At 38.7% G+C, this 144,179-nt stretch overlaps 4 protein-coding genes across 6 annotated transcripts; 2 read left to right on the forward strand and 2 right to left on the reverse strand.

Moving 5' to 3' along the window:
- The first annotated feature begins 27,513 nt into the window (after positions 1 to 27,513).
- Positions 27,514 to 35,503, forward strand: LOC127933928 (extracellular calcium-sensing receptor-like). The gene is made up of 7 exons (XM_052531066.1): positions 27,514 to 27,536; positions 30,105 to 30,311; positions 30,478 to 30,766; positions 31,104 to 31,859; positions 32,008 to 32,235; positions 33,481 to 33,604; positions 34,590 to 35,503. Exons 1-7 carry the CDS (start codon positions 27,514 to 27,516, stop codon positions 35,501 to 35,503), a joined length of 2,541 nt encoding a protein of 846 aa, XP_052387026.1.
- A 34,787-nt stretch (positions 35,504 to 70,290) lies between these two features.
- On the forward strand, positions 70,291 to 75,486 carry LOC127933943 (uncharacterized). The gene is made up of 11 exons (XM_052531081.1): positions 70,291 to 71,058; positions 71,520 to 72,058; positions 72,172 to 72,298; positions 72,574 to 72,872; positions 73,039 to 73,129; positions 73,357 to 73,473; positions 73,605 to 73,680; positions 73,756 to 74,007; positions 74,213 to 74,384; positions 74,523 to 74,671; positions 74,776 to 75,486. Exons 2-11 carry the CDS (start codon positions 71,808 to 71,810, stop codon positions 74,961 to 74,963), a joined length of 1,722 nt encoding a protein of 573 aa, XP_052387041.1. The 5' UTR covers positions 70,291 to 71,058; positions 71,520 to 71,807; the 3' UTR covers positions 74,964 to 75,486.
- Positions 75,487 to 76,960: 1,474 nt separating this feature from the next.
- LOC127933945 (extracellular calcium-sensing receptor) lies at positions 76,961 to 91,018 on the reverse strand. 3 transcript variants are annotated; one of them, XM_052531085.1, is made up of 6 exons: positions 83,374 to 83,582; positions 82,982 to 83,270; positions 82,129 to 82,884; positions 81,779 to 82,006; positions 79,376 to 79,499; positions 76,961 to 79,208 (listed from the first exon to the last, which is right to left on the reverse strand). In XM_052531085.1, the coding sequence occupies exons 1-6, from the start codon at positions 83,580 to 83,582 to the stop codon at positions 78,301 to 78,303; spliced, it is 2,514 nt and encodes an 837-aa protein (XP_052387045.1). In that variant the 3' UTR covers positions 76,961 to 78,300. The 3 variants fall into 3 exon arrangements, with proteins under 3 accessions (XP_052387045.1, XP_052387044.1, XP_052387043.1); XM_052531084.1 differs by lacking the exon at positions 76,961 to 79,208 and adding an exon at positions 90,897 to 91,018 and having other exon boundaries at positions 79,220 to 79,499; positions 83,374 to 83,527; XM_052531083.1 differs by lacking the exon at positions 76,961 to 79,208 and adding an exon at positions 90,897 to 91,018 and having other exon boundaries at positions 79,220 to 79,499; positions 83,374 to 83,531.
- A 363-nt stretch (positions 91,019 to 91,381) lies between these two features.
- Positions 91,382 to 106,315, reverse strand: LOC127933926 (extracellular calcium-sensing receptor). Its single transcript, XM_052531063.1, has 6 exons — positions 106,113 to 106,315; positions 105,390 to 105,678; positions 104,555 to 105,307; positions 104,223 to 104,450; positions 92,863 to 92,986; positions 91,382 to 92,478 (listed from the first exon to the last, which is right to left on the reverse strand). Exons 1-6 carry the CDS (start codon positions 106,313 to 106,315, stop codon positions 91,553 to 91,555), a joined length of 2,523 nt encoding a protein of 840 aa, XP_052387023.1. The 3' UTR covers positions 91,382 to 91,552.
- Positions 106,316 to 144,179: the final 37,864 nt, after the last annotated feature.

The following is a 144,179-nucleotide window of genomic DNA, read 5'->3' on the forward strand; positions in this document are numbered from 1 at the left end:
CACGTCTCTCTGGTTTTGCTCTCCATTTTAAGGCATTGGAGATCATTTTAGCTGAACAGCCTATCATTTTTTGCACCTCTTTATAGGTTTTCCCCTCTCTAATCAACTTTTTAATCAAAGTACGCTGTTCCTCTTAACAATGTCTTGAACGACCCATTTTCCTCAGCTTTCAAATGCATGTTCAACAAGTGTTGGCTTCATCCTTAAATAGGGGCCACCTGATTCACACCTGTTTCTTCACAAAATTGATGACCTCAGTGATTGAATGCCACACTGCTATTTTTTTGAACACACCCCTTTCAACTAATTCAACTAATTGCCCAATTGCACAGCCTTAAGAGCGTGCATATCATGAATGCTGGGTCTCATTTGTTTTCTGAGAATCTACTGAACCTACTGGTAACTTGTTTGCCACGTAGCAATAAAAAAATATACGAAAAACCTTGATTATTCTGGTTAGTCACATTGTACTGCTATTATTTTGAACAACACTGTATCCTCAAAATCAGATATTCTGCTATATTGTACTAGCAGTAGCAAGTTAGCAGGCCATTGGATGTAGTGTACAAGGCTGAAATAAAATAATAATGTGGTGGCAAACGGCAATGACGTCATCGGCTCGTATTGACAAATCTTTTTTTAAATGCCTGGATGACAAACAAGCTGTTCTGAAGTCATCGAGGGATAGCACTAGCAATGCATAACTACATACTGGTAAAAATAAGATGTTTTGTCACTGATAATGTTTTATTTAGGCTTACTGGCCCCAACCTCTACCGTTTTGCTGGAATGTCATGGAACTAAATATCTCCAGAAAGACAAAAAGTCACTCCAAACTTCACAGCAGAACTGTGAACTGAGCAGCCTCAAAAGTGTCTTAATAACAAAAGGAAAAAGGGTGTAAGTATGCAATCTATACTGACAGTGATAAAAAAATAAAATCATTTTGGTATTTGCACCTATAAATAATCTCAAATGCCTGGAGTTGAGTAAACATGAAAAAATAGTTTACCAATTATGATGACTGATGTTGGTTCAGAAAAAGACAATTGAATATAGAAATCACAATTTTACAGCCTACATTTGAAAAGTACATTATTGGCACTTATAGAAATTGATGTCTTATTGACATTGAGCTAGATAGATGACAGACAGAGTATTTGTCAAATTCAGAAAATAACCTCTTACCTGCCCATCCAAGTACCCTGATGGAGTATTTCGGCCACGATTCCTCTGGCTTCTGTCGGTCCTTCACAGCCTTGGTTACATTACGGCCTGATGGCCAGAAACACTCATTTTGTTCTTCGGTCATCCAACATGTTGGTGTAACAGAAATGAGTCGAACCAGACAAATTAAAGAGTCTATCAAAGCTGTGTTTAGAACACGAGCCGAATTCCTCGGGAAGTCATAAAACATTCTGTGCCACAAGTCCCAAGGAAGATAACCAACCAACCAACTTGTTCACACAACAGCTTTCAACATTAACACCACTAGAAGAGATTGTCAAATTTGTTGTTCGTAATTGAAATGCAACGCTGGACATCACATGGAAACCCATGAGTTAAACACTTCCATTGACTTCCCCCCACCTAGCAGAACCAGACTGAAATTCCTAAGGGGGGAGGGGACTTGTAACCTCTGTATCCACAGAACATCCCTATGTCAGAGAATGACAAAGAAACTTTCTTTTGTACATATATAGGGACCAAAATGAACTCCAAAATGACTTCTAAATGAATATCATTCCATCGCTTAACTCCATATTCATTAATATGTAACCCACACCTTCGGCTATCATGTTATAATCACTCATTGTGTATGTCTTTTTATAACTATAGGATACATAGTCATGTCTAGTATCGATATAATTGAATCTGCTTGCTTGAATTAGTTCAGACAATCATTTATTTGTCAAATATATCATAACCTGGTTATAGGAATCATGTACAAAATTAGACCCTGCAAGAGTGGGAAAATTCAGACCACATGCTTGGTGAGATAAACATATGATTTATGATACCCCCGAGCCAAGACAATATCTGATTGGTCAAGACAACATTTGAGGTGTGGCCAACAGACCAGTTTAAATACTTAGGACACCATAAAATCTTTGCTTTTAGTTTCTAGCTATGCTGCTGCTATTAGTCATGTTGCTTTTAGTTGTTAGCTTTGCTTCTGCTACTAGTCATGCCTGCTTTCTAGTCTCTAGCTATGCTTCTGCTACTATTCATGCTTGCTTTAGCTTTTAGCTTGTAGCTTTGCTACCTAGCTTTAGCTTTTAGCCATGCTGTTAGTCATCACTGTTCTTTGAGTGCGGTTCCAGCATGCGTCGGCCTGCACGCCTGCTGCTACTTAGCCACGACGAGAAGAAACACCATCTTGTCACGTCAAACTTAATTTCTTTTCTTTTCCGTTTGAGAGTTTTGTGTTCTGAGTTAAGTTTTGTAACATCGAGCCTCTGACACCTGACCTTGGGTGCCCGTTCAACTTCAAACAGCCACACAACTCCATCTTCAGCCAACGTCCAACCACGGGCTCCCCAAGACGTCACTTCAGCGACTGAACTTCCAGACAATCAGCGACAACAAAGGGACACCTTCAGGTAATGTACCTTCAGACATTTGTGATGGTGTATCTAATATAATTTTAACCTCATTGAGGAACTCAATGCGAGGGTTAATTAAGTGATTGATGGCTGTTCGTGCAATTTAACGTATTGCTATAAACTTGGGATTCCATATTTCCATTCTCTTAAACTCATCTTTCCCTAACTTTCGATCTTCCTGCAACTTGTGTGAATGTGTGAGTGCGTGCGTTTATGTTTTAGAATAGTTTATATGTCTTAGATTTATCTAATAAAGCCTTATTCCTATTGAATAGATAAGTATCTTGTGTTTTGTGCTTACAAGTTAATGTCTTAAACTGATGATCTTGTTACTGTGCTAATTGATAGTGTTTTCACTATAGTTTGGATAATAATATCCTGCGCAGATTTGATGTTAAACGGCTCGTTCAGTGAATCGCAGGGCGTCTCAATGACCAGCCATGAAACAGTGATTCTGTTCAAATTCCCTTTAAAATCTTAAATGATTCCCTTTGAGCTAAATTGACCTGTTTCCGTTACATTGGAATTATATCCACCACAGATTGGCCATCGTAGGTTTCGTCAATAAACTCAACAACACAGAACAGGGGCATGCTGCAAAGTTCATAATGGTTACTGATTGTGTAATTGGGCAAATGCAACAGCTCCATCCTGCAATGGCAGAAGTATTAGTCTCTCAGTTAAATCTGTGACTGACACACCTTGCAGCTCGTGAGACAGCCGTGTCACTGTTCTAATCCCCACACACATTGACTCAATAGGGTAGTTGTAAAAGCTGCCTTCTTTTTCATAAAACTGAAAGACTGCATACATACCCCCTGATACCAACTCAACAATGTTCCGCACCACAGCAACTTTGCCCTTAACATTAAAACAATTGCTGCCTTCACGACGAGAAATGATATTGCCCTCATGTCTGTACTTCATGTACTGCATGCGGACAGGAACATCAGGGAGAGTTGGACCTGAGAAATGTGGTTGTAGAGGCTTATTTGCCCTCTCTTTTCCACTTTTAAGGGAGAGTGAATGCTGCTTTTCACTGAGACGTCTTACGAGTTGTTGAACTGCGCCTTGGGGCCGTCTCACTAGCCGCTTCATAGTCCCCAGATGGTTTTCGAAAGGGAAACATGACACATTGTCTAGGGCACCAAAGTTTCTGGCATCATCAGCAAGATGGATGAGTGAGTGAGTGTTATAGACTAGCTGCTCTGATCCATATATCTGTCCAAAATTTGTCACATAACATTTCAGTAGCTTGTCTGCATATTCACAGTGCTTAGAGCACAAAGCTGGACTGAGAAGTATCCTCATTGCAACTGAAAGTAGCATAAAGTTTTTGTACAGCCTTGTTGGTAGGCGTCCTTTCAGTACCACAGGACCTGTGTACAACAGAAACTGCCGATATTCAGTGGCCTTCCAATTTCTGTATTCTCGAAGTGACCTTGGCTTACGTGAAAAATTATGTGGGAGATTTGCTCTGATGGATTCCAAGTGATCAGAAATCATGTTGATTGAGGAAGCAGAAAGACGACTACTTAAAGGTCCCTTGGTCCAAAGATGTACAATTCTTCTAACATGTCCTAAGCATACCAAATGCATATAGTCAAGGACAAAGCTTGAGGCCATTGTAATGGCAAGCTCTTGTAGTGGTGCTGATCAAAGGTCAAGTCTGTCTGAAGCGGTGCAGTCAATTCTGGAAACACAACTGTACCTAAATGAACCCCATACTCAGTACATCGCTCACAGGAGCTGAAGCCAGTGTGACCTTTGATGCATTTCAAGTAGGCACGAGCAGGTGCATCACAAATAAATGCATCTGGAAGAGCAACATTGGTCTTTCATTGTATTCTAGACCATCACGCATTAATAGCTTCAACCCCTCAATGAAATCCTTCAGGTATTCATGAACCGATTGAGGCTTTGTTGGGCCTGCAAACAGACCAATGACACCAACATTAGCTTTGGGAAGTTCCTTGATCTTAGCCAGAATAGGCCATAACTCCTGTTTAGAGCTGCCTGAGAGGGGTATACCATTAATGTTAATGTGCAGTGTTATAGTGTCTACTGAGGAATGTGCTTTCTTTGACAGCGCTGAAATGATTAAGTTAGACATTCCAAAATGGCAGTAGCATCCAGTTCCAATGTTTTTGATTTCTTATGTTGTTGAGGTTGACAAAAGAGTTCTTGGATCTTTTGGTAACTCTAAGCCACACTGCACTAATAAGTGCAACAACTCTGACAGGGCACTATGTGAAATATTGTTATTCACTGCCCAGTCTCCCAATTTCCTACAAGGGTCTGATTTGTCTCCTGTGCTTTCCGAATCAGTCTGATCATTTGTGGCTTCAAAACTGTGTTTGGAAACAACTTCAGAATGTGATTCATCACTTTGAGACCCCAAATCTTCACAATGATGTCAGATCTGTCTGTCATTTGAATTGTTACTTCCATGAGACTCCAACTCTTCCTCTGATGCAATTAAATCCATATTTGTCTTCCAAAAACTTAAAGTGCTCCTGTACTTTCATTTTAACACGTCTTCGTTTAGTCCAACGACTGTCATCATAATCCATTTATAATCCATTTTTCTTTTTGATCTGTAACAAACAAAGCTTTTGTACTATATAAAACCGACAGACATATTGAGGTGTTTAGGTAAAAGACCTGCTGACTGTCACACACATGTGTGTATGAAATTAATTGTGGCTCAGAGATACTATATATTCCAATATCCAAAGATCGTGATCATTGGGGGGTGTGCTAGCATAACTGTAAGATCCAGAAATAGCATGGGTCGTGCAGAATAAGAAAAACCAGCACACCCGACAGACAGCGCTTTAAGTATTTATTTTTGGATTTCCTCATCGTGAGGCGGTGGCGGCAAGAAATAACATGGTGGCGCCCGCCACCGAAATCTCTATGGAGGAAAAACCCTTCATGTAAGAAATTGATAATAATTTGTCAACGTCTTGTAACATATCAGGAGCATTTAAAGGAAACTTTAAGGTCGATGTATGGAAACTTACGCCATATGTATGAACAACAGGGTACACCTCCTCCTGGCTGGCTGGCTCCTGTCTGGTTGGCTCCTGTCTTTTGGCTGACAAGACCTTAATAAAATTAGACAAACATTGAGCAAATCAGTGTTCAACAGGAGCTTTCAGTAAAAAGATAAGTAACCATTTAACATCAAATAACCAGCTTACATGACACTAAGTGTGTGTGCGTGTGTCTGTGTGCATGTGTATGCGTGCAGAGCACACAGGGACATTAGTGTGTGCAAGCGTCCACGATAAGCAAGGCTCACGTGTCACTCAGCAATATGCGTATTAGGGCTGCAACGATTCGTCAATGTTTTCGACAAAAATCGATAATAGAAATAGTTGATAATGAATTCCATTGTGGACAATTATCGATAGACATGTTTTTCCAACGGAGTGAGGCATCTCACTATAATCTCTGCCGTGAGTTGCACATGCACAATAGCATCTCTGTCGAGCGGTAGTGTACAGTAATGGCAGTGTCCTATACAGCAGCTAAAGTTTGGGAGCTTTTTAGCCTGGATACAGCGAATAATTTCAGACTGGTGAGAATTGTAAAGTTCTTTTGCAACAGACTGTGCAGTTTTCTACTGAATGTGCTTCACAAAATTCACTTAATATTTGTTGTGTTCACTGTTTAACTGCTGCTGTGTGCCTGCCCTTGGTTTACAGGAAACATGTTCACTTGATTTTAATTTATTATTATTTTTTTTTTATAAAACACATTAGCCTGTCCTTAAAAAATGGATATGTTTTTTGTTCATGGATTTATGTCTATACTGACCGAACACTGTGCCTAATTGGTTTTAGATTTACAATTTTATTTACTTTTTGTATGAATCGGCCTCTCTCTCCCCTCTCGGCCATGTTTTACCTAGATAAAAAGGGGGATGAGCCCCCGGTCTCCCTGTGCATCTTGTTGGCTTCTATCGTTAGTTGTAGTGTTGCAGTTACAACTGCACTAATACAAAATGAAGGATAAATATTGACTAAGGTTGAATTTTGTTCGCTTGCATAACCCAAAGAGCAAATATAGCTGCAGATATCTTATTATTAAAATATAAGAATTATTAAAACTCGTAAAATATTCTGACAAAGAAGCTAAATAAATGATAATTGTATAATAATAATATAATTACCTACATTTTAAGTATATGAATACTTAAGTATATTAATTAATTTCAGCCTTATCCCAGGAACATCACGGTTGATGCACATGATGCCAAACCACTCAGATGTTCCTGGGAGTCATAAGGCTGATATTAATTCAGCTCCATCAAATTGGCTGTGCTTGTTTTACTTTCATATACTTAAAATGTAGGTAATTATATTATTATTATACAATTATCATTTATTTAACTCCCTTGTCAGAATATTTTACGAGTTTTAATAATTCTTATATTTTTATAATAAGATATCTGCAACTATATTTGCTCTTTGGGTTATGCAAGCAAACAAAATTCAACCTTAGTCAATATTTAACCTTCATTTTGTATTAGCTGCTAGTGCAGTTGTAACTGCAACACTACAACTAACAATAGAAGCCAGCAAGATGCACAGGGAGACCAACATTATGATGTTTACAAGCCCAAAACATTTGAGACTGTTTGCTTAAACATTTAGTTTGATTTGATTTGTTCCAATTTATTCTTAGAGCAAAAGGTGGGGACAGTGCAATATGTTGAAGTATGTGTTATTCAATATGTGCAATATGTTTTTATGTTTAAATAATGAGGAAGGGTTCGGGCCGGAACCCAACTCTGAATCTGATATTGTCCAGCCCTATTGAGAATGAGGAGTTGTCGTCATAGCACAAAGCCCCTCCCTCGATATCACAGTCTCCACCATGTTGGCAGGATACCGGCCGCGAAACAGGATTGTTTACATGTGTTGTTAACTCGGTAGTAGAGGAGGTTCTCGCAATTCTGCACTGTTTTACCATGCCTGGAATTACTGCTGCGTGAAAAACTGCTCCAGTACCTCTCACGATACATATGGAAAACATAGGAACAATGGAATACAGTTTTTTTAGGTTACACCAAGCGCAAAACAGCGGTATTTGGAGAAGCTCTCAAGCATCCAAAATATCGACCCATACAAGCTCCCTGCAGCCGAATAGCACAGAGACCTGGACCATACCTCCACGCACAAATATGGACATTGGGAATTATATTTTTTTGGTTTAAGTTACTACACAATGCAGGAGTTTAAAAGCCACAAGTCTTTGGAAAGTTATGAGGCTTTCTGCTGTGGATGGGTCCATCTGATGAAAACAGTGTTGTACTGGCCAAAGTAAGTTTATTCACATGCGTTATAGTGTATTGTAGTTACATTGCATTTAGAATGCATTTCTTGACCAAAATGACAAAGTAATTAACTGCGACTGTTTCGTAAACACTAGATTGTAACTAGTTGTTCAGTGTATATGAACGTTTCCAAAGTGATTTGATGTAGGCTAAAGCTGTTTTTAGTTATGATTTGATTTTAGCCCAATGACACATACTGTACCAGGTTTTTGTGTTGGGGGCTGCAAAGTGGACAAACCAGTTCTGGGTTGGCTAGGGTAGTTAAATGTGTGATTGCAAGATGTAAATATCCTGGTTAGATTAAAGCTATTAACACAGTGAATGGAAGGAGACTTACCTCGTAAACAAAATAATTCCCAATGTTCATATGTGTGCACAGAGGTAAATGGTTCAGGTCTCTGTGCCGCTGCAGGGAGCTCGTATGGGTCGATATTTTGGATGCCTGAGAGCTTCTCCAAACACCGCTGTTTTGCGCTTGGTGTGAGCTTGTTCCTGTAAGGTCCCCTTTCTTTCGCCTTGTGTTTTTGCATTGCTTTACTTTCTTCCTTTTCTTTCTCGTATTCGTAGATCCGTCTTGATCTGTTCCGCCGACAAAATAAATGCGCAAATATTAAAGATTTCTGAAATGTTTAGTCGCGCCTCTTTGAAGTTCTGAAGGCATTGCCCCTGGCAACCGATAGCGTATCCTGCCATCATGGCCGACTGGCTCAGACCCCTCCCAAATCAACCCAAATCGGCATGTGAGATTAAACAGCACAAACCAAAAATACAGACTACTGTACAATCTGCAGTGTTATTTTTATGGCAATATAATATTTCAACTTACCTTAATTTTATGGAAATTCGGCGTTATGTGGAATTTCGACCCATATATGCATTCCTAGTTCAAACCCATGTCCACTTGGCCCATAAATATGCCATTCAAGACCCATATATGTGTTCCCAGATCAAACCCATGCCCACTTGGCCCATAAATATGTCATGCAAGACCCATATATGTGTTCCCAGTTAAAACCCATGCCCACTTGGCCCATAAAAATTCTATGCAGGACCCATATGTGCATTCCCAGTTCAAACCCATGTCCACTTGACCCATAAATATGCCATTCAAGACCCATATATGTGTTCCCAGATCAAACCCATGCCCACTTGGCCCATAACTATTTCATGCAAAACCCATATATGTGTTCCCAGTTAAAACCCATGCCCACTTGGCCCATAAAATTTCTATGCAGGACCCATATGTGCATTCCCAGTTCAAACCCATGTCCACTTGACCCATAAATATGCCATGCAAGACCCATATATATGTTCCCAGATCAAACCCATGCCCACTTGGCCCATGCTTGTCCCTTATGGGGCCCATGTAATCAGCTCATATGGGCTTCTTATGTGGCACTCGTACTACAAAACCTACATGGGACCCGCTGATTTCACCCAGCTAAATCCCATGCCCACACAGTACCCATGGAACCTGTAGTTAAATCATCTAGGCCCCACGTGTCATTGCTGGCTGGGAAGGTTAAGGCTGTGGTGGATTGGCCAAGCCCAGATTCCTGCAAGGCCCTGCAGAGGTTTCTGGGGTTCACCAATTTTTACAGACGTTTTAATTCGTAATTTCAGCCAACTAGCCGTGCCTCTGACAGCGTTGACCTCCCCCAGAACGACGTTAAGGTGGTCTGGTGTAGCCGAAGCTACATTTTCCAAACTGAAGAGCCGCTTTGTTTCGGCTCCCATTCTTCCCTGATCCATCAGGTCAGTTTGTGGTGGAGGTGGATGCGTCAGAGGTGGGGGAAGGTGAGGTTCTCTCCCAGCGCTCTTCCTCAGACAACAAAATGCATCCATGCGCATTTTATTCCCATCGCTTATCACCAGCCGAATGCAATTACGACATTGGCAACAGGGAATTGTTGGCAGTCAAGCTTGGATTGGAAGAATGGCATCACTGGTTAGAAGGGTCGGGGGTTCCTTTTATAGTATGGACTGATCATAAGAATCTGGAATACATCAGATCGGCTAAAAGACCCAACTCTAGGCAGGCTCGGTGGGCCTTTTTCGGATGTTTTGATTTTTCTCTGTAATACCGCCAAGGTTTTAAGAACATCAAACCCGATGCTTTATCACGTGTTTACCCGTCTACTCCAGAGTTTATTTTTCCTGAGAGATTAGTCATCTCCACAATCAGATGTGAGATCGAATTGAAGGTCATGACGGCCTTAGAAGGGGTAACACCTCCGCCCGGCGGTCCACTGGGTCGATTATTTCTGCCTGAGGGAGTTCGGTCCGACATCATACAATGGGGCCATGATTCCAATGTAGCTTGTCATCCAGGAGTTAATAGAACCAAGTTTTTGATTAAGCAATGGTTCTGATGGCCTGGTATGGCTCGCGACATCCGGGAGTTTGTTTTGGCTTGTTCGGTTTGTGCCATGGGTAAGATTTCCAATCGCTCCCCAGATGGGTTACTCCAGCCGCTGTCTGTTCCTTCGAGACCCTGGTCCCACATTGCTCTAGATTTTATTACCGCACCCCTGCCTTCCCAGGGCAAGACGGTCGTTTTGACCATGGTGGACAGGTTCTCGAAAATGGTTAATTTCATTCCCTTGCCCTAATTACCTTCTGCCAAGGAGACAGTGGTGGCTGTCGTAGATCACGTCTTTCGTTTACATGGCCTTCCGATGGACGTGGTTTCCAATAGGGGGCCCCAATTTGTATCCAAATTTTGTCTGGAATTTTGTAAATTACTGGGGGCTACGGTTAGTCTGTCCTCGGGTTTCCATCCCTAGAGCAATGGCCAAACCGAGCGGGCCAACCAGGATCTTGAGAGAGTGTTGCGATGTTTAGTTTCTAGGAACCCTTCCTCCTAGAGTCAGCAAATTTATTGGGTTGAGTACGCATATAACTCATTGCCAGTGTCGGCTCCAGGTGGGATGACACACCAAGGCCCAAGTCGATCGCCATTGGTCTAAGCCTCCCGCATACGTTGTGGGTCAAAAAGTGTGGCTTTCATCCAAGAACATTCCTCGTCTCCAAATTTAAACCTTTTTTCACTCCCATATTAACCTGCCTGTTAACCTAGTTCGCCCATTGCTTGCCTGCATCGCTGTCCTGAGCGGTGGTATCCTCATTCTGCCTGCCTGCCTCACAGCCCGTCTTCACTCATCTGTGCTTCGTCCAGCGAAATTGTCATTATTATTTGACGGGTGCTTGAGTATCAATCACCTTTATTTATATAGTGCTTTAAACAAAATACATTGCGTCAAAGCACAGAAAAACATTCATTTGGAAAACAGTGTCTCAATAATGCAAAATGATAGTTAAAGGCAGTTCATCATTGAATTCAGTGATGTCATCTCTGTTCAGTTTAAATAGTGTCTGTGCATTTATTTGCAATCAAGTCAATAATATCGCTGTAGATGAAGTGACCCCAACTAAGCAAGCCAGAGGCGACAGCGGCATGGAACCGAAACTCCATCGGTGACAGAATGGAGAGAAAAAACCTTGGGAGAAACCAGGCTCAGTTGGGGGGCCAGTTCTCCTCTGACCAGACGAAACCAGTAGTTCAATTCCAGGCTGCAGCAAAGTCAGATTGTGCAGAAGAATCATCTGTTTCCTGTGGTCTTGTCCTGGTGGTCCTCTGAGACAAGGTCTTTACAGGGGATCTGTATCTGGGGCTTCAGTTGTCCTGGTCTCCGCTGTCTTTCAGGGCAGTAGAGGTCCTTTCTAGGTGCTGATCCACCATCTGGTCTGGATACGTACTGGATCCAGGCGACTGCAGTGACCCTCTGATCTGGAAAAAGACTGGATCTGGTGGCCACGGTGACCTCGGAACAAGAGAGAAACAGACAAATATTAGCGTAGATGCCATTCTTCTAATGATGTAGAAAGTACGGTGTTATGTGAAGTGTTTCCGGTTCCGGTTTACCTAATTAATGCAGCCTAAAAATCCTTTAACGGATTTGGATGTTAAAAGCATATTAGTATGTTATGTGTATGCCAGGTTAAAGAGATGGGTCTTTAATCTAGATTTAAACTGCAAGAGTGTGTCTGCCTCCCGAACAATGTTAGGTAGGTTATTCCAGAGTTTAGGCGCCAAATAGGAAAAGGATCTGCCACCGGCAGTTGATTTTGATATTCTAGGTATTATCAAATTGCCTGAGTTTTGAGAACGTAGCGGACGTAGAGGAGTATAATGTAAAAGGAGCTCATTCAAATACTGAGGTGCTAAACCATTCAGGGCTTTATAAGTAATAAGCAATATTTTAAAATCTATACGATGTTTGATAGGGAGCCAGTGCAGTGTGGACAGGACCGGGCTAATATGGTCATACTTCCTGGTTCTAGTAAGAACTCTTGCTGCTGCATTTTGGACTAGCTGTAGTTTGTTTACCAAGCGTGCAGAACAACCTCCCAATAAAGCATTACAATAGTCTAACCTTGAGGTCATAAATGCATGGATTAACATTTCTGCATTTGACATTGAGAGCATAGGCCGTAATTTAGATATATTTTTGAGATGGAAAAATGCAGTTTTACAAATGCTAGAAACGTGGCTTTCTAAGGAAAGATTGCGATCAAGTAGCACACCTAGGTTCCTAACTGATGACGAAGAATTGACAGAGCAACCATCAAGTCTTAGACATTGTTCTAGGTTATTACAAGCAAGGTTATTACAAGCAGAGTTTTTAGGACCTATGATTAACACCTCTGTTTTTTCTGAATTTAGCAGTAAGAAATTACTCGTCATCCAATTTTTTATATCGACTATGCATTCCATTAGTTTTTCAAATTGGTGTGTTTCACCGGGCTGCGAGGAAATATAGAGCTGAGTATCATCAGCATAACAGTGAAATCTAACTCCATGTTTCCTGATGATATCTCCCAAGGGTAACATATAAAGCGTGAAGAGTAGCGGCCCTAGTACTGAGCCTTGAGGTACTCCATACTGCACTTGTGATCGATATGATACATCTTCATTCACTGCTACGAACTGATGGCGGTCATATAAGTACGATTTAAACCATGCTAATGCACTTCCACGGATGCCAACAAAGTGATCAAGTCTATGCAAAAGAATGTTGTGGTCAATTGTGTCAAACGCAGCACTAAGATCCAATAAAACTAATAGAGAGATACACCCACGATCAGGTGATAAGAGCAGATCATTTGTAACTCTAAGGAGAGCAGTCTCAGTACTATGATACGGTCTAAATCCTGACTGGAAATCCTCACATATACCATTTTTCTCTAAGAAGGAATATAATTGTGAGGATACCGCCTTTTCTAGTATCTTGGACAGAAAAGGGAGATTCGAGATTGGTCTATAATTAACAAGTTCTCTGGGGTCAAGTTGTGGTTTTTTGATGAGAGGCTTAATAACAGCCAGTTTGAAGGTTTTGGGGACATATCCTAATGGCAATGAGGAATTAATAATAGTCAGAAGAGGACCTATGACTTCTGGAAGCACCTCTTTTAGGAGCTTAGATGGTATAGGGTCTAACATACATGTTGTTGGTTTAGATGATTTAACAAGTTTATACAATTCTTCCTCTCCTATAGTAGAGAATGAGTGGAACTGTTCCTCAGGGGGTCTATAGTGCACTGTCTGATGTGATACTGTAGCTGACGGCTGAATGGTTGCAATTTTATCTCTAATAGTATCGATTTTAGAAGTAAAGTAGTTCATAAAGTCATTACTGTTGTGGTGTTGGGAAATGTCAACACTTGTTGAGGCTTTATTTTTCGTTAATTTAGCCACTGTATTGAATAAATACCTGGGGTTATGTTTGTTTTCTTCTAAAAGAGAAGAAAAGTAATCAGATCTAGCAGTTTTTAATGCTTTTCTATAGGATATGCTACTTTCCCGCCAAGCAATACGAAATACCTCTAGTTTTGTTTTCCTCCAGCTGCGCTCCATTTTTCGGGCTGCTCTCTTTAGGGTGCGAGTATGCTCATTATACCATGGTGTCAAACTGTTTTCCTTAACCTTCCTTAAGCGTAAAGGAGCAACTGTATTTAAAGTACTAGAAAAGAGAGAGTCCATAGTTCCTGTTACATCATCAAGTTGTTCTGAGGTTTGGGATATGCTAAGGAATTTGGATACATCAGGAAGATAACTTAAAAAGCAGTCTTTTGTGGTAGAAGTGATGGTTCTTCGATACTTGTAACAAGAAGTAGAATTTACAATTTTGGCTTTATGAAGTTTACACAGAACTAAATAATGATCTGAGATATCATCACTTGGCTGAATAATTTCAACACTATCAACATCAATTCCATGTGACAGTATTAAATCTAGAGTATGATTTCGGCAATGAGTAGGTCCTGAAACGTGTTGTCTAACACCAATAGAGTTCAGAATGTCTATAAATGCTGATCCCAATGCATCTTTTTCATTATCGACATGGATATTAAAATCACCAACTATTAAAACTTTATCTGCAGCCAGAACTAACTCGGATGTAAAATCACCAAACTCTTTAATAAAGTCTGTATGGTGGCCTGGTGGCCTGTATACAGTAGCCAATACAAACATAACAGGGGATTTATCATTAACATTGGTTTCTCTGGATAATGTTATATGAAGCACCATTACTTCAAAAGAGTTATACTTGAAGCCTGCCCTCTGGGAAATCCTGAAAACGTTGTTATAAATTGAAGCAACTCCTCCCCCTTTGCCTTTTACACGCGGCTCATGTTTATAACAGTAATCTTGGGGGGTGGACTCATTTAAAATAATGTAATCATCAGGTTTTAGCCAAGTTTCTGTCAAACAGAGCACATCTATATTATGATCAGTTATCATATTATTTACAAAGAGTGTACTGGCCTTATTAGACTTCTGGCATCTAACTATCCAGTAAGTTAAACAGTTACTCAAAAAACCTCGATGGAGACGTCAAGTCGTTTATGAAGTTTATGAATCAACTGTGAAACTGTAAAATACACAAAGGATACAATTACTAAGTATGAAATTATTAACAATGATTATGTAAAGATAATTAAGCTAAGAAAATATCCATCTTAATGTCAAAATAACCTTCTTAAAGAATCACACAATAAATTTAACACTATGTACTTACAGACGTTGCGTCTAACAGATGCAAAGAAGGATGATGTTTAAGGATTAGCCAAACAGCTACCACATTTTGATGAACTACTGCAGTACTACTCACATTTCCTGTTTCCTGAACTAAGAGAGTATAAGTGACTACTTTTCAAAATAAAAGTCCTCACTAAACAGACACATACAAAATAATAAACATTTCTAATAAATCAAAATCAATTCAGTCCAGCACACTCCCCGCCTGGGATTTTAAGAATCCCAAATCAGTTTATCCATCTGGAGACAGAAGAAGGATAAGTTCGGAGACAGGACGTGACAATATTTTTTGAATGCCATCCTTAGTCACTTTAATATCAGCTTTCCTCACCAGTCCATCTTTGCTTGGTGAAGTTTTCTCAACAATTGCCATTGGCCACTCATTTCTGTTAACTTGAATGTTCTTTACCAAGACAATATCACCCTCTTTCAAATTAGATTTTTTGTCTTGCCACTTTTGTCGGGATTGCAAAGTACTTAGGTATTCCTTTTTCCACCTTGTCCAGAAGATGTCTGCTAACCTTTGTACTTGTTTCCATTCTTCCCTGAGCAACTCGTTATTCCCAAAGTCTCCGGGAGGGGGAGGTGTTGCACCAGTCTTTTGTGTCAAAAGAGTAGCGGGGGTGAGAATAAAGGGAAATTCAGGGTCGGAAGAAACTGGGATTAAAGGCCGTGAATTCATCACTGCAGTAATTTCCGCCATGAATGTCGTCAAGACCTCATGTGTGAGACGGGAATTTCTCTCATCAAGTAACATGCAATCAAGGATGCGACGAGCAATCCCAATCATTCGCTCCCAGTGGCCGCCCATATGAGAGGCGTGAGGGGGATTGAATATCCAGGTGCAATGCTGTTCTTTTAAATATTTCTGCACATTCTCCGAATTGACACAAGATGTATCCATTCTGAGTTCTCGAGAAGCTCCAACGAAATTTGTGCCACGATCTGAATATAGATGCTTAACTGGCCCTCTGATTGCGAAAAATCTTCTTAAGGCATTAATGAAACTACTAGAGCTCATTGCCTCTATCACTTCGATGTGAACTGCTCTTGTACACATACATGAAAACATAACTGCCCACCTCTTGGAATTAGCTTGACCTCCTCTGGTCTTACGAGCAGTCACTTCCCATGGTCCGAAAACATCAACACCCACATAGGTAAAGGGTGGAGCTATTGTCAACCGTTCCACAGGCAGATCAGACATCTGCTGATGTCCTGTCTTCCCTCGCAGTCTTTTACAGGTTACACACTTGAAAAGCAGACTACGTATGCACCTTTTACCTCCTACTAGCCAATATCCAGCAGCTCTGACAGCACCCTCCGTGAAGTGTCTGCCCTGATGTTTCACAGCCTCATGGTAATGCCGTACAATCAGTGTTGCCACATGATGTGTACCTTGGATGATGATAGGGTTGACTTCACAAGTTCCCAGATCTGACCTCACGATACGCCCACCTACTCGAAGTAAGCCGTTGTTGTCAAGGACAGGAGATAGTTTCCTCAACACACTCTTACGAGGAAGGTTATGAGTGGCAACGATTCTCTGAATCTCTGTTGGATAACTCTCATATTGAGCACTTTTCAACACGAGAATTCTCGCTTTTTCCAGCTCTTCTTCAGTAGGACCTTTACAGCAGATATGCCATCCTCTACAACTATCATCTTTTGAGTGTTTGGAGAAAGAACTGGCAATGTGAATCAGACGTGCTATTGCTCTAATGAGAGTGTTAAAGTTAGAGAATCTGCTGAATCTCTCAGAGTTCCATGTGGACTTGGGAACTTCAGTTAGGTTTGTACACACTTGTGGACGTATCTCAGAATCTAAGGCTGGATCCACAAGCTCAAATGATTCCTGTGATTCAGACTGAAACTGGGAATTATGTAAGAAGCGTGGGCCTGTGAGCCACGAAGTGGAACCTAAGAAAGCTGCAGGTACAGATCTAGATCCGTGGTCTGCTGGGTTAAGTTCTGTGGGAACATATTGCCATTGTGCTGGTGAACTGGATTTTAGGATTCGTTGAACTCGGTTGTTCACGTAGACATAGAACCTCCGAGTTTGATTACAAATGTAGCCTAGTACTACTTTACTGTCAGTGTAATACCAGATATGATCGAAGGTTATGTCCATCTCTTCCACAATCAACTCTGCAATCTCCACTGCTAATACAGCAGCACACAACTCCAGTCTTGGAACAGTAATATCTGGCTGTGGTGCTAATTTGGATTTTCCAAACAAGAAGTTAACATCTGTGTGACCATGATGATCTGTCACCTTCAGGAATCCTACAGCAGCAATAGCCTTGACTGATGCGTCCGCAAAAACACAAAGTTCTTTACTCTGGACATCAGACAAAGGGATGGATGTGCAAACACGTGGTATTTGAAGCTCTTTTAAATCTTGAAGAGAATTTTTCCATTTTCTCCACTCAGCCTCCATGTCCTCTGGCAAAGGTGAATCCCAGCTCTCGCCTTGTTTGGTAAGTTCCCTCAACAGTAACCTCCCTTGTATGGTAACAGGCGCAAGGAATCCAAGAGGGTCATACAAGCCATTCACAGTAGATAGAACTCCTCTCCGAGTGAAAGGCTTGTCATCATCTGAAACATGAAACACAAAAGTGTCTGTTGCAACATTCCAGGACACACCAAGGCTACGTAGGATAGGAAGACCATTTGAGAAAAGTTGCAGATCCTTAATTCCATCAGCACGATCTTCCGAAGGAAAAGCTTCAATCACGCTTGGACAGTTGGAGATAATCTTGTGCAGTCTAAGATTAGACACTGCAAGCATCTCTTGTGTACGTTTGAGAAGATCGATCGCCTCTGCCTCTGTAGCACACGATTTCAGCATGTCATCAACATAAAACTCCTTCTCCACCAGCTTTCTGGTGTCACTGCCGAAACTCTCTTCATATTCTTTGGCTGCTCTCCGTAGGCCATAGATAGCCACTGCTGGTGATGGGCTATTCCCGAAAACATGTACACGCATTCGGTGATCCACAATCTCACTGTTAAGGTCATTGTTTCTGTACCACAGGAACCTAAGATAATCCTTATGATCCTCCCTTACCAGAAAACAATGAAACATGTGCTGTATGTCAGCAGTAATAGCCACAGGCTCTTTACGGAATCTCATCAGGACTCCTAGCAAGCTGTTATTCAAATCAGGGCCTGTGAGAAGCACACTGTTTAGTGAAACTCCCTCAAAGGGCGCACTTGAATCGAAAACAACACGTATTTTATTAGGCTTCTTAGGATGATACACTCCAAACAGCGGCAAGTACCACACTTCCTGACCATGCTTGAGAGGCGGTGCAATCTCTGCATGCTCATTTTTTAGCAAGTTGTCCATAAATTCCAGGAAATGTGCTTTCATTTGTGGTCGCTTGTTAAGAGTATGTCTCAGTGCAAGAAGACGTTTCAATGCATTGTCTTTGTTGTTAGGTAGACTTTGTCTGAGCTCTCGAAAAGGTAACGGAGCAACCCAACTATTACAGCTGTCTTGGAAGACCTCTTTGTCCATGATCTGGAGAAACCTAGTGTCTTCCACAGATGGAGTAATCTTATGATCATTCGCTGTATAGGAGAAAACTGAACAACCTATGTTTTCACCTTCAGACACGAACAGAAAGGGGTCCTTGAGTGAGGCTTCTAGAGATTGTTGCCGTTGTGGATTAACATCCAACTTCTCTTTTACCTTGATTTGACTGTAGCATGGACTCAGAAAGCTGTGACGGCCACTTTCCAAGATAAAAGTCTTGAAAGTATGAACTGAAGGTGGCCTATGAGCTCCTTTGAGACACACATCCCCGACGACAACCCAGCCAAAATCCAGTTTTTGAGCGAAGGGGGCATTATTTGGGCCATTAATTTGTTGGCACACTTTGTGCACTTGAAGGATGTCTCTGCCCAGTAATAGAAGAATCTCTGCATCAGAGTCAAGAGGTGGTATTTCCTGTGCTATGTGTCTCAGGTGGCTGTGATGGAACGCTGCATCAGGAGTCGGAATCTCTGTACGATTGTTTGGAATCTGATTGCATTCTAAAAGAGAAGGTAGAGGTAGACTTATCTTTCCATCAATGGATTCCACAATGAAATCAGAAATTCTTCTACCTGCTGTCTCTAGAAGGCCTGCACAGGTTTTTAATGTATAGGGCAATGGACTTGTTTTGATGTTGAAGATGTCAAAGAAATCTTTTCTAACCAAAGACCGATTACTTTGCTCATCTAGGATAGCGTACATCCTCTTTGCTTTCTCTTGATGTCCAGCTGGATAAACAGAAACTAGACAAATTTTTGAACAAGACCGCGCACTCGGACCTTCTCCGCAGACTTCTGTGCATTCAGATGTAACTTCATGACTATCTGATTGATCTCTCTCCCCGCCATGCTCTGAGGTAGGGGTAAATGCCTGCGATTTCCATGGTGCAGGACCTGGATGAAGAGCTGAAAGGTGATGGTCACTACCGCATTCTTTGCACTGAATTTCCACAGTGCAGTTTTTGGCGATATGGCCTGTAGAAGAACAGCAACGGTAACACACAGACTGCTCTTTCAGGAACTGCATCCTCTCTTGTAGAGATTTCTCTCTAAACCCTCTGCATCTTCTTAAAGGATGAGGTTTTCCATGCATTGGGCAAATCTGATTTGGACTAACTGATCTCTTTTTCTGTTCAGATTGTACTTTAGTTGAGGTACTAACTTGAGTCTTGTGAACGGATATTGGAATTTGTCTTTGTTTCTCGAATCTTTCTCCTTTCTCATATTTTGCATGAGGAAACGTACTAAAACTGGGATCTGTGCGTGCTTTTGCTTCTGAGCGGACAAAATTTGCAAACACTGAGAAAGGTGGGAAAGCAACACGATGCTCTTGTTTATATTTAGATCCAAACAACATCCATTTTTCTTGAATATTATAGGGAAGTTTCTCAACAATAGGGTTCACTCCCTTAGAAGTGTCCAAATATGCCAGACCTGGTAAGTATCCCTCAAGCTTTGCAGCTTCTAGTTCAGAGAGGATGTCTCCTAAATCTCGAAGCTTTTGTGGGTCTTTGTTTGTTACTCTTGGGAAGTTTTCCAGTTTAGCAAAAAGAGCAAGTTCAATTGCTTCTGGAGAACCGTATATTTCCTCAAGTCTCTGCCATGTCATTATCAGTGCAGCTGCCGGGCTTCTGATATTAACAGCTTTCAGTCTCCGTGCATGCTCAGAAGATTCTTTACCCAGGTATTTAATCAAGAGATCTAGTTCTTCTGCTGGTGAAAGACCCAGACCAGAAATTGCACCCTGGAAAGATGATTTCCATGCCCAGTAATTAATGGGCTTATCATCAAAATAAGTAAGCCCCGCTGACACAAGCTGTGTACGAGCTAGATACTTTGCAAGGTCATAGGTAATGGACAAGGAATCTCCTTTATCAGAAGGTCCACTCTGTATTTGGTAGCGACGAGGAGAAGCCTGCGTTTGGGTGGCATCTTGAAACATGTCTACACTAAAGTCCATGTTTTGTGAACTAATTGGTAAGTCCTTGAAATCAGTTTCACTTTTAATTGGACTAACAAATTGAGAAGATTGAAGTTTTGGTTGCGTTTCTTTCTCTCCACTAGAGGGCAGTGTACCACTACTAATCTCAGATTGTATTTTTACATAATTTGCTGTACGATTTCGGCTGTCCTCGATGGGAACAGGCACCGATACTCTACTGGCTGCACTACGTTCTGTTTCCAGAAATGCTTCTTCCAGTACCTGGGCTTCTGCCAAAGCAGCATCCTTTTCCTTCTCTTCTTGCAAAGCTTCCAGTGTTGCTTGAAGACGTGCCTGTTCAACTTTCAATTCTATTTCTTTTTTAGCGTACGCTGCTCTGGCTTGTGCGGCTTCTGCTTTTGCTCGTGCCTTGAAAACAGCTATGCTGGCACTTGAGTGACAACTGGATGCTCTTGAAGAACGTCTGGATGTTTTTGAGGAACGTGTGCTGACAGAGTGCACATCTTCAGCTGTGCCTTTAAGATCCACTAAATCTGTCTGACCTTCTGCCATACTTATATGAGACTTGATCACATGCAAAAAATCAGGTTGATGTGGTAGAATCTTTGGAATATTTAAACCTTGATTCCATGTGATTCATGAACGTCCTTCTCAGTCTGATGTATTAACGTCTTTTCACTGTACTGGCCTTATTAGACTTCTGGCATCTAACTATCCAGTAAGTTAAACAGTTACTCAAAAAACCTCGATGGAGACGTCAAGTCGTTTATGAAGTTTATGTATCAACTGTGAAACTGTAAAATACACAAAGGATACAATTACTAAGTATGAAATTATTAACAATGATTATGTAAAGATAATTAAGCTAAGAAAATATCCATCTTAATGTCAAAATAACCTTCTTAAAGAATCACACAATAAATTTAACACTATGTACTTACAGACGTTGCGTCTAACAGATGCAAAGAAGGATGATGTTTAAGGATTAGCCAAACAGCTACCACATTTTGATGAACTACTGCAGTACTACTCACATTTCCTGTTTCCTGAACTAAGAGAGTATAAGTGACTACTTTTCAAAATAAAAGTCCTCACTAAACAGACACATACAAAATAATAAACATTTCTAATAAATCAAAATCAATTCAGTCCAGCACAAAGAGTGTTTTCGTAGAAATGGATCTGATATTCAATAAGCCAATCTTTATCATTTGTTTATCCATATTGCATTTGTTTTTTATTTGTTGAACCTCAATTAAATTGTTAACCTTAACTTGGTTTGGAAGTTTTTTGTATTTTCTAGTTCGGGGAACAGACACAGTCTCTATAGTGTGATATCTAGGTGAAAGAGTCTCTATGTGCTGAGAATTAACTGACCTCTGTGACGGGAGGCAGCTAGCAGACGGTCGGTTTAGCCAGTCTGTCTGCTTCCTGACCTGGGCCCCAGTTAGTCAAGTATAAACACTAAGACTATGTGCCATATTTCTAGACAGAAGAGTGGCGCCACCCCAGGAGGGATGAAGACCATCTCTTTTAAACAGGTCAGGTCTGCCCCAAAAGCTCGTCCAATTGTCTATGAAACCTATGTTATTCTGTGGGCACCACTTAGACATCCAGCCATTGAGTGATGACAATCTGCTATGCATCTCGTCACCACGGTAAGCAGGGAGGGGACCAGAGCATATTACAGTGTCTGACATCGTGCTTGCAAGTTCACACACCTCTTTAAAGTTATTTTTAGTGATCTCCGACTGGCGAAGTCGAACATCATTAGCGCCAGCATGAATAACAATCTTACTGTATTTACGTTTAGCATTAGCCAGCACTTTTAAATTTGCCAAGATGTCAGGCGCTCTGGCTCCCGGTAAACATTTGACTATGGTGGCTGGTGTCTCTATATTCACGTTCCGTACAATAGAATCACCAATAACTAGAGCACTTTCATCAGGTTTCTCAGTGGGTGCATCACTGAGTGGGGAGAACCTGTTTAATGTTTTGATCAGAACAGAAGAGCGGTGTTTTGACCCATGACTACGCTGCCTCACCATCACCCAGTTGCCCTGCTGCAGGGGCTCTGTTGCTGGAACCGGACAATGTACAGGAATCCCTGAGCTAGACGCATCCAAAGCCTTATCTAGAGCCCTAACATTCTTACTGTCCTCAATTAAAGTTTGGATGCGTGTCTCTAATTCTGAAATCTTCTCTGTCAGCCTAACCATTTCCCTGCATTTATCACTTGTAAATCCCTCATCAGCGACAGAGATAGATAAACTGTACATGTGGCAAGAGGTGCAAATAACGATAGTAGGAGAAGCCATTACTCACCGTGCTTGATGAAATATTCTTACTGCGGTTGTTTGATGAACTTGTGAAAAACTGCAGCGTGAGAGAGGAGAGGAGAAAAGAAAACGCTAATGACAAGCTAACGAGTGCTAACGCTTTGCAGGTGTACTGCAGTCACGGAAGAGTGAACGATCAAAGTTAATCTGATAAGATTGATCGATAATATCAGAAATATGGTGTGAATTAAGTTATATTTTACAACCTAAAAAACAAACAAACAAACAAACAGACAGTGAGTATAATAAACCTGTCTTTAACTCGCTATTGGATTCTCTGCCTTTCTTTCCGCACCAGACATAACACTGTTCATGTAATGCTGGGTTCTTGGGGAAGCTGAACACGGTAAACTTTCCCTCACATCCAAAAATGCACTTATTTGGAGGCATTCTCTTTTTTTTAACAACTGTTTATTTAATTTTCTTTTGTAAACAACAGTACAACACAAAAAGCATCTGCGCAAATGTAGAACCCATCCCAACCCATTACCCCCCCCCCCCCCCCGATAGACTAAAGATTAGAGATGAAAAATAATAAATACATAAAGTAAAATAAACAATAATAAAAGTAAATTAAGTAATATTAATAAATAAAATTCAATAGAATTTTATTTACAAAGACCTACAACATTAAAAGATGAATGCCATAAATTAACAGTTTTTACATTAGATCCATGTATACGAGAAGTTGAGAGTTCCATTGATATAATGTCTAACAAATAAACCGCCCAGGTTCTTCTGTCCATTGTATGAGCAGGATTCCAACGATTGACTAGCAACTTTTTTGCTGCAGTGAGAGCAGCTAACAGTAAACATCTTTGTTGGACGGACAAAGTGAGGTCTCAAAAGTCATTCATAAAAAAATGGCATTGAGACAAACATATCTCAGTACCCAACAAATAAGAAAGTTCATGTGAGAGCTGAATCCAAAAAGGAGAGATGCAAAATGCAAAAATGTGCATTGCAAACAGAGAATACACTTAGGAGAAGAAGACAGATTAATATGTTAATGTTTCTTTGGAGTCAAGTAAACCCTATGCGGCAGTTTCCAATGAATCATTTGGTGGTTTGGGTTTTTAGAAGACAGTTTAAAAATTCCCCATATCTGATTCGAAAATAAAACATGCACATCCTCATTAAGATCCTTAGCCCAAACAGTTGTAATAGATAAAGGTTTGGAAGAATGCTCAAGAAGAAAAAGATAGATGACAGAAGCAGAGGAGGGAGATTCCTTAGAGGGAAGGATTAGTTTGTGCAAAGGGTGAATAGACAGTTGAGAGTTCCAGGGCACCCCATATGCCCGTAGGGCCGATCTAATGCGCAAATACATAAAAAAAGAAATGCCAGGCAGATTATATTGAGTTTTGAGATTCTGGAAGGATTGTAAACCACTATCATCATAAATATCTCCCAGAGTGTTTACTTTGGGATGCGTCCATTGCGGACAATGGAATGGAGTATTGCCTGACATAAGATTATTATTGTGAAAAATTGGCATATGCTTATGCCAAATTTCAACTAGTTGTAAACGTCTTTCAACATCCCTCCATGTAGAAAGGAGATGAGATACAATGGGACCAAACCTAGATTTACACTGCCTAAACGGAACCCCTGAAAAAACAAGATGCTTCAATTTATATGGATACACTATAACTTACTCCAATTAATTTTAAACCAGAGAGAAATCCAAAATGGTCCAATAAATTCAATACATGGGGAATACAATGTGACGGCTTCTCCAGAAACAATAAGATATCATCAGCGAATAAAGAAATATGATGATGAGTATTCCTAATACTAATGGAGAAATAGTTTCAGATAGTTGGACCCAGCGCCTGAAATTAACACCCGACCACGCGCCAAAATGCAGGTAAATTTTGCAATTGGCGGGTAAAACTGTCAATCTACCTGCCACATTGGCTGGTAGCCAATTAAATTGAGTGATTCATTAGTTGTTATTTTTTGCATCTGTTGTTTTTTTTTTTTTAGTCCGCCATTTCGTTGGATTTTAGCTCAAAATGTGTGCGTGTGTGTACCTGTTTTTCTATCCTGGTGGGGACATCAACCTCAGGATGTGTTCAAGCCAGGAATTACGGTTTGACTATTGGAAATGGTGGCGCGCTGCCTTTACATGATTCAACAACTTCCATTGAGGTGAAAGGACGTGCTCTTACATTTACAAACACAGATACGCCTCAACAAACTGTGAAAGCGAAAGACAAAAACGCTTCGGTTAACCCTTTAATATCCCGTGTTTATTCAGACTTAATGGATACAGACCCATGTACAGACCGTGCGGCCTTAAAGCAGACAACATTTAGGTTGTTTCAGACCGTAAATCATGCAAAAATACCCTGGGACCCCAAAGTTAAAACAAAGGGTATTCTTGGTGGACATTTGAAAATTAGGAGTGTTGTGTCAAAGACTGAGCAACTGGAGCATTTGCTGACAGACTCCAATTTGGATTTTTTGTGTCTGTCAGAGACTTGGTTAAAGGGGGGGGGGGGGGTGAAATGCTTGTTTTCACTCAATATCCTGTTAATCTTGAGTACCTACAGAGTAGTACTGCATCCTTCATAACTCCAAAAAGTCTTTAGTTTTATTATATTTATAAGAGAAAGATAGTCTTTACCGATTTTTCCCGGAAAAACACAACCGGCTGGAGGCGTGACGTGTGGGCGGAGCTAAAGAATCACGAGCGCGAGTAAGTTTTTGCGTTGAGAGCGTTTGGAAGCTGTGACATTACCGTGAGGAAAAAAACATCCAAAACAAACCATGGCTAACAGTCAGATTCAGCGTATATTTATGATCCAGAATCAGATCCAGAGGCTGAAATTTAACAAGAGCAGCATCAGCAACAAGGTCTCTGTGTGGTATGTACTGAAACTGTATATATTTGCTTAGCGGTTTTGGAAAATGACTAAGTTCCACTTTATGTCATCTTTTTTTTTTCTTTTTTTTTTTAAGCTGTACATGTGGAAAGTGCAGTTTGATGACAACATTGCATGTTGTTTACTTACGCTTATGCGCCGATAGCTAAGTTAACAACACAGAGATATTTGAAGCAGTTTTACTCACCGCCTGCGGTTCCAACACATGATCGTGACCCTTTTTCGTTGGGGCTGCATTATCCTTAAGAAATAAACGATGTGCAAATCCGGCGTCAAACTGGGCCTTGTTTGTAAAACAAGCATATTCGAAATGCAGGGAACAAACAAAAACACTTGCACAACTCCGTTGATGCTCTGTAAATATAAACTCCATCCACTCGTCCCTTAATGCTGTTTTTTTTTTTTTTGTTAATCTGTGCAGGGTTGTCTTGCCCTGGCAACCAAAAACACACTTCCTCTGTGACATTCTGTGACACATCTCGCTCTGATCAGTGAATGTCTCTGCTCTCAGTGCTCTGCTATACGGGAGCGCGCGCTCTTCCGGCAGAAGTGCCCTCAGGACCCATATAAGGAAATTCCGTTCCATCTAACGTCACACAGAGCCATACTCGAAAAAAACTTTCCGAAACTTGTGACAAACCGGAAGGAGTATTTTTGGAACAAAAATACTCCTTCAAACGTACAACTTACTTTTTGAAATTTGTCCATGTTTAGGGAATCCAGCTCTTTAACAGTGTAAAAAACTCAGTATGCATGAAATAGCATTTCACCCCCCTTTAAAACCATCAACTCCACAGACTGTCTTTTATGTACAAGGGTATAATGTTTTTAAATGTGACCGAAAACAAGGAAAAGGTAGTGGAGTAATGACATATGTCAAAGAGAGGTTTGACTGTAAATTAATTGAAAACCTCAAAGGATATTTTCTTTACCCATCTCACTGAGATACTTAAAAAATTTAACAATAAGGAAATTATTTTGCTAGGATATTTTAATATCAATTGGCTAGATAAAAGCTGCAGAAAAATAAAATAAAACAAATAACAATTAAGTGTCACATGGCTCAAATTATAAAGAATGCAACTCGTATAACAAAATCATCTCAAACATTGATTGATCTTATATTCACAAATAGAGAAGAACAAATTGCAAAATCCTATAACCTGATAACTGGTCTATCTGACCACAACCTTACTTTGATAGTCAGCAGGTTATCAAAAGTGAGATATAAAACTGCTAATAGAATTGGTATCAATTCAGGGGCTTCATATATCTCAAAAAGAGACTTGGAATTGTTTTATAATGAAATAGAACAAATTCAATGGAATCAGATAACTAGTGGCAAAAATTGCCAATTAGCAAGTAATGACTTTATGATAACCTTTAGTGATCTCCTATTAAAATATTCCAAAGAATCATCTAGGAAGATCAAAGGTAAAACACCTCTTCCCTTGATGAATAAGACAGTGTGGAATTTAATGAAACTAAGAGATGTAGCACTTAAAATGTCCTTGAAAACAGGCCTTTTGACAGACTCGCTTTTGTACAGAGAGCTCAGAAACAAAGTTACCACACTGTTACGAATAACTAAAGCACATTTTTTTATGAATTTAACCCTCTGGGGTTCTTCGGTCATTTATGACCCAAAAAGAAAAGTCTAAGTGGTCGTAAAAAAATTTGTCACACTCAGGGTCTTCGGGTCAAAAATGACACGCCATAGGAAATGAATGGGAAATTGGCAAAAATATGAAAATACTGAGTTTTTTTGTGTGTACAATCTACAAATCAGCCACGATGCAGAAAAAAAAGCACACAACAGTGAAGGGGTGAATTTTTTTTAAATTATAGTCTAAGAGTTATTATTACTTAAAAAGATTTCGCTAATAACTTGACAGCACTTAAATGTGTATTCTTACAAGTTAAAGAACAATGTTTGTGTGATTATCTATTTTTAACCTTTATGAGGCAAAAAAAAATGGCATAAAGAAATTGGCTGGTAAAAAGTTACTGTGGCAGGTGGATTTTTAAATCCACCTGCCACAGTGGCCGGTGGTCAAAAAAGTTAACTTCAGGTCCTGGTCGGACTGCTTGAGCTAAGGGTTCCAAGGATAAGGGAAATCACAGAGGAGAAAGCGGGCAACCCTGACGAGTACCTCGACGTATAAAGAATGGGTTAGAGCAGACAGAACCAGTGAGAACAGAGGCTGCTGGATTGGCGTACAGAACTTTTATCATGTTTATGAAACTCGATCCTAGGCCCAGATGCTGTAAAACCGCCCATGAATAGTTCCATTCTAGCTGGTCGAAAGCTTTCATTGCATCTAGAGATAATACTGCACAAGGGGAGGACAAACTATTAGTTTAATTAATAATATGATATAACCTCCGTAAGTTATCTGAAGCAGAGCGAGATTAAATTAACCCTTTTTTGTCATGGTGAACTAGCCTGTTCATATATTTCTCTAGACAACGAGATAGTACCTTAGCATGAAATAAACCTTGAGTAACTGAAAAAAAATTAGGGGGCCTAAATCCAACCAAAAAGTAGTATACAATTTGACAGGAATACCATCTAAACCTGGGGATTTCCCTTTGTTCATAGATCAAATTGCTATCTCCAGCTCCTGAACTGTAATTGGTTCATCCAGGTAATCAGAATCTGAATCTGACAGCCTAGGTAAATCAAGGTTGGACAGAAAGAATGCAAAAGAGTCAGGGTCACCAACAGCAGAAGAAGTATAGAGGTAAGAGTAAAAAGAATGAAAATAAATATTAATGTCTTTTGGGTCTGTCACAATGAGCCCGGATTGGGATTTCATTGCTGAAATATTAGCAAAAACTTCTCACTGTTGCATATTCTTAAAGCTAAAAGGTGGCTTGGTCTACTTCCTTGAAAATAATAATTCTGCCTGCATCTTTGAATAAGGAATTCAGCCCTGGATCTCAGTAATGAATTAAGCTCGGACCTAATCGCCATGATTTTGCTGAGTGTATTGCCTGAGAAGCAACAATGATTGACTCTAGTCAGATTCTGGAGCTGTGATTCCAGTTCAACTATCTTTTTATGTCAGTTTTTCTGAAGGAAGGAGGCATATGAAATTGAGTTATTCCTTATAAATCCTTTAACTGCGTTCCAAAGTGTTCGCAGATCATCCACTGAGCCTTGGTTAATTTCAATAAACTCTGCAAAATTATTTCTGAATTGACTACAAAAGTCTTCATCTTGTAAAAATTTAGGGTTAAATCGCCATCTAGTCACACGAGACAGGGAGGATCAAAGATAATCTGCACAAATTTCCATCATGATCTGACAAAGATAAGGAACAGATAGCGGCATCACAAACAGCTGAAGATAAAGAAGTAGAAATGAAAATATAGTCAATTCGCGAGTAGCAGAAAAGAAAGTGAAAGACTTAGCAGAAGGATTTAGTAAATGCCAACTATGCGAGGTGCCCTTTCATCACTACTTGCAGCTTTATTTGCATTTTATTATTTCAGTTAAACATTTGATTTGGGTCTTTATTTAATCATGTTTTGACATGTTTGAGTTTTTGTTGCATTTACAACGTTTTGACCAACAGGGCTCACCAGCATGTGGCGTTTTGAGTTATTTGAAAAAGTTAATCATTTTTTGAATCAGATGGTTCAGTTGATTTCAGTTTTCGAAAATGTTAGTTTCTGTGTTCAGTACAGTGTCAAATTATACGTTTATGAGAATAACTATTAAACCATATCAAAATTTGAATTATAGAGTGAATCCAGTTTTGAAATAATTTATTTCTGTGAACTTCTATACAGTATTCTGCTAATGGCTCTTTCAATTATCATTGCATTATACATAAATATTGTCCTTATGAAAAATGCCAGAGATGACATGAAAACACATAAACCATACTGTTGGAATTGTGTGTTAATTACCAGTAAAAAAAAAAAAAAAAAATCTGCATTTTATTCAGCTACAGTGATAGCTGGAAGCTTTTGTCCATATAAGGAATTTTCCTGGAAAGTCATATGTTTTATTACTCCCATGAGTCTCCCTTCTGAACGTCTCGTGCAAAGGTGCCTCTGGGTGTCGGTTATGAACAAACATATCACACGTGAGAGTTTACACACCTAATTAACATGATAAATATATTTTATTTTTTTTAAATATCATTACTATCGTCAATACTTGTATATCACAACACCCTTTTTTTTCTTTTCTTTTTTATTACCCATTTAAGCTATGAGTTAATTGGCTGTGTTCAGAATCATTCGTCCATATTAATTATGCCTATAAAAGTGCAAATACAGTATCAGATAATTTGCATTGGTAGGTGAAGTGGAGTTCAATCTAGGATGCTTCTATTCCTTTACACATTCCTCCTTTTCCATTACCTTCAGACAAAGGTAAACACACTTTGCCGAATGATGGGAGACCCCAAGCACCCACTGCTTTCCAAGGAGGGAGATGTAACTATTGGAGGAATTTTTGCAGTCCACAGTAAATTAACATTATCTTCTTTTGAGTTTAGAGAAAAACCTCAGCCTCTATCATGCTCCAGGTTTGTTAAATTAAAAACTTTGAGAAAGTACTGATTACATTTACTATAATACTTTTTAATGTCTAATTTTCAACCATATGTATGTATTTATTTATAGATTTTTTTTTTTATTATTATTATTATAATTATAATTATTATTATTATTATTGTTGATTTTGTTTTACAGTGTAAATCTAAGAGATTTCCGGATGGCTCAGATTATGATTTTTGCCATTGAGGAAATTAACAGAAGTGAAAGTTTGCTCCCAAATGTTTCTATTGGCTACCAGATTTATGATAACTGTGGTTCAAGACTGTTTTCTATGAATTCAACTATGGCACTGATGAATGGTCATGAGTTTGCAGTAGAGGACAGATGCAATGGGCAATCACTTATTCATGCTATCATAGGAGAATCAGAGTCTTCAGCCACAGTAATTCTGTCCAGGACCACAGGATCTTTTAAAATTCCAGTGGTAAGGAGCAATAACACAAGGCTTATGCCTAGCCCTAGATGAAAATGTATATCTGAGCTGTTTCAACTGAAAGAAATTTGCATTGATTGCACTTAAAACATGTCAGTGCCTTTGTTTTGTCTTCAGATGCACACCAGTAATCCTTTTTTTTTTCTAAAGAATGTTTATAAAAAAAATACCTAAATGTCCTAATTGAACTTTGGCCTAATCCTGGTTTAGGCTAATCCCTGTCTATGAAACCTTGCCAATATATTTGACATAATTACCCTTCAGATGACTGTTTTACAGATTTCTAATCTTTCTTTTCTCTCTCTACATTTCTCTCTTTCTCTTTAAGATAAGTCAGTCAGCCACATGTGACTGTCTCAGTAATAGGAAAGATTACTCCTCTTTCTTCAGGACTATTGCTAGTGATTACCACCAGAGCAGAGCACTTGCATACATGGTCAAGCTCTTTGGCTGGTATTGGGTGGGAGCTGTGAACACTGACAATGATTATGGAAACTATGGAATGAATATATTCATCAATACAGCCCAGGAGGAGGGGATTTGTGTTGAGTACTCTGTGAAATTCTACCGAACAGAGCCTGAAAAACTAAAAAAAGTGGTAGACATAATAAAACAAGGCACTGCAAAAGTTATTGTTGCATTTCTTACCAGTTTTGAGATGAACAATCTACTAGAGCAGTTAAGTATTCAGAACATTACAGGCCTACAAATGATTGGAGTGGAAGCATGGATTACTGCAAATAGTTTGATCACTCCAAAGAGTTTTAAATTTTTGGGAGGGTCACTGGGGTTTGCAGTGAGAAAAATTAATGTTGAAGGGTTTTCAGATTATGTCATGAAAGAATTCTGGGACACAGCTTTTCCATGTTCACAAACTGAGAGGAATTCTTCTCAATATGCACTAAATTGCAGTGAATATCAGGATCTTCTTCCAATGAAAAACTATAATGAAGATGTACCAGAACAAAGATATGCTAGCAATGTCTATAAAGCAGTTTATGCTGTGGCACATTCAGTACACAGTCTACTCAAATGCAGAGAACAAGAAGGTTGTGAGAAAGGCCTGACAATACAACCACAGCAGGTAAGTAAATAAAAAAAAAAAATAAAATACTAAGCAAAATAAATAAAATCAGTGCTAGAGAGGCAGACAGTGAGAGCAAGAGATTATACCTATGCATTTGAAAAGGTGTTAAATATTTCAAAGATAATACAAATCTGTCTATTGCTAGGTGGTTGAGGCTCTGAAAAAAACAAATTTTACTGTAAAATTTGGAGATCGTGTATGGTTTGACAGCACTGGTGGTGCAGTGGCCCAGTATGAAATTGTGAACTGGCAGCAGGACTCTGATGGATCAATCCAGTTTAACACAGTGGGATATTATGATGCCTCACTGCCCCCTGACCAGCGCTTTGTGCTCAACACTGAAAACATAATCTGGGTTGGAGGACAGCTGCAGGTAAATTAAGAGCACATCTGATCTCTTCTGGAAGCTGATTCCAACTGTGGGTGGCATAATAACTAAATGCAGACTTCCCTTGTTTTGTGTGAACCCTTGGTATTTCTAACTGTCTTGATTATAATGATCTGAGTGGTCTGTTAGGTTTATATTCAGGGAAAAACATCTGGTATGTATTTTGGTCCTACAGCTGCAGGTAAATTGCACTGCAAAATATAACTATATATATATATATATATATATATATATATATATATATATCTTGGGAGTAAAACTATAAATATTTTAAAGTAATGCTATAAAAAATAAGCAACGATACTCAGAACTGAGACCCTTAAATCTCCAGTTGATTCACTTTGTCACTAATTGCCCTTAATTTCAAGTGGTAATAGTTTTTGTTGAGATTTTCTTAAAATGAATTCTTAAAAATCATTCTAGAAATAGATATTGTCCCTAGGAATTAATGTTTGTAAATGTTTGTATTCCAGTTGATTTACAGAGCTGACTCAAGTAAATGTATATCACATTAGCTTCTTACAAACAAACTTTCACTACTCTATTTTGAACAATATTTATTTTTCATAGTAGGTATAAATAACTATACAAAAAGTTATTTTGCAACAGATAACGCATATAGCATGTAACATATTCAGCATGTTCAACATATAGCATATTCTGAACCCTAAACAAGTTTTTTTCACAAAAGCCGGTCCACTGTCAAGAAATCGTGAGTTCATATTTTACAGAAACCAGCAATCTTCCTTGTTGTTTGTGAACACAACCCAATAAGTCCATTGTAGTGATTCAACGCATAGTAATCAGGTCAGGATTTGGCTGCTAGTCAGGTTGCGCTAGCTGAGAGGAGTTTTGTCTAAAGTAGTTTCATCAAAGATGACTAAAAGTGATCGAGGATGGATATTTTTTTATTTTCACGGAAGCTTGCTAAAGCACCATGTTACATTAGTGAAGGAAAAGCTCCATATATTGCATGTAATCACAACAACAAAGTTTGTCAAGAGTCAACACTGTCAGCTAAGGAGATTACTAAGGATTAACTGAGTGTTATTTGCTTTTGCCCAAAAAAAAAAAAAAAAAATGAAAAGAAAAGAAAAAAAAAACTGTTGGATTTATGGAAAGTTAACGAATGTTCATGAAAGTAAAAAGAAAAAAAAAAGTTATCTGTCTTATTTTTATTTTTTATTTTTTTTGCAAATGAACTCGTCATATGTATATTTTTTAATGCAGAAGCCAAGGTCTGTGTGCAGTGAGAGTTGTCCTCCAGGCACTAGGAAGGCTACACAAAAAGGAAGACCTGTCTGCTGTTATGACTGTATTCCATGTGCAGAAGGAGAAATCAGTAATGAAACAGGTAACCTACACCCCATCTCACATTTACAAAGAAAACTGGTTAGTTGTTCTTTATGTGTTCTTTTTCTACTATTCAGGGTGCAGTTTCTTATTGAAAGAGTTTATAAATAAGGCAAGGCAAGGAAGGTTTATTTATATAGCACATTTCATACACAATGGTAATTCAAACTGCTTAAAATAAAAGAGAAAAAAAATCACAACAATAAAACAAGGAATTTAAAAACTTTGAAAATAATTTAAAATTCATTTAAAAGGTTTAAGAGCACATCTGATCTCTTCTGGAAGCTGATTCCAACTGTGGGCGGCATAATAACTAAATGCAGACTTCCCTTGTTTTGTGTGAACCCTTGGTATTTCTAACTGTCTTGATTATAATGATCTGAGTGGTCTGTTAGGTTTATATTCAGGGAAAAACATCTGGTATGTATTTTGGTCCTAGGCCATTGAGGGATTTATAAATGAGTAAAAGTACTTTAAAATCAATCCTAAATGTAACTGGAAGTCAGTGTAAGAATCTGAGAACTGGTGTGATATGTTCAGATTTTCTGGTTCTAGTCAGAATCCTGGCAACAGCGTTCTGGATGAGCTGCAGCTGTCTAATGGTCTTCTTGGGAAGGCCGGTAAGGAGACCATTGAAATAGTCCACCCTGCTGGTGATAAAGGCATGAACAAGTTTCTCCAAGTCTTGACTGTAAATAAAACATCTAATTATTGCCATGTTTTTAGATTACTAGTACTAGTTACTTCTTTGACATTACTGAAACTAAGGTCTGTATCCAGATTCACAGCAAGATTCCTGACTTGATTTTTAGTTGTTAGACCCCTAGAGTCAAGGTAATTTTGGAAAAACTGTTAATTTCATCAATGCATTGGCAGATAATATAAATGTATTTATTGGGACTTAAATATATATGTTTATTTATTAAAAATAATAAATAGACCATTTTCCTTTTTTCTCTAACTAGTAATCACCGCTTCCTTTTCAGATTCGAATAACTGCAGGCAATGTCAAGGGGAATACTGGTCTAATGCTGAGAAAAATGAATGTGTGTTAAAAGCTGTAGAGTTTCTGTCATTCACGGAAGTTATGAGTATTGTGCTAGCCTTTTTCTCACTGTTTGGCGCAGGATTAACTGTGCTGGTAGCCATCCTTTTTTACATCAAGAAGGACACCGCCATAGTTAAAGCCAACAACTCAGAGCTGAGCTTTCTGCTGCTCTTCTCATTGACTCTTTGTTTCCTCTGTTCTCTTACTTTCATTGGTCGGCCCACTGAGCTGTCCTGTATGTTGCGTCACACAGCATTTGGAATCACCTTTGTCCTCTGTATCTCCTGTGTTCTGGGGAAAACAATAGTGGTGTTAATGGCCTTCAAGGCTACACTTCCAGGTAGTAATGTCATGAAATTGTTTGGGCCTGCACAACAACGACTCAGTGTTTTTGCCTTTACACTAATACAGGTTCTTATCTGTGTGCTATGGCTAACAATATCTCCCCCATTTCCACATAGAAATACAAAATATTATCAAGAAAAAATCATTCTTGAATGTCATCTAGGTTCTATTATAGGATTCTCTGCTGTTTTGGGTTATATTGGCCTACTGGCTGTTTTGTGCTTCGTTTTGGCTTTTCTGGCTCGCACACTGCCTGATAACTTCAATGAAGCCAAATTCATTACATTCAGTATACTCATATTCTGTGCTGTATGGATTACATTTATACCAGCTTATGTCAGTTCCCCTGGAAAATTTACTGTAGCTGTGGAGATATTTGCCATTGTAGCCTCAAGCTTTGGTTTACTATTATGCATTTTTGCACCTAAATGTCTCATCATTCTGTTTAAGCCTGAACAAAATACAAAACAACATATGATGGGGAAAGTACCAACTAAGTCCATTTAATTACTTAATTAATTTTTAAAAGTACAAAGAAAACTGTGTATTCTCTAATTGTTTAGCATGCAAATCATGTATGTTCAATGACTAGAGAAATACCCATAATTCACTGTGAGAGTCATGCACCAAATTAAGTGCCATCTCTCATCAGAATCCATCCATTAATTTTACAAAGTGCTCATTCAGGTTATACAGTGTAATACAATGCAGGTGTAAATTCATTGTAAATGTATTATTAAATTGTTTATTTGGGTTCATACATAATTTCCATGATCTTTAATCTTACCTCTGGAGCTACAAGTTTGCCAGCTTCAAAATGATTAATAAACAGCAAGCAAAAACTATGCAGAAACGACAGTCCTTCTGGTGCACTAAGTTTCTGAATTCACTTACCCGTTTTCATTTTGTGGACGATTTCAGATTCAGCCAGTGATTTGCCGCCACCTACTAGCAGTTTTGCTTCTATTTAATTAAAGTATAATTTCAGTTATTAAACCCTCAGGTTGTGTTCAGGTCCTTTTGACTCAGTGATAATGTGCATTGTTATAAAATGTACCGACTTTGCTCAGACATGGTAACTACTTCCTCCAAAAATGTTACTTATTTATATTTTATTTATTTGAATATTTTATTGCACCTTCTTACACTTGTGGAGTTTCCTGTCAAAAAATACCATCATACAAAAAAACAAACAAACAAAAAAACCTTATAAATCTCTTACTCTGCTATATTATCACCAAATACAGGATTCAATCTTTTTGTCAACTTGTTTTATTTAAATTAGAGTTGGTTTTATATTTATTTTTGGAACTCATAGGCTTCATTAATTAGATTAGATTAGATTCAACTTTATTGTCACTGCACATGTAAGGTACAAGGCAACAAATTGCAGTTAGCATCGAACCAGAAGTGCAATAAGCAGTAAGTACAGAATATACAAGGATAGGTACTATAACTATACAGATAAGTATTATGGACATAATTTACAGATTTTAAATACTATCAGCATGATATACAGATAGGTGTACTATGAACATACTATACAGATGGATAGACAGAAGAAACAGTCGAGCAACAGAGAAGGACTGCAGCTTGTGAATGTTTTGTGTTGTTTTCTCATTAGACTACTGTGTGATCGTCATTGCTAGGAAAGTTTTTGGTTTAAATTGTGTGTGTCTTACCCTGGTAAATACGTGCTGAAAGTGGCGCTTGGTTCGCGGGACTGCCCAGTTTCGATCAGCTAAATAGTGAGGCGTGGCCAGCTGACTTCAATCACAGGTAATCAGGCAAATACAAAAGCGGTAGGTTTCACCGTGGCAGCGGTCGCGGCAGCCCTCATGTGAATCCTCCTCGTGTAAAGACAATCGACTCTATCTGTGTAACTCCACCGAGCAAGGACACCGACAGGACACTTGAGTATTGCTTTTCTCCTCTTTCTTTACTTTTTGTATACCTTGTTCTCAAATATCTCTTACACTTGTAGTCACTATGTGCTTTCAGATCTCTACTATCACTACTAACACTCGGAGAGCACGCTATGTAGGTCGCAGGAAGGCCTGTCTGGCAAACCTACTGCCTGTCCCTCTGACCTCTACTACTACGCTCTCTATTCCAGTTGGTCTCTGGAACTGCCAGTCTGCAGTTAACAAAGCAGACTTCATTTCTTCTATTGCTACTCATTCCAGTCTCAACCTCATCTGGTCTCTGGAACTGCCAGTCTGCAGTTAACAAAGCAGACTTCATTTCTTCTATTGCTACTCATTCCAGTCTCAACCTCATGGCACTTGACAGAGACTTGGATCAAACCTGAAGATACTGCCACCCCTGCAGCCCTCTCCACTAATTTCACTTGTTCCCACACTCCTCGTACCACTGGGAGGGGTGGAGGTACAGGTCTCCTTATATCAAAAGAATGGACATTTGATCTTCAGCCATCACCTACAGGTACTGGTTCATTTGAATCGCATGCCATTTGTCATTTATCGTCCCCCAGGTCAATTGGGAAACTTCTTGGAGGAGTTGGATGTGCTGCTATCAGACTTTCCTGAAGATGGTCCTCCTCTGGTACTGCTTGGTGACTTCAACATCCACCTAGATAAACCCCAGGTTGCTGACTTCAAAACTCTGCTTACCTCATTTGATCTCAAGCTAGTGTCTACTACAGCGACTCAAAAATCAGGCAACCAACTGGACCTCATCTACATGCGCTGTTGCTCTGTGGATAACTCTTCAGTTGCTCCACTGCACACCTCAGACCACTTCTTCATTACTGCTAACCTAGCACTTACTCCTGAAGCGCCTCACACTCCAACGCAGGTCACCTTTCGACGGAAGCTACGCTGACTCTCTCCATCTCGCCTCTCTTCTGTGGTTTCATCCTCACTTCCTGCACTCTCTCAGTTTTCAGCTCTGGACACGAACAGCGCTACGGACACTCTTTGCTGCACTTTAACATCTTGCTTGGACAACTTTTGCCCACTGTTGTCTAGATCAGCATGCACTGCCCCATCTGCCCTCTGGCTGTCCAAGGTTCTCTGTGATCATCGCTCCAAACTCAGGGCTGCAGAGAGGAAATGGCAGTAATCAAGAAACTCTACCGACCTCAGTGTGTATCAGTCTCTCCTCTCTTCCTTCTCTGCAAATGTCTTCACGGCTAAAACATCCTACTACCACAACAAAATTAACAGCTGTTGTGACGCTCGGACACTCTTCAAGACTTTCTCTTCTCTTCTAAATCCGCCACCACCACCTCCTCTATCGACTCTTACAGAAGACGACTTTGCAGTTTTCTTCACAAATAAGACAAGATCCATCAGTGATCAATTCTCCACACCGCAGACTGAGGACAACTTCACACTGACCGTCGCACACTCCTTCTCCTCCTCCTCCCAACTCTCAGAGATGGATGTCTCCAAACTTCTCCTGTCAAATCATCCTACTACTTTTCAACTTGATCCGATCCCCACTCACCTCCTTCAAGCGATCTTTTCTGCAGTCATACCTTCACTTACTCACATGTAAGGTAAACAGGTCAATTTAGCTCAAAGGGAATCATTTAAGATTTTAAAGGGAATTTGAACAGAATCACTGTTTCACGGCTGTTCACGGAGACGCGCCTGCGGTTCAGTGAACGAGCCGTTTAACATCAAATCTGCGCTGGATACTAATATCCAAACTATAGTGAAAACACTATCAATTAGCACAGTAACAAGATCGGCAGTTTAAGACATTAACTTGTAAGCACAAAACACAAGATACTTCTCTTTTCAATATGAATAAGGCTTTATTAGATAAATCTAAGACATATAAACTAATCTAACACATAAACGCACGCACTCACACATTCACACAAGTTGCAGGAAGTTCAGTAGTGAAGTGACGTCTTGGGAAGCCCGTGGTTGTTGGGCATTGGCTAAAAGTGCAGAGTCGTGTGCGCTGGTCGAAGTTGAACGGGCATCCGAGGTCAGGCGTCGGAGACTCGACGTTAGAAAACTTAACTCAGAACACGAAACTCTCAAACGGAAAAGAAAAGAAATAAAGTTTGACGAGACTAGGTTGTGTTCCTTCTCATCGTGGCATAGTAGCAGCAGGCAGGCACGCTGGAACCGCGCTCAAAGAACAATGATGACTAACCGCATGGCTAGATGCTACAAGCTAAAGCTAGGTAGCAAAGCTACAAGCTAAAAGCTAAGAGCAGGCATGACTGATAGCACGAGCAAGGCTGGAACTAAAAGCCGACATGGCTAATAGCAGCAGCTAGGGACTAAAAGCAGACTAAAAGCAAGGCATGACTGATAGCACAAGCAATGCTCGAACTAAAAGCAAAATTTCATGGTGTCCAAAGTATTTAAACTTCCTTGTTGGCCACCCCTCAAATGTTGCCTTGACCAATCAGATATGGTCTTGGGTCTGGGCTATCATAAATCATTTGTTTATCTTACCAAGCATGTGGTTCTTGCCTCACAGGGTCTAATTTTGGACATGATTCCTATAACATGATTATGATATATTTTACAAATAAATGATTGTCAGGACAACATCAAGCAAGAAAATTTGATTATATCAATACTAGACATGACTATGTATCCTATAGTTATCAAAAGACATACACAATAAGTGATTATACATGATAGTCAAATGTGTGGGTTACACATAAATGAATATGGAGTTAAGCAATGGAACGATTCATTTATAAGTCTTTTTGAGTTCATTCTGGTCCATATATAATGTACAAAAAGCAGTTTCTTTGCCATTCTCTGGCAAAGGGACTTTTCTGTGAAGACAAAGGTTTAAAGCCCTTCCCACTCAGGAATTTCAGTCTGGTTCTGCTGGATGGGGGAAGTCAATGCAAGTATTTAACTTGATCTCCTGGGTTTACATGTGATGTCCAGCGTTGCATTTCAATCACGAACAATGTGATTCTTCGAATTAAAATTGTTAATAATTGTTCTATTGGTGTTAATGTTGAAAGCTGTTGTGTGAACAAGTTGGTTGGTTGGTTATCTTGCTTGGTTCTTGTGGCACTAGAACTGATTTATGACTTCCTGAGGAGTTCGGCTCTCGTTTCAATGCACACAGCTCTGATAGACTCTTTGTCTGGTTCGAATCATTTCTGCTACACACTTGGGGAAGTCGTGGTCTAATGGTTAGAGGGTTGGACTCCCAATCGAAGGGTTGTGGGTTCTAGTCTCGGGCCGGACGGAATTGTAGGTGGGGGGAGTGCATGAACAGCTCTCTCTCCACCTTCAATACCACGACTTAGGTGCCCTTGAGCAAGGCATCGAACCCCCAACTGCTCCCCGGGTGCCGCAGCATAAATGGCTGCCCACTGCTCCGGGTGTGTGCTCACTGTGTGTGTTTGTGTTCACTGCTCTGTGTGTGTGCATTTCGGATGGGTTAAATGCAGAGCACAAATTCTGAGTATGGGTCACCATACTTGGCTGAATGTCACTTCACTTTCACTTTAACATTATCAATTCCTCTCTTCACTCTGGAACATTTCCCTCAGCATTCAAGCAGGCTCGGGTAAGCCCACTGTTAAAGAAACCATCTCTAAATCCAGCGCTTCTTGAAAACTACAGACCGATATCCCTTCTTCCATTCATTACAAAGCCACTTGAGCCACTTTCTATGTTCCTTGTACAGAACAACCTCCTGGACAGCAACCAATCTGGCTTCAAAAGTGGCCACTCAACTGAGATTGCATTTCAGCCTGTCTGAGTGACATTTCTAGCTAGATGAATGACCATCACCTTCAGCTTAACCTTACGAAGACAGAACTCCTGGTGATTCCGTCTAACCCATTGCTTCATCACAACTTCTCTATAAAGCTGGGCTCATCAACCATTACTTCTTCGAGGACAGCTAGGAACCTAGGAGTTGTGATGGATCATCAGTTAAGCTTCACAGACCACATTGCTACAACGACCCGGTCCTGCAGGTTTGCCTTATACAACATTAGGAAGATTAGACCCTTCCTGTCAGAGCAGACAACCCAATTTCTTGTCTAAACTCTTGTTCTCTCCAGACTGGACTATCGTAATGCTCTCCTGGCGGGCCTTCCTGCATGTACTGTCAAGCCTCTGCAATTGATCCAGAATGCAGCAGCGAGGGTTGTCTTCAATGAGCCAAAAAAAGCTCATGTTACTCCTCTCCTCATTAGGTTACACTGGTTACCAGTAGCCGCTCGCATCAAATTCAAGGTACTGATGCTTACCTACAGGACGACCACTGGCACGGCACCAACATACCTAAACTCACTGGTTAAATCTTATGTGCCCTCCAGAAGTTTGCGTTATGCAAATGAACGACGCCTTGTGGTGCCATCCCAAAGAAGTTCAAAATCACTCTCACGGACCTTTTCGTGGACTGTGCCCAGCTGGTGGAATGACCTCCCAATCTTAATTCGTACAGCTGAGTCTTTACTCAATTACAAGAAACATCTAAAGACTCAAGAAACATCTAAAGACTTAACCAACTAATACCAGCACTTTTCCTTTTCTTGTCTTTTCATTTATCAAAAAAAAAAAAACTGCCTATGCTTTCTATACTAGACTGAGACTTGTCATGGCACTTGTATACTGTTGTTGTTTTCTTGTTGACCTGACTGCTTCTATTGTTCTCATTTGTAAGTCGCTTTTGATAAAAGTGTCTGCTAACTGATTAAATGTAAATTATATGATTGTATGTACACTATAGGCAGAACTGTGAATATATGAATGTCATTTACACAATTGCAATAAACAGTAAAGTGCATATAAAATATTTGAGTGTGCAAATGGATTACTTAGTGTTCCTGGATGAACAGTAGTGCAAGTAATAACAAGTTCACTGATTTTGCTTGTTGTAAATAAATAAATAAATCAGTCAGATGTAGTGATGAAGAGGGGGAGGAGCCTGTGTGTATGGTAGGCCCGGATTGGCTAATCGGGAGCACCGGGAAAATTCCCGGTGGGCCAGTATGTTTTTTTGGCTGCGAGGGCCGTTGTTGTCATTGCACTGGGTTGATTTAGTGAAGATTTATTAGAACAGTAAATAACAGGATAGTGAATCTATTTTCTTTAAGATTTAGTATTCATAAATATCCAAACATTGAAATAAAGAAAAAAAATCCAATAAAAACAAATACATAAAACAAAATAAAAAATAAAGATTAAAATAAAATGTATTGCACTTTCTAAAGACAGTATTGTCTCAGTTTCATTAATGTATTGCTGAATCATCAGGTATCATTAATTATCTTTGATTAATTATCATTTTTCATTGAGCAGGGCTCTTCATTACTATTAGTTCTTCTGAATGACAATCCTACCTGTCCATTCTAGTGTGTTGGGCTCATGACTGGAGCTTGGTAACGTTACTGGGCCTTGCTCTTCACTGTTAGCAGCAAACTGGACTAGAGGCGGCTGCTGCTGAAGAGCTACAAGAAAAAGTTTGCTACATGAGCGGTGGTTTGCAAACAACGTTGTTTTGCAATGTCGCTAGCATCTTGAACTGCTCCTAACTACCTTAACGTTAGCTTACTTACCGGCCTCGTCGTCTCCTTCTGTTTTTTTTTTTTTGAGTAAGAATATGCTCAGTTTAGAACATTTGGCCGCGTCAGTTTCCAAAGCTTTCTTCTTATTTATTCTGGACTTTTCAGCACCGCTTTTGCGCTTTCTGTTATCCATTTTTAGCTCACTTTTTTTTATTTTGAGCAACTTGCAAGGTGACGTGTTGGGGGCGGGGCCAGGGAGTCAAAAGATAATCACGTCATCATTATCTTGCAGGCTGCACTCTGCGATAAAATATTAAATAAAAAATTGTGGGATGGTGGTAAAATAATAAATAAAAAGAGTGGGGCTGCGGTAAAATAATAATAATAATATATATATATATATATATATATATATATATATATATATATATATATATATATATATATATATATATATATATATATATATTTCAACCCAGTGCAATGACAACAACGGCCCTCGCAGCCAAAAAAACATACTGGCCCACCGGGAATTTTCCCGGTGCTCCCGATTAGCCAATCTGGGCCTACCATACACACAGGCTCCTCCCCCTCTTCATCACTACATCTGACTGATTTATTTATTTATTTACAACAAGCAAAATCAGTGAACTTGTTATTACTTGCACTACTGTTCACCCAGGAACACTAAGTAATCCATTTGCACACTCAAATATTTTATATGCACTTTACTGTTTATTGCAATTGTGTAAATTATCAAGTTTGTACAACTAACGGACCTTTAAGTTGAGCAAACTCAAAAATCTGCTGAAGTTTGTTGCCTTAAAATTTTAAGTTGGCCCAACTTATGACTAAGTTAACTAAACACAAAATTGAAAGTTTAACTAAAAGTTTAACTAAAAGTTAACTTAACTTAATATATTATGTTGATTAAACTTGCACAAAAGTTTGTACAACTAATAGACCTTTAAGTTGAGCAAACTCAAAAATCTGCCCAACTTATGATTGAGGCTACCAGCTTCAACAGATTTTTGAGTTTACTCAACTTAAAGGTCAATTAGTTGTTTACAAAACCTGATATTTGAAGTTACTTTAAAAAAAAAAAAGTTAAAAAAAAATTCAAAAAGGTTTTTGAGCTCTCAATTTTTTTTTTTTTGGTTTTTACATTGCAGCTTCAGAACTTTAGGTTTTACTCAAGCAGTTTAAAGTTCAGCACAAAACTGCCAATCCAATATGAGTGAATTAATTTGTTAAATGCTACTCAGTACAACATTGGACTTCAAAAAAATCTTTAAATACACAGAATCACATTTTTTTTCATTTATTTCATCAATATGATTTTTTTTTTTTTTTTGTAGAACAGCAAGTTTAAAATCACAAAACAAATTAAGTCATTTCATCCGCAATAAAATTAATTACAATAGCAAGTTTTTTTCAAGTTAAGAGCTTATTTGTCACATTTGTGTTGCAATATTAAAAACTGCTACTCAGTTTTTATTTGATGCTTTCCAAATTAAATTAACTATCACAAAATTCAAGTCCAAAATAATGTGCAAAAATAACAACGGGTCCAGTCAAACATGTATTGGCTTCCATATCTGTCCTTCATATCTATCACAAGCAATATAAAATTAACTGCAATGGTGATAAAAGTGTGTGCATAACAACAGTTTGTGGCTCGCTGTCTTTTGGCTCTGCAATTTGAATAATGATATTTGCTTTAAAGTCTGTAATGGAAAAGCTGCAATGATTTTGACCACTGGATGATGAAATCACAGCAGTTCAGTCGGTGTACTGTTTGAGTAAATGAATTACTCCGGGATATTGGTTTATTCTGACTCAGAGGGAGTGTCAGCCACATTAAAAAAAGTTATTGGAGACGCGAACCATTTTAAACAATTCAGTTCGATTTGGTGAAATGGTTCAAAAAGATCCGGTTACATCGAATGATTCATTCATGAACCGGATATCACAAACTGCTTTGTTTTTAACTCTCTCTCACAACAGACATGGAAGAGAAGACAATGCTGAATAAAGTCATAGTTTGTGCTATTTTTGTACCAAAATGTATTTTTGATGCTTTAAAAAATTCTAACTGACCCTCTGATGTCACATGGACTACTTTTATGATGTTTTTCTTACCTTTCTGGACATGGACAGTAGACCGTACACACAGCTTCAATGGAGTGACTGAGAGCTCTCGGACTAAATCTAAAATATCTTAAATGGAGGTCTCACGGGTTTGGAACGACATGAGAGTGAGTTATTAATGACATAATTATGATTTTTGGGTGAACTATCCCTTTAAAGTACTATCTAAAAGAAAGCAAGTTGGTTAAACGAATATAAAAAAAAAACAAAAAAAAAACATGAATTTAAGCTTTAAAATAGCTCATAAGTTATTTGTATTTTTAAAACATAAAGATTTATAGCACGCCAAGCAAACATAAGCACATGAATTTAAAAGAAGTTAAAAGAAGAAAATACATCTTTGAGATGAAAACACACAAGCTTATCTTATACGGTTACATTTGTTTAAAAAAAATTATTAATAGACTTATAACTTAACCTTATTCAAAACTCAAAGGCACCCACACAACTGTACAAAATCAACATATTCTAAACAAATAAAGAAAACTCTATATCCTTAACAATAATTAAATCCCTTTACTTAATATGATATAAAACAGTGCTTACCTAAGTCATGATACTGTCTGGAAAAAAAAAGCCACCGAATGACTAAAAGACTTCTCGAAGACGAAGCAGGAGAGGTTGAACTGACCAGTTTGGAGCCACATAAGCAGCTGTACAGAAGCACATATTGTAAACAAATACATTCTGACCTTACTGTTAATTATTCTCATAGCCTGCATAGAACATTACCTGCCAGAGCGATTGCACTGTCGAGGAAAAAAAAACTTGCGTTCGTCTGACCCTTCTCAGGCAACTCAAAGACAAAGCATGAAAACTGAAATGACTTACTTGCCGCCACCTACACCGTTGTAAAGATGTGCATATTGTGAACAAATTTCATTTAAATCATGGCTTAAATTGATACACAAAGAACCACCGCTTACCGGAGCGATAACAATGACGGACCAACGTTAACAGGCCGCCTGAAGCAACTCTAAAGACACAGAAAACGCGAAGCAGCCACCACGCTTCTGGCACGCAGCAGTGACGCCACGCAGCCAGTGTGTCACCGGCCTAAAACGGCGTACAAAAGCACACATTTTGAACAAACACATTTCAACTCTTATGGTAAATATTATATAAAGAACAGCACCTACCGGAGAGATTAATTTAAACTGTCAGGCAGAAAAAAAAGGCGATGTCTGACCTGAGGCAACAATAAGACCAGGTGGGAAAATTTAACTGACTAACTTGCCGCCACCTATGTTGTACAAAAGTGCATATTGTGAATAAACTTAATTTAAATCATATCGTGAATTGATACACATAGCTACACTTACCAGAGCGATCACAATGAGGGAATAAACAGAGGCCGCTTAAGGTGACTCGAAAATGAAAGAGGAGAAAATAAAATGGCGTTGTTTAAAAAAGCATTCGAACTGCGCATGCTCATCAGCCTTTGTTGGCAATACTTATAACCAACTTAAAGTTGTTAGTTGTTCTAACTTGAAATATTAATTTGGTGTAACAAATTGATCTAAATTCCTATTGAACTTACATTTCTGTGTTATCTCAACTTTTTAATGTTAAATTGTTGAATTAACTTTAAAAACTGAGTTTGCAAAACAAAATGTAAGTTGTAAAATGTAAAAATGTAAAATTTTTTACAGTGTAGGCACTCGTCAATGACGTGCTTAGAGACATGGTCGACCGGTTTGTATTTGTTTATCTCAATGACATCCTGATCTTCTCCCAGAATGAGCGCGACCATGTCCAACACGTCAGGAGAGTACTCCAGCGACTGCTTGAGAATCGTTTATTCGCCAAGGTGGAGAAGTGCGAGTTTCACGCACAGTCGGTTCCGTTCCTGGGATGTATTCTTTCCCCCGAAGGAATCCGAATGGATCCTGCCAAGGTAAAAGCAGTTGCTGATTGGCCCACCCCAGATAGTCATAGAGCGGTCCAGCGATTTCTGGGGTTTGCCCATTTTTACAGGCGGGTCATTCTGAATTTTAGCCAGGTCACCTCTCCTTTGGTGGATCTCACCTCCACTCGTAGACATTTCTGTTGGTCGCCGCAGGCTCAGGCTGCATTCTCTATTTTAAAGCCTCTAAAACATCTCTGATTAGAGTTATATTATCAAAAATCGATCTATTTGGTACACAATATGTTTGATCGTAGTGTATCACCTTCCCTATTACTTTACTCAATCTTGTAGCTAATGTTTTAGACAGGATTTTATACTCTGAACAAAGGAGAGAAACAGGCCTCCAATTTTTCATATTTTGAAGATCACCTTTTTTGGGCAATAAAGTGATAACTGCCCTTCTACAACTAAGGGGAAGAAACCCATTAATAAGGCTTTCATCAAAAACTACCAAGAGATCTTCTCTTAAATGGGCCAAAACATTTAATAGAACTCAATGGGTAACTCATCAATCCCGGGGGATTTCCCGTTCTCCATACCCATTATTGCTGTATAAAGTTCTTGTTCTGTCAAAGGTTGTTGCAAACTTTCATTACTCTCAACATCGAGTTTTGGCAGACCTTCAAAAAAACTACTAGTAGTCATCTTCTCATTTATCAGATCAGCTGTATATAATATTTTATAAAACTATGCAGCAACTTATCTTATTTCAGACCTTTTAGTCAATTCCTGTCTTGTATCAGAGACCAAAGAGTGAATTATTCTGCTTTGACTATTTATTTTCTCCATACTGAAGAAGAATTTGGAAGGTGCATCCATTTGTGTAATATTCTGGAAACGTGAGCGAACCAGCGCTCCGTGTTTTAATGTCTAACAGGTTTGCAAATAAAGTTTACTTAGATGTCAGAGCTTCAATATGTTCTTTTTTGCCTGTAGATGCAGACAAACTGTACAAATCAACTATCTCAGCCTCTAAAGTATTCATTGATCGAGTTATTTCTCTTGTAACATTAAGAGTGTATTGCTGGCAAAAAAAATTTGATTTGTACTTCCCCACAATCCCACCACTGTTGTAGAGAGCTATATAAATACTTTTGTTGTTTAAAAACATCCCAGAAAAAAGTAAAAGAATCTTTAAAATGTTTGTCATCAAGCAAAGATGTATTAAAATGGCAATAGGCACTGCTTGACTTCACATAATTCACTAATACAGAACAAAGAACCGCACTGTGATCTGAAAAAACCTACAGGATTAATTTGACAAGATTTAAAAATATTGAACTGGTGCTTAAAGCTGTAAAACCGATCTAGACGTGCCAAAGACAATAAATTATCTTTACAGTGAACCCATGTGTATTGCCTTATTTTTTTATGCATATTTCTCCATACGTCACAGAGATCAAAGGTTTGAACGAGTTGCTTAACAACTCTTTGAGATGCAACATGTGGTTCTAAATGATTTCGGTCTATTTTATCATTCTCTGTACAATTAAAATATCCGTCTAAAAACAGGAGATCATCTGTATTTAAGCTTTTAAGAGTAGTGCTGACTAAATTTAAAAACAAAACCCTTTCCACTCCACTATTAGGAGCATAAATATAAAAAAAAAACATAACAAAAATTTAAAATTTAACAATAACTTTTAAGAAACAACCTTTTTCAATTTCAGCAAATTCATAAGATACTGGAGTCATATTTTTAGAAAATAGAATTGCAACACCTCCACTTACAGAGGATTTGTGACTAAGAAAGAGTTGACCACCCCACTCTCTTTTCCAGTCCACCTCATTTTTTTGATCACTATGCGTTTCTTGTATAAACATGACGTCAACAGACTTCTGATTTATAAATTCATATAACATCATCCTTTTATGAACATCTCTAGCTCCATTTAAATTGAGAGTTCCGATTTTTAGCTGACTCACAGTTTTATTTAAGTTCAACAAGAAACTCAGATAGGAAAAGACAGAAATTAAGCACATTGTCAACAAAAACAAGTGTAAGGATTTAAACCATGGCATTCTTTTCATCTCTAGGAATTTATATTTTTTTACTTTTTTACAAATTTCCGTAAATGGTACACTTCTAGATCTGCAAAAAGCCCCTTCTTTTATCAAATATCTAGTGTCCTTCACAAATTGTGCACGATAGGGAAAATAATCCTCAATCTGCACACCTTTTAGCCCTTTCGTTTCCTGAAGAAAAGCACTAATGTCTTCAGCTTTGTACAAAACATTTACTGCTTCATTTTGAGAACAAGCAGAGAACTCTGAACACACAGAAACACTAGAATCAGAGTCATCGTTGTCCGAAGCTATGATTTCATTTTCAACAGCATCACCTATTTTGACTTGTTTACTGACTTTATCATTTCGGCTCTTTCTTTTGTTGATTCAACTTCCATGTCTAATCCACAGTCATTCAATCTCTGATTTTCCTTTACAGTGTCTACAAGACAATGTACTCAACCCCACCATGCTCTCTGGTACCACAGACTCCGCCGCAACAACTCCATCATCACCAGTGGAACACGACGCGCGTGTCTCCGCGCTGTTCACTTCCTCGATCGGCTGGAGGACTGGATTCACCAACAAGCGCTCCCCGCTTCATCTACATCAATCTGCTCGGTGTTCTTATTCAATATATCAAGGCAATTACGACTGAGTTGCCCGATTTTCGAGCAACTAAAACATTTGATCGTCATATCAGAAGACAGCATAATCAAAGCCTTCTACTTTAAATTTAAAAACTAGGTCAAGTTCATCCTCGCCATTCTTAAGAATCATAAACACCTGTCTCCTAAAAGACACAAGATGTTTCACTAAAGGTGATTTACATCCAAGTGGAATTTTTTTGATGGGGGAAACTATCTTTCCATATCGTGACAATTCCTGAATGATAATCTCATCTTCCACAAATGGAGGGACGTTTGAAAGGATTATTTTCTTGGCGGGAGTGCTCTGAGGAAACACCTGCGTGAGTGAACTTTTGATCACAACACCAGTTTGTACTATTCCGTTTGCCTTCTCAATAGTGCTAAAAAAAAGCACAAACGCATTAATCATTTGCGAGGCAGACACAATGTTTTCATGACCCACAACCTCTCCTACTGCCAAACAAACTTCAACGTTATCGTTTGAATCAAATTTAACTACATGACGCCGAGTTACATTTTCAAAAACCATTGTGTTTGGAGTCGCCATGCTTCCCAGCATAAATGCTGGAAGCAGACTATCCTCACAAAAACGAGAAAAACTAAAAACCTAAAAAAAAAATAAACAAACAAAAACACTTACAAGCAAAAGAGAGAAAAGTTTGGAAAAAGCACTCTTACCAGCCACAGTCAGCTACCACTCACATCCACACTCACCACGCTCCGCCCACTCACTCCCAGCATGCATGGCGCACAGAAAGAGAGAGAGAGAGAGAGAGAGAGAGAGAGAGAGAGAGAGAATATGTTATCCTATGAAAGATGATTACCTGTCCATCACTTTAGAGATGTTCTATTATACCCTTTCTTTGTTACTTCTACTATCTTTTTCTTGGTGAGCATGATTTCACCAAGTACAACATGAACAACATTCCAATCAACCAATCAGAAGTGATATGTAACTTTTCAGAAAATATCTGTTTTAAGCTTACAATCAGGATTAGGAGCTTCTACACCAGTGTTAATCAGCTATCATTTCCCTCTGATTTTAGTACTAAATTATGGGTAGGGTTAGGTTTAGGGGTAGGGATTGGGTTAAGTCTATATTTTTGGACAATAATGTTGATCCAGGACCATCAGAAGATGTTGATCCAGGAATATGTCTTATTTGGCAAAATCATGGCAACCCTTTTTCTTCTCCCTGAATCTTTTCAAGGTCATCCTGCAGATATTCATCCCCCTTGCCACCTGATGTATGGTTTTCCCCTGTTGCATCTCTTTCACTGCTCTGTCCAACTCCACAAGGGTAGTTGAAGACATGTCGGTGTTCCGTTTATAAGTCCGTGGCATAATGGTTTTTTGTCTAAAATTAAGAATGCCACATAGTTTAAGTTACAATTACAAATTAATGATGTGTTGAAAATAATCATAAGTGGGGGTGAGTTGTGCCACTGGCACAACTTAACCCAGGCCCTTTGGCACAAATCACCACATACCCACAAGTTTGAAAAACTAGCATGATCCAGCAGTTAACATCATGATGTACAGACTCATTGTGTAGCCTGGTAAAGCACTAAAACGTGTGAAATGTTTTAAAACTTTTCTAGAATTGTTCAGAATCTACAATCAAATACCTTGATCATAGAAATTTAACTTTGAAAGGGGAAAAAAAAACAGATTTTTGAGATAAAATGTGATTACCTCTCATGCCATGTGTCTCTCTTCTTTGGAGGATGAGTAAAATGGATTGCTCTTTAAAATTATGTGGTCACATGACCAATTTAATAATAACCTTCAATGGTTTTCCAACTACTTCCCCCCCTGGCACAAATCACCCCACTCTCCCCCTGACTATCGCAATCCAATGACAGGGATGCATATTTTGAAAGACAATAGCCTTTAGGATGCACTTTGAATGTCCGGTAGTCCTCAAATAACATTATAGTCCAGTCTCGTCACGAAGATGCAGTATAAATTTAGTCACAATTTCGTCATCAGATATTATTTTTAGCTCGTCAACGTCTCGTCTTAGTCACAATTTTCCTTAACGAATATTTGTCGTCCTTGTCTTCATTAATGAAATAAAAAATGGCCCACACCTCCACATCTCCACAATTTGAAAAACGAATGGCATGCATACTCGAAATAAAAAAACTGGATGATGAGTAATTTTCCTTAACAAATATTTTTCGTCCTCATCTTTGTTAATGAAATTAACACTGGCCCACACCTCCACATCTCCACAATTTGAAAAACTAATGGCATGCATACTCGATATAAAAAAAACTGGATGATAAATAATTGTCCTTAACGAATATTTTTCATCCTCGTCTTTGTTAATGAAATTAACACTGGCCCACATCTCCACATCTCCACAATTTGAAAAACTACTGGCATGCATACTCGATATAAAAAAACAACAACTGGATGATGAGTGATTTCTTACTGCTAAATTCTGAAAAAAAAAAAAAAAAAACATAGGACCTAAAAACATTTCATGTAATAACCTAGAACGCTGTCTAAGACTTGATGTCTGGTCTGTCAATTCTTCGTCATCAGTTAGGAACCTGTGTGTGCTATTTGATAGCAATCTTTCCCTAGAAAGCCACACTTCTGGCATTTGTAAAACTGCATTTTTCCATCTCAAAAATATATCTAAATTACAGCCTAATGCAGAAATGTTAATCCATGCATTTATGACCTCAAGGTTAGATTATTGTAATGCTTTATTGGGTGGTTGTTCTGCACTCTTGGTAAACAAACTCAAGTTAGTCCAAAATACAGCAGCTAGAGTTCTTACTACAAGCAGGAAGTATGACCTTATTAGCCCTGTTCTGTCAACACTGCACTGGCTCCCTACCAAACATTGTATAGATTTTAAAATCTTGCTTGTTACTTATAAAGCCCTGAATGGTATTGCACCTCAGTATTTGAATGAGCTCTTGTTACATTATAATCCTCCATGTCCGCTGCGTTCTCAAAACACAGGCAATTTGATAATACCTAGAATATCAAAATCAACTGCAGGTGGCAGATCCATTTCCTATTTGGTGCATTAACTCTGGAATAACCTGCCTAACATTGTTTGGGAGGCAGACACACTCTTGCAGTTTAAATCTAGAATAAAAAGACCCATCTCTTTAACCTGGCTTACACATAACACACTAATATGTTTCTAATATCCAAATCCGTTAAATGATTTTTTGGCTGCATTAATTAGGTACACCGGAACTGGGAACACTTCCCATAACACCTGATATACTTGCTACATCATTAGAAGAATGGCATCTATGCTAATATTAGTCTGGTACTCTCTTATTCCGAGGTCACTGTAGCCACCAGATCCAGTCTGTATCCAAGTCAGAGGATCACTGCAGTCACTCGGATCCAGTACGTATCCAGACCAGATGGTGGATAAGCACCTAGAAAGGACATTTACAGCCCTAAAATACAGCACAGAAAACAGATGATTCTTCTGCATATTCTGACTTTGCTGCAACCTGAAATTGAACAGCTGGTTTCGTTTGGTCAGAGGAGAACTGGTCCCACGATTGAGCCTGGTTTCTCCCAATGTTTTTTCTCCAATCTGTCACAGATGGAGTTTTGGTTCCTAGCTGCTGTTACCTCTGGCTTGCTACGCTGGGGTCACTTCATTTACAGCAATACCATTGACTTGATTGCAAATGATTGCACTCTACTTCCGGCGTGCCGCTACAATGGCGCCACTGACGAGCGCTCTGTGCAAACTTTGCTGTTTTTCGTGTTTTTTTGTGTTATTCGTGTTACTTAGTATACTTAATTTTGCTCAGACAGTACAGACTCTAATACAGTACGATCGACAAACACTACTGGACATCCGATCAAATTTAAACTTCAGTTCTGAAACAACGCCGCCTCTGAACTCCAGCTTCAGTGTTTACGCGCTCCCTCTGTTGCTGGCTTGCGTCCTACGACACCGTCGGAAAAGGAGGAAAGGCAAGTGTGCTGGAATTCTATGCAGATCATGGAAAAGATGTTGTAATCCTCCTCTCCCTACCATCTTGTTAGCCAACATACAGTCTCTGGATAACAAACTTCGAACTTAATGCGAGAATCACGTACCAACGGGACATTCGTAACTGCTGCGATATGGCTTTCTGTGAGACGTGGTTACACTCAGAAGTACCCAATACGGCCATTACACCGCCTGGATTCTCCGTTTTTCGCCATGACCGATCGATAAACTCCAGTAAGAGCAGAGGTGGAGGTGTGTGCTTTATGATTAACACTCACTGGGGCACTGATGTTACAGTTTTATCTACACACTGCTCCCCTGAGATTGAACTGCTCTCCGTTAAAGTGCACCCCTTCTACCTCCCGCGGGAGTTTAATTCAATAATTCTCACAGTTGTTTACATCCCGCCTCATGTGGACAAAACTAAAGCATTGGACGAACTGTACAGCACTATAAACGGATTAGAAACTGCTGATCCTGACTCTGCATTTATCATTGTTGGGGATTTTAACAGGGTGAATATGAGGAAAGTTCTTCCCAAATTACTAATACCAACACATAAATTTCCCCACTCGAGGTGATCAGACATTAGATCACTGCTATTCAACACTAAAGGACAGTTACAAACCCCTACCCCGACCGGCATTTGGCAAAGGTGACCACATTAGCATACTGCTGTTACCAGCATACAGACAATGCCTCAAACAGGAAAAAACGGTTTCTAAAACAGTCTACAAATGGAGTGAAGAGGCCATCTCCACACTGCAGGACTGCTTTGATTCCACAGGCTGGCAGATGTTTCAAGATGCAGCAGGAGACAACATACAGGAATACACAGACTCTGTGATAGGCTACATTAACAAATGCACAGAGGATGTTGTTCCATCCACTAACGTTAAATCATTTCCAAACCAGAAACCATGGTTCAACGGTGAGGTGCGGGCCAAATTAAGAGCACGGACTGCTGCCTTCAACTCTGGTGATTTAACTGCTTATAAGAAGTCCAGGTATGACCTTCAAAGATCAATAAAATCTGCAAAAAGAGACTTTAGGGACAGAGTGGAGTCAGAATATCATGGCTCTGACCCCCAACGCATGTGGAGCAGTCTATGCTACATCACAGACTACAAAGGAAGGAAAAGCAGTGATGTGTCTTTGTCTGCCTCTTTACCAGATGAGCTTAATACATTCTATGCTCGTTTTGAGGCAGACAATACATTTCCTGCTGTGAAAATACCTGCTGACACTGACACCTGCCCCTTGGTTCTTACCACACACAAAGTGAGTAAGGCCTTCAAGAGAGTCAATGGCCGCAAAGCTCCAGGTCCATATGGCATACACGGAGGTGTCGTGAGGGCCTGTGCTGTCCAGTTAGCAGATGTCTTCACCAACATCTTCAACCTCTCCTTGAGACTTACAGTGATCCCCACATGCTTCAAGCAAACCACCATCATCCCTGTTCCCAAGATAACAACTGTCTCCTGTCTGAACGACTACCATCCTGTAGCACTGACATCAGTCATCATGAAGTGCTTCGAACTTCTAGTCAAATCCCACATCTGCTCCTCTCTGCCTGACACCTTGGGCCCATTACAATTTGCTTACCATTCTAATAGATCCACTGATGATGCCATTGCAATGGCCATATACTCTGCACTAGAACACTTGGAGGGAAGAGACACCTATGTGCGGATGCTGTTTGTTGATTTCAGCTCTGCATTTAACACCATCATCCCTACCAAACTCATAGCCAAACTGAAAAATCTGGGTCTTAACAGTCACTTATGTAACTGGGTCCTGGACTTCCTGACCGGCAGACCCCAGGTGGTCAGAATTGGCAATCACACATCCTCCTCACTTATACTCAGCACTGGTGCCCCACAGGGATGTGTACTCAGTCCTCTCTTGTACTCCCTGTTCACTTATGACTGCTCTGCTAAGCATAGCTCCCACACCATCATCAAATCTGCTGACGATACAACTATCCTAGGACTCATCACCAATGGCGATGAGACATCCTACAGAGATGAGGTTAATGCACTCACAGCATGGTGTGCTGATAACAATCTTTCTCTAAACGTCAGCAAGACAAAGGAGATGATTGTGGACTACAGGAAGTCACAGAGAGAGGGTCATGTTCCCATTCACATCAATGGAGAAATAGTGGAGACAGTTAAGAGCTACAAGTTCCTTGGCATTCACATCTCTGAGGATCTTTCCTGGAGCCTACACTCAGAGGCCATAGTGAGAACAGCCCGTCAGCGTCTCTACTTCCTGCGGAGACTGAAGAGGTTTGGCATCTCCTCTAACACCATGTCAAACTTCTACCGCTGCACTATAGAGATTATTCTGACCAGCTGCATCACTGTATGGTATGGCAACTGCTCTTCCTTGAACCGCAAAGCTCTTCAGCGAGTGGTGAGAACAGGAGAGCTCATCATTGGACATAAACTCCCAGCCTTACAGGACATCTATCAAACTCGCTGCTCATCAAGGACCGCACTCACCCTGCTCATCACCTGTTTGCCACACTACCATCTGGCAGACGTTTTCCGATCCATCCATTCACGGACAACCAGACTTAAGAACAGCTTCTATCTTCAAGCCATAAGACTACTTAATAATCAGCTGTCCTCCATCTAAAAAAACAAACAAACACCGGAATTCATGCTGCTCTTATATTTACTTTCATTGTACTTGCACTGCCACTTTTTTTTAATATTCCTTCATGTTACTCTGTGACACTCTATAATGACTTTTGGACATTGCTCTACACAGGAATGCATCTTAATGTGTGCTGCTCTTAAGTTTATTTATTGCATCTGCACTGCCACTTTAATTTTCCTCCATTTAGCTCTACGTCACTCTACAAAGACATTTAAGACACCGTTCTACCGCAGTAATCACAATATTACCTCAGGACTTCTTATGTACACCAGACTCTAAACACTGACTGATTACCTTTATTTTACCTGTTACTTCCACTTATTTGTATATAATGCTCTGTCCATGTCTTTCTGTCTATGGGCACTGTAGTCACTCAAAAATCTCAGTGCTCTCCGTGTACGTCTATGTCTTATTTCTTGTTATTGTCACTGTATGTCTGAGCCTCGTCACAAGCATTTCAATGCCCAGTTTTCCCCATTGTTAACTATGCAAATGACAAATAAATGCCTCTTGACTCTTGAGATACTATTTAAACTGAACTGAGATGATGACATAACTGAATTCAATGATGAACTGCCTTTGACTGTCATTTTGCATTATTGACACACTGTTTTCCTAATTAATATTGTTCAGTTGCTTTGACGCAATCTTTTTTGTTTAAAGTGCTATATAAATAAAGGTGACTTGACTTGACCAGCAACGGAACGGAACGGAATGCCGGTGATCACAATTTATGATTTGTGTCTATGTGCACAAGGTAAAGAGGCCCTGAAACAGAATAGGTTATTCACACCACACATCCCCATCTAGCCAATCTTGAAAAGATTCCAATTTAATCAACTCTGTGCATTGAGGCAGCTATTCTTGGCCATTGCACACTGTAGCATATCTGACCCGAATCAGACAAATTAATGAGGAGGGGCTTTTAACCTCTGGTCTCCACAGAAATCTTTATGTCAGACAATGGCACAGAAACTGTCTTTCTAGATATTCTAGATATATATGGACCAAAATGAACTCAAAATGACTTCTAAATGAATATTAGTCCATCGCTTAACTCCATATTCATTTATATGTAACCCACACTTTTGACTATAATGTTTAATCACTTATTGTGTGTGTCTTTTAATAATTATTGGATAGCTTAAGGATACATATTCATGTTTTGTATGTACATGTTTGAATCGGTTAGCTTGAAACAGTTCTGACCATCAGTTATTTGTCAAATGTATCATATTCTTGTTATAGGAATCATGTCCAAAATTAGACCCTGCAAGAGCGGGAAAATTCAGACCAAATACTTGATAAGATAACATTTGATTTATGATACCCCGAGCAAAGACGGTATCTGATTGGTCAAGACAACATTTGAGGTGTGGCCAACAGGCCAGTTTAAATACTCAGGACACCATAAAAATCTGCTTTTAGCTTTTAGCTTGTGTTAAGCTTTTGCTATTAGTCATGTCTGCTTTTAGCTTGTAGCTTTGCTTCCTAGCTTTTAGCTTGTAGCTTTGCTTCCTAGCTTTTAGCTTTTAGCTTGCATTAAGCTTTTGCTTTTTTACTTTTAATTTGCTTTTAGCTTTGCTTCTTAGCTTTAGCTTTTAGCCATGCTTTTAGTCATCACTGTTCTTTGAGCGCGGTTCCAGCGTGCTTCAGCCTGCATGCCTGCTGCTACTTAGCCACGATGAGAAGAAACACCACCTCGTCTCGTCAAACTTAACTTATTTTATTTTCCATTTGAGAGTTTTGTGTATTGAGGTCAAGTTTTGTAATGCCATTGTGGTGAGTGGGGCGGGGCCGAGAGGAGTGGGAACGAGGAGTGAGGCCAGGTGTGGTGATTGGAGATGAGCTGCACCTGCACCCCACCGCCGGTCTCGAGTCCCACGTAGGAGATGGAAGGATATAAAACTGGAGCGACGATAGTGAAGGACGAGAGAGGACCTGGCCTGGGCCATATGTTATGTTTTGGTTTTTATTTTCGCGCATCAGGGGCTGGTGTGCTGTTTTGTGTTTATTTTTGAATAATTAAAGTGTTATTTGATTGTGTGCCGGTTCCCGCCTCCTTCTTCCGGATGATTAGAAAGTTTTTATCATTACAGCCATGTCTCAGAGTCTGACCTCGAGTGCCCGTTCAACTTCAACCAGCCCACACAACTCCGCGTCTTCAGCCAACGCACAGCCACGGGCTTCCCAAGACGTCACTTCAACGACTACTAAACTTCCAGCCAATCAGCAACATCGGGAAACCCCCTTTCAACGACAACAAAGGAAACCCCGTCACACAGGAGACGCAAGTAGTACCTCCAGACTCTGATCTATACTGGTATATCTAATGTAATTTTAACCTCATTGAGGAACTCAATACAGGGTTAATTAAGTGATTGATGGTTGTTCATGTCTATGCAATTTCACATATTGCTGTAAACTTGGGACTTAATATTTTCATTCTCTTAAACTCATTCTTCCCTAACGTTCTATCTTCCTGCAACTTGTGTGAATGTGTGAGTGCATGTGCTTATGTGTTAGATTAGTTTATATGTCTTAGATTCATCTAATAATGCCTTATACATATTGAAAAGAGAACTATCTTGTGTTTTGTGCTTACAAGTTAATGTCTTAAACTGCCGATCTTGTTACTGTGCTAATTGATAGTGTTTTCACTATACTTTGGATATTAATATCCAGCGCAGATTTGATGCTAAACGGCTCATTCAGTGAATCGCAGGGCGTCTCAGTGATCAGCCATGAAACAGTGATTGTTCAAATTCCTTTTAAAATGATTCCCTTTGAATCTAAAAATTAAGCTAAATTAGCTAAATTTACCTGTTTCCCTTACAACACGTAACTAAAGACAACAACTTCCTTCTGACTATTCTGTAACCAGCAGCAGGCATGTCATCCTTAATGGCTCTCACAGCATTATTCAACACCTTAAGCCCCTTTCACACTGCGATTCCGGCAAATACACGGGTAAAGTGTTCCGGCAATTGTTCCTGGGTCGCTAGATTTTGCACTTTCACACTGCCAGTGATTACCCGGGATATGTGCGTGCTTTCACACACAACCCGTAAAGGTCCCGTAACGACACGTGACATCAGGGCATGACGTGTAATGTACGAGTCGAAAACCTTAGGCACCTTATACTTTCACTGAAGCTGGTGAACGATCTTGGCGTCAGCACGGAAAGTGAGGAACTAAGTGATTTCTGCTTCATTACAGTTTGCACATATGTTTTTGTCGCGATCGTTGATCTTACTTCAAAACAGCCGGTAAAAGAGTCATGCGATAACGTGCGTCATCACTTCGACACGGCATTAGATCTGGCTTTTGTTCACACAGTGCTCATCCCAGGTCGAACCCGGCAATGTTACTAGGTCCCCGACCCGGGTTCACACAGAAGGCGACCCGGCAATGTTCAGGCAATTTGCCGGGTCTGACGTGCAGTGTGAAAGGGGCTTTAGTGATGCTGCTATACAGCCTTGAAATGAAAAGGCCAAAATCATTTATTCTTCTAAAGATGGTTCTAGTGGAAATGCCCATAATTTTTTCAATGTAATGCACAAGAAGGTTTGTCAGAAACATCTAGGCTAACTCGTCTCTTTTAATTGCAAACCTTGCACAACTTCTCAGACCAACAGTTGAATCTATCACTGCGTATGGAATACGTCCACATGTCTAGGGAGTGCTAGCAGGAGGTACAGCTGCTGGCAGCACACAAACTCCAGGTAATCTACGTCAAGTGGATATCTCAAAAGTGCTCCCTCAAACTTAAAGAGAAGGCCCTCCAAAAGATGCCTTTTCAGGATTTGCTGCAGAATACCGATGAACAAAATAAGCTTCCATCGATAACATCATAAGAAAATCTCTGAGTATGAGGTACAGTAGTACATAGCATTACACCCCATCTGAACATCACTTTATATCATAAACAAACCTAAGAGTGACCATAAATGTGAAAGAGAAAGGTTTCAAAAGATGTTATAATCCATGCTGTTGACCTGAGAAGACTACTTTACTCATTGTGTCATATACAAAAGAGATCAATTACAGAATACACTACATTTGTGAATAAATTAGCATAGTTTTAATAACTTTCAGTAGGGTAAAGTGCAGAACCCCACAAATTTGACAAAGTTATAATACAAAAGATATTTATAAAAAGGTTTATACAACAACTGATTTGATTATTTAAATGAACAAATCATTTATCTTTCATCCACAATTCCTTTGAACCAATTTAAGATTTACAATCATGCACACTTACAATTACTTAATGGACACTTCATTTTTTTTAGGTTGTAAGGAGAAATATAAATTTGGTTAGGTAAACATATACAATAGTGGTAATATAGTGGTGAACTACAGCTAATTTGACATTTATGAACCAGTTGACTAATAGATTTATTTTATTACGTTTATTTTATTTTGCAAGTTAATATACAGTAGCCCAAGCTTTATTTTGTAAAGAACAAATAAAAATAGTTTTTGGTAGATTTACCATCCTAATAACCATGGAAAAGTGTCATTACAATCTACAAAAAGAGTTTATGGTCCTGTTTTATCTTCTTAACATGACAAGATTGCAATCAGAAATAAACAGAAGAATTTCTTAATAGGTTTTCTGCTAAACATGAATTCTACTGGCAATGCATGCAATTTGTTTTAATTAAAACAGCCAAGTTATATAAATACAAAAATAATAATAAAATAACTTGCATCTGGTATTGTTGATGAAGCCATGTCTCAGGTCACATGTGAATTATGGATCGCCCTTTCAATAACAATTAAAACTACAATCCCCGCCCCACAACTGAAAAAAAATAGAAGTGTTCGAGTGAGGATGTGGTGATTGATTATGCGCAAAGGTTTGAAATTAGTCAGCCGGATTCTGTTTGCTTGTGTGTAGATCTGTTTTCCTCTCGCAGAAGTGATAATGTGTGCATGCCAGCATCAGTAGTGCACTAGGTTATTAATGGAATAGATTTGCCATCATAGCTAGGCACAAACTCAGCCCAGGAGCACCTGAGAGCCTGGGGTAAAAAGAATTAGAGGTTTGAATTGGGATTAGGACCTCACAGGGTCCAATGCAAATCTCACAGAAACAGACATTTTTACCATTGCTGCGGAAAGGAGTAGGTGGTCAAAAACATAGTATGCCATTGCTATCCCACCGTCTTGCAATTTGGTGCATAACAAGTATAATGGACTTACATAAACAAACTTGCTGTGGTAGTCTGTTTTGCATGGTGTTTGGTCGTACAGCAGTTACATTACTTGCCTACTCTACTTTTTTGTTTTCCATCAAAATAAAAATTATTTAGTTCAGTAGGAAAGCATAATCTACAATTCTAAACTGAAAGTTTCATCTCTGCTCCATCCAACAAGAGCTGCATATGCTTTGTATGTATTATCAAACAGAACAACATATTGATATTTTAGAAACTAAATTATTATTTACCACATTATAAATATTTACAAGTGTTCTCTTAAATTGCAGTGCATTGAGCTCTCTCTGCCTCTGTAGCAAGTAGAATTTTGCCTATGCTTTAAAAAAAAAATCACCACAGCAATACTAGATTAATATAAATTTCAAATATGAAAGTGTTAAAGACAAGTAAACAGTCATTAACAAGATAGGAAAAAACAAATCAATTAGCAATATCATAAATAAAATCAACTGAACTTAATTTTAGGTACAGAAATTGTAATTAAAAGTTTAAAAACACTGCATAGTATCAGTGAATGATTTTATTTTATTCTTAAAGGGTTAGTTCATCGAAAAACCAAAATTATGTTATTAATAACTCACCCTCATGTTGTTCCAAACCTGTGAGACCTCCATTTATCTTTGGAACACTGTTTAACCCCTTACTAGTAACCCCCCTATTTTGGCATGGAGACCGAAATTACGTACCCAAAATAAAAAGGTTTCTGCTCATGATTCTTTCTGACTAGATACATAATCAACCTTTGTTCACAAAGCTGACACTTTAAAGTTTACTGTTCAGGAATCAGAATCACTCAGACTGTTATGATAATAGAGATATATAAGCTCAAACATAAAAACAAAATAAAAATATTTAAAAAATCTTTTAAAAATTGTTGATGTAGGAAATGAGTTTGAAAACACAGTGTAGCTAAGGCCACAAGTCTTCCAAAACTTCATAAAAAATGTCATAATCGAATCTGTAAAACTGTGAATTTTATTAAATATTTTCTAAGGCCATGTCATGTGTGTTTTTAGAGAAGGCTAATCAGATTGATTTATGGCCCTTGTCATCTCTGTAAGATCTCACATGTAAACTCTCCTGTGTATTTTGAATGTGTGTTGGCTTTGCAAAACTCCCCGATTCATTGTTGTATTGTTCTCACCAAACGAGTCTTTCACACCTCCGCCAGGTATGACACATTATCCGCATTATTCTTTTATCATTATTCTTTTGTTTTTATTCCACCTTTATTCCCAGCCTTTATTGTGGTTTTTCAGGCTTTACAAAGCAACAAAGCAGCGATCTCACTTCAGTCTCTCTTTGCATTTAGCCCTTATTTATCAAAAGTTTTACTATAAAAATACAACAAAACATTTTCTTATGACCTTACATGAATTATTGAGACAAAAATGCATTATGAAGAAGAAAAGCACCTGCTATTAGTAGCATTGGAGCTAACGTTAGCATCAAGCTACATCAGACAATTTATAAAATTATTAGTACACTTTTACTCAAAACTCACTTTAAACCCCGATCATGTGTTTATAATAACTTCCTTTAGCGATCAGGGGTGGAATTTGGTCGTTTACTGTTGTAAAAATATGTTATTTGTAGCCTTTTTCATCGCTGCACAAGTTAGCATTTCCGATGTACATTTTCTATTTTTTTTATAAAAACGCCCCAGATCTCAAGAAATTCTCATACCAAGCTTTACTATCGTAATCGCGGGTTTATTATTCGGATATTTCGTGTGTACAGAGGTGTTTCAGTGTTGTTTTGGCCAGATAACTACCAGGAAGTGTGCAGGAAGCATGTGACACGATGTGGCGGTGTCCGGTTATGACACTCTAAGATTGACATTGGGAAGGCCCAATCGGAGTCTGAGTGACACACAGCACGAGCTGACACCACTGCACGCACACACAGATCGCTGAGAGAGGCTGTTTATCATCAGATCGCGTAAATCCGTGGAAAATGAATAGAAATGGCGATTCTGTCTGAAGAAATATGAAGTAAACATCAGTAAATATATCCATATATCTCCGCAGATATGCATCTTTTGTCTATAAATCCTTATTGAGGCTGTTCAGTGAGTCTATGTGAACACAAATAAACCGCTGCTGACGTGACTGAATATGAGTGAGTGGTGATTTCTATTCAAAATGTGGCATAATACGGATTTATTATTTTGCACTCCTGACATAAATCACTAAATATCTGTCAATCTTTCGTTCATTATCTGGCTCGGCTCGCTGTTCATCTTCAGTTCTCTCTTCACAGCAGTTCAATCAGTGTACTGTTTGAGTAAATGAATTACTCCAGGAAATTGGTTTGTTTTAAGTCAGAGGGAGTGTCAGCCACATTTAAAAAGTTAACAGCTTAAGTCATTTATGGATTAATGCTTATTGGAGACGCGAACCGTCTCAAATGATTCAGTCGTAGTTTTTGCTATTTTTGGACCAAAATGTATTTTCGATGCTTCAACAAATTCTAACTTACCCTGTAATTGTCACATGCAGTGCTTTAAGCGGGCCGCCACTTCCAAATATAGCTCTTGAGCGTACCACCACCTCTCCATACGCCCAGAACGTGCTTTTAGCGTACCGGTACGCTCATTTGGACATTTGTTTTAATAGTGGATTCAATCTTTTACCTGCACTGCCGATTTAATGCAAGCTTCCTAATTCATCCCACCGAGAGCAGAAAGTACATTACCCAATTACCCATTCACCTTCAAGTTATACAAGCGCATGTGCCGCTTTTCCCACTGTTAAGTGTCAACAACTCAACGTGGCCGGAGAAAGTGTGTAAAACTCGCTGACTGTCACCTCACTAAGTCTGAATGACATCACTGCAGGTCAGACTCAAGCTAATGAAGTAATGCAGCTCTTTCAGGTAGGGTGACCAGACGTCCCGAAAAATTCGGGACATCCCCGAAATCTAAACTGTTGTCCCGACTCCCGAATCTGGCCCTAATTGTCCCGAAAATTATACTAAAGCAAAATCTTGAGTATTTATTGTCTGATAAACATTAAAAACTGTCCGCGGAGGTTGAGCCGTCCTGCAGCCAGCCCCCGCCGGCTGCTCATTGGCTGCAGCATCTTTTTTCTAAATTCTAAAAAAATACCGTAGGCGGCTATAGGCACAAATTTAGATATTCATTTACCTAATTAATCTATAGCCTATGCACAAAGACAATATGATCTTTTTGTCCCCTTTTTGTTTTAAAGCTTGATGAAGAGAGCGCAAGTTGCTGCAGCTGCGAGGAGCACAGTGATGCACGCGTACAGGAGTGATTGACAGTTCGCGGCAATGTGTACAAAAAATACTCCGCTACACAATTATTTCGTTATTTTCGTTTAAGCTTATTAACGTTAAGTGTTACAGAAAGGTCTGATTTACGCACTGTTACAACAGTCATTGTTTTTATTTTATTTTTTACAATTACATTTGAGTTCATGATTTTAATGTTGTTGTTTCTTGTTCCAGACCAAAGAGTAAGCTAATGACAGATGGTTGATCTTTGAATAAAAATGTGTTTTGTTAAGGTTTGAAATTCATTATCTTTTATTATAGGCTACGAAGTCTAATATCATAAGCCCCCCATCCCGTCACCCAAGACCACAGACAGACAGACAGGATAGTCTGCGCATGACGTGATATTTTATTCGGACCCAGAAGGCGAGATGTACATCAAGGAGCGCTATACACACTCATGAAGTGTGTGTTTCATTCATACTCGAAGACGGAGGGCGCTCTTGCGCAGAAAGTCATACCAAGAATTCCATAATACAGCTATCGCTGTATGAAAACAGTTGTTTTCACAGAGACACGAACACATTAAACATACCATTGTATATCAACAATGCAGTGCTAATTGCATTTATTACAGTATAGAATCTGTTCTGCATTATTATTATGTGATGAAAAAAAGTGTTTGTAGTATATAAACAAATCATTATTATTTGTTGTTGTCCAGCAGTTACACATTTCGATGCCAATTAAAAGCTAGACATTAGAGAAAATATGTTTTTGTACAGTAAACTAGTTTTTTTATTTTTTAAGAAGTATCTTCTGTTCACCAGGCCTGCATTTATTTGATCTAAAGTACAGTAAAACAGTAAAAAAAATTAACATTTTTACTAGCCTATTTAAAATAACTTTTCTTATTGAATATATTTCAGAATGTAATTTATTGAGGGTTCATGAAAGAGTGGGAACCCTGATTACTCTGGGATATTGGTTTGTTTTAACTCAGAGGGAGTGTCAGCCACATTTAAAAAAAGTTAACAGCTTAAGTCATTTGTGGATTAATGCGTATTGAAAACGCGAACCATTTAAAACAATTCAGTTCGATTTGGTTAACTGGTTCAAAAAGATCCGGTTAGAATGAATGATCCGTTCGCGAACCGGATATCACAAGCTGCTTTGTTTTGAACTCTCTTACAACAGACACGGAAGAGAAGACAATGATGAATAAAGTCGTAGTTTTTGCTATTTTTGGACCAAAATGTATTTGAGATGCTTCAAAAAATTTTAACTGACCTTCTGATGTCACATAGACTACTTTGATGTTTTTCTTAACTTTCCGGACATGGACAGTATACCGTACACACAGTTTCAATGCAGGGACTGAGAGCTCTCGGACTAAATCTAAAATATCTTAAACAGTGTTCCAAAGATAAACAGAGGTCTCACGGGTTTGGAACAACAAGGGTGAGTTATTAATAACTTAATTTAGGTTTTTCAATGAACTAACCCTTAAACATCGAAACATTTGTAGACATTTTAATGATAGCACTACAAAAACACAACAAAGGGAAAGACTGTTGTCTTATGTAGTGGTTGTTTACTGTAAAGAACAGGTACCCCTATCTTTAAAGTCTTTTGCTTTTGAACTATTACAAGGAGCTTGGTCTTCACCAAATTAGATCTCTGCAACGCCATCTGGTGCGCATTTGGGAGGGGGATGAGTGGAAAACGGCATTCAAAATACCCTCGAGACACTACAAGTATATCGTTTGGTCTTAGCAATGCTCCACCCATTTTCCAGGGTCTCATCAGTAGCGTACTGGATGACATGATTAATAAATTTTTCTTTGGGTATTTGGATGATATTCTTATTTCTGTCATAACAACTCATGGAGGGATTGGCATGGTAATGTACATGACAGTGGCGTAGCCACGGGTGTGCCAGGGTGTGCCTGTGCCACCCACAGTGGCAGCTGGCACACCTAAAAATAGATGAAGAATTATTTTTTTTGTCTCAATAAAAAATTTGTACAAAACCTGGGCAATTGTTGTTTACTTAGAAAATATATATATTTTTAAATCAACCCTTTCACGCGTAAATTACAAATATTTTAATTGACCCCTTGTTTCCATGGCGAAGCGTCATGATTGTCACGTGACACACCGCAGCCACTAACAGATGTATCGGTATTCGTTTTATTTAGTTATTTAGGTAGTTATTCATTTTTTATTAAAATATATACACAGACTTGCTTACCATGTCAACTATCTGATATTCCGATTCTTCTTTTAAAAACCTTTATAAATTATCTTGATCTATAACGAGATGAGCGCTGCAGTTCAGAGTCCTGTCAGCCGGATTTAACGTACAGCACTTGAATTCCCCAGTTTCTCTCAAAATACATAAAAGTAAGTGGCTGTTGAACTGGATGAAGAATAGAGTAAACTTTATTGTTCTGCTATGTGTGTCTGAATATGAATAAAACACGTCGGCAAATTACATTTGATTAGATAGTTTTTGCTGCTTCAATAGACATCAGTATGTATTTTACAAACTACCAATGTATTGTTTTACTAGTGATTATGTATATTTAAATGTATGAAACCTAAAATAAACATTATGTGGTTGAAAACACTGCATATTAATTGTGATATATGACAAGCGCTGAGCCCGTCCGTCTCTGGCCAACGCGCAAAAGCTGTTTGAATCTGGCAATAGATACAGTCGGCATCTAGTCATAGCTGGGGGCGTGGCGAGGACAGAGTCGGCGTGGGGGAAAACACTGCGAGCATCGTGTGTATCTGAATGGCAAAATGCACATATTGAGCACTCATCCCCAGAGACACGTAGCACAATTGTAGTCTCTTTTAACTTTAATATTCATATATACTAGTCCATATCGATATTTGATTCATTTTACAGCCCTAATATAGATGTATTCATTCAAAAATAGCCAAATCCCGTGACGTTCTGCTTTATACAACAAGTTCTATTTTTGACTGGATTCCGCGATTCAATCGTTTCGCAAACACAGACGGGGTGAATTTATGAATGAAAGCGTAAAAGTTCTGACACAAAACTAAGTTGTTACGTGTCCACATGCTTTTTTAAGTGGGTTTATGTTCGACACTAGGCTAAAGTTACATAGTTTTGCTTAAGAATGATAAGGCTAATTATATATGCATTCCACTTTCTGAAACAACCTTACACAGTTTTGATAACGTTAATAATGAACACGATGTTAATATAGCCTGCCTGTGATGAAATGCCGACTGCACACACACACATGCTTAGTCTTGTAATTCCACAACTTTCCTTGATCATCCTCACAATTTATTACTTGTAGCCATTTTGCATCCTTTCCGGCTTTGTATGTTTATTAGGAAGGTTGTAGAACTTAAAATCATAATTTGTTAGTTTATTGGAGGTACAGAAAACGACACAGGAACTCTTCGGTGTGATTATCCCGTTTATTTCAATTGTCGCCAAGGCAATGTTTTCCCCCACGGGCTAAAATGTTAAAATGTAATTTACATTTTAAATTATTTATGTTAAAATATATCTGCCAACCTTTGGACTGCCGACCAATCAGCAAACAGCAGCTGACTGTGACCCCAGCAGTCTATGATATAAACAGATCATTTTTGATTGCACATTGCTAGCTATCAATATGTCGCAGAGCTCGTTTATTAATTTTTTTTTAGCAAAAAAACCTTGGCTTGATAGACAGCTGTACACATAGCCTAACGTTACACCTGATGAGGATGTTTCTCCCTCCCCGGGCCCAACATCAACAGACAGTGTTGCCAGATTGCAAATGTCCAAGTATCATCCCAGAAGTTCAAAATTGTCTTATTTGGACGAAAATTATTACATTTAACAATTAACTACGTTTTGACACAACGGAATGGTTGGACGGAAGCAGTGCGACATAAATGCTATCCCATAATTTTGCACAGTAATCTGACAATAAATGTGGCACACCCAGATTTTCATATGCACACCCAGAGTCTCTTTTCTGGCTACGCTACTGGTACATGACAATGTTAATGTATATGGTCTTGAAGTGTGAATTCCATGCCGTATCTGTTATATATATGTAATATGTTACATCACCTCTTCCAGGGGAATCAAACCAGACCCTTCTTAGATAAAATCTGTCACTAAGTGGCCCGTCCCCAACTCCCGTAAAGCTCTGCAGCATTTTCTAGGTTTCACCGACTGTTATTGGTGGTTCATCAGGAATTTTGGTAAAATTGCTATTAAACCTCACCAAGGTGTCCTTCAGGTGGAACCAGCATACTCAGGTAGACTTTGATAGCTTAAAGTCCTGTTTTGTCTCTGCACCTGTTCTGTTTGTTCTGAGTCCCAGTTCATGGTCAAGGTTGATGCATCAGATGTCAGGGCTGGTGCAGTTCTAACTCAACATTCCCGCTGTGATGGGAAAGTCCACCCATGTGTATCTGTCTGGATGGACCGCAACAATATTGAGTATAACCATTCCGCCTGAGCTGAGCTCAAGTTAGGCCCGCTATGTGGTCTTCTTTAGCTGGTTCAACTTCACCCTCTCGTACTGGCTGAGGTCCAAAAATGTCTGGGCTCCAGATGAGGAGCTGACATCTGAAACCATCCTCCCTGAAGGGGTGGTGGTCGGAGGTCTCTCCTGGAGTATTGAGCGGGGAGTAGAGGAGGCCAGACGAGGGGTTCAAGTGCCTGGCAGGCAGGTTGTTTGAGCGCTGCACTCTGAAGTCATTTAGTGGGGTAATTGTCCAGGCTGGTCTGCCATCCAGGGATTTGGGGGAACGTTTTGTTTGCCATCCGTCAGCGTTTCTGTTGGCCCAAACTGGCCGAGGATGACAGACAGTTTGTGTTGGCCTGCCCCACTTGTGCCCAATGTAAGCCTATGAATTGCCCACCTGATGATCTGCTCCACCCTCTTCCTATTCCTTCTCATCCATGGTAACACATTGCCCTTGATTTTGTCTCTGGGCTTCCCCCTCAAAGGGTAACACTATTCTCTCTGTGGTGGGTCACCAGAACAGTTAATTTTATTGCCATGCCCAAATTGCCCTCTGCCTGGGGGACTGCCCAGCTGATGGTGGATCCCATCTTCCATCTCCATGGTTTGCCGTTTGACGTGGTTTCAGATAGAAGTCCTCAGTTTGTCTCCTGGTTTTCAAAATAATTTTACAGACAGATCGGGGCCTCTGCGAGTCTGTGTTCTGGTTTCAATCCTCAGATCAATGAGTAGTATGAGCAGGCCAAACAGGATCTTGAAATAATGCTCCACTGTCTGAAATCCAATAATCCAAAATCCATGGTGCCCACGCTCATAATTCCCTTCTGGTGGCAGCTTCTCGATGTCCCCTTTTGAGTGCTTTGTGGGTTATAAACTGCACCTGTTTCCATGATAGGAACCCAATGCTGTGGTTCCATTCAGCGCTGGGGGCACACCTGGGAGAGAGTCAGGGGGGGTTTGGTCTGAAACTCAGGATGAACCAAAGCAGCAGCCGATCACTGCCGGTCTTCTCCCCTGTCCTATGTGTGTGGGGTATGGCTTTCCACCAGTGATCTGATTAGGATTTTATTGGGATGCTGCATCACCAGGGTGGTTAATCTGGTGGGTCTCAATCTCATGCTCCCTTCCACTCTCAGTCGGGTTCACCCTATGTTTCCTGTCTCTAGGGTTAAACTTGTGTCTTCTTCACCCCTTAACCCTGTGGGTGATCATCCTGCCCCTCACCCCCTTGTCTTGTGCCATTGTTCCCCTCCCTATATGGTTAGGGGATTACTTGATAGCAGTGCCACAGCAGAGGGTTTCAGTATTTCATGGACTGGGAGGGCTAAGTTCCAGAGGAGGAGATGGTAAGTGCTGTCCCAGGTCATTTTGGACTGTTTGTTGATCGAGGACTTCCATCTGCGACAAGGTAGGTGTCCTCTTTGGATGGCTGGTGGCGCTCCTGGTAGGGGTGTACTCATTAAAGGCTATGTTGCAGGTTTTTTTTTTTTTCTTTTCTGGCAATTTTCTAGTTCGTAATAAACATTTAAACAGTTATCCATTGTATTTGATGTTGTAGGGTATTACAAAAAAGAAATATAATAAGGAAAAGTAGGTGAAATCTTAGCGGTTAGCTACAGGTTAGCAATGAATCTTGTTTCTCCCACAATGCATTGCATGACGTCACATGAGGTACTCGCTTTTGGACGACAAACGAAAGCCCGCCTTAATACCATTGAGAGAGTGAGACGAGTAGTGAGAGTAGTAGCTAGTGAAAGAGATCGATAGATTGATAGATAAATAGATAGATACATAGATAGATATCATAGCATAAATATATAGTCAGAGATAGCATAGCATAAAAGATAGCTTAGAGAAAGAGTAGAGAATAAGTAGACAACATGGTTTATTACTGTGTTTGTGGCGGGTGCAAGAACTCCAGCAAAACTGGACATAGGGTCCATTGTTTCCCCAAGGACAAAGGGATCTTCCGAGGCTGGGTGCAATTTGTCAAGATTAGGCGGGCAGATTTTTCAGCTAGCTCTGTCACCGCCTACTCGAGAATATGCAGCGCGCATTTCAAGGAGGAGGATTACCACTCAGGGGATGCCAAGATGGTCGCACTTTCTTTAAAAAGTATGAGGATGGCTAAGTTAATTCCTACCGCCGTGCCGTCTGTGAATGCAAACCTCTCTGCTTGTCCTGTCCCGAGGTCGAGAGACACCGTCTGCCGCAAGCGATATATTGCCACGGTAAGCATAATGCTAACGTTAATGTTTACAAGCTGCGTTTTAGCTAGCTCTGTTTGTATTTTGCATAACGTGTTCCCTTTGACACAGCCTCCACTACAAGCATGATCATTCTGAAATTAGAAAAGCATATTTCGTGATTCACGAATATGAGCCAAAACAAAATTGCCCTGAAGTAAATGTCCATAATATGGACATCGGGAATCGTCATCGGCAATCGCCTTTCACAATAGTGTGTTTGCGTTTTGTGTTAGACTGCTACGGTTCTCTTTCACATATATTTGACCGTGACCGTGTAGTGGAGGCTAAACGCAAGTAAACACAGTTTACCCACCTCTGAAATATCAGAAACAGTTTATCCACTTTTCACTTCAAAGTTTAGCTACCTCTCAGTAAATTCACTAACGTTACCATCACATGTACTCTAGACATTTATAACCACTTATTATATTTGTTTTGGCAAGATGATGACAGATACCTCACAGCAGGAGACCGTGGACAGTGTAGACACTGTGGAGAGTGTCGATACTGGCGATCAGCCCTTGTCCTCCTCCACTTCTGACGCTGTGACACAGTGTTATTTGAAGCCCCCCCCGATGGTCTCGCGGTAAGTCTTGGGTATTTTAAGTGGTAGATATTCTGTCTAAATCATTGCCAGTATCTATGCAAGCAGTACATTTCCATACACATTGATTAAATTAATACATAGCCTACACCAAAATATAGCCGCTTGGATTTGCTATGTTTGTCACATGTTTGGGTATGTTTACTGCCTCTTCACAGCTGTGCAGATTAACCTGAAGCCCAAGATGGTCAGCATGGGTACACAGACGTCTTTCAGCCCACAAACCTCCACTCCCCTCGCTAGTCCTGAACAGACAGATGATGATGATGATGATAATGCCTCTGTCGTTAGTGACTTATCGTGGGTGCCCGAAGAGCCGATGCATGAGGAGGACTTGTTTGATGAGGAGCCACCTTACGCGTGTGACCCCCACCACAAGTGAGATAATTTAAAACCAACATAGACCATTTTGAATGCTCATTTTATTGTGTACTGTAGCTTTGGTAGTTTGAATGACACCTCCCTCCCTCCCTAATTTTTTGTTGTTGTAGTGGCATTGACAAATTCATTGTTTGCCAAGAGGAGCTGATGGGCCTTTTTGCCATCTGTCCGGCCTGTTGTGAGAGGTCAGATAGTAGCATCGTGCAGCAGGAAGGAACTTTTGTTAAGATCAAGCAGGTACGGTTTTGTTTGCGCAGCAGGCCATCTGGTTAGAAAATCAGAATATCTAATTACAATCTGATAGCTCTGACTGTCTTGCCAGATAATTTACAATGTATGTACCAGGCTGGCTTTAGTCTGTTGGTTTGTGATGGCATCATATTTGAGTGTTATACTGTATTGGTCATGTGTGTTTCATTGGAAACATGAAACCAGTAATGTACAGTACTTAATCTATATTCAATCCTGATATACTGTTGATTACTCTTTTTCTTTTTTTTTTACATATCTAGGTCTGTGCATCATGTGGCTACCACCGTTTCTGGCAAAACCAACCAATGCTCCACAGGAACATGCCGACCTGCAACCTCCTGTTAAGTGGGGCCATTCATTTCACTGGATGTTTGGCCACCCAGACATTAAGAATGTTGACTCTGTTTGGCCTGCAGTGCATCAGTGCGAGCAGTTTCTTTCGCCATCAGCGCCGCTACACTATCCCTGTAATCGTTCAGGCCTGGCAAAATGATCAAGCAAAGAATTTTAGTGACCTACGGGCAATGGATGGTGGGCTAGTTCTTGCTGGTGACTGCAGGTAAACCAGTGTGAGAGCTCATAGACCAGTTGCATGTTTTGATTTTGTTATTTGTTATCATGTAAGGTGGCTTTAGTTGGCATTTGCAGATGACATGGTGGATTGTCTTTACAGACCTTTTTTTTTTAAAACTTGAAACATAATTCAAATTTGTAATTAATTCCAGGTCAGATTCTCCTGGGCACTGCGCGAAGTATGGATCCTACTCTCTGATAGAGGACAGAGTGAACAAGGTGGTGGATGTTCAGCTTGTTCAGGTAAACCTGATGTTATTAGACAAAGAAATGAACTCTGCAATTTGGTAAACTGATGGTATCTTAATATAACATCTTTCCACTAGTACAACGATGCATAGAGCTTTATTGTGTATTGCCTAACTAGAGTACAGTGTATCATAATACCTGGACCATCAACGCGTCGGTTCATCCACGCCTCCTTCAACACCACCAGCATTCTACACTTACACTGTTATGTCATGTTGCAGAGCTCAGAGGTCCCCAACAGCTCATGGTGTGAGCTTGAAGGGCTCAAGCGCAGTGTTGACCTGCTGAGGGGAAAGGACCTGCATTTGGCAACGCTGATCACGGACCGTCATCGCCAGGTATTTACAATAAAAATGCAGTATAGAATGTAAATATCTGAATTGCATTGAAGCTGGATGTTTGTGGTTTTCTGATGCACTGAGGGCCACACAGGTCAATCATCCACAAAAGTTTGTTTATTTCTCCTTAGGTTGCCAAATGGGTGAGAGAGGAGCTGAGCCCTGAAGGGACACGGCATTATTTTGATGTGTGGCACATTGCCAAAAGTATGTATTCATTGTTGGAACCTTGAAGCAGTTTTTGTTATTGCATATCAATTAATACCATTTGTTCTAAAACAGGTCTGGGGAAGGCATTGGATGCAGCTTCAAAAGAGTGTGACCAACTACAGTTGTGGAGGCCTGCTATAGTGAATCACCTCTATTGGACTGCAGCCTCAACCCCAGATGGCAACCCAGCAGTCATGGAGGCCAAATGGAGAAGTTTAGTCAACCACATCCAGGACATTCATGACCATGACACCCCTGCCTTCTCCAGTTGTGCCCATGGCCCTCTAGACGGGGATCAGCGCAACAAAGAGTGGTTGGACCCAGGTACAGTACACACAGTATGTGGTATTATGCACGCTCTACAGTTTTGTTGTATTTGCTGTCTGAGTGATTGTTTGGATGCTTTGACATGTGACCTTTGTGATGAAATGTTTTCATTCACTGGCAATCTCATAACATTTTGTTTACTGTTTATGTTTGCTATAATTCATATGTGTATCTGTCTGCCTCCCTGTCTTGGTCTTTGCAGGCTCATTGGCAGCAGTAAAGTTGGAGAACATAATCATGAGGACTGCCTTACTGAAGGATGTTCGACAGCTGTCTCCACAGCACCAGACCTTCTCCCTTGAGGCTTACCACTCCCTCATCTTGCACTTCGCGCCCAAGCACACAGGGTTTTCATACCTTGGGATGTATAGCAGGTCAGTGCTATCCAATGGAATAATACTGCCAATTATTATGCCGTTTATAGTAATAATAGTACCTATTATCATGCCTATTGTAGTATTTTGTCATGCATACACCAAGTTAAAAAAATTCTCAAATGTGTTATTTTGTAGGCTTCTCTTAGCGGCGCTGCATTATAATCACAATGCCAACCGTGAGACAGCACGGAGAAGTGATGGGACGGAGAAGTACTGCGTGCGGTATCCGCGCTTCAGAAAAGGTGCCCATGTGGTGCTTCCCATCAAAGAGGCAGCCTCATACGGTAAGCAGTGTCATGCAGTTCTATCATATTTTGAGATGGTGCAAGAGACATCTGTGATCAGTGGCAATGATCTTTATACAGTATTATTATTATTATGTCTGCAGGTTATGCAACATCATTAATGAAGGCCCTTCGGGAAAGCTACACTAATTCACCTGCAGCTCGTCGAGAGGTTAGCGACAATTTATCCTCCGATGCAACTGCCCCCATCGCCAAATCCTTCGAACAGGTTCCGAAGGAGGAGGCCGTCAGCCTCTACCTAGCCCGGCAGTCACGTTACAAAAAAACCTAATTTCACATTATTATTTTTTTTCCACAGACAAGTCCAATGATTTAGTTGTAAGTATTTATTTTAGTTAGTTATCTTCTTTCCCTCTGTCCATGTCATCTAATTTGGTGGTGGTTTCCTGCATGCTGCATGGTTTGTTTTTTCTTTGTGTGCTGTTGCTTTGGTTTTACTTTGCACAAAATTATTACTTTTTTCCATCTTTGTAAGTGGCAATAATTGTCGCTGTACCCCATTCAAGGGGTCCTGCATGCCGCATGTCTGCTCCTCTGCCTGTTATTTGCATGAAATTTGTTGTATGTAATTCAAAATAATTTACCAATCATTTTACCTGTGCCTTGTCAACCTCTGTGTGCGGTGTTGTCTGGGCTCACTGTGTGTCTGCTTGATGTGCTTTTGCGTGTGTGTGTGAGAGAGAGAAACAAAAGAAACGGTGCAAACGTTTCAGGTCAGTAATCTTCGTCCTTGTTCAGTAAATGTTCAGTAACCGTTAAAAGCAATGCCAATAAACTGTGTTTTCTTATCAAAATTCATGTGTTCTGTGTGCTTTATAACATTTTAAGGGCAATTGGGGGATCACAACAGAATAAGCAATTATTTTTATTAATTTTCATCCAAACGAGGCCATTGAAAGCCCTTATAGGTCTGGTCACCACTTTGAAATTTTTGTCTGATGGTTGAAACAACACAAGAGGGTAGAGGCTTCCTTATACTCCTGCCTAAAACTCCATTAGCCCAGCGTATAGCCTGCCTGTACGCAGTGTACCGGTATTGCCTAGGGATAAGTAGGAAAGATTCTTAAGTTTAAAACTGTAAGTAGGTTGGAAACGTCATTTTAAGCCTGTCTCTTATGCATGTTTATTGTGTATGCAACACATATTCTGTCACCTATAGCTGTTGTTCAAAAGACTCAGTGTAAAAAGATTGGTAACATGAACATACTCGTGCGTGCTGGCTTGAAGGGGACCATGATCCTGCCTGAAGTGTGAGTATGCTATGTGTAGCACAAACGGATTCAGGCAGCATGCCTCAAATCCAGGATGCTGCGTTAGGCACGTTACATCTGCTGGCCGCGGGGTGAGGTCCTCGACCAGCGACCAAAACGCTCTCACCTCCCTACAACACAAGCTCTCCACCACAGTTTCCATGGGACGACACCGCCCACACAGACACCTGCCAAACACAGCGACACAGACGCATACTACTCACTCCCTCTACCGGTAAGCCTGACGGTGTCAATGACAATTAATCACGAGGAAAACTAGTTGGCACTATCAACAATAATCACACTGAAGACATGACCAGCCGTCGGCGTCGGCTACGTTTGCAAACAACATTTTCACCGGAGGAGGTGGTAAAAGCTTAGAAATTAACAGTAGGGGTTCACAGGTGGGACTGTCAAGCTAGCCCATAGCTAATCACTGTCACTAGATATAAAGAAAACGTTGACTTTTATTCGGTGCTATTCACTGACAGTAAAAAAAAAGTTGTTATTGTATGCACTGCTGTTCACAGACTACTAGCTCCAGCGGTCATTGCTTCGTTTCTAAATGGTAGCAACTCACCAGGACACTTCACCAACTCTCCAGTCATTCTCCTCTGACCATGCATTTATTTGTCTTTGATTGCCATCGGCTCTCGGTATTTCCTCATTCGCCCTGTCACGTCTAAACGGTTCGAAATTATATGGCTGTGGGCCATCATAAATGTTAACTGTGGGTCTTTCCACCTCTTCCTCATCCCAGTTAGACGCCATAATCACTGAGTGCTAGAACTAGTTCTAGTAGCTGCTGAGCTGCAAGGCTGGGGCTACCTTCCAGCACGTCTACCTCATGTGACGTCATCGCCGATTTGCGTAAAAAATAACCGTTACTAACCAAAAACTACAAAAACTGGACTTTAACACCATTTTGGAGACATTTCTAACTTTATATACATATCTTGACTGCTTTACGTACCCATTAATCGAAAGTAGTGTTTAACCTGCACCATAGCCTTTAACCACATGGTTGTGTCTCTGCCATCCCTTGTTTCCCTGCTCATTAGCTCATCTTCTCTCACACCTGGTTCTTGTTTATCTTGTTTTGCTGTCTTTTGTCAGATAGCCTTAATCGTGATTGTTCACCTGTCTTCTGTGGTTTTGCTAAGGCTCCAGTGCTTGTTGCTGCAAGTGGTTTTCCTCTACCTCGTTGAGGTCTCGGGTACCCATGTGCTCTTCTCAGCATCCGCCGTCCTTGCATCTCTGCAGACTCTCTAGTGGATTATTCTACCTCTCGCTCAGATTAGCAAACTGCCTTCCTGGCCTCGTCTCAACTGCAATGTTTGCGGCTTCTGGCATCCTTTTTTTTCACCCACCCACCTGGGTGTTATGAGATTTTATGTTTTCACGAACTGTCCACTGAAGCGTTCTCTGAGAGAGACTGAAATGCTTTATTACACTTTCCACTCCCCCCACTGACAATTCCTGCTTGAGAACTCGCAACCTTAAAAAGTTTATTTAAAAATCAAAAATGCAGAATCTTTTTTGAGAGGCAGGTTTAGAGGTATGGTTAGTATACGGGGATAGAAATATTGTTTGTATAAAAACCATTATGTCTGTGAAATGTCTCCATAAAACATGGAAACCCAGTGTTTGTGTGTATGTGTGTGACTGCTCTTCAAATCAAGTGTTCACAAGAGTGCACTTTTAAAGATTTTAAAGAGATCCACACAGGATATGAACATCTTTATCTTGTTTTTCATTTAAATGAGCTACCATCTGCTGCAGTTGTTTCCTAATTAAAAATCACTTTTAACATAAAGTCTATGAAACTGAAACAATACATTACTCATCTCAGCTCTGTTTTACACATATTACAACCATTCACATACCTCCATTAATTCAAATTGTATTAAAACTGCCATCATGACATCTCTCAGAAATGCCTAAGCTATTAATTTAGTTTAACTTGCTATAAATAAACCTACAACATATAAAATAGTAATTGAGCTAACAAATTTAGTTGACAGAATGTTTTTTAACCAAACGTTGAAATGGTTAAGTGGATTAGGTTCTGAAAGGTGCTATGGTCAACATTTGCAGGATCTGCACCATACTGGGAAAATATCCTTTGCCATCTGCTTTCCTGAACATACTACAGTTATACAGGTTTCTATTTTGATTTAATGCTTGATGCCTCCTTTCCTCTTCTGGTTATAGATTTTATCAGTGTAATTGTAGGCATATCTGAAACATATGGAATCATGCACATTTATTGCCATTATTATTTCTGAAAGTATCATAATGTTTAGTGACCATCTGTTATTTTCTTTGTGATGTCAAATGACCCATATTTGAATAATTTTATTTGTTGTAAATCTTCCCCATTATATGCTGCTTTGTATTTTGCTCAGGCTTACACATGATTATATAACATTTTGGTGCAAATATGCAAAATAGTAAACCAAAGCTTGAAGCTAAAATTGCAAATATCTCCACAGCTACAGTTAATTTTCCAGGGGAGCTAACATAAGATGGGATAAATGTGATCCATACAGCACAGAATATAAGCATACTGAATGTAATGAATTTCGCTTCATTGAATTTATCAGGCAGTGTGCGAGCCAGAAAAGCCATAATAAAGCACAAGATAGCCAGTAGGCCAATATAACCCAGAACAGCCGAAAAACCTATAGTAGAACCCAGACTGCACTCGAGAATAATCTTTTCTTTGTAATATTTCTTATTTTTGTAAGGGAATGGAGGAGATATTGTTAGCCAAAGTACACAGATAAAAATCTGTATAAGTGTAAAAACAAGAACACTGAGCCGTTGTTGTGCAGGCCCAAACCATTTCATGACATTACTTCCTGGAAGTGTCGACTTGAAGGCCATTATAACCACTATTGTTTTTCCCAAAACACAGGAGATACAGAGGACAAAAGTGATTCCAAACGCAGTGTGACGTAACATACAGGACCACTCAGTGGGCTGACCGATGAAAGTTAGTGAACAGAGGAAACACAAAATCAATGAGAAGAGCAGCAGGAAGCTCAGTTCTGAGTTGTTGGCTTTTACTATGGGGGTGTCCTTTTTGCTGTAAAACAGTACAGCTACCAGCACAGTTATTCCTACTCCAAAGAGTGAAAAAAACACTAGCACTAAACCCATAACTTCTGTAAATGACAGAAACTCTACAACCTTTAATACACATTTATTTTTCTCATCATTAGACCAGTATTCCCCTGGACATTGCTTGCAGTTATTTGAATCTGGAAAGGAAGTTGCGATCACTATAGTTATTAACAATGAATAAATCATTTATGAACACAAATGTATGAGCAAGTCATTACATGCGGAAACTGCAAAAATAAGGAATAAAAGAGAGAAGCAAATAACCAATTTTATTTGAAACTGAGATAAAAGAGCTAATGATTACCTGTCTCATTACTGATTTCTCCTTCTGCACATGGAATACAGTCATAACAGCAGACAGGTCTTCCTTTCTGTGCAGCCTTCCTAGTGCCTGGAGGACAGCTCTCACTGCACATAGACCTTGGTTTCTACATTTTAAAAAAATGTGTTGCATATTATTAGATGCAGAATAAAGATATTTATTGTTTAACTTTTTCTTTTATTTTCTTTATTTAAAAGTTTCAATGTTGGATTCCAATATGCAGTGGGAGCTATTAGGGTCTTGTGGACAGTGCTATTTTTTTTCTTTATTTTTTTTTGAACAAAAATGATTACTTTCAAACTTTGATGATTACTACTTACAGCAATTGTAATGTGCTTTTGTTCTTTTGCTCACCAGTGCCCTCTGCTGATGCTTCTGTCTGTTTGTCTCTGATCAAATCTAATTGTCACTTGGGGGCTATTTCATAAAACAAGTTTACCAAAAAAGCCATGCTTATTTAAGTTAGTCTGGCTTATTTTCACATGATTTTGTTTCATAAAGCAAAATTACCATAGCTCAGACTCAGTCACTGTGGGGACTTATGTTGGGAAACTAACCTGTTATGGAGCAGGCTAACTGTCAGGCTAAGCTGAGTTACTTTACTGACCAGTAGGAGCAGATTGATATTAACACTGACTCTCTCACATAGGCTACAATTAGTTGACTTTATTATTAGTTAAAAAATAAAAGTATACAGAAAATGCAACTTAAATAATCAAAAAAAAAAGAAAGAAAGAAAGAAAAGAAATAGGCTATAACTAACTATATTTAATAAATTGTGTTTTAAATGTAATGTTCTTTCTTTAAAAAATACAAATAAAAAATAGATCTATGAATACATTTTAACATAGTTGCCTACTTGCCCATTCAGTTGATCAGCAGTTTCTAGCCATGCAGCCCTTCTCTCTGGTTATATGACAGATGTACCTTTTATGGTTATTAGTAGAACATCAAAACCCCTTAACTGTCACTCCGTCCCAAATACGGGATGCCTACGTTGACTATACTATATTACAATCAAATCTAATCTAAATCTTGAGAAACTATATATCATTGGAAAGGTCTCCCAAATATATATTTTACCAATATTTTTTGTTACAAATTATGTAGGAAAAGTAATAGATTAATTTATGAAAAGACTGCACCCTCAGAAATCTACATTTCAAAAGGAGTTTTGACCTTTGTTTAAAAGTCCTTCTCTATCACATTTTAGAAATCATCACAAGTTATATATAACTTGAAAACATAAAATCTCAAAATTCATCCTTTAAAATCCATTTTAAAATCAGACATTGCATTAACATGTAAATGGTACATCAATATCACGTTACAAAATGTTTTCAGTCATGAATTATACAAATTTTGGATTGTATCATGCACATTCAAGTCTATCTTCAAAAACGTGAGTGACAGTTAAGGGGTTAAAACATTACCATCTAAAATTGCTCATTAGAGTATTAAAGCATCTAAAAGAATAAATTAAAAGTTAAAACCACTGAATTTAAAAAAATATATTAGGATATAGGATTAAAATTCTACAAGTGTCACATTTAATGTCCAACAACAAATATTTTAGCAGAATGCATATTTTATTTAGAATTATTGCACCATTATTTAATTGTGATCCATCTGTTTAGTTCATATGTGCGCAGCAGGGCCCATTCACTTGTGTAAGCCTCATCTACTCCTGACAGCAAAATGGATATATCTGCACAACATTTACAGATGTAAAATATACCTGTGCCGTAACAGTTATGCACTGAGGAAAACACAACATCTCAAATGCATTAAACAGCCCAAATATTCGCTGTTTGCCATGATGGATCAATTTGATCCATGATCAACATCAAGGGCTGCTTAAGAATAAGCGTGCACATCAAATTATCCTGACTCACTGAACCTTGATAAAGTTAGTGAGATAGTGTGAACTAAAGTTGTCATTTAGGAAACCGCTTTAGTCCCAGTTGATTTGTTAGGTTATCCCTGATTTTCTTAGAGTCTTTAATGAAACAGCCCCTTGGCCTCTTTGCTCTGAATTTATAGTCAGGTGCGACTTATTTATCAAAATTAATTTGACATGAACCGAGAGAAATTAACCAGAGAAATGAACCAATAGAAAACATTACCGTCTCCAGCCGCGAGAGGGTGCTCTATGCTGCTCAGTGCTCCTGTAGCCTACAATGAAGACATAGAGCGCCCTCTCGCGGCTGTAGACGGTAATGCTTTCTCTTGGTTCTTGGTTCTAAATAAATGTGACTTATAGTCCAGTGCGACTTATATATGTTTTTTTCCTCATCGTGACGTATTTTTGGACTGATGCGACTTATACTCAGGTGCGACTTATAGTTCGAAAAATACAGTATGTATGTATGTATGTATATTTACCTTGAGCTGTCCTCCAGCCCAGATTATGTTTTTAGTGTTGAGTACAAAGCGCTGGTCAGGGGACAGTGAGGCATCATAGTATCCAACTGTTTTAAACTTGATTGATCCATTTGAGGACTGCTGCCAGTTCACAACTTCATATTGGGCTACAACTGCACCAGTGCTGTCAAACCACACATTATCTCCCATCTTTATGGTAAAATTTACCTTTTTCAGAGTCTCAACCACCTATTGAAGAAAAGGCATTTTCGGTTAGAAATTAGTTATTCTTTTGCCTCTTTCTTTATATCATTCCCTATCATTGTCAACTGTGTGTGTGTGTGTGTGTGTGTGTGTGTGTGTGTTATTACCTGCCGTGGTTGTATTTTCGGGTCTGTTTCACAACCTTCCTTTTCTTTGCACTTTAGCAGTTTATGTAGTGAATGAGCCACAGCATAAACGGATTTGTAGACGTTGCTAGCATATCTTTGTTCTGGCACATCTTCATTGTTGCTCTTCAGCACAAGGAGATCCTGATATATGTTGCAAATTAATTCATTTTGTGAAGAATTGCCCTCAGTCTGTGTGCATGGAAAAGCTGTTTCCCAGAATTCTTTTATAACAAAATCTGCAAAACCTTCAATATTATTTTTTTTCACTGCAAATCCTAGTGATCCTCCTAGAACATGAAAACTATTTGAAGTGATCATACTGTCTGCTGTTATCCATGCCTCCACACCTATTACTTGTAGGCCTGTAATGTTCTGAATTATTAACTGATCAAGTAGATTGTTCATCTCAAAATTGGTCAGAAATGCAACAATGACTTTTGCTGTGCTTTTTTTTATTGTATCTATAACGTTTTTGAGTTTTTCAGGCTCTTTTCTCTGAAATTTCACAGTGTAGTCCACACAAATGCCCTCTTTCTCAGCTGTATTTAGAAATATAGCCATTCCGTAGTTTCCATAGTCATTGTCACTGTTCACAGCTCCCACCCAAAACCAGCCAAAATGCTTGATAATGTATGCAAGTGCTCTGCTCTGGTGGTAATCACTAGCAATAGTCCTGAAGAAATAGGGATAATCTTTCCTATTACTGAGGCATTCGCATGAGGCTGAGGGACTTATCTGAAAAAAAAAAAAAAAAAAACACATACACACAGGAAACAGTAAAACAGTTATCGTTATGGTAATTATGTCAAACATTTAGTGTTTTGCTCCTTACCACCGGAATTTTAAAAGGCCCCGTAGTTCTGGACAAAATCACTGTGTTGGAAGACTCTGTTTCTCCTATGATAGCATGTATAGGAGACTGTCCATTGCATCTGTCCCCAGATACAAATTCCTGACCATTCATTAATGCCATATTTGCACCCATAGAAGATAGTATTGAACCACAGGTATCATAAATTTGGTAGCCAATAGAAACATTTGGAAGTAAAGTTACGCTTCTGTTAATCTCCTCAATGGCAAAGATCATGATTTGAGCCATTCTGAAATCTCGTAGACTCACACTGAGAAGAATAAATACATAAATGACCAGAAGGTTAAATAAACATCTTTTTTTCTTTAATTGCTGTAAGTATTCTAAAATTAATGTTTACAGTAAAAAACAACCTTGAGCATGAGAAAAGCTGAGGCTTTTGCGTGAAGTTAAAAGAAGGTAATGTCTCTATGCTGTGGATTGGAAAAAGTGCTCCAATAGTTATGTCTCCATCCTTTGATAACAGCGGGTATTTAGGGTCTCCCATCATACGGCAAAGAGGCTTTTCTGCCTTTGCGTGAAGTTTAAAGAAAAGCAGAAGTATGCAAAAGAAGACAGACATCCGAAACAATGAGTTTACTATGGCCAAATGCAACTGGCTTGATACTGGCTTGATATTTTAACTTTTATGCATATGTTTAATATGGATGGCTGATTTATGACCTCATAGGGCAGGACATGGGTCAAGTCAAGCATGGGTGGAATAGAATCAAGCTATTATGATATAAGCCAGAATAACACTGTGAATATTGAAATAATCAGTTGTTGCTGTGAAATTATATTTGGATACATAGTGTCTAACAATTGATGGTTCTTACATACATTTTTTATTCTAAATGTATTCTCATTTATTTATTGTATGATGAATAATTTTTGAAGTTATTCATTATTTGTTCTACTACACAGAACTCAAATTATTTGCTAATATTTAATTATTTTCTATTTAAGTTCTTAATGTACGTTCTTTTTCTATTTAATTCCCTTTAAAGGTATTTTGCTCTGAATCAAAAGCTGATGCTATGGTGAAATCATATGTCTGAAACGCTTGTGCAACTACTCCAATCTTTATTGGTGCTGTGTGACTTACATTTACATTTACATTTATTCATTTAGCAGATGCTTTTATCCAAAGCTGAAGATGAAGACAGTGGAAGCAATCAAAAACAACAAAAAGACCAATGATATATAAGTGCTATAACAAGTCTCCGTTAGGTTAACACAGTACACGTAGCATGGGATTTTAAATAATATAATAAATAAAAAGAAAACAGAATAAATAAAAGAATAGAGCAAGCTAGTTAGAGGTCTTTACACACACACACACACACACACACACACACACACACACACACACACATACAATTGCATAATAAATGAAAAGAAAATGTGTGTTAAAGTTAGAGGGTCAAATAAAGATGGAAAACATGTGTTTTAAGCCGATTCTTGAAGATGGCTAAGGACTCAGCTGCTTGGATTGAGTTGGGGAGGTCATTCCACCAGGAGGGAACATTTAATTAAAAAGTCCGTAAAAGTGACTTTGTGCTTCTTTGGGATGGCACAATCAAGCGACGTTCACTTGCAGAACGCAAGCTTCTAGAGGGCACATAAGTCTGAAGTAACAAATTTAGGTAAATGGGTGCAGAGCCAGTGGTAGTTTTGTAGGCAAACATCAATGCCTTGAATTTTATGCGAGCAGCTATTGGAAACCAGTGCAAATTGATAAACAGAGGTGTGATGTGTATTATTTTTGGCTCATTAAAAATTAATCTTGCTGCCACGTTCTGAATTAATTGTAAAGGTTTGATAGAATTGGCTGGAAGACCTGCCAAGAGGGCATTGCAATAGTCCAGCCTGGAGAGAACAAGAGCTTGAACAAGGAGTTGTGCAGCATGTTCCGAAAGAAAGGGCTTGATGAAGGCAATGACTTGTGATGTGTAATGACAGACAGCAGAAGATATAAAGGGTTGGATGTCGAAAACTGGTTCCATTTTAGAACCAGTTCCGAATTTCCAAGAAACAGGTATTCGGTAAGACACATGCATTTAGATTCTGCTTAAAAATTCCTGCATTTATATTTTGATGTGATTAAAAACACTATTAAGTGCAGGAACGAAAATAACTTGTGCCCTGTTTGCGTGCAGTGCACACGAAGCGCAAGCACGAGCACAAAAAAACGGTGGTCGGCGGTACGGTTTCTTGTTTTTTGTCCTTTCTCAAACTGTTCTGTGGATTTCAACTGTAGTAAAGGTTGTTCTGGGCTGACAATGACTTTCATATTTGTCAACCAATATACAGAAAACGATGTTGGTATAACATCATAAACAAAGACGTTTTTATCTTACATGAACATAAAACAGGGGTTGAATGACTTCAGATTTTTTAAAGTCGACATTTATGTGATGAAAGTCGATTCCAGGTTGACTAGAAGCTGATGACGTCATCACTGAGCAAATAAGTCTGGAGCTGTGACAAACCCCTTGTGCACAGCTATGGCATATGGCATATGACACAGTGCTGCCCATATGGCTATTGCCCCATTAACAGCTAATTTTTATCAGTTCTTTTGCCTATGGGTCATTTTATTTCTCACAAATTTATGCTCATTCTAAATCAGAAACAGATATAGCAATGTAAAGATTCAATTTATATGAATGCATTAGTGAAATATATATATATATATATATTATCTGCCTTTTGTCTTGCGCTGCTTTATATAACTTTATTTTTTATTTTATTATATGTCTTTTTTTACATTCTCTTATTGTATAGTTGTATCTACATTTTATATTTTGATCTAGATTTTAAGGCTTTAATGTTAATGTTATCTGTGTGAAAATACAAAAAACATCCAAACCAAGTTAAGATTAACAATTTAATTGAGGTTCAACAAATAAAAAAACAGATGCAATATGGATAAACAAATGATAAAGCTTGGCTTATTGAATATCAGATCCCTTTCTACGAAAACACTTTTTGTAAATAATATGATCACTGATCATAATCTAGATGTGCTCTGTATGACAGAAACCTGGCTAAAACCTGATGATTACATTATTTTAAATGAGTCCACCCCCCAAGATTACTGTTATAAACATGAGCGCGTCTAAAAGGCAAAGGGGGAGGTGTTGCTTCAATTTATAACAACGTTTTCAGGATTTCTCAGAGGGCAGGCTTCAAGTATAACTCGTTTGAAGTAATGGTGCTTCATATAACATTATCCAGAGAAACAAATGTTAATGATAAATCCCCTGTTATGTTTGTACTGGCTACTGTATACAGGCCACCAGGGCACCATACATACTTTATTAAAGAGTTTGGTGATTTTACATCTGAGTTAGTTCTGGCTGCAGAAAAAGTTTTAATAGTTGGTGATTTTAATATCCATGTTGATAATGAAAAATATGCATTGGGATCAGCATTTATAGACATTCTGAACTCTATTGGGGTTAGACAACACGTTTCAGGACCTACTCATTGTCGAAATAATACTCTAGATTTAATACTGTCACATGGAATTGATATTGATAGTGTTGAAATTATGCAGCCAAGTGATATCTCAGATCATTATTTAGTATTGTGCAACCTTCATATAGCCAAAATTGTAAATTCTACTTCTTGTTACAAGTATGGTAGAACCATCACTTCTACCACAAAAGACTGCTTTTTAAGTTATCTTCCTAATTTATCCAAACTCTTAGCATATCCAAAACCTCAGAACAACTTTTTGAACAGAAACTACGGACTCTCTCTTTTCTAGCACTTTAAATACAGTTGCTCCTTTACGCTTAAGGAAGGTTAAGGAAAACAGTTTGACACCATGGTATAATGAGCATACTCGCACCCTAAAGAGAGCAGCCCGAAAAATGGAGCGCAGCTGGAGGAAAACAAAACCAGACATATTTCGTATTGCTTGGCGGGAAGTAACCTCTCCTACAGAAAAGCATTAAAAACTGCTAGATTCGATTACTTTTCTTCTCTTTTAGAAGAAAACAAACATAACCCCAGGTATTTATTCAATACAATGGCTAAATTAACGATAAATAAAGCCTCAACAAGTGTTGACATTTCCCAACACCACAGCAGTAATGACTTTATGAACTACTTTACTTCTAAAATCGATACTATTATAGATAAAATTGCAACCATTCAGCCGTCAGCTACAGTATCGCATCAGACAGTGCACTATAGACCCCCTGAGGAACAGTTACACTCATTCTCTACTATAGGAGAAGAAGAATTGTATAAACTTGTTAAATCATCTAAACCAACAACATGTATGTTAGACCCTATACCATCTAAGCTCCTAAAAGAGGTGCTTCCAGAAGTCATAGATCCTCTTCTGACTATTATTAATTCCTCATTGTCATTAGGATATGTACCCAAAACCTTCAAACTGGCTGTTATTAAGCCTCTCATCAAAAAACCACAACTTGACCCCAAAGAACTAGTTAATTAAAGACCAATCTCGAATCTCCCTTTTCTGTCCAAGATACTAGAAAAGGTGGTATCCTCACAATTATATTCCTTCTTAGAGAAAAATGGTATATGTAAGGATTCCCAGTCAGGATTTAGACCGTATCATAGTACTGAGACTGCTCTCCTTAGAGTTACAAATGATCTGCTTTTATCATCTGATCGTGGGTGTATCTCTCTATTAGTTTTATTTGATCTTAGTGCTGCGTTTGACACAATTGACCACGGCATTTTTTTGCATAGACTTGAACACTTTGTTGCCATTAATGGGAGTGCATTAGCATGGTTTAAATTGTACTTATATGACCGCCATCAGTTCGTAGCAGTAAATGAAGATGTATCATATCGATCACAAGTGCAGTATGGAGTACCTCAAGGCTCAGTACTAGGGCCGCTACTCTTCATGCTTTATATGTTACCCTTGGGAGATATCATCAGGAAACATGGTGTTAGCTTTCACTGTTATGCTGATGATACTCAGCTCTATATTTCTTCGCGGCCTGGTGAAACACACCAATTTGAAAAACGAATGGAATGCATAGTCAATATAAAAAACTGGATGACGAGTAATTTCTTACTGCTAAATTCTGAAAAAACAGAGGTGTTAATTATAGGACCTAAAAACTTGTAATAAACAAGAACACTGTCTAAGACTTGATGCCTGCTCTGTCAATTCTTCGTCATCAGTTAGGAACCTAGGTGTGTAATTTGATCACAATCTTTCCTTAGAATGCCACGTTTCTAGCATTTGTAAAACTGCATTTTTCCATCTCAAAAATATATCTAAATTACGGCCTATGCTCTCAATGTCAAATGCAGAAATGTTAATCTATGCATTTATGACCTCAAGGTTAGATTATTGTAATGCTTTTTTGGGTGGTTGTTCTGCACGCTTAGTAAACAAACTACAGCTAGTCCAAAATGCAGCAGAACCACGAAGTATGGCCATATTAGCCCGGTCCTGTCAACACTGTACTGGTTCCCTATCAAACATCGTATAGATTTTAAAATATTGCTTATTACTTATAAAGCCCTGAATGGTTAAGCACCTCAGTATTTGAATGAGCTCCTTTTACATTATAATCCTCTACGTCCGCTACGTTCTCAAAACTCAGGCATAATACCTAGAATATCAAAATCAACTGCGGGTGGCAGATCCATTTCCTATTTGGCGCCTAAACTCTGGAATAACCTTCCTAACATTGTTCGGGAGGCAGACACACTCTTGCAGTTTAAATCTAGATTAAAGACCCATCTCTTTAACCTGGCTTACACATAACATACTAATATGGTTTTAATATACAAATCCGTTAAAGGATTTTTAGGCTGCATTAATCAGGTAAACTGGAACCGGAAACACTTCCCATAACACCCTATGCACTCATCATTAGAAGAATGGCATCTACGCTAATATTTGTCTGTTTCTCTCTTATTCGGAGGTCACCGTAGCCACCAGATCCAGTCTGTATTCAGATCAGAGGGTCACTGCAGTCACCAGGATCCATTACGTATCCAGACCAGATGGTGAATCAGCACCTGGAAAAGACCTCTACAGCCCTGAAAGACAGCGGAGACCAGGACAACTAGAGCCCCAGATACATATCCCCTGTAAAGACCTTGTCTCAGATGACCACCAGGTCAAGACCACAGGAAACAGATGATTCTTCTGCCAATCTGACTTTGCTGCAGCCTGGAATTAAACTACTGGTTTCGTCTGGTCAGAGGAGAACTGGCCCCCCAACTGAGCCTGGTTTCTCCCAAGGTTTTTTTCTCCATTCTGTCACCAATGGAGTTTCGGTTCCTTGCCGCTGTCACCTCTGGCTTGCTTAGTTGGGGTCACTTCATCTACAGCGATATCGTTGTCTTGATTGCAAATAAATGCACAGACACTATTTACCTGAACAGAGATGACATCTGTGAATTCAATGAAGAACTGCCTTTACCTATCATTTTGCATTATTGACACACTGTTTCCCTAATGAATGTTGTTCAGTTGCTTTGACACAATGTATTTTGTTTAAAGCGCTATATAAATAAAGGTTATTTGACTTGACTGTGTGCACCGGGGGTCTGAGAGTAACGCAATTTCGATTCTCTGTATGTATGTACTGTACATGTGGAAAAATTGACATTAAAGCAGACTTGAACTTGAAAGTGATTGCGTGTGTGAATTAATTATACATGGCAGCGTTTCTCTAGTAGTAGTGATGCTGTGAGGTTTAGTTATTAAGAAATATATACTTGAACATTTTTGTTTCAAAGCTGTTTTACTGAGAAATCACAGAACAGTTTTGACAGTACATTTGCACACTGAATTATTATGTGTGCGTGCGATCAGCGCCTGACATATGAGTTACTGTCTTTAGCCTATGTGTGTGTGTTACAGAACAGCAGAACATTAGATTAGATCAATGATTAATTTACATGTACAATAAGAATACAAAAATAGAATGTGCGTTCAAACTGGGCTACAACAATATGTAAATATCATGTACGTTCATGATTGTATGTATATGAACGTTTATGCAAGATTAGTGAAAAACTACAATTTTGAAGTCACTGAAATAAGGTCATAAAACACATACAGACATTTTATAGCCTTTTATTGTGACCAGCCTAAGGCACACCTATGCAATAATCATGCTGTCTAATTAGCATCTTGATATGCCACACCTGTGACGTGGATGGATTATCTCGGCAAAGGAAAAGTGCTCACTATCACAGATTCAGACAGATTCGTGAACAATATTTGAGACAAACAGGCCTTTTGTGTACATGTAAAAAGTCTTAGATCTTTGAGTGCAGCTCATGTAAAATGGGGGGAAGAACAATAGAAATGTGTTTCCCCTGAAACTTGATTAGCCAGTATCCCCCCCCCCCCCCTCCATAAAAAAGCCACTTTAACCCATTTAATCCTATTTTTTTTTTTTCTGAGACATGAAAATACACAAATGTTTCATTAGTAATCCATTAAATAATAATAATAATAATAATAATAATAATAATAATTATTATTATTATTATTATTATTATTATTATTGTTAATAGTATTTATTTATTTATTTTATGATGGAAAAGTTTTTTTAATGTAAAATTGTGGGACAAATTGTATTTTATGGTCAGTCAGAATTGTGACCGGTGGGATAATGTATACTTAATTAATATATTTCTGCAGTCATCAAAATCTTAAAAAAAATATTTATCTCAGTCCAGTTAAAAATACTAATAGGAATACTGAGATTAAAATGTAAACTAATGTATTTCGAAATGTTTACTTTATTGTAACATTGTTATAACATTTATAATATTTTACATTTTAATTTAGTGCAATATTCACTGTAATTTTGTCATTGTAACATTTTAGTGCAAATGTCCTCAACTCTGGACCTAAATATCCACTTACCTACAGAAATTAGCTCCAACCATGTTTAATCACCCCTAGCTGCAACTTCTTAGTAACCCTGAAAACCTTGATTAGCTTCTTCAGGTCTATTTGATTAGGGTTGTATGATCTACTTCAGCCATCATCTTCTCATGGTGCAAAGAGGAAGTAAACTGTTCTGGTCATGTGACAATTTGCACTAACCATGTGACATAACACATATTTCATTTTTCCATATTTGTAGGACATGCACTAAAACACCAGCCCCACACACACACACACACACACACACACACATATATATATATATATATATATATATATATATATATATATTGTAAATGACTACCTACTTTAAATGGATAAATGAAAGAACCTAATATCACCATCCTTTCAGGGTTTGTACTACATTGAGAAAATATAATTTACTGCTTTATCTCTCATTTTCAGATTTTTTTTTTTTTTTTTTTTTTTGAGCAAGAAAAAAAAAGAATCACTGAGGTGAATCTCCTTTATTATTCTGATGGGTTTGTTTATAAACATTGTCAGGGTCGACTTGGGCACATCATAAACAAATGAAGGCTATCATGTTGCAAGCAATTTTTCTGAATGTGTATTTTTACTCTAAAAAATAATCACCACCATTAAGCACCATTACATTTATCATGCTAATAATGTTATTTTCTCTCTCTGTAGGACTTAGATGGGGCCTTTCCCATCATATTTTGTTTTGTATTTTGTTCTGGCTTAAGTAGGATGATGTAACATTTAGGTGCAAATATGCAGAATAGCAAACCAAAGCTTGAGGCTAAGATAGCAAAAATCTCCACAGCTACAGTAAATTTTCCAGGAGAACTGATATAAGATGGGATAAATGTGATCCATACAGCACAGTATATAAGCATACTGAATGTGATGAACTTAGCTTCGTTAAAGTTATCAGGTAGTGTGCGAGCCAAAAAAGCCAGAACGAAGCACAAGACAGCCAACAGACCAATATAACCCAGAACAGCAGAGTACCCTATTATAGAACCCAGATTGCACTCAAGAATTATCTTTTCCTTATAATATCTCAGATTTTTGTGGGGAAACGGAGGAGATATTGTTAGCCAAAGCACACAGATAAGAACTTGTATAAGCGTAAAGGCAAGAACACTGAGTCGTTGTTGTGCAGGCCCAAACCATTTCATGACATTACTTCCTGGTAGTGTAGCCTTGAAAGCCATTAACACCACTATTGTTTTCCCCAGAACACAGGAGATACAGAGGACAAAGGTGATTCCAAATGCTGTGTGACGCAACATACAGGACAGCTCAGTGGGCCGACCAATGAAAGTAAGTGAACAGAGGAAACACAGAGTCAGTGAGCAGAGGAGCAGGAAGCTCAGTTCAGAGTTATTGGCCTTTACTATGGGGGTGTCCTTCTTACTGTAAAAAAGGGTGGCCACCAGTGCAGTTAATCCTGCTCCAAAGAGTGAGAAAAAGACTAGCACTATACCCATAACTTCTGTAAATGACAGAAACTCTACAGCCTTTAACACACATTTATTTTTCTCAGCATTTGACCAGTATTCCCATGGACACTGCTTGCAATTGTTTGAATCTGGAAAGGAAGATGATGGTCACACTTAATTTTAAAGTCCAATGTTTGCTTTTAACAAACCATTAACTATGACCTTTGCCTCTGTAATCGTCTATTTTACTGCTAAGGTAGTTGTTAAGCTTATGTATTGGGATAAGGGAATGCTGAATATTGTAACGCAGATTATGTACTTTACAAGTACTAATAAACAGCCAATATGATAATAAAAGGTATGCTAATAAGTAACTGGATAATAGTGAGAATTGTCCCCTGTACTAAAGTGTTGCCAAGTTGATCACTGTAGTTAGAATTAGACATTGTTGGCAGAAAATATCATTGTAGAAGGAAAACACTAAAAGGAACTAAACAATTTTCTTTGAAAATGTGAGATGAGCTAAAGATTACCTGTCTCATTACTGATTTCTCCTTCTGCACATGGAATACAGTCATAACAGCAGACAGGTCTTCCTTTCTGTGCAGCTTTCCTAGTGCCTGGAGGACAGCTCTCACTGCACACAGACCTTGGCTTCTACATAAAAATATACATTTGTATTTTACAATTTAATGTAGTCTATTTCTAGTGCAGCCCACTTTGTTGAAAGAGGCTATTTACACTTTCTTTGCTAACCAAAGTCTGGTTGATATAGACAGTATTACAAAAGACACATATCAGACAACAGGATCAGTGGTATTGTTAGGGTTCTGTCACTTCCAGTTTATTTGTGGTTTTGTGACAGTGCCCTGATATACCTCATACCTGTCATGTCGTGTTTTCACAGGAGCTGGGGTTTGCCTCAGCTGCTTTCATGTCATGTTTTTTTGTGTCTTATTAGTTCCGTGTTCGTGTTTTGTTTTGTTCAACCACATGTCTTGTGATTGCTTTGCTGGACACGTGCTTGTGTTTTTGTTTTGTGTGAGCACATGGCTTTTGTTTTGTTTGTTTCTGTGTGTCATATGCTCTTATGTCTATTGTCTTGACGCCACCCTTCTTGTTATCTGATTATTGGTTCAGTTGATCCACCTGTGTCTTCCTTGTTACCCTCCTTGTTTGCTCCCTATTTATTATCCTTGTGTTTGCAGTCCTGTGCTAGTTAATTGTCAAATGCACCCCTCATGGTTCCTGTCTTGTCCTATCCTGCCTAGCCTTGCCTGCCTGTTCTCTCCCTTGGGGTAGTTTTGTTTGCTTTTGTTTCATTTATTATTATTAAAATACCTCTGTTGTTCAATTCATCCAGTCTTCACCTCATTTCTTCACCCAAATCCTGACAGACATAGGGTGTAAAGCATGATGGTGGCATATTTTGACACAATTAACCACAGTTTGAATTGGTCTTTTGCCAAACTCACACTTCTCTCTTTTCAAATCACAAATCTGACCGGAAATAGATTTGTTTTCTATGAAAATTAGGCAAGTATTTGAAAAATGGAAATAAAATGCACCTCATGTATTTAATAATAAAGTTTTTATTGGGTAAAGTTAGGAATAGGTGTATTTATTGTCATATAAATTGTATTGTCCCAATATAAGCTTTTTAGAAATTTAGAAATTTTAAGAAATATGATAATTTTATACACAATATGTTATCATTGCATACTTTTTTATAATGAATTACAGTACTGGGTTGCAATTTACTACTATTGTTTGCACTAAGTATAAATAGCATCTACATGGGGAGAGCAGGGCACAAACTAATGCGGGATTAATTGTAACACATATGATTCAAATATTTCCACACATGATAGCATAAAAAAAACATCTCAGGTTATGCATGTAACCATGGTTCCCCAAGGGAGCAAGACGCTGTTTCGAACGATATGGGGAATGCCTTTAGCATGATCCACTCAGAATACAGTATAATGTGCAATATATCCAATGAAAGGGCATGACGTCATGGAAGGGGTGACATAAGTGACCAGGAAGCTATAAAAGCATGTGCCGTGCAGCTAGCATCAGCTTCGAAGAGAAAAGCAAGAGCTAGCACAGGGGTGCACAACCCTGCTCCTGGCGATCGACTGTCCTGCAAAGTTTAGCTCCAATCCTAATCAAACACACCTGAAGCAACTAATTAAGGTCTAAATGCTCACTTAAAAATTAAAGGCAGGTGTGTTTGATTAGGGTTTGAGCCAAACTTTGCAGGACAGTCGATCGCCAGGAGCAGGGTTGGGCACCCCTGAGCTAGCAGGAGTTCTGGGAGTATGGCCTTGAGATGCAGCATCTCGTTACCTTGAAGAACGATAGTTACATGCATAACCTGAGACGTTCCTCTTCAGGAACTTGAGTTGTATCAAATGCTATGGGGAACGAGGTGCCCACGCTGCCAGACTTCCACATCCATACCTAGTGTATATCCGAAGAGCACAGCTAAGGTGAGATAACAGAAGAGCCTGGAGTGGCCTCTAACACCCTCAGGGGCCACACCCAAAGTTTACACAACTCTGGTTTCAGTTATCAGTTAACAATTATCATACCCCGTGCCTGTGAGAGTAGATCTCTTCTGACTGGAACCTCCCATAGAGAGCCGTCGAGGAGCGAGTAAAGATTTGAGAACCATACTCTGCCCAGCCAGAAGGGGGCTACTAATAAACTAATAAAAGCCGAACCCCATCCTGGCGTACTCTTGCGGAGTACAGGGGAACTGGATGAACTAGAGAGAACCAGAGGTGACTCAAAGAGGGAATATACACTGCTCTGAGTGAGAGGATTTTGTCCTAGGACCACACAAGGATCTGGTGCACCAGCTTCGCCAGTACAAGGGTCGTGAACGCAGACCTCCCTGGTGATTGATGTAAGAGATCACTGATGTGTTGTCAGTGCGCACCAACACATGGTGACCTCTTAGGTCTGGGAGGAATTGTTTCAATGCTCGATACATGGCTAGCATCTCCAAACAGTTGATATGCCATGTTAGATGCTGACCACTCCACAGACCGCAGGCAGGGTAGCCACTAATGACCGCACCCCAGCCGGTGAGGGATGCATCTTTAGCTAGCATTACTCGGTGACAAGGAGCTCCCAGCACCGGGCCCTGATTCAAGAACCAAGGTTTCTTCCAAATGTCTCAGGCACGGAGACATCGTTGCGTGACATTGATAGTTTGAAGTGAATTCCTCCTCTGGGAAAATCCCTTGGTTTTGAGCCACCACTGTAGGGGTCTCATGTACAGCAGGCCAAAAGTCTCACATTGGACACAGCTGCCATTAAACTCAGTAATCTCTGAAACTGCTTTACAGTGAATGACTGGCCTTCTCTGACTCTCTTGACTGACATGAGGATCAACTCACTCGATACAAGCAGGGGACAGACATGCCTGCTTTGAGGTCGAATCCCACACCATGCCTAGATAAGTGGTCAAACCCAGCTCACCCATGTGGGCAAGAACGACATCTCGATGTTGAACTGCCATCTGCTCTGATTGAGCTAAAATCAACAAATTGTTGATATAGTTTAGTATGCGGATGCCCTGCAGTCACAGTGGAGCCAGAGCAGCATCCAAACACTTTGTAAACGTGCAGGGTGAGAGTGCAAGGCTAAATGGAAGTACTCGATATTGGTATGCTTCACCCCCGAAAGCAAACCTCAGACACGTCCTGTGTTGGGGAAGGATGGAGACATGGAACTTTGCATCTTTGAGATCTATCATGCCAAACCAGTCCTCGGACCTGATTTGAGATACAACATGCTTGATGGTGAGCATCTTGAACTTCCATCGCATGACTAAGCAGTTTAACTGTTGCAGATCTATGATCAGATATAATCCCCCCCATCCCTCTGTAAAACCTGGATTCCCAGTCTTGAGGAGGGACCACCTTGATGGCCTCCTTCCTTAATAGGATGTTCACTTCCTCTTCCATAACCAGAGCCTGCTCGGATCCGACCAACGTCGGAATAACCCTGTTGAATCTCAGTGGTGGAGAGCTGAACTGAATGCGATAGCCTTTTTCTACCGTGTGCAGTACCCATTGAGATACATTTGGCAGTAGTGTAGTTTCCACTCTGTTAAATAATGTACTAAGTGAATCAGTCTCTCAAAACTGACCTCTGGTGTTATAGAGGCAGCTAGATCGGTGCCCTGAAGTGGAAGACCAGCAGGGGGCAACCGATCTAACTGTTTTAGAGACCCTCAAAGGTGTAGCGAGCCTCTCAACTCTGCTACGTTCATGGGTGGAAGAAACTAGAGCTCTGGGAGGGTTGGCAGGCCGACTTCCCGAGGGCATGGACCCACTCTACACTCTGCTTTGGACTTAGAAGTCTCCAGCCATGCAGTGTTAATTTCGTTGACGAAGACTATGACGAAAAATATTCGTCAACTAACCTTTTTCACGGACGAAAACTAAATAAAAACTAAATAAAAAGTCAGATATGATGACGAAAAACGTGACGAAATATAACTGACACTTTAGTCAACGAATAAAAATGAGACGAAAATATATGGGAGAGACGAATGGAGAAGAGATCCAATCAGAGCGAATCTTTGAGGGTAGGTTGATCTATGCAGAAGCAGCCGAGCCATTATAAAAAGCCGCGGCAAATGGAAGCGCCACAGCTAAACAAACGCAGCAGCAGTTACACAGAAAAGAGAACAAAGATGAGTTTGCAGAAATTCGCACAGTATCGAGGACGTTTTCATAACAGTTAAGTTGTTTACACAGGGAACTACACTGCGACCTTTTGAAATGCCATTGCGACCCAAATTTTTGTGGGGTCGTAAATGTATCACTGATTATTTTTGTACCTACTTATGTGTAATGCTATGTTTTAATATGAGCATTTATTAAAACAGAAATGTGTAAGAATACGTTTTATAACGTGCTCCAAGCATTCAACACATCAAGTTGGCTTCAGCCCCGCGCTGCGGGAAAGTTGAACTGAGCAGCTGGTTACTCGCGCAAGACTGAACCGAGTTCTCCTTCAGGACGTTTGCGTCCTCCTGCACCTGAACGAACAAATACAAATCGCATTTTAAATAAACATAAGAAAAAGAGCGAAAAGTGAAAGAGCTCAATTCAGCAGCGCTGTGTTCAGGGAGCAAGCAGAGATGCGTCTCAAAGTCTTCTTGCTTTTGTACCGACAACAAATACATACTAAATATGTCGAAATACCCGTATTGGAAAGTGTGTTCGAAAAGGTCTGTAGTTGTGTCTTCAGTGAAAGTAAAGAGTTGGAAAGAAATCGGATGTGTATCTTTATAACGGATGCATTTGTCTCTTAAAGTGACCGCGCCTAATTTACTAGCTCTGCTGTCAGTGTCTTTAATGTATGAAAATGAAAGTAAATCACTCACTGCTCTTGATTAAATTACTTTGTAGTTTTAACAAGAATTTATCCAAAGTCAATCCAAAAATCAGATAGAAAAGATTATATTGTTTTACTAGTGACTAAAAAATACAAAAAAAAAAAAAAAAAAAAATATTAGGGACCTGAGCATGTTTTGCTTAAGTGTTTCTTTCTTTAATTGCTAATGCCACCTTTTCACACCACAGACTGAACCAAATTAAGCATTGCATCAGACATTATCAAGATGAATTTGTTGTTCTGACACAGTTTAACCCTGAGTTATTGTCATATTTTATTACCAATTTCTAAACTACAGCAGATAAACTGTGATATTGTAAGAAACGTTGAAGGTGTCTGAATACATTTTGGTTTGATTGTGTATTTTATTTTACATTGAAGACTATGCAGTGCTATTTTAAATGAACAAAAACAAACTTAAAAAATGTAAACTTTGTGTAAATATCACAAATAAAGAAATAGAATGAACATACAATACAAATATAATATAGGTGGTTGTCTATTTCAATAATACTGTACTTCATCTTGAAAGAATGTCATATGCATTGCATATCATTCAGGACGAATGCATATCTTTTTCAGAGAGCATGTATATTTTTCATTGAGAGCAGGCCTTATGTTTATTTTATAAATACCATTCCATAACAGACTGATGGAAACATTTAGTCAAGTCAACTAAGTTGACTTTGTTCTACTAAAAAAAAAAAACTAGACTAAGACTAAAAGACTTAAGACTAGACTAAGACTAAAACTCTTATGATATTTAGTCGACTAAAACTAGACTAAGACTAAAACATTTCAGATGACTAAAATGTGACTAAAACTAAATGGTGTGTTATTCAAAAGACTAAGACTAAGACTAAATCCGAATTTGCTGTCAAAATTAACACTGCAGCCATGCTGTGTTCTTGAACCTTGTGGTACATGGAGTTGGTACAGATGCCCCAAGAGAGCTATGAGGGAGAAACCTATGGAACACTGCCGTTTTCTTACACGCCGCCTGGTACCTGTCGCTGAACAGGCCAGAATGCTGCAGTGAGGCTTCCATGAGGCAGACTCTGTACCTTTCTTTCATATCAGACAGGGTCAGCTATAAGTGCCTCACCACGGCCACCATAGTTGCCATAGACCACCTGATGCCACGAGTGGTCTCTTTGGTGGTGCAGAGGGAAAGATCAGCAGTCCGCCTTAGCTCAGTGATGTTGTCAGACTTTCCTCTCCCTCATCAAGCTCTTTCAGTAGGTCGGGTTGGCACACCTGTAACACAGCCATTGTGTGCAGTCACGCACCAGCCTGACCTGCTGCAGCATACCCTACTCTTTGACACTCTCCACATCAACCACCTCGAAGTGTCGATCCCTCTCCCCGAGGGGAAGAAACCACAGAGTTGGCTTCCGATCCCAGGGATTGGACACCAGATCTGTCAGATGAGAAAGGAGATAGGGACTCGCCCATCTCAATTCCCTCTGTCAGATCCACCTGCAAAAGTGCGGCTGCCATTCAGCTTCAGCAGAAGTGGTGCAAAACCTTCACGGGAAATGCTGGAGAAGGCTCCCTCCTCAAAGAGAGCTTTGTGGGATCTAACTGTTAATTTAAAATTAGACAAATCTGCTTATATATTATTTTAATCCCCAATCTGATATTTAGCAGTTTTGATAGTTCTTTAATGCTTCACTAGCTAGCAGAAGACACTTTTTTTATTCCGGTTGGGCAGATGGGGAGCATTGTGAAACTGTGATACAATTATTACTAACTATGCTATATTACTGAATATGCTATTCTATGACATTAGTGATGTAATTTACATTAATTACTTTAATTCATTTTAATGGGAAATTGTGAGAAACAGGAAAATAAAGAATGAGAATCAATGTTCAATATTCATAAATGATCATTTCAAGAAATATAAAGCATTTTGGCTATATTTGTTTCCTGTTCTGTTAGAGATGTGTGTGGAGAACAGAGCCCATTCAATGTGAGGGGGCACATGCCCACTCAGAATTTGAGTCAAGTTGATTTTGAATACAAAGGAAAAAAATAGCCGATTAGTATATTATCGAGTGCAGCATTAGTTCAGTCAGGCCATGGAGGCAAAGGCTGCAACCAGCGGATGCGGTCAGCTGTCAAATATTTCCAATCACTACTATTCTCCAATTATACACAGGACATATATATGTGGCACTACTGCTCGGTAAGTATGCTCAAATGGCTCGCAACCCTCCCTCCCTCCCCATTATAAGCATAAGCATTTTACTGTGCACCTTCTGGTTGTCGTATCTTTGTTTCAGATCACTAAGGCTTTCTCACTGAGGTCCACTGAGAGACACTCATCCTCATAACCAAGCTAGGGTAGACGTCCCACTGCCACATCTACATGATTACCACTGTTTGCCCTCTGGAGTCTAAGGGTATTTTTGGGGCCTGGAAATTTTTTGTCATCTCATTTTTTCAGTTTCTTATAAATATCTATATGGGTGAAGTGTAATCTCACTGTAATCAGTACAAACTGGGCTATAGTAATATATGAGCAGCATGTATGTGCATGATTGTGTTTTTGAGAAAAAAAATATATTATGCGTGGTTAGTGAAAAACTGTTAAATCACTTGAATAAGGCAAAAAAAAAAAACACATAAAGAACATTGGTTACTGGGATTTTTGAGAACTGGAGCTTGTAGCCTAGAATTTTTCTTTTTAAATTATGTGAAAATTATCTTGTTTACTCACTTACAGAAAACAATATATTGATTTAAATTTTCTAAGACACTTTTTGTTGGTAAAAGACATATGTGAGTAGGGGTCAACTATCATGAATATCATTGTGATTTACACATGAGAAGACAAAGGCCCGCATAATGAGCTGCATAATGAGCCTTTAAGTCAGCTTGTGTCACTAAAATAAATGTATATAAAATATATTTAATTTTCCCATAACATAATTTAATATCCACCGGAAAGTGCAAATAAATTTGTTGTTTATTGGGAACAATCAAAGCTGACTTTCAAACTAAATTTTTTGCATCATTACTCCAGTCACACAATTCAGAAATCCTTTTAAAAATCTTATTTTCTACAGAAAACATTTATTGTTATTATTATCGTTATTATTATTATTATTATTATTATTATTATTATTATTATTATTATTATTATTATTATTATTATTAATGTTGAAAAGAGCTGAGAATATTTTTCAGTTTTTTTTTAGGGGGGATAAATTGAAAGAACAACATTGTTTGTTACATTTGTTACAGTTTTCTTTATTTGTTACATTTATATTATTTACATCAAGCTTTTGAATGGTATAGTAGTGTATATTGTTATTGAAACTTCATAATATTTCACTTGATTATACATTTAGTCAGGAATTATAATTTGGAAAAAGTATTTGGAAAAAGTCTGACTAGTAAAATGTTTACATGTTATGTAAAAACTAGTACAAGTATATAAATAAATAAAAAGAGACTTACTCATGTTTATGATCTCTGCTGAATAAAGTGCTTCATTCTTTTTTCTGAGTAAATCTAATTCTCAAATCCTCAACCACATCACATCTTTTTGGGGTGAATTATGTCTTATTCCTCTCATCGTGAAGCAAACAGTAAAATAAAAGACTTGAAGAACAGTCTAGCTGTGTTTTCTTCTGTTGTGTGGGTGTATTCAAGCGCACTTCAGTTTGAAACATTAGAATCTGAATAGAGCGTATAGCGCGGGGACGTGGTCTCATTAGAAGATAATGAAGAGAGACGTGAAAAACGGACATCGCGTTGTTTTCATATGGATTACTTTATCACAGAATATTTGTTTTTAAACTAAACACTTGTTTAGTTTAAAAGTAGACGTCACATTTCTATAGATATCTCATCATGTCTCTTCGTTGAGTATTCACTGAGTTACAGTTAATTTTAATGATGCATTTTTAAATGAAGATCAGCGTTAGACAAAGGCTGCAGACAGCACACCTTGTTTGTTATCTTTATTTTATAAGTGCACAAAGTTTTGTTGTTATTATGTCTGTATACAAAAAAAAAGTAGACCCTTTACAGATTCGATTGATGTATTGCTCTTATCTGTACAATTAATACTGAAAGTGTAATTTAAGTTCTTTTCGGGGGTTATCAGGAGAAAATGAGAGGGTAACTCCAGAAGGTTAAAGACATTATTAAGGGTGCTTTTACACCAGCCTCATTTAGCTCGGTTGAATCGTAACAGAGTTTGTTTCCCCCTTTGGTGCGATTCGTTTGGGCAGGGGTGAAAGCAAGCAATCGCACTCGGGTGCGCACCAAAGGCTGACCAAACAAGCATACTGAGACCTGCTTGAAGAGGTGGTCTCTGTAAGCTTTCAAACGAACTCTGGAGAGGTTTGTTTGTGGTGAGAACGTTATCCGACCTCGAACAGACCCAACTGCAAAAAGTACTAATCATTTTTGGACTTAATCAGCTGCCGTAGTCAGCTGCGCTGTGCATTATGGGATGAGGAAGTGTTTGTTGACAGTTTGCACTTTAGCATGGCAGCTCGTGGACAAACTTGGAGTAGTGAGGAGGTGCGGAGCCTCATATAAATTTGGTCAGATTACCATGAGCATGTCAGAGTTAAGAAAAATGAATGCATGCCTCTGCTTGAAGTAACAAACGATGCCCGCTTGCCGTTTGCAGTGCATTAGAACATTGTTTTCAAGCCGCACTATGGAGAGATGACTGCGCTGGCTGGTTTTGTCCCTGGCCATAATCTAGTACATTAATGTGCAGCGCAGTCTTCCCCCTCCATAGTTATGTTGTCTCCGTGTTGTTTGCTGGCTTTTCCTCTTATGTTGGAATTTTCCCACACATACATTCTGACCAATCGAAAAGCAGTTTAGGAAATACATCAAGACCAATGAGTGATGTGGATGTTGTCATGTGACTGCATTTTGGTTTGTTTCAACTGGTTCAGTGTGGTGTGAAAAGGAACCAAAAAAGCTGAAAAATGCAACAATGGTAAATGGACTGCATTTATGTTTTTTGGTAAATTTATATAGCGCTTTCAACAGACCACATGGCCATCCAAAGCGCTTTACAATTTGCCTCACATTCACCCATTCACACACTGACTGCGGTGTCAGCCATTCAAGGCGCCATCCAGCTCGTCGGGAGCAGCTGGGGTTAGGTGTCTTGCTCAAGGACACCTCGACACTTAGTCAGGTGGAGCCGGGGATTTAACCAACAACCTTCCGATTTGTAGACAACCTACATGAACCACTGAGCCACTGCCACCCGATTTATAATTGTTTGCCCTTGGATCGGACCAAATGAATCGAACTAGAGATATGAAAGCACCATAAGTGTCTTAATTATCATGTATATCCAAGCTGATGGTTCCAGGGGGTTAATGTTTAAGCTCTTGTAAGTTCAATTAATTTGGGAGCAAGAACCCCATAAGGAACCATACCGGCAAAGATAAATTGTGTTCAATAAACTCAAGTAACATGCCAAAGTGGTCCTGTCTGAACTATATTTAATACAATCACCCAGTTGTGATTATAATGTTCAGTGCATCATATCATCAGCTGCTAAATTCAAATCTGCATTTGCTGGCTGGTGCTGAGCCAGAGACTGATGCGTTTTACAGCTTGGCATTATAACACATGATGCTGTTGAGCTTATGAATGCAATGACCAATAATAGCTGTTCAGAGAAGTCATTGCTAAAACGCTGATGTTTTCTTCATTCGCTCACTGACTGAATAACTCTTTCTGGTGAATTCTCTCATCAGAAACAGTGTAAATGTGTGTACGAATCTGTAAGATTAAGAAATATTAATTTTATAGTGTAAACAGCCTCAGTGATTTTAATAGGCATATTTGAGAGTGCTCGAACTAGACTGTCAGTGAAAACGTTCTTTGATAATGTAAATGTTCTTTGTACTCTTCAACTCTTATACTCTTTCACTATAAATCAAAATAATCTATAAAGATGAGACACAAGATATTTTAACAAAACTTTACCGCAATTTGTGCCCCATTAAAAAAAAATAATGAGTGCATGACAATCCTGGTGGAGAAAGAGGAGTGATATGTTCTTAGCTGTGAATTGTTTTTTGATTGTCTGAATGTGTTTTTTTATCGGTTTACCCACACTGTTTTGAACTATACTGTATAGCTGTGTGTTGCTATCAGGGTGATCACGTTTTTCATTTTTAATTATTTAAAACAACATTATTTTATAAAAGTTACTTATATTTATTTATTTACAAAATATTTTAGTTTGACGTGTGTGTGTGTGTGTGTGTATACACACAAACTGAGAAAATCCAAATTGCATAATATTGAATATAAATAGTTTTGTGCAGTGGATCCAGATTTGGTCAGAAATTTGAACAAACTCCACTGTTTATTTATTTATTTGTGTATCCTTTGTGTTATTCTTTGCACGTATTATAGGTCAATGTAAGTAATCTGAAATTTTCTTTTAAATAAACATGTTATTGCCATTTACCTCCAGCTGTCCTCCAGTCCAGATAATGTTTTTAGTGTTGAGCACAAAGTTCTGGTTAGGGGGCAGTGCAGCATCATAGTATCCCACTGGTATAAATTGGATTGAGCCATCAGAGTCCTTCTGCCAGTTCACAACCTCATATTGGGCTACTGCAGCACCAGTGCTGTCAAACCACACACGATCTCCCATCTTTACGGTAAAGTTTACTCTTTTCAGAGCTTCAACAACCTATTGAGAAAAAAGCATTTTAAACATTTTCAAACAGAAACCCATTTTGCTGTCCCTTTTGGTCTGTCACTTTTTAATTTTTAATTTTTATTTTATTACAATACCTGCTGAGGTTGTATTTTCAGGTCTTTCTCACAACCTTCCCTTTCTTTACACTTGAGTAGACTGTGTAGTGAATGAGCCACAGCATAAACTGCTTTGTACACATTGCTTGAATATCTTTGTTCAGGCACATCTTCATTGTAGTTTTTAAGCAAAAGTAGATCCTGATATATGTTGCAACTTGCATTTTGAGAAGAATTTCCCTCTGTCCATGAACATGGAAAATCTGTTTCCCAGAATGATTTTATAACATAGTCTGCAAAACCTTCAATATCGATTTTTCTCACTGCAAAACCCAGCGACCCTCCAAGTACATGAAAGCTGTTTGGAGTGATCAAACTCTTAGCAGTTATCCATGCCTCCACCCCAATTATTTGCAGGCCTGTAATATTCTCAGTGCTTAATTGCTCAAGTAAATTTTCCATTTCAAAACTGGTAAGAAATGCAACAATCACTTTTGCAGTGCTTTTCTTAATTCTGTCAACTGCTTTTCTAAGCTTTTCAGGCTCTGTTCGGTAGAATTTCACAGAGTACTCCACACAAATCCCTTCTTCCTGGGCTGTATTCAGAAATATGGCCATTCCATTGTTTCCATAATCATTGTCACTGTTCACAGTTCCCACCCAAGACCAGCCAAAGTGCTTGATTATGTATGCAAGTGCTCTGCTCTGGTGATAATCACTAGCAATAGTCCTGAAGAAAGAGGGATAGTTTTTCCTGTTACTAAGACATTCACATGTGGCTGAGTGACTTATCTGAAAAAGAAAAAAAGCAGACAGTGATACCATCATCAGTATTAAAATAATTATCAGAATTAATGTATAGGCAGACCCTTACCACTGGAATTTTAAAAGGTCCCGTAGTTCTGGACAGAATCACTGTGGCTGATGACTCTGTTTCTCCTATGATGGCATGTATAGGAGACTGCCCATTGCATGTGTCCTCTGCTGCAAATTCTTGTCCATTCATTAATGCCATAGTTGCACTCATAGAAGAAAGTCTTGAACCACAGGTATCATAAATTCGGTAACCAATATAAACATTTGGGAGTAAACTTTTACTTTTGTTAATCTCATCAATGGCAAAGGTCATGGTCTGAGCCATCCGGAAATCTCTTAGATTTACACTGAAAACATTTAAAAGCTAGGGTTAGTACAAAAAAAAGGATAAGAGGTAGGACATTTCATCACCTATGAATTATGTTTCTATATATTTTTTTCTTTGCGAACATTTTTGAACTGATGTATGAAAGAGACTTGTTTCCCATATCACTATATACAATGCAAAAACTTTGAAACGTAATATCTCAGAACTTTTCAGAATGCAGACAGAACCGTAAAACTCCAAGGTGATGACTTATATTCTTAATTTCTTTTTTTTTTTTTCTTTTTTTTTTTACATCTGTTAATTTGTGAAACATCATGACATCACTGATGTTATAATATACCTTTATAAATATACTTACTAATTGCAACAAATATATAAATGATCATATTAAATTTAGTTTTTATTTATTTATTTATTTCGGGGTTTTTTTTCAATTAGTTAAATGTAGAAAACCTTGAGCATGATAGCAGCTGAGGTTTTTGTGTAAACTCAAATGAAGGTAAAGTCTCTATGCTCCGGATTGGAAAAAGTGCTCCAATAGTTACATCTCCATCTTTGGATATCAGCAGGTAATTGGGGTCTCCCATCATTCTGCAAGAAGGCTTTTCTGCTTGTATGTGAATGAAAAGCAGGAGTGTGTAAAGAAAGAAAAGCATCCCAAGGATTGAGCTCAACCACAAATGTCAAATGCAATTGACCAGATACATTATTTTCCTTTTTATAGAAATTACTAATATGGATGACTGATTATAAACATAGCCAATGACCTTATGAGGCAGGACATGGGGCAGGTCAAGTGGGTTGGAACAAGACGTAAGACGAGTCTAAGTAATACAATGGATGTACTTTCTCAAACAATCAAATGTAGTACACTGCAAAACTTTGTATAATATTGAAATAATCACTTTTGTCTATGCAATTGTATTTGCATTACCTAAAATCTAATAAAGTGTTTGAATTATCTAACCTAGCTGATGAATCATGAGTTTAAAAAGATAAAACAACAGTTTAATTAAGAAGTATCAAACATACTTTTTGAATATTATTTTATGGGAAAATATATTATCATATTAGTAATTACTTCTATCATCAACATTACTATATGCATTTTATTTATTTATTTTTATTTTTATATCATTTCCAATTTCATTTATATACCTCTGTATACACTTTAAAAATATTTCTAAACAATCTAATTTTAGTCAGTGTGTCACAAACCACTTTGGAGACGGAGGGTTTAGTGCAAGTGAACAGTTTATTTACAATTGGTAATGTGACATGATAAACACACGGAGAGTCAGCTTAGGTGTGTCACAGGACATTGTCGTGGGGATATCTGAGGAAATAGGAAAGTCAGTTTAGTAGTGAGAGGTCGGGCACCAGTTCATGGTTGTGAATGGTAGACCGGACACCGGAGTACTGAGCTGGAGGTATCTTTATTCTGGTGAGTGATTACTGGGTGCAGGTCATCAGTACTGCGTTTATTGGGATCCTGCTTGATGGGAGTCAGGTGCGGGTGATGATTGAGGTGGCTGTGACAGAGTTCCTGACATTACCCCCTCGTCCAGTGGTGGCTCCTGACGCCCTGGCATGACGAAGACGGCAGCCGATCTGCATCGCGCATCTACTCCCACCTACCAATCGGGACAGAAGGTCTGGCTGTCCACTCGCGACATCCGACTGTGCTGGCCCTGCAATAAACTGAGTCCAGATTCGTCGGCCCCTTCACCATCCTAGAACAAGTCAACCCAGTCACCTACAAACTCCAACTCCCTCCTCAATATAAAATTCATCCCACTTTCCATGTTTCTCTTTTAAAACCCTTTCACCCTCCTGTCTCCACAGAGCCTGGCCAGACAGAGGAATCCCCTCTCCCACTACTGCTAGAGGAGGAGCCGTCTACAAAGTAAGGGAGATCTTGGAATCCCGGCGTCGTGGTGAGAGATTAGAATATCTTGTCGACTGGGAAGGTTACAGCCCAGAAGAATGTTCAAGGGTCCCTTGAGTAGACATCGTAGACCCTATGCTCCTAGCGAAATTCCATGCCTCGCACACAGATCGCCCTGCTCCAAGAATTGTTGTTCACCAAAATGCATTGCTAGAGTTCTTAGAGCAAAAATATTTTGAAAATGTAATAGATCAGTTCCTTCTACTGTGTTATTCTGTTTCCGGTTGTTGATGGTATGACACTTCACCCTAAAGAGAGCAGCCTGGAAAATGGAGTGCAGCTAGAGAAAACAAAACTAGAGGTATTTTGTATTGCTTGGAGGGGAAGTAACCTATCCTACAGAAAAACATTAAAAACTGCTAGATATTATTACTTTTCATCTCTTTTAGAAGAAAACAAACATAACCCCAGGTATTTATTCAATATAGTGCCTAGATTAACAAAAAATAAAGAATCAACAAGTCTTGACATGTCCCAATATCACAGCAGTAATGACTTTATGAACTACTTTACTTCTAAGATCGATAGTATTAAAAGATAAAATTGTAACCATGCAGCCATCAGCTACAGTATCACATCACAGTGCACTATAGATCCCTTGTGGAACAGTTCTATTCATTCTCTACTATAGGAGAGGCAGAATTGTATAAACTTGTTAAATCATCTAAACCAATAACATGTATGTTAAACCCTAATTCCATCTAAGCTCCTAAAAGACACATAGACCCTCTTCTGACTATTATTAATTCCTCATTGTCATTAGGATATGTCCCCAAAACCTCAAAACTGTCTGTTATTAAGCCTCACACAAAAAAAAAATTAAAACACAAACTTGACCCCAAAGAACTTGTCACGGTCAACACGAAGGGACCGAAATGCAGAGTGAGTGAAACAAGATTTATTGAAAACACACAAGTTCACAGCACAGGGGTGGACAATCTTGGGATAGCTCCTGCAGGAGAGATCAATGCCCTGAGAGGTAGACAGTCTGGTATAAGTTATTGGTTAAATCTGGGCAGAAGGATGGGGAGAAAACCAGAGAAGAAAACAGCAGAGAATGCAAGTCCAATGTAGGAGCTCAAAGCAGGCAGTATTAGAGATAAGTTTCTAAAATGAAATCTAAACTGTTTAAGAGAAGAAAAAAGACTCATGAATAAGTAAATATAATATCAGAATACTAAGTAGCTAAACCAAAAATCAGAAAATATAAAATCAAGTGCAAATATTACAACAAGGATACACAGTAACAGGGCAAGACTGGGATATAGAGCAGCAAATAAGTAACGGTTTCTATGGCACAAGATGAACCAGCAACCACACGAGGAAAAACAGCACAATTTAAAGGGAGAAAAGTACACAAGGACCAGGTGAGCACAATTACATAAACGAGGAGAAGAAAAAGCCTAAACGAGAGGAGGAGGTGGGACCACAGAAACACATGGCAGGCATAAAACAAAGACAAAACAATGTGTGAAGACACAAGACAAACAAAGAAACATTAAACACAGACAAAGCTGCCTGGGCAGAGCCATGACAGAACTAGTTAATTATAGACTGATCTTGAATATCCCTTTTTTGTCCAAGACTCTGACAGTGCACACGCAACATTTTTCAGATCAGGCGTACGATCATTTTTACGAACTTCCTACACTGTTAAAAATCGCTGTAAAAAAACGGCCAAATTTCGACAGTAACATACTGTTTTCATTAAAACAGTGCATTCTGGGTAATATTCATCATCTTCGAGAAAGTAGCCTGCTGCTATATATCGTAAATTAACAACGTTCAAAGTCGACACTCAGCGGCTGTGTTTCAAATCACACCCTACACCCTCATTCACTATTCCCTACATGAGTTTACTAATATAGTCCACCTGACGGAGAGAATGAAAACTAATGAGTGAATTCAGACACTGATCAACAGCTGACTGAATTACTGAAGAAAAGAGAAAAACGACGAACACAAGAACTACAACTGACTTCAGCCACAGCTTTAGATGAAATCAACTGAAGATTTAAACAATCAACAAACAGCTTCACCAACTTCACTCATTACTAACCAGACTGACTTTATTTCTATCAGATCAGAGATCAGAGATCAAAAGATCTTATTGAGAATTAAAGAGATGTAGATGATAATGTTAGTTTCGTTTAGCGTCACCATTGTGGAGATCAGTGTTTGCTTTAGTTGGGCTCCTGACCCTTGACTTCTGTACTTTAAGTTTTGTTTCATTGCTGTATTTGTATCTTTATAGTACATCTGCTACAGCAATATTAATATTGATAGTCAAGTGATTATGGTTGTTTCTGTCAGACATGATCTACTAGACTGACTTAAAGTGTTGCTATAGTAGTGAAATATTATTTTTTTTTTTCTTCAATTTTATAAGATTTAACAGTAATGACCAGAATATTAATATTAAAATATAAATATTTTGGGCAGCACTGGTTAATTTTAAGGTTAAAATTAACGAAAACAAAGACGCGGCTGTTTTTAAATGAGATGTTCCACCTTCCCCATAGGCTTCTTCATCGCGCAGCGTTGAGCCAAGTTTATGCTAATCCCACAGTGCCATCTACGTGGCTTCAATAAAGATGCAATGGCAGCGTTCGACTAATTCATCTAATTAATTTGACTAATTAATGACGTTGGACACATTTAGCCTTTCGTAAGATGAACTGTAGCAAATATATAGTTTATAATAGCCAAGGGCTTACATAACATCATATCATTTCTATTAAAATATGTCAGCTTATGCTCCATAGTGACGTTACACAAAAAGTTTAACGTTTCAAAAACACAAATTAAGTCGATATACCAAAGCTAAATACAGCTGAAAATCAAATTAAGATTACTACATTTAAACTTTATGATTGCCACATTTAGATGAAAAAGCACATTTCTCCAACATTCTGACTTGCCTATTCGATATTTCCAAGTTTAAACCAATCAAATTTCAAAAAGTAAATAAAAAAATACAACTTATGCATTAATAGTAGTACAATTATTAAAATCAAATAGTAAACCTATGTTTTAATAAATTAATTAAAAGAGCTTACCTTTTCGCGCAAGGCAAAAGAAAATGCCGACGAGAGAACTTTTGCTCTGGTCTTCGGGGATGGCTTGAGGAACGGAGCTTAACGGAGTAAAATTAAAAATGCAGAATTCAACTCTGATAATTTTTACCAACACTAGGGGGCATTTTTCACTCTTTGTTGTTAAGTTAACTCCTTAAGAGTAAATGGAGAGTAACACTGCTTATTTAACACCGTTGATTTTACTGTCCAGTCTAATCAGTCCGTCTTCATTCTTTGACTCCAGTTACTCAGCATACACTCATTATTGAAGCGAGGTCTTCCAGTAAACGAACAAGACTAGATGATGGAGCTAAAAGGTGGGCAATAAGTTTTTATTACTTATGCATTTAGGGGACTGTTGAAATGCATAAACCTACTTAAAAACCCAACATTCATTTTATCTTTGTAAGGTTCATGTTTACAAGAATGTCAAATTATTAGTAGTACAGAACAGTAGTAGCATTTTTATTGTTTATATACCATATTTATGTCTTTGCTTTTTTTTGATGGTCTGATCTATTCTCAGTGAAATGAAAAACTGTCAATATCTTGAAAGGCTGACATTAAAGAAAAGAATAGGTCATATTTCATATAAATAACTGTATATGATAACTGTGTGTGTATACAGTATATATGTATTTTTCTCTTGGATTTTAAAACATTTTTTCTTTTCCTTTTTTCTGTATTATTGTCTTTCTACGAAGCATTACTATGTTGGTGTGAGTGCCACCAGATACCTGCTATGGAGAAACAAAACTATACAGACAGGCATTTCTAACAAGGAATATAATTTAAAGGTACAAAATGAAATGGGAAATCTCATTGTGCCACTTTTCACAGCAGTTTTGTATCTACGGAGTTGCATTATCTTTAGGATTTTTAGGATATTTAGGATTAACTTCATATAGGATTCTTTAAGCAGTGTTGATGATCTTAACATGCTGTTGTTTGTGTCTTGTCAAGGCCAGAAGGCAGATGGAAGCAGAAGGCAGATGGGAGTTTTACTTACTCAAACATGTTCTGAGGGCAGAAAGGAAAATGATTGGTTCACAGATTCAACCAATGAAATTGAAAAAGAGTCGGAGTCAGGAACGTGTGGAAGGAATACTTCAGACAGACACGTTACTGACACTTCGTGGGAGGCATTTATTGCAAGGTAAGTTCATTTACCATGTATTTTCATGACAAAAATAACATCTCTAAGATTTAATAAGATAATTAGCAAACAAAGATGCACAGAACAAGTACTCATGGACTAAATATTAATTTATTGCAAGGTAAGTTCATTTAACATGTATTTTCATGACAAAAATTAACATCTCTAAGATTTAATAAGATAATTAGCAAACAAAGATGCACAGAACAAGTAATCATGGACTAAATATTATATAGCATGCATTTTCACTTGACTGCTTCATCAGTTGATTACACCAAAGCTGGTTATGAGGTAACTGGAGTAAAACATGCTTTTCCAATGCTTCCACGCTGTCTGTGAAACGGATATGAGCGAAAAAAAGAACTCTCCTTGACATTACATCAGTCAGTTAGCGTTAGCATTAGCACTGCTCTCAGGGCAGGAGTACTCAATATTGATATAACTGTTATTTTTAGTGAACAGTGTGCTGCCCTCAGGGCAGATGTACTCAATATTCTTATTAATATTATTTTACTAAACTATGAGCTGCTCTCAGGGCAGGAGTACTCAATATTCATATTACTATTACTTTAATAATCCATGCGCTGCTCTTAGGGTAGGAGTACTCAATATTCACATTACTGTTATTTTACAAAACCATGTGCTGCTCTCAGGGCAGAAGTACTCAGTATTCAAATTACTATTATTTTACTAAACTATGAGCTACTCTCAGGGCAGGAGTATTCAATATTCACATTACTGTTATTATTATTGTATTATGTGCTGCTCTCAAGGCAGGAGTACTCTATATTCATATTACTTTTATTTTACTAACCTATGTGCTACTCTCAGGGCAGGAGTACTCCATATTCATATTACTATTATTTTACTAAACTATGTGCTGCTTTCAGGACAGGAATACTCAATATTCATATTACTATTATTTTAATTATCTATGCACTGCTCTCAGGGCAGGAGTACTCAATATTCACATTACTGTTATTTGACTAATCTATGCCCTGCTCTCAGGGCAGGAATACTCAATATTTATATTACTATTATTTTAATAATCTATGTGCTGATCTCAGGCCAGGAGTACTCAATTTTCATATTACTTTTATTTTACTAAACTATGTACAGCTCTCAGGGCAGGAGTACTCAATATTCATATTACTGTTATTTTTAGTGTATTATATGCTGCTCTCAGGGCGGGATTATTTAATATTCATATTACTATTATTTTATTAAACTATGTGCTCATAGCTCATAGGGCCCATACATTTGTTTTTATTACAGCTGTGACTGTTTCATGTAGTTTTTCTTCTCTTTGCAGAATAACATTCTTGGAAAAGGCAGAAGCCATCAGTGGTCCCTTATTGGAGAAAGGACATTTCTGGACTTTCTTTGTAAGCTCCTCTAGTTTTATTTGAGAATCTTGCTGATATGTGTGCCCATATTATTGCTGATATAAGTGCCCATATAATTTTCCCCTCATATTATTTTTCATGAATTGCAATATAGCTGTTTGTAAATGTTAAAAGGTCTGCAAATGTTTACAGATCAAATTGCACGACAAATAGTTTTGTCTCGTAAAAGTAAGAAAACTGATTCTGAACTACTGTGCTGAAATGAGTGTCAGATACTCCAATCTCACTTCATGTTACCAGTTACCTGTTAGGTTTGTTTGCATAATGCCAGCCTATGGACGTCATCGGCTGTCCTTCAAACGTTTACTACTCTAATCTGCCCTCAATCACTGTAGTTGTAGCTGAGGCCAAACAGAGTACAGTAGGCTGTAAGAAATGGCAGGGTTTAAGGATGTATTATGTTTCATTAAGAAATTGTTAATTTTGAGGGAGTTGAAATGTGATTTTTATGATTTTACTAGTAATTATGTTTGCTTGCATTGCTAAATTTCAGATGCTGGGCAGTGAGCTGTTCATATATGTAATCTTCCTGATTTGCAAGTTTGCTCCACAAAAGAAATTGGTCCAGGAAATATATGAAAATGAGGATGTTCTTGATTCAATGTCCAAAACTAAAGACTTCAGGTAAAATAATGTTTTTGTTTTTATTTTTGTATTTTTACCTTTTCATTTTCACTTTGCAACAGCCTATGAGAACATTAAGTGGTTGCACATAGATTGACACCTGGAACTTTTGAGTGACTCTCGGCCCCGCCCTACTCGTCACACATTTATTATATACGGTTAGCCTATATGAATAAAGTAATGATGCATTTATTTAGTGCTTTATAATGTATTGTTGTACACCCAACTCGCTGTACAATTATGTGGGTCTCTCTTTAACCATCAGCAGTGTGCAGTATCCACTTGGATATAATATTTAATAAATAATTATAAAAAATAATAATAGCTGTATATGCACATAAAAGACACAATCAACGGATTGTGGGATGGATAAAAATATATTTTCATTCTCTGATAATCTCAGGTTGCCTGGTCACGCATTATGCATTAATTTTTAAGTTTGTTTATGCATTAAACTCGTGGCCATGACAAAATGAAACCAAAAAGACTCTAGCTTAATTTTTTTTAAATCTTACAATGACCGTCTTATATTAATTTTTGCCAAGAGTTATGCAAAAGAAAAACGAAGCTGAGATTGAAATGAAACTTAAGTTGTTGACCTCTTTAATGATGTAAGTTATAGTTTATGAAGTGAATTGCATTATTTCACATTAAGGGTGCACTCACACTAAGCACGGTTGCCATGAACCGGGCCCGAGTACGATTGTCCCCCCTCCCCACTCCCCCTCTGGCCTGCACTCACATATAGGGTTTCAGCATTCGTGCCGGAGCACGCTTACGTCATTATGGTGCGACGGTTTCGGAATAAACAGGAAGAGCGGCGCTCTATGAACACAATGGAGTGCATCGCTCTGTTTTCTTTGTGGATAATTTTGTGTTGTTTGGTCCACAGCCTGTTGTTAAACAGATGTGTCGCCTTAGTGGCGCGAACATTTTCACGTAATCGTGCTGCTCGTATGAGGATGTTTGCAAGATACCAGCTGAAGTGCAGCAAGGACTTTGCAGTTTTTAGTTTTTTTTATGCGTTTTGCACCTCTGCTGTAGACCAAAGCGACCCTTTCCCTGCCATGTTGGTTTTGGAGCGTCGCAAAACCGTGATGCAAAGCGTCCTTTTCCGTGCCCCGGCACGGTTAGCGCTCACACTGCATGCGAACCGCGCCCGAGTCCAACTGAACCGTGCCCTGGCCCACCTCTTCCAAGCGGGCCAGGGCCGGCCAATCTAGCCGCGCCCGGGCACGATTCGGAGCACTCACACTAGTCAAACGAACCGCGCTTTGGTGGTCAAACGCACTCGGGCACGGTTCAAACTGGCAGTGTGAGTACACCCTAAAACTAGCAGTAACTGAACTTCAATCAGGACCACTTCCGTCAAGTATATTTAATGACAATTATAATTGCATACAGTTAGTGTTGGCGGTATGGTTATGTTCTGGGCAACACTCCACATGCCTGTCCATGCAGCCATGCTTGCACAGAGCGGGGAAAGCAGCAAGACAAACCCCCAACACAACTGATGCAATTTGAATGGCCAGCAATGAGAATGTTGCTTGATACTATATTTATCGGGGAAGCATCACCAAACTCGGAGAGAAGCATACAACAAGCAAGTTGCTTAGCTGCTTATGCAAAATATTTGAGAGAACAGTTTGGGGGGGGGGGGGGGCATACACCCCTAGCAGCAGCAGCAGCCTAATACGATGGAAGTCAAGGATAACATGCTGAAAAAGCACATTAAGGGGGAAGCATACACCCCTAGCAGCAGCCTAATACGATGGAAGTTAAGTATTACATGCTGAAAAATCACTTTAAGGGGGAAGCATGCACCCCTAGCAGCAGCAGCCTAATACAATGGCAGTTGTATATCATTCAATTTAAGTCTAACATGCTGAAAAATCACATTATGGTGGGGGGTGGAAGCGTCACCCAAAGTTAAGCAATTGAGGATGTGCTACAATTGTTCTTGGAATTCTTAAGCAGCTGTGATTGTAAAGGGGGAAGCATACGCCCCTAACAGCAGCAGTCTGATATGATGGCAGTATTATCCAATTTTATGCATCTACCATGCTGCAAAATTCACAAAGGGGGAAGCGTCACACCAAGTTAAGCAACTGAGTATGTGCAACAAGCATGTTTCTTGAAAATGCTTAAATCTCATGCCAATCCAGAGTACCCACAGAGCAGTACGAATCCCCATCTCCAAAAGTCCCCAGCCTGGTCATATCTGCAAAACAAAAATACAGCTTCCGATTCTCTCAGGAAAACCAAGCTCCTGTAGGCATGTTGTGGGCGGAGCTATAATACTGATTTGTGTTGTTTCCATAACATATTCACTTATGTGCTGATTTCCAACAAAAGACAGAATCTGATGCAGTTGTACTTACCTGACTGGGGTCTTCCACCATGTTTTAATAGCAAACGATGTGCAAATCCAGCGTCCACCTGGTCTTGTTTAGAAAACATTCATCACTGAAATGACGAAAACACCACTTGCTACACTCCATTCCTGCCCCAGAAAAGCAACTGCATCCATTGTCCATTTAATGTTAGGTTTTTTGAGAAGCTGAATGTGGTAAACTTCCCCTCACATCCAAAACACACTTATTTGGAGACATTCTCAAACAATCCTATGCAGCGCTGCCATCGATTTCCTGATGAAGCGTGTTTACAGGCGAGGTCTCGCTCTCCTCTGGTCGAGATGTGCATGGGTGTGCTTTCCCAAGAGAAATGCTCATAAGGAGTTCCATCATCGTCTACATCATAGACCCATCGTTGAAAACTACCGAAATTTGTACCACCCAGAAATAAGATTACTCCACTCGTCCGAATTGGCCATGTTTAGCATGAAAATCCATCTCTTTAACACTGAACAACTCTGAATCCATGAAACAGCAATGTAGCCCCCCTTTAAGCAAACGTGTGATACATACGACCCCTTGCTGCAGCATTAATGCTGTAGATTGCATAATGGAGGGTGGTATTCCAGCAGGGGAAGCATGGAAACTTAGAATGGCGTCCAGTATGAATGAAAATGCTCCATAGAAACACCTCCCTCAGAATAAAAATGCCTAAACCGAAATGGTAATCTGTTGAGAGGTAGGATAACCTTCTAGAACCAACTAAATGAAATCCTGCCATGTAAACATGTTAAACTGATTACTTGTACCCAAGTAATCGCATCAATAGTCGGTCATCAGAATGGGAAAGTGATGTCGGCAACGCTGTGCATTCAGTGATTAGTAGAAACTGACATTATAGTGGAGACTGGGAAATCGTGGACAAAGATAATAAAACTCCAGTTATACAATAACACACATTAGAATGGAATCTGGAATCTCATGACTAGAGCAGAAAGCTGATGTAATAAGTGAAGCACAATTAACTGCTTTTCAGCTTAAAAACAACACTATGGCTGCATCTGAAAACTTAGGCAGATGACTTGCTGGCTGCTGTGTAATCATTCAATGACTTTGTAGGCAGCGTTTTTTTTTTTTTTTCTCCATGCAACGGATTTCGGACAGGCTTCTGAGGCAGAGTAATGTTTTAATGATCTACATCAAAATATGGAGGCTTTGGTGGATATTTCATTACTGCAATATTAATTTCTCGCTTGAAATTACATAAGTGGAAAACGTTGTTCAGAAACGTACATTTACACACAAACTGACCACCGACCGCAACTTTCAGACGCCATCTTTCTTTTTTGGCTGTCACAGAATGGAACGCATGGGATTGTGGAATATCAAAGGCAGCGAAGGATACATCTATGCTGCCTTCAAAACCGGCCAGATGGAAGTCATCTCAGGAGACAGGAAATGAAGCTGACATTGATTTCGGACCTGCCTTGAAGCCTTCCTACCTTGGAATGCGACCTCCGAAGGCAGCATTTTTTAGTTTTCGTATGCAGCTTATGAAAGTGAATAGATCAATGAAAACACTTGACCAAAATTTGCCTGTTATTGTATGAATTATTACAGATTCATAAACCCATTTGTAAATGTTGTAAGATAGCTCATTGCAAGCACTTTGCATTCATAAGCTGCCCCCCTTGTGCTTCATGTTTTAACAAAACTTGGAGAGCATAATGTATTTTACCATTAAAATTTACCCTTTTTTTATATATCATAATACAATTCATTTCAGAGCTGCAGTAAAGAAGGTCTTAGGCAGTTATTTCCCCTTGCTGAATTGACATGCCTTGGTGTTTCCCAGTTTTCCCTCTTCATGCCATTAACATTATTCTGGATGTTTTCAGCCAGCAACATTACAGAACCTTTAATGTTCTCATGCGTCACACAACAGTATCAATAATTCTGTGTAACATCTGAATGGCTGAAGCGGTTTATCACTTTACACTGTTGCGCAAACGCAGCGCTGCGCGGAAGACTCTGCTCTTGCATTCAGCTGGCGGATGCAGTGCGTAGCGCCGCCTTAACACTTTAATACACACTCAGTATATGATGGGCGGGGAAATGTGAGATGACAGAACTGATAATGCACCAATTACAACAAAGAACCACTAGTTTCTCAACTGTATGGTACACCTTTAGAGGGAACGATTCCTGATAGTGAATTACAGATTTTGCGAAGCAACAAAACAAGTGGGTATACACTTAATGGCCCTGACCACACCAGTGGTACGACAGAAGACGGCATTGGTCATGTGAACTGAACACGGTCACTTACACACCGAGCACACGAATGAACACTACGGTTTCAATATTAGTCTGTAATTGTAATTCAGTCGCGTGTTAAAATCATTCGCGAAAACTACCGCCAGGTGGCGCAAAGGGACGGATTGTGAAATGAATGTAATTGTAAAATGAGATAAAAGAAGGAAGTAAAACAACAATAACATTATGATATAACATTGTAACATTTAAAAAAAAAATAGTTTTTTTTACAATTTGTAAATTTTTAAAATGTAGGATAGTCTTAGACTACAGTCTACTAAACAAAAAATAAAAGAAGACCTTAACACAAAGGATCATATGCATGCTATTTTTATTAAACAGTAAATAAATATAAGGCCTATATTATATATATATATATATATAAGCTAAATGTTTTAATTTCATTTTCATTTTTGATTCATTCTTGGTTTTAAAAAATCTTCAGGTTCCATATGCAGAGCGAAATGGGAACGGTCCAGCATTTAGCAATAATTAGTATTAACTCTGTTATTATTCTTGATTTTTCAAACTACCAGCATTTTTGAATTATGCCTTATGTGTGAGCAAAAATTAAGTATTATTTGTTTCAGCTGATCATGCTGGTGCCTCGCGCACATAATGGAAACAGAAGTCGTTCACCAGACATTCGACGTGAGCACTTTGACATATAGTTAATTATTATTTTTTCATCAATACTGAAAGGCATACAGCCTATTTACCTCATGAATAATAGTTAAGCTTCAAATGGGCAACACCACAAATATGGAAACGTTTGATTTCTTCCGATTGAGCCTATAGCCTATTTTCTTTCCTCTCACAAACTCTGATTTATTTTTTAGCGTTTAAAAAAAAAAAAAAAACATGCAGCAAACGAAAATAGGTGATTAATCCGTTAAAATGAAACCTATACACGACTCATCAACCCATTCTCACTCCAAAGGCGTCAAAAACCGAAGCATGGTCAAGCGCCCCTAGCGTCACTTTTATGACGCCAAATGTGCCTCTCGGCGTCGAATATCGAAGCACTACGACCTTCATTGCTTTCAATGGGAAACTTTTGGCGTCAGAATTCGACACGAGGACATGAGATGTTTATCGCTATGAAATCACGTTCAAGAAGTCTCATTCAGCACACATCGCGATACTTGCTATCAGTTCCACAGTTTGGGTGAGTAGTCGTATATACCCTCTTTTAATGCCTTTTATAAAATGTATTCTGTCTTATTTATTAATCAGATTAGTGCCATATGTTTAATCGCTGTATTATATCGGTCATCCGCGGCTGTCTTTGAGTTTCATTGCGTTTAAATAAATGAACACAGCTGCTAATTAGTCTGATTAAACTCTATCTGTCACCTGACGTGCCATAGACATTCGATCCGTTTTATATTATTATTAATTTCAGGATTAATGATGTAAGTTGTATTTGTAGTAAAATCATGGTAATCACGACACTTACAATAGTAATAAATGAAATGTGAAGAAGTTAAAACACAGTAAACAGGACATTAGTAACTGTAACTGTAGTTTTACTATGGTATATGGTAACACTTTAGAATAAGGTTCCATTAGTTAATGTTAGTTAATGTATTAATTAACATGAACTAAGCAAGAACAATCCTTCTACAGCATTTATAAGTCTTAGTTCATGTTAATTTCAACATTTACTAATGCATTATTTAAATCTAAAGTTGTGCTTGTTAACATTAGTTAATGCACTGTGAATTACCATGAACTAACAATGAATAACTGTATTATCATTAACTAACATTAACGAAGATGAATAAATACAGTAATAAATGTTTTATTCATTGTTTGTTCATGTTAGTTAACACATTAACTAACATTAACTAATGGAACCTTATTCTAAAGTGTTACCGTATATTAATAATCAATACAACAATACAATAATCACCAAACCAGCTATGTTTGTATCACTGTAATGTTAGTGTTTTTATGTGCTTTTATATGACAGATATCACAGTAATCATATGTTCTGTACCATGCTTTTAATACCTTTTAATGTAAATCCAAAAAAAAAAAAAAAAATCAAATTAAAAATAAATAATAAAACATGCATTTTTCCATCTTGCGGTTCATTCATATCAGTTTATATATATATATATATATATATATATATATATATATATATATATATATATATATATATATGTATATATATATATATATATATATATATATATATTATATCTAATAAATGTGTTTTCTTCCTCTAGAATCTTTCTCTAAAGTTCCTGACTTCTCTCACAAACGTGTTTTAGTCTGTGCAGTGTAAGGCCTGGCTTCAAACCAATCCACTATCAATTCACAATTTATAACATAACATTTATAAAACAATGAAATAATGTCAATTGGTGTTTATATCAACTAAACCAATTTCATGATACTTGTCTACTCTTAAAACAGGTGGTGTGTTTTTAAAAACATAATATTAAAAATGTCCAGTCACACTTTGCTAACATGCTGTAATTGTAATAGTATAAAAAGAAATCAAGGCTGACATGACCAGTTCTGTGAGAGATCATCATAAAATGTTGTATAACACAGCGTTGCTTCAACACACACATACCAGAGGACTTCTGTTTGTTTGAGCACAAGATGGCCATCTTCATTCCTCATCCTGAGCAAATCCTTTCCTTGGTCTTCCTTCTCTTCTGTGAAACAAGATAATCTCTACTTACTCTGTGTGCAATTAATATTGCTCATTAAACATAATTAAGTTAATTTAAAGTAAGATTCAGACCAGAGCATTTGATGAGTAAATGTTTATTCAAAAATATTCTAAACTAATGTACCTGGGAAGAGCTGATCATGGCTAGATTCGCTGAGACTCAGTAATAGCTCTTTTAGTTTTTAGGAAGGTTTGTGAGGGTTGGCTCTTGAGTGAGCTGTTGAGCTTGATATTTTAGACCTGAAAAAGAAGAACAGCATTAGGATTATCTGCAAAAAATCCTGTAAGACAGAAGGAAGGAAATATTATTAATTACGTGCAACTTGTACATTTCACCTCTGTAAAGATGCTGTATAATTAAATGTTAAATGCATCCATTATTGAAAGCAAGTCATTAATAGCAAGCTATAGTCATATGAATTCTTTTGATAGTGTCAGATGAGACCGTCCTGGGGCTTGTACAATATCACACAAGTGTTAAACTGGATTATTAAGACTGTGATGTGCGACTGTGTTTAGGGATCATTTTTAAGACTTTGACCCTGTCCAGATACCCACACTTGCAGTCTTGGCCACTTGAGAGTGTGTGTACATGACAGTGTGTGAACGAGACTGTCCCCGGACTTAATAATGCCAAAGCACAGCGTCCTTAACACACACTAAACCTCTCCAATACTGCTGCGGAGCGCTATACAAAGCTTAGTGTATCCCATCATGCATCATGTTTTGGAATAAATCGTCAGACTTTTTGCCGAGATCTCACAAGAGGTCACGGAAAGCTGTCCAATGTACAGTATGTGAAATATAGATAATTAGATATTAAAAATCTCTGTAAACACATAAGTGTCCCATAAGTCAGTGGCTCCCAATCCTGGTCCTGGAGAATCCCAACACTGCACATTTGAGATGTCTCCCTGATCAAACACACCTGATTCAACTCATCAGCTCATCAGTGAAGACTCCAAGGCAGAAAAGAGAGATGCCAAAACCGTGCAGTGCTGGGGTTCTCCAGGATCAGGATTGGGAAACACAGTCATCAGGTCATGAAAAGTTCGACACACACTTGTGGTCATCATGCTCACTTGAACACTAGGCCAAATACAGGAAAGACGTCAAATAAGTAATCAAGTGATCAAGTGCAAAGATGGCAAGTGTGGGTATTTGGACAGTGCAACAGTTTAAGAAACAACAGATGCTGTACAAATTATAACAGCAGGAATGTTTGATAAAAGGGACAAACTATCACAGACTTTCTGCTGCAAATATCTGCCTCCGCAGCTTTCTGTCTTCTCCATTTCTGAAGGAATCCCTCTCCAGAAACACCACTGGGCTTCCTTTACGTCTTTTCAGCTAAAAATAAAAATAAAAATAATAAAAAGGGGAGAGTAAATAAAATTGAATTATATACAGAATGTTAATAATGATCTGTGAGCAAAATATTTATATATAATAAATATATATATATATATATATATATATATATATATATATATATATATATATATATAAACTGATATGAATGAACTGCAAGATGGGAAAATGCATGTTTTATTATTTATTTTTAATTTGATTTTTTTTTTTTTTTTTTTGGATTTACATTAAAAGGTATTAAAAGCATGGTACAGAACATATGATTACTGTGATATCTGTCATATAAAAGCACATAAAAAACACTAACATTACAGTGATACAAACATAGCTGGTTTGGTGATTATTGTATTGTTGTATTGATTATTAATATACCATAGTAAAACTACAGTTACTAATGTCCCGTTTACTGTGTTTTAACTTCTTCACATTTCATTTATTACTATTGTAAGTCTCGTGATTACCATGATTTTACTACAAATACAACTTACATCATTAATCCTGAAATTAATAATAATATAAAACTGTTCGAATGTCTATGGCACGTCAGGTGACAGATAGAGTTTAATCAGACTAATTAGCAGCTGTGTTCATTTATTTAAACGCAATGAAACTCAAAGACAGCCGCGGATGACCGATATAATATAGCGATTAAACATATGGCACTAATCTGATTAATAAATAAGACAGAATACATTTTATAAAAGGCATTAAAAGAGGGTATATACGACTACTCACCCAAACTGTGGAACTGATAGCAAGTATCGCGATGTGTGCTGAATGAGACTTCTTGAACGTGATTTCATAGCGATAAACATCTCATGTCCTCGTGTCGAATTCTGACGCCAAAAGTTTCCCATTGAAAGCAATGAAGGTCGTAGTGCTTCGATATTCGACGCCGAGAGGCACATTTGGCGTCATAAAAGTGACGCTAGGGGCGCTTGACCATGCTTCGGTTTTTGACGCCTTTGGTCTGTACTGTAGTTATTCATCTATTATTTCAGTTTATAGTCTAGTTTACAGAATAATTTGATTATATTATTTTGGGGCACTACATGACAGTTAAATTTGAGGTCAGTGATGAATTCTATCTTATTGCTACTGGTAATGATTTATTTTTGTACTTATGATGATTATTAAGGGGTACTTCTATTAATTATAGCCTATTGCTATTTGAACGTATATGTTTCTTATTGAGTGTTTGCCACAGTGCTGTTACAATTGTTGTTATCTGTTCTTCACATCCAATATACAGTTAAAAGTCCAGTTTTCAGAAGAATATAATGTATTATTTTATGAGTAGGGGGCACTAGATGACAGTTTAAGATGATGTCAGTAATGCACCTTTATTCCTACTGGTAATGACTATTTTTTTTACTATGATTTTAATTTTTTTACTTATTTTTTTTTATAATTGATGATATGGGGATGTGGTACTTTTAGATATTGCTTAATTGTATCTTATATTCCTTGAAACATGTTTATCACAGTGTTATTTTTTGGACAAAATAGTTAAATAAAGTTGTTAAGCAGGAAGCCATTGACTTGAGTGGTATACATTTTGGAATTGTATGTTGTAATGAGGCCACTGTCACCACCGTCAGATTAGTGTCACCACCGTCATAGGTAGTTGTATTTGTTTTAAATGAATATGCTTACAATATGTTTCTTCAGTGCTGTTGAGTTATTAAAGAAATAATCTATTTTAACACGAAAATATGTTTGTTAAATAAAAAAACATCAATTTTTATATTTAGGCTTAAAGTAAACGTTATATGATGTTAGATCTTTTAAAGGAGTGCACATGAAACAGTCTAAAAAATGTACAAAAGTGAATATTCAACATTTAACAGCATATATATGTACTAAGTATGCAATATAATTATTTAAAAACTCTAAATACATATTAGACCAAATAAATAAAACAAATATTAGATTTGTATTGTGTCTGACAGTGTCAACAGAAACAAAGTAATAACTGGAAAAACGCCTATTTTATGAAAAAAATACAAAATGGGGAGGTTGCACCAGGACATTGCTGAACAGCCAAGACCTTGTTCTATAAGGATATACCTTCAGATTTTGTAATTTAACTAACTTTTTATTTTCTAAATTAAATCCTGTTTTATCCAAATTCTCAAGAATCAGTGTATTATTATTATTATTATTATTAATAATAATAATAATTATTATTATTATTATTATTGAAAGAATAAAGTAATTTATTGTAAAACATGGAACACTGCATTTTCTTTTGATTTTGATAACAATTTGGATATATGGTAAATTAAGTTCTGTGTAATTTTTATTGTGTGTGTGTGCGTGTGTGTGTGTGTGTGTGTATATATATTTATTTTTCAGATTCCCAAAATATGACAAAAGGGTTTCCAAAATTGAGTAAAATGTACCCACTGATTTCCTTGGTGTAAATGTTAATAAATAAATGAATGAATTACACCTCTTTCAGCTAAGCTGTCTCAGATTAAGGGTAGATTTAGGCATGATTTCAAGCTAAAAAAAAAAAAAAAAAAAAATCTTCTGGTTGCCAACATTTCCATCACAGTCTTGAAATATGTCACAAGGTAAAGAATTATCATTGCAGCAACTTTACATTCAGTGAGAAAATAAGTACCGTATTTTCCGGACTATAAGTCACACTTCTTTTCATAGTTTGGCTGGTCCTGCAACTTATAGTCAGGTGCAACTTATTTATCAAAATTAGTTTGACATGAACCAAGAGAAATAAATGAACCAAGAGAAAACATTGCATGTCATGAGACATGCTGTCTCCAGCCGCGAGAGGGCGCTCTGTGCTGCTCAGTGCTCCTGTAGTCTACACTGAGCAGCATAGAGTGCCCTCTTGTGGCTGTAGACGGTAATGTTTTCTCTTGGTTTTTGGTTCTTAAATACAGTAACCTTTAAATCTGCAAGGTATGGAAAGTGACCCATAACCTCCATTTCTTCTGTATTGTTTTATTAATATCTGCTGTTACATTCTAGGTAAATGTGACAACAGACATTGATAAAGCAATATAGATAAAATATAACAGTGTGTTAAATAATTCCCCTGAGCCATTTCAAATCATTTATGGTAAAAAAATCACAACAATGGCATCAAAACATGTCATGTAAGGCATTGGCATTTACACACACACACACACACACACACACACACAAATGCACTCAAAAGCTGTCAACAGTTGCGTCATAATCTGACCTGCCTGTTTCAGTTTAATTTATTTTCTTTCTTTCTATTCTCTTCTTTTATTACATTTTTACTTTCTCTCTCGGTATCTTAAAATATTTGGGTATACTTTTTGGTAATACTATTGTGTTCTAAGGACTAAAAAAAAACATGTAGAAAAAATTAAAGTAATTAAGATTAATTAAAATTCAGTTAGGAATGTATAACTGAAATGTAAGTTTCTATGATGTGCCTGCTTTTTCTAATTATGAAATACTTTAAATATCCATCCTTGTTTTATAAAAAAGACAACATGTTACAATTAAATGTACCTACCTTGGGCCTGTTAATCCATTTTGAAATAATGCATATGGCATATCAGAGACAAAGTAAACACCTGAATCTTTTCATCTGATGTAACCAAAAGTTGCATCATGTGTTTTGTCCATTGCCATTGTTGTTCATTTCCATCGCTTCAAATGTTTATGATACTAATATGGTGTACCTTCGAGCTGCGCTTTGATTAATTAATAGAGTTTATTATTTTCCATGTTTGTGAAGACTATCAAATTGCTCTCAGGAGATTACATGCCACTGGAGATTTACGTCTGTTTTGCAGGTTGTAACCTGTCAAAGGCTTTGTGTTATGCTTTTCCGCATAAACCGCATCCCTAGTCCACAAATTTCTTTAACTTTCAAACATGTGATCATGTGTCAACATTACATGTGTCCATGTGTCTACAAGACTAAGGTCTCAGAATCTTAAACTGAAACAATTCTAAAGAGAATAAACAATATATACAGCCTAAAATCACTAATAACAGATTTAGACACACACACACAAACACACACACATACAGTTAAACCAAAAAATTAATAATTTATTTTTTTACTGGTGGGTGCAGAACACTATATTTAATTTATGTAAGTGAGGATAGAACAAAGTAAAAAATAAAGTAAACTGTGACATATTATCCTCAAAAATTCTTCATTCAGTGGAGTACTAGTAAAATGTATAAACATTTATAAACAAATATTCAGATTATTTGACCTGACAGTGTTTTGCTTAAGTGTTATCTGGCATTATCAAGATTAATTTATTCTGACATAGTTTAGCTCTTTATTACCATTTTATAAACTATACTGAATAAACTGTGATAATGTGTGAAATGTTGAAGGTGTCTGAATACATTTTGGTCTGACTGTATACACTTCTCTAGTGAATATCCCACTGAAATTCTGTCTTTATTGGCAATATGTTCTTACATTATAACTGAAATTACAGTTAACCTTTTCAAACTTGTGTGAGCCATGGCAAGGCCTAATTATTACATGGTTGACAATGATGCTTCAGACTTCATCCAACACAGCAGTTCCCTGCCCTCTGCATACAGTACTACAATACATCCTTCTGATACCTAGCTATTTTAAAAGCACACATGCCCACTTCTTTGATTGGCCTCTTTCCCATAAAGCCATTGATTGGTTTATTTCTCTTGCTGCATATCCTGCTCTAAAAGGGGGGAAATGCCCACACAGACTTTGTGTGTATATTTTAAACAACTGTCCCCACTGTACTGAATCATATGGCTCTAACATAAACAGTTCTGTTTCAAATATCATTTGCATGTGATAGTTTGTGAACACAATAATCAAATCAGCTGACCATGTACATGTATGAGAAAATGGTTGTAATGTATTAAAATTAATGACAAAAGAAGAAAATAAAATGTTATCTAAACCATAATGTTAAAAGTAGATTTAAATGTTTAAATGAAAGCAATTTCTAAATGGAAAATGGTTTGGTGTGGTAAAAACATACTTTGTTTTATATATAATTTGGAAGAAATACAACTTATATGTTAAAATGAAATTAAAAAGAAAAATATTAAAGGTATGCTTAACTCACTTAACTGGTACTTCCAATTGCAGCTGTTCTGGTCACCAGTGCCCTCTACTGAGTTAAAACCAACATTGACATAAAATTAAACTAGAGGCAATGCCACGAAAATGACACCATGATCAGTTTTAACACACTTTTTTAAAACTACTATTTTTGACAAGCACACACACAACATATTTATGTGTGTTTAAATGTGTGTGTGTGTGTGTGTGTTTACACTGTTTGATGTGTCATTCTTTTTTGACTGTAACACTGACAAACAAAACTGTCTGTTCTCACATATCCTAAAATGTGGAATTAGTTTGAGGGTTACATTTTAAAACAGACCTATCAATCCAATTAAGTTTAAAGTAATTGTTTGTTTCAGAGTTGCTGAGTTCACTTTGCTTGTAATTTCTTTGTTAACTGTACTTTAATGTTCTTTAATTGTACCTGTGGGTCCAGTCTCTCAAATAAGCTACTAATCATTAATTACTGTTCAAAAGAACAATTCTCCAGTCACCTAAAAACAACTTCTGTTAGGCCCTAATCACTCATTATGTAATACTACAAGTTATGTTGTTTTTCTATTATGACACCTTGGGATCTTGTTTCATTGCCTGAGAAGAAAACATTCACTTGTCAGCACATGCTTAAGAGGCTGCCATACACCTGTCCTTTATCCTGAGGCAAATTATAAATTGGATAAGTGGAGTAGATATTTTTTCCTAAGGGCTTGACTGATGATACCATATCACTGCTTTGCTTCTTTCATGTTTAATTAAATCACAACCCTGAGTGAACAAAGATTAAATTATGAAACAAAGACATTTTTTTGACAGGTTTTGTTTTTGTTGAAAGGTTCACAAACAATTTTTGTGCCCTCAAGATTAAACTAATTGTTTAGGCCATCACAGTTGCTGTGACTTAAGACTTAAGTAGCTCAAGGGTATTACGTGCAATTGTGTTTTTAATTATTATTTTTTTTATTCACTAGTTTTGATCATATGTATTGAGAAAGTTTCAATACATGCTTAATTTAACTGAACATTACATCTAGGTATATCAACTGCCTTTAATGTAATGTGTATTACAGGATGTTTTGCATTCGTGCGATTACAATTACAATTAACATTGCAATATATGTAATGTTATTTGAAGTCATTGATTAGCTAAATGTTAACCATATTAATACTGTAGGTGGTGTAAAGAAAACCTACATAAGGACCAGATGAATCATTTAGAATAGTGCAGCTTTCCTCCATGAGATTATTAATTAAGGGAAATAATCCACACTTATTTTATGTACTAGTCATGCTGAGTATGGAGAAAAAAAATGTTGGAGATTTAATTTATTTAAAATAAAATACATTAAAAAGTTGTGAAACAGACTTTTACTGTTCTGCTTCACTGTATTTTCTGATAGCAGCATGTAAACAAAAATGTATGTCTGTTTAAATTTAAAATTAAGTGGCTTAATTTTTCATTAAAAAGTATTAACTTCAGATACTAACTGATTGAACTCTATTGAAACTCAAAATACCAGGCTTTCTAAATTGAAGATAGCAAAAATGCTTCTGTATGCTTTTGTTTATATAATTTGATACAGTTATCTTAGTTTATATCACACAAAGAGTACAGTTTTTCTGCAATTATTATTAATGTGTGCATGAACACATTTAATTATAATTTTTTACAAGTTCAGTAAGGCCATAAGTGACTTAAGCTTCAGACATAATATTGCTTGTTTTTGCTAAATTTTTAACGAAAATAGTTCAGACAGGAACCACTTTGGCAAGTTTACTTGAGTTTATTTAACACAATTTATCTTTGGAGGTATGGTTCCTTTTGGGGGTTCTTGCTCCCAGAATAACTGAACATACAAGAGCTTTAACATTAACCCCCAGTAGTGTGCTCATGCTTATAATGGGGGGGGGGGGGAGTTGCGAGCCGTTGAGCATACTTATCGAGCAGTAGTGCCACGTATATATATGTCCCTTGTCTAATAAGAGAGAGGTGGTAATTGGAGCGATTTGACAGCTGACTGCATCAGCTGTTCATAGCCTTGCCTTCATGGCATGACTGAACTTCAGACAGGAACCACTTTGGCAAGTTTACTTGAGTTTATTTAACCCTCCTGTTACCCTCAAATCTGATAACATTTGTTACCCACTGTGGCCATTTTGATTTTTGTCAAGTCAAGTCAAGTAACCTTTATTTATAAAGCGTTTTAAACAAATTACATTGCGTCAAAGCAACTGAACAACATTCATTGGGAAAACAGTGTGTCAATGCAAAATTATAGTTAAAGGCAGTTCATCATTGAATTCAGTGATGTCATCTCTGTTCATTTAAATGGTGTCTGTGCATTTATTTGCAATCAAGTCAACGATATCGCTCTAGATGAAGTGACCCCAACTAAGCAAGCCAGAGGCGACAGCGGCAAGGAACCGAAACTCCATCGGTGACAGAATGGAGAAAAAAACCTTGGGAGAAACCAGGCTCAGTTGGGGGCCAGTTCTCCTCTGACCAGACGAAACCAGTAGTTCAATTCCAGGCTGCAGCAAAGTCAGATTGTGCAGAAGAATCATCTGTTTCCTGTGGTCTTGTCCTGGTAGTCCTCTGAGACAAGGTCTTTACAGGGGATCTGTATCTGGGGCTCTAGTTGTCCTGGTCTCCGCTGTCTTTCAGGGCAGTAGAGGTCCTTTCCTAGGTGCTGATCCACCATCTGGTCTACTGGTACTGGATCCGGGTGACTGCAGTGACCCTCTAATCTGGATACAGACTGGATCTGGTGGCTACGGTGACCTCGGGATAAGAGAGAAACAGATAAATATTAGCGTAGATGCCAGCAAGTACATAGGGTGTTATGGGAAGTGTTCCCGGTTCCAGTGTACCTAATTAATGCAGCCTAAAAATCCTTTAACGGATTTGGATATTAAAACCATATTAGTATGTTATGTGTAAGCCAGGTTAAAGAGATGGGTCTTTAATCTAGATTTAAACTGCAAGAGTGTGTCTGCCTCCCGAACAATGTTCGGTAGGTTATTCCAGAGTTTAGGCGCCAAATAGGAAAAGGTTCTGCCGCCCGCAGTTGATTTTGATATTCTAGGTATTATCAAATTGCCTGAGTTTTGAGAACGTAGCGGACGTAGAGGATTATAATGTTGTCACAGTGTCTGGTTTGTGTTCCCTGGGTAACCACTAGATGTCCTCCTTCCCCACGGTGTCTGTCACTTCCTGAACCTGTTATTTCCCTGTGTATTTATACCCTGTCTATTTTAGTATGTGTCACAGAGTCCTTGTAGTATTCACGCCAATTCTTCAATCAATCAATCACCTTTATTTATATAGTGCTTTAAACAAAATACATTGCGTCAAAGCACTGAACAACATTCATTTGGAAAACAGTGTCTCAATAATGCAAAATGATAAAGGCAATTCATCATTGAATTCAGCTATGTCATCTCTGTTCAGTTTAAATAGTGTCTGTGCATTTATTTGCAATCAAGTCAACGATATCGCTGTAGATGAAGTGACCCCAACTAAGCAATCCAGAGGCGACAGCGGCAAGGAACTGAAACTCCATCGGTGACAGAATGGAGAAAAAAACCTTGGGAGAAACCAGGCTCAGTTGGGGGGCCCGTTCTCCTCTGACAGACGAAACCAGTAGTTCAATTCCAGGCTGCAGCAAAGTCAGATTGTGCAGAAGAATCATCTGTTTCCTGTGGTCTTGTCCTGGTGCTCCTCTGAGACAAGGTCTCAGAGGATTCTTAGTCTTGTTCTTCCCCGTTTGTTTTGTGTCTCTTCGTGTTTGAATTGTTACTTTGGTTTTGAGCCCTGCCTGGACTCGATAACGATTTGGATTACCCCAATAAAAGACATACCTGCACTTGGATCTCTCTCTGTGTTTTCCTGTGTCCCGATCGTGATAGAAGGACTCCGTCACACACAGATCCAGCGGTATGTCTTTTGATGTTTCTTCCCCAGCCACCGAGCGGGAGAGAAAGAGTCAGTTTGAGGGAACCCGCCTGGTCGTGTTTCGCAGGACCAGGGGAGGTCGCCGAGGAGTGAGTGGTCGAGAGGAGGTTCAGCATCGCTCTCCACCATGGCCTTCGACCTGGGGCTCGTGTGGGACAGGTCAGAGCCACCTTCTCACCATGGCGGACGGAGAAGGGAGAGGAAGCACACGTCTACCGAGCCAGCGCCACTGCCCATGATGGCCGCAAGTCCAGCGCCATGGCACAAGATGGCCGCCAGCCCAGCGCCACAAGGCAAGATGGCCGCCAGCTCAGAGTTACTGCGCAGAATGGCCGCCGGCCCAGCGCCGCTGCCCAGGATGGCCACCAGCCCATCACCACTGCCCATGATGGCCGCAGGTCCAGCGACACTGCACAAGATGGCCGCCAACCCAGCGCCACGAGGCAAGATGGATGCCAGCCCAGCGCCACAGCACAAAGTGGGCGCCAGCCCAGCGACATGATGCAAGATGGCCGCCAACCCAGCGCCACTGCCCAAGATGGCCGCTGAAACATTTTTTGATTAATTCTCTATGCTGTCCAAAATCCTAGAGATTCCCAGGAGTGTTCACGTCACGTCGGTTGATCCTCCAGAGTCGAATCAGGTTCCAGTTGACTCTCCAGGGTCGAGCCAGGTGCTCGAGACCCTCCAGAGTCAGGGTTAGTCACCGTTGACCTTCCAGAGTCAGGGCTAGTCACCGTTGACTTTCCAGAGTCAGGGCTAGTCACCGTTGACCTTCCAGAGTCTGGGATAGTCACCGATGACCTTCCAGAGTCAGGGCTAGTCACCGATGACCTTCCAGAGTCAGTGCTAGTCACCGATGACCATCCAGAGTCAGGGCTAGTCACCGTTGACCTTCCAGAGTCAGGGTTAGTCACCATCGACACTCCGGAGTCAAGCCAAATCACCGGTGAAATTCATGGACAAAGGCAAGTCACCATTGATCTTCATAAACAAATGCAAGTCACCAATGATCTTCATGAACAAATGCAAGTCACCAATGATCTTCATGAACAAAAGCAAGTCACCATTGATCTTCATGAACAAATGCAAGTCACCAATGATCTTCATGAACAAATGAAAGTCACAAATGATCTTCATGAACAAATGCAAGTCACCAATGATCTTCATGAGAAGAGTCAAGTCAGCATTGATCTTCTGGATCTTCTGAATCTAAACACCAAGGGATTACCCGAGCCTCCCAACGTCTCTGCTGAACTACCAGAGCCTCTCCACATCTCTGCTGAACTACCAGAGTCTCTCCTTGCCTCTGCGGAACTTCGACTGATCCTGTCGTGGCCACAGAGGTTACCCTTAACTTGTTCATGTTCTCTGTTTCAGAACGCCCTGACCCACCCTGATCTCCTGTTGTTGTTTTTTTTTTTTTTTTTTTTCACTTCCTGTCCGTTCCCCTCTGTGAGCCTGGCCCTCTGTCCCTCCCCCTGAACCTCCACCGGTCCACCTCCCTCCTGGTCTCCCTGTTTTGTGTTTGCACTTCTGGTATCTGTTCCCCAATTTACATGTTCCTCTTGTCTCTGGTTTCCCCATTTTACCTGGGCCCCCGTCCCTCCCCCTGAGCTTCCACCTGTCCACCTCCCTCCTGGTCTCTTGTTTTGTCAGTCTCATCTTGGAGCATCTGGTAGCCGCTTCGTAGAGGGGGGGTATTGTCACAGTGTCTGGTTTGTGTTCCCTGGGTAACCACTAAGTGTCCTCCTTCCCCACGGTGTCTGTCACTTCCTGAACCATTTCCGATTTCTGTCTCCTCGTTGCACTCAGCTGTCACGGGTCATTAATCATTGCACTCAACCAATTCCCCATTAGCACTATTATTTCCCTGTGTTAATTATACCCTGTCTGTTTTAGTATGTGTTCCGGATTCCTTGTAGTATTCACGCCAATTCTTAGTCTTGTTCTTGCCCGTTTTTTTGTGTCTCTTCGTGTTTGAATCGTTACTTTGGTTTTGACCCCTGCTTGGAATGGATAACGATTTGGATTACCCCAATAAAAGACATACCTGCACCTGGATCTCTCTCTGTGTTTTCCTGTGTCCCGATCGTGACAAATGTAAAAGGAGCTCATTCAAATACTGAGGTGTTAAACCATTCAGGGCTTTATAAGTAATAAACAATATTTAAAAATCTATACAATGTTTGATAGGGAGCCAGTGCAGTGTTGACAGGACCGGGCTAATATGGTCATACTTCCTGGTTCTAGTAAGAACTCTTGCTGCCGCATTTTGGACTAGCTGTAGTTTGTTTACTAAGCGTGCAGAACAACCACCCAATAAAGCATTACAATAATCTAACCTTGAGGTCATAAATGCATTGATTAACATTTCTGCATTTGACACTGAGAGCATAGGCCGTAATTTAGATATATTTTTGAGATGGAAAAATGCAGTTTTACAAATGCTAGAAACGTGGCTTTCTAAGGAAAGATTGTGATCAAATAGCACACCTAGGTTCCTAACTGATGACAAAGAATTGACAGAGCAACCATCAAGTCTTAGACAGTGTTCTAGGTTATTACAAGCAGAGTTTTTAGGTCCTATAATTAACACCTCTGTTTTTTCAGAATTTAGCAGTAAGAAATTACTCATGATCCAGTTTTTTTCTATCGACTATGCATTCCATTAGTTTTTCAAAATGGTGTGTTTCACCGGGACGGGAAGAAATATAGAGCTAGGTGTCATCAGCATAACAGTGAAAGCTAATCCCATGTTTCCTGATGATATCTCCCAAGGGTTACTTATAAAGCGTGAAGAGTAGCGGGCCTAGTACTGAGCCTTGAGGTACTCCAGACTGCACTTGTGGTCAATATGATAATACGTCTTCATTCACTGCTACGAACTGATCGCGGTCATATAAGTACGATTTAAACCATGCTAATGCTTCCATTAATGCCAACAAAGTGTCCCAGTCTATGCATTACATTACATTTACATTTAATCATTTAGCAGACGGTTTTATCCAAAGCGACTTACAAATGAGAACACTAGAAGCAGTCAGGTCAACAAGAGAACAACAACAGTATACAAGTGCCATGTCAAGTCTCAGTTAGTCTAGTATAGAATTGCATAGCCAGGTATTTTTTTTATTTTTTATTATTAAATGAAAAAGACAAGAAAATGAAAAGTGCTGGTGTTAGTAGGTTAAGTGCAGGCGAAAAGGATGATCACCCACGATCAGATGACAAGAGCAGATCATATGTAACTCTAAGGAGAGCAGTCTCAGCACTATGATACAGTCTAAATCCTGACTGGAAATCCTCACATATACCATTTTTCTCTAACAAGGAATATAATTGTGAGGATACCACCTTTTCTAGTATCTTGGACAAAAAAGGGAGATTCGAGATTGATCTATAATTAACTAGTTCTTTGGGGTCAAGTTGTGGTTTTTTGATCAGAGGCTTAATAATAGCCAGTTTGAAGGTTTTGGGTACATATCCTAATGACAATGAGGAATTAATAATAGTCAGAAGCACTTCTGGAAGCACCTCTTTTAGGAGCTTAGATGGTATAGGGTCTAACATACATGTTGTTGGTTAAGATGATTTAACGAGTTTATACAATTCTTCCTCTCCTATAATAGAAAATGAGTGGAACGTTTCCTCAGGGGGTCTATAGTGCACTGTCTTATGCGATACTGTAGCTGACGGCTGAATGGTTGCAATTTTATCTCTAATAGTATCGATTTTAGAAGTAAAGTAGTTCATAAAGTCATTACTACTGTCGTGTTGGGAAATGTCAACACTTGTTGATGCTTTATTTTTCGTTAATTTAGCCACTGTATTGAATAAATACCTGGGGTTATGTTTGTTTTCTTCTAAAAGAGAAGAAAAGTAATCGGATCTAGCAGTTTTTAATGATTTTCTGTAGGATAGGTTACTTTCCGGCCAAGCAATACGAAATACCTCTAGTTTTGTTTTCCTCCAGCTGCGCTCCATTTTTCGGGCTGCTCTCTTTAGGGTGTGAGTATGCTCATTATACCATGGTGTCAAACTGTTTTCCTTAACCTTCCTTAAGCGTAAAGGAGCAACTGTATTTAAAGTGATAGAAAAGAGAGAGTCCATAGTTTATGTTACATTATCAGGTTTTGAATATGCTAAGGAATTTGGATACATCAGGAAGATAACTTAAAATGCAGTCTTTTGTGGTAAAAGTGATGGTTCTTCCATACTTGTAACAAAAAGTAGAATTTACAATTTTGGCTATATGAAGGTTGCACAAAACTAAATAATGATCTGAGATATCATCACTTGGCTGCATAATTTCAACACTATCAACATCAATTCCATGTGACAGTATTAAATCTAGAGTATGATTTCGACAATGAGTAGGTCCTGAAACGTGTTGTCTAACCCCAATAGAGTTCAGAATGTCTATAAATGCTGATCCCAATGCATATTTTCATTATCAACATGGATATTAAAATCACCAACTATTAAAACTTTATCTGCAGCCAGAACTAACTCAGATGTAAAATCACCAAACTCTTTAATAAAGTCTGTAGAGTGCCCTGGTGACCTGTATACAGTAGCCAGTACAAACATAACAGGGGATTTATCATTAACATTTGTTTCTCTGGATAATGTTATATGAAGCACCATTACTTCAAACGAGTTATACTTGAAGCCTGCCCTCTGAGAAATCCTAAAAACTTTGTTATAAATTGAAGCAACACCTCCTTTGCCTTTTAGACGTGGCTCATGTTTATAACAGTAATCTTGGGGGGTGGACTCATTTAAAATAATGTAATCATCAGGTTTTAACCAGGTTTTTGTCAAACAGAGCACATCTATATTATGATCAGTGATCACATTATTTACAAAAAGTGTTTTCGTAGAAAGGGATTTGAAATTCAATAAGCAAAGCTTTATCATTTGTTTATGCATAATTGCATCTGTTTTTTTATTTGTTGAACCTCAATTAAATTGTTAATCTTAACTTGGTTTGGACGATTTTTGTGTTTTCTAGTTCGGGGAACAGACACAGTCTCTATAGTGTAATATCTAGGTGAAAGAATCTCTATTTGCTGAGAATAAGCTTACCTCTGTGACGTGAGGCAGCTAGCAGACGGTCGGTTTAGCCAGTCTGTCTGCTTCCTGACCTGGGCCCCAGTTAGTCAAGTATAAACACGAAGACTATCTGCCATATTTCTAGAGAGAAGAGTGGCGCCACCCCAGGAGGGATGAAGATCATCTCTTTTCAACAGGTCAGGTCTGCCCCAAAAGCTCGTCCAATTTGTCTATGAAACCTATGTTATTTTGTGGGCACCACTTAGACATCCAGCCATTGAGTGATGACAATCTGCTATGCATCTCGTCACCAAGGTAAGCAGGGAGGGGACCAGAGCATATTACAGTGTCTGACATCGTGCTTGCAAGTTCACACAGCTCTTTAATGTTATTTTTAGTGATCTCCGACTGGCGAAGTCGAACATCATTAGCGTCGGCATGAATAACATTCTTACTGTATTTACGTTTAGCATTAGCCAGCACTTTTAAATTTGCCAAGATGTCAGATGTTATGGCTCCCGGTAAACATTTAACTATGGTGGCTGGTGTCTCTATATTCACGTTCTGTACAATAGAATCACCAATAACTAGAGCAATTTCATCAGGTTTCTCAGTGGGTGCATCACTGAGTTGGGAGAAACTGTTTAATGTTTTGATCGGAACAGAAGAGCAGTGTTTTGACCCACGACTACACTGCCTAACTGTCACCCAGTTGCCCTGCTGCAGGGGCTCTGTTGCTGGAACCGAACAATGTACAGGAATCCCTGAGCTAGACGCATCCAAAGCCGTATCTAGAGCCCTAACATTCTTACTGTCCTCAATTAAAGTTTGGATGCCTGTCTCTAATACTGAAATCTTCTCTGTCAGCCTAACTATTTCCCTGCATGTATCATATGTGAATCCCTCATCTGCGACAGAGATAGATAAACTGTACATGTGGCAAGAGGTGCAAATAACAATAGCAGGAGAAGCCATTACTCACCCTGCTTGATGAAATATTCTTACTGCGGTTGTTTGATGAACTTGTGAAAAACTGGAGCGAGAGAGTGGAGAGGAGAAAAGAAAACAGCGATAGGTTCGAATGAAAACGCTAATGACAAGCTAACGAGTGCTACCGCTTTGCAGGTGTACTGCACGCATGGATATTAAATAAAAGTGAACGATCAAAATGAATCTGATAAGATTAATCGATAGTATCAGAAATATGGTGTGAATTAAGTTATATTTTATCACTTTAAAAAACAGAGAGTGGTAGTAAGATAAAGATTCTAGAGAAAAATTAAATAAAAACAGCTACACAGAGGATTTTTGTAATCAAAATAAATCGTTTTTTTTTCTTTTAAAATGTTTTAATCAAGGATAGTAACACGAGTTATGTTTGGGGTCAATTTACCAGCTGGAGAGAACAGCAGGTCCCTTTCTTCTGAGGGGGAGTTCGTCCCTCGCTTGAGGGATAACAGCAGCCCCCTCAGGTATTGTGGCAAGGGGAGAAAACAGCAGCCCCTTTTAATTTATATAATTTTTTTTTTCATTCTCCTCCACATTCAACTTCTCCATCTCCACTAAAGTAGCAGGGGTGTTCATCCTCTGCTGAAGGATGAACAGCAGTCCCCTGCAGCTATAGCAGCAAAGGGTGTTCTCAGGGTGTTCTCACAGAGGATGTTCTCAAAGGCTGTTCTCACAGAGGATTTTTGTAATCTAAAACATTTTAAAAGAAAAAAAAACTATTTATTTTATCAAGGATAGTAACACGAGTTATGTTTGGGGTCAATTTACCAGCTGGAGAGAACAGCAATTCCCTTTCTTCTGAGGGGGAGTTCGTACTTCGCTTGAGGGATAACAGCGGCCCCCTCAGGTATTGCGGCAAGGGGTGATCTCCCAGCAGGAGAAAACACCAGCCCCTTTTTCTTTATACATACATACATATATACAGTATTGTTCAAAATAATAGCAGTACAATGTGACTAACCAGAATAATCAAGGTTTTTCGTATTTTTTTTATTGCTACGTGGCAAACAAGTTACCAGTAGGTTCAGTAGATTCTCAGAAAACAAATGAGACCCAGCATTCATGATATGCACGCTCTTAAGGCTGTGCAATTGGGCAATTAGTTGAATTAGTTGAAAGGGGTGTGTTCAAAAAAATAGCAGTGTGGCATTCAATCACTGAGGTCATCAATTTTGTGAAGAAACAGGTGTGAATCAGGTGGCCCCTATTTAAGGATGAAGCCAACACTTGTTGAACATGCATTTGAAAGCTGAGGAAAATGGGTCGTTCAAGACATTGTTCAGAAGAACAGCGTACTTTGATTAAAAAGTTGATTAGAGAGGGGAAAACCTATAAAGAGGTGCAAAAAATGATAGGCTGTTCAGCTAAAATGATCTCCAATGCCTTAAAATGGAGAGCAAAACCAGAGAGACGTGGAAGAAAGCGGAAGACAACCATCAAAATGGATAGAAGAATAACCAGAATGGCAAAGGCTCAGCCAATGATCACCTCCAGGATGATCAAAGACAGTCTGGAGTTACCTGTAAGTACTGTGACAGAAGACGTCTGTGTGAAGCTAATCTATTTTCAAGAATCCCCCGCAAAGTCCCTCTGTTAAAGAAAAGGCATGTGCAGAAGAGGTTACAATTTGCCAAAGAACACATCAACTGGCCTAAAGAGAAATGGAGGAACATTTTGTGGACTGATGAGAGTAAAATTGTTCTTTTTGGGTCCAAGGGCCACAGGCAGTTTGTGAGACGACCCCCAAACTCTGAATTCAAGCCACAGTACACAGTGAAGACAGTGAAGCATGGAGGTGCAAGCATCATGATATGGGCATGTTTCTCCTACTATGGTGTTGGGCCTATTTATCGCATACCAGGGATCATGGATCAGTTTGCATATGTTAAAATACTTGAAGAGGTCATGTTGCCCTATGCTGAAGAGGACATGCCCTTGAAATGGTTGTTTCAACAAGACAATGACCCAAAACACACTAGTAAACGGGCAAAGTCTTGGTTCCAAACCAACAAAATTAATGTTATGGAGCGGCCAGCCCAATCTCCAGACCTTAATCCAATTGAGAACTTGTGGGGTGATATCAAAAATGCTGTTTCTGAAGCAAAACCAAGAAATGTGAATGAATTGTGGAATGTTGTTAAAGAATCATGGAGTGGAATAACAGCTGAGAGGTGCCACAAGTTGGTTGACTCCATGCCACACAGATGTCAAGCAGTTTTAAAAAACTGTGGTCATACAACTAAATATTAGTTTAGTGATTCACAGGATTGCTAAATCCCAGAAAAAAAAAATGTTTGTACAAAATAGTTTTGAGTTTGTACAGTCAAAGGTAGACACTGCTATTTTTTTGAACACACCCCTTTCAACTAATTGCCCAATTGCACAGCCTTAAGAGCGTGCACATCATGAATGCTGGGTCTTGTTTGTTTTCTGACAATCTACTGAACCTACTGGTAACTTGTTTGCCACGTAGCAATAAAAAATATACTAAAAACCTTGATTATTCTGGTTAGTCACATTGTACTGCTTTTATTTTGAACATTATTATTATTATTAATATTATTATTATTTTTTTTCTCCATCTCCTTCTCATTCATCTTTGCCTTGTAACGGATATGCAGGTCATTGATTCATGGGTTCTGAACTAATGAATCATGGTTTGTTGAATCTAAAACAATGCAATCCCAAAGCTTGTAGATTTTGAATTAAGGCATATAAACCCAACTCTCTCTAAACTAAACGGTATAAAGTGCATTTGCAGCTTTTGACCAATGAGTGGCGCTTTAACCACAAGTTATCAAACAAGCGCATCAAAGCACATTTTCGCAAATAGACGTCAGTTTTGCCTCACTGATGTGTTACATTTGATGGCTTCAGTCACGGAAAATGAAAGAAAAACACTATAGTTTAATTATTTAATATATTTAATATTCACAGATGAAAGTTTGGTATTTATGAAGTTATGTGCATTTCTTAGAAAGAGAAAGAGTCTGTGCTTATATTTTCTAAGCTACATGGTATTAAACCATATTTTAGATTGGACACATTTAAAAGGTGTGCAGTATTATTTATATTAATTATGCATTATATTATTCAGAAATGGAGAAATTAAGATTAAGAAATTGTTGCATGTTTAAATGTGAAGCACTGTATAATTTTGTTCCCATTATTTAGGCCTAATTTGCCTAAAACAAGAAAATTAAACCAGCACGATTAAATCTTTGAAACTCTAAAGAATTAATAAAACGTCCTCACGATTAAACTCAAGTTCTCTCATTATAATCAACAACATTCACACAATGTAAAAAAAAAAAGCTTTAGTAATTGACAACTAAAGTAATTTTAGAGTAATGTTAGACTCTGCGCTGCGGATCATTTCAGAAAGATAACAGCTTTAACACCAGTATTATAGATTTTTAAAATAAGTTGAGCTCAAAACTCACTCTTAGTTAGCAGCAAGTGTTTTAAATAACTTGATCCGATGTGGATTATAATTACTGAACAAGGCAGAAATATTTAGAAGCGATGTAAAAGACTAAGCATCGCTAAAAATTAAAGGGAGGGTGAAATGCTATTTCATGCATACTGAGTTTTTTTACACTGTTAAAGAGTTGGATTCCCATGCTAAACATGGACAAAGTTTCAAAAATTAAGTTGTACGTTTGAAGGAGTATTTTTGTTCCAAAAATACTCCTTCCGGTTTGTCACAAGTTTCGGAAAGTTTTTTTCGAGTATGGGTCTTATATACTTATATGGGTCCTAAGGGCACTTCTCCCGGAAGAGCGCGCGCTCCCGTATAGCAGAGCAGAGACGAGACATTCACTGATCAGAGTGTCACGGGTCGGAGCGGACTACAGATGTCGTGGGTCTCGCCCCTCCCTAGTTTCCACCTCGAGGAGGTCCCAAGAACACCTAAAAGGTCCACAGGTAAGTATGCAGGTGAATATATTGGGGTCTTGGCCTTCGGTGTATAGATAAGTATGCAAGAAAGATACACAATCCTTAACTTCGATTTTTGTCCAGGTAAACCTTACGGATGGAGTTTGCAGGTGAGTATGCAAGGGCGATGCACTGGTATTTCACTCGGGGCATACAGGTAAGTATGCAGAAGGACAAATGGGTCTTTACTTTGGACGTACAGGTGAGTATACAAAGGCAATACACTGGCTCTTAGCTTTAGGCGTACAGAGGGGTATACAGGGGCAACTGGAGCTTGACTTTGGGCATACAGATAAGTATATAAGGGCAATACGCTGGCTCTTAGCTCGAGGTGTACAGGGGGGTATACAGGGGCAACTGGAGCTTGACTTTGGGCATACAGGTAAGTATACAAGGACAATACGCTGGCTCTTAGCTTTAGGCGTACAGAGGGGTATACAGGGGCAACTGGAGCTTGACTTTGGGCATACAGATAAGTATATAAGGGCAATACGCTGGCTCTTAGCTCGAGGTGTACAGGGGGGTATACAGGGGCAACTGGAGCTTTGCTCTGGGCATGCAGGTGGATATACAATGACAATACTGAATGGATACAACTCACAGACCCTCGAAGAGGTGGACGTCAGGCTTTAGCCCTTTTCAGCTCGGGAGTCTAGAGAGGGTGTATATGTCACGACAACTGTGGTCTTCCTCACCGGGGCAGACTTCCCAGACCAACACTCAACACGGTCACCTCCAACCGTGGAAACTCTCCCACGACGACTGGTAACAAACAGACAGAGTTCCTTCACAAATTTACTTAGCTTCAGTAAATATATGGAGAAAGACGCACCACCTCTCGAATTTGACCAAGAGTGGACAGGAGTACAGATTGAAGTTGCTGCACGTTGGGCCTTCCACGGCCTCAGCTGGTGCCACCACGCTGAGTGACTTCAGGTAGGTTTGTGCCACCGGGTATGTACCTCAGGAATGACTCGAACGCTTCCCTCTCCTCTCTTCCAGACAACGGACCAGAGATCTAGACAGGGGCGAACCTCTGAAAGCACTCCACAAACAGGTATTCATACACAAGGGCTACACAGCTGGATGTTCGGATAGCAGCCAACACTTCTCTCAGTCGTCGTCCCCCACAATATGCACACTGTTCCTTACTTGCTATTGTTGACACGTCACCACTCGGCGGAGTAGGAGTCCAAAGCCACAAGCGGGCATGTATATAAAAGATGGTCGTCTCGCAACACCGGTGCACGTTCTTCTCCACAGGGTTTTCTCTCCCAGCCTAGAGGGTGATTACTGACGACATGACACAGCACGACACTGCAGACTTCAAGTGTAGTGTACACACAGTGTTACAACCCATTGTTTTGCATCTTGTCATTTTGTCTCCTTTTTTTGTATTTGAAAGTGTTTGTGTCCAGGTAGGATGCTGATTGGCTCCTAAAGGTTAATGACTGGCCCATCTAGATTGGTGCATTCAATCTTAGGCACACCTTAAAAGCCCTGATGTCACTTCCTTTCTCCAGTGCAGTGCAGAGTAGAGAGAGAGAATTGTTGTTTTTTGGCTGTTTTGGTTGTTTGGTCTCTGTTGAACTTTGATACTATTTTTTTTTTGTAAGTAGGAACTGATTGGTATTTTGACTCTATTGCTTGTTATGATGTGTATTTGGATTCTCCTTGTAACTCTGTTTGCCTGATCTTGTAAATAATTGTATATCATTGTAAATCTAGAGGGTTGGGAGAAAGTAAGGAGTTTGACGCCATTTTGTTTATTGTAACCTTTTGATCTCTGAATCAAAGAAAAGGACTCACCCACTGCACTCCACACACTCACAGTGAATTAGGGTCAAAACCACATAGGACCGGGGATTAGTTCCTGGACGTTGGGGGCACCGATGCAACAGACGGCCAGAGGAAATGTCACAGCCACGACAAGGTACCAGACTCCTTTTTTTTGCTGGTCCCGGCTCACCCACCAATCCTATTACGGTGGGGCCGCTCACACTGGTCACAACTCCCAAGAGGTATATGGATATTCCACACTTGCAAAGTAACTGTTGACACGACGAATATTTCAGTGTACTCACACTTTCATTAACACTGGATCTTTCCACTTCTCTTGATAACCGACATCCGACACAACTGGCAGCACGATCTCCTTCCTGCAATCCTAGCAGATCTTCAATGGGTGTTAACTTCACATCACACAATGCATCTGAACACAATGCTCCAATAAAGATATTCGTATACTCAGCCCTGTGTGTGTATCTCTCTTTTGCCAAACTCCACAGTACACCATAAAATCTCTCTTCAACTCTCCCCTCTGCTCCGTTGCACCCACAATAACTACTGGGAATCACCAACCAAATCCTGTGTTTCTGATGCCCTATTTATGTGTCTCCTCTTCACCAAATTGCCCAAACAGTGATCGCCACGCTCAACTAGACACCTGTTCCCAATAACACGCCGATTTGGGTTCGCCAGCGTTCCCGGAAGCGGCGGTGTTTGCGATATATGGTCCGGGCGGAAC

Source organism: Carassius gibelio, chromosome A18 (genome assembly GCF_023724105.1).
Source record: "Carassius gibelio isolate Cgi1373 ecotype wild population from Czech Republic chromosome A18, carGib1.2-hapl.c, whole genome shotgun sequence".
Lineage (NCBI taxonomy): Eukaryota > Metazoa > Chordata > Actinopteri > Cypriniformes > Cyprinidae > Carassius > Carassius gibelio.

Bases quoted from the DNA above. Each gene is read 5' to 3' on its own strand.
- LOC127933928 (XM_052531066.1), top strand. From the start codon at position 27,514: ATGAAAATACTGAGTTTTTTTGT. The intron at 31,860-32,007 runs GTAAGTAAATAA...GTCTATTGCTAG, and splicing joins TGACAATACAACCACAGCAG to GTGGTTGAGGCTCTGAAAAA. The intron at 32,236-33,480 runs GTAAATTAAGAG...TTTTTAATGCAG, and splicing joins GGGTTGGAGGACAGCTGCAG to AAGCCAAGGTCTGTGTGCAG.
- LOC127933943 (XM_052531081.1), top strand. From the start codon at position 71,808: ATGTTTGGGTATGTTTACTGCCTCTTCACAGCTGTGCAGATTAACCTG. The intron at 73,474-73,604 runs GTATTTACAATA...ATTTCTCCTTAG, and splicing joins TCACGGACCGTCATCGCCAG to GTTGCCAAATGGGTGAGAGA. The intron at 74,008-74,212 runs GTACAGTACACA...TGGTCTTTGCAG, and splicing joins CAAAGAGTGGTTGGACCCAG to GCTCATTGGCAGCAGTAAAG.
- LOC127933945 (XM_052531085.1), bottom strand. From the start codon at position 83,582: ATGTCTGTCTTCTTTTGCATACTTCTGCTTTTCTTTAAACTTCACGCA. The intron at 82,885-82,981 runs GTAAGGAGCAAA...TTTTTTTTTCAG, and splicing joins GGCCTTTTAAAATTCCGGTG to ATAAGTCCCTCAGCCTCATG. The intron at 79,500-81,778 runs GTAAATATACAT...TTTAAAATGTAG, and splicing joins GGGCTGGAGGACAGCTCAAG to AAACCAAGGTCTATGTGCAG.
- LOC127933926 (XM_052531063.1), bottom strand. From the start codon at position 106,315: ATGCTTTTCTTTCTTTACACACTCCTGCTTTTCATTCACATACAAGCA. The intron at 105,308-105,389 runs GTAAGGGTCTGC...TTTCTTTTTCAG, and splicing joins GACCTTTTAAAATTCCAGTG to ATAAGTCACTCAGCCACATG. The intron at 104,451-104,554 runs GTATTGTAATAA...TTTTCTCAATAG, and splicing joins TGAAAATACAACCTCAGCAG to GTTGTTGAAGCTCTGAAAAG.